General features: G+C 40.1%; 2 protein-coding genes and 1 long non-coding RNA gene across 34 annotated transcripts; 1 reads left to right on the top strand and 2 right to left on the bottom strand.

The window, feature by feature from the left end:
• Positions 1-10,894: 10,894 nt before the first annotated feature.
• LOC105468016 (uncharacterized) lies at positions 10,895-19,528 on the bottom strand. Its single transcript, XR_979234.3, has 2 exons — positions 17,627-19,528; positions 10,895-11,505 (listed from the first exon to the last, which is right to left on the bottom strand). It is a non-coding gene; the product is annotated as an uncharacterized lncRNA (long non-coding RNA).
• Positions 19,529-74,587: 55,059 nt separating this feature from the next.
• LOC105468019 (FAST kinase domains 2) lies at positions 74,588-99,194 on the bottom strand. 2 transcript variants are annotated; one of them, XM_011717920.2, is made up of 12 exons: positions 99,059-99,194; positions 97,236-98,063; positions 94,531-94,634; positions 93,729-93,837; positions 93,022-93,145; positions 92,727-92,866; positions 90,662-90,834; positions 80,166-80,332; positions 78,904-79,125; positions 78,181-78,265; positions 76,407-76,521; positions 74,588-75,417 (listed from the first exon to the last, which is right to left on the bottom strand). In XM_011717920.2, the coding sequence occupies exons 2-12, from the start codon at positions 97,962-97,964 to the stop codon at positions 75,301-75,303; spliced, it is 2,085 nt and encodes a 694-aa protein (XP_011716222.1). In that variant the 5' UTR covers positions 97,965-98,063; positions 99,059-99,194; the 3' UTR covers positions 74,588-75,300. The 2 variants fall into 2 exon arrangements, with proteins under 2 accessions (XP_011716222.1, XP_011716223.1); XM_011717921.3 differs by having other exon boundaries at positions 98,951-99,082.
• LOC105468018 (malate dehydrogenase 1B) lies at positions 99,157-139,084 on the top strand. Of its 31 annotated transcripts, none has more exons than XM_071073294.1 (14): positions 99,157-99,282; positions 103,716-103,828; positions 107,387-107,521; positions 107,723-107,865; positions 109,262-109,758; positions 113,686-113,827; positions 115,525-115,688; positions 118,307-118,446; positions 119,056-119,107; positions 125,546-125,623; positions 135,560-135,610; positions 137,008-137,076; positions 137,271-137,373; positions 138,239-139,069. In XM_071073294.1, the coding sequence occupies exons 1-14, from the start codon at positions 99,219-99,221 to the stop codon at positions 138,243-138,245; spliced, it is 1,758 nt and encodes a 585-aa protein (XP_070929395.1). In that variant the 5' UTR covers positions 99,157-99,218; the 3' UTR covers positions 138,246-139,069. The 31 variants fall into 31 exon arrangements, with proteins under 31 accessions (XP_070929395.1, XP_070929392.1, XP_070929391.1 ...); XM_071073291.1 differs by having other exon boundaries at positions 107,345-107,521; positions 137,011-137,076; XM_071073290.1 differs by having other exon boundaries at positions 107,345-107,521.
• The last annotated feature ends 5,095 nt before the right edge of the window (positions 139,085-144,179 follow it).

Raw genomic sequence — 144,179 nt, 5'->3', positions numbered from 1 at the left:
ATTTTTAATGTCTAAGAAGAGCACACTCATGGTTACCATAGCAACTGTCTAGAGGTGACTCCTTATGTGTGGAGATGAGGATGCCAACGACAATGTTGTTTCTTTTTCTTGATCTAGACTAGCCCTGTGAGTGGGCCCATGGCCTGGGTGATTTTCTTTTTTAAGCTTTTCAGATGATAATGTGCAGCCCTGGGATAGTCCTGCAAATTCTTATTAAGAGAGATTTGACTGACAGTTCAAACAGTTCATGCAATTCCATACCCCCTGTTTCACTTCAGAACTTCTCGCAGCACATACCTGGTAACTTATTTTAAATTGCATCTTTTTTTTTTCTCTTCTCAAACAATCTTGTCCATTCTGGCACATCATGTGATTGCCGGCTTTTCAAGGTGCAAACTCATGAATATTCTTAATGAGAACTGTGGTTTCTCAATCTCTTTCAAATTGGGCTATGTTGGAACTTAATTGCAGCTAGGGACCCGGAACATCTGGCAGGTCTAACAGCCATGATCTGTGCTTCTGAATAAGCCATATGAATTACCAGCAGAGTGGCACGTCACCATGATTGCTGATATGCTGTGGAGATGTGGAGGAAGAAGGAAGCAAAGCAAATGACCTCTCAATTAAGTTTTCCAAAAGGCTCAGATGATTAACAGGCTACAGGCAAAGTTTACTCTTCAATTGAAAGCATAAGCAACAACATAAAACAGGCACACCTGCCATCCAAATAATTTAGAGATGGTGAAAAGAAACATCCCATTTTTTTACATTAGCAGGCTGTCCAATGTTTGGCAGCTCTTTCCCAGATGATTTTATTTTCCTTCCTTCATTAGTGGGAAGCTCAAAATAAGTTCTATTCAATTTCACATTATGGACTTGATTTATGTCAAAACACTGTACTGGTTATGACCTATGCAGTGACAGTCTTCAAGGGAATGTGGCTTGATGTTTAAAATGTAGCCTTTGGAAACCGAGTGGAAAATATTTAGTAGAGAAATCCTGTCTTATTTTTGAGACTTTAATAGAAAAAATTTAAATTTAAATCTTCATAATTGAAAATCATGTGGAGTGTTTTGGTAAACAATAATGGAGGATTTACTCAGTAAATATTTATGGAGCATATACTATTTGCAAACTCTTTAGGTAGGAGCTCTAAGGAATATAAAGATGAATGTTCCTCAGATGTTTGCAATCTGCTAGAAGAGATGAGAGAGGCGTTAATAACTAGAAGGCTAGGCAATATTTGATAAAGTATGATAGGAGTTAAAGTACTTAGAGTTTGAACTTGGCAGGGGCAAGGTAAAAGGATCCGTAGGAGCAAAATTTCATAAGGAACAAATGGAAAAGCAGGGGTTGAAGGTGAGACTCATCGAGTGTCTACAGAGTAAGAAGCAGGTTACAGATTTTTTTACACATTTTCAAATTTAATTCTTGAAAGAATTCTATGAGATTATTCTCAATTTACAGATGAATAGACTGGAAATCAAAGATGTTAAATAATTTCTCCATGATCACTCAGGCAATTACTAGCGGCACTGGAATTTAATATGCGCATTCAGGGGAAAGTGACCAGCACAGTTTGGTTCATTTACAAGGAGGTTTGGAAAAGGAGGCTGGAATATAGTCAATTAAGGGAAGATTACACAGGGCTGGAATGCCAGGCTGATCAATTCAAAGTCAACTCCATAGGTAACAGGACTTACGGTCTAACCTAAAACAGCCAGGGAACCCATTCCCCAAGAGCTCTGAGTGAGGCCAAATGCCACAACCTATGCCTGTTAAAAGCTCTCCCCGCATTTTCCATGCTTTCTTGCATTTCTTTCCTCTCATTTCCCAACATCTCCAGGCTCCTGCTCCTTGCACATCTGTGTAGATACCATGCACAAGTGAATCCCAGGTGTCCACAGAAATCCACCAGCTTCCAATATGTTATGAGTTTGGGAACTTTTCTAAAGATGAATGGAAGTCATGGGGCAAGATTACATCAAGGATTGAGATGTCTTCTGCCATCGCTTGGACCTATTCCTCTATCCCTGAGTTTGGTTTTTCTCCTCTCTTCCCTTCTGACACAGACAAGAAGTTGTTCTTATTTCTCCCTAGCAGGGCAGCTCCATCCATGCACTTAGGTGGATCCTTATGTTGCTTCATTTTCTCTGCCAATACCTTGAGGTGTTTATTTCAAATAAATGTATGATTTTTCCTTGGGAGGACTTCTAGTAGGACAGATATAGGATTGGCAAGAGCCTGCTGGCCATTGCTCTCGTGCAGCATGAGCCAATAAGGACTTTCCCAAAATGTTGGCAGTAAGACTGGAAGAATAAAGGATAGGCATGAGATAGTGGAATGAATAAACTATTTTTTGAATGATGGGAAGGAGAGTTTTTCTATTTTGCGGATTCCTTTGTACCATGAAAACTACTGAACTTTTTAAAAATAAGGTCTATGGTTTGTTTTTTTTTTCTTTTTCCTGGTCAAAAAGCTTTCATTGTATCTAAGTTTGGGGTATAAGGCAGTGTTCTCTCCGGTTATAAAATAGAATGTCAGCAGGTGGCCTCAGAAAAGAATTTTCCTAACATACTCTATACTTTTATCAAGGAAATTTTTCATGTCACTAGATTTTTTTAAAGTCATGATTTAGTTTCCAGATACTTAAACCTTTGTTTCCATTCGGTTTGCTTTGAAAAGCAGCAGATTAGCTAGAGCACAAGATTGTCTATGATCAGCTGAGCGGCAGAGATCACTGACACAGCGAGAGAGCAGGGAAGACGAGTCATTTGTCTTTTCAGCAGGCACACACAAATGATCCTTTCCTGCCATATGTTCCAGAGAATTCTTTTCTTTCCCTTCAGGTATTTGACCCCCTATTGGATAGAGGCATTGATCAAAGTTGAAGCTGTAGAGTGACTTATAGAATAGTTTTAGTTTTCAGTAAATCAAATCCTAAAAACGAATTAAAAGTAAAATTCTTGATATTAAATTCCTACTCTCAAGTCTCTGGCTTATGTGAACATGGAGATGTTGCTTAACTCTCCTGTACTTTTGGCTTCTTTTTAAAAATATATACCCCACAACTCTACAACCCAAAAATTCTACAATGAGATAGAGATTTTTTTTTTTGACTTGTACTGACTTTAGAGATGGAACCTCTTAAGTGAAGGATGGTAATTTGAAATAAAGCTCCTTATGTCTATTTCCAAAGAATTATGACTTGGAAGGTTCATGTGAGGTGAAGGAGAACAAGAAGAAATAGACATCAAGTTGAGATGCCGTGCCAAACATCTGGAAGAGGGAATGAGAGCATTATGGGAAAACAGATGGAGGGAAGCTTGGCCAGATAAAATTAAAGGCAACGCCGCTCAGCATCTGATTAGCTAAGAGAATTCTATTTAAAAGGAAAGTATCTATAAAACCTGTACTTTAAATAGTCTTTTGACAGGAGAACACTTTAAAAAATTAGGGCTCTTATCGGGCCTTGAGGTTTACTTTGAAGGTTTTAATTTACTAATTACTGAGTACATTGTTGCTTTTTTCTTTTTATTAGAAATAAGACTCTAATTGATAACCAAAAGGCTTATAGATAAAGACCTACACTAAAAATTATTTCTATGCTATTTTAATTAGCCTACTGAAATTCCATTTGAAAAATTAGGGTCCAAATCAAGCATTTGTCGGTGTGAATTAATTATCTGTGTTTGTCGAGAGACGCTGATAAGGCCTCTTTGGGAATTGGCTTTACCTCTGCAAGAAAGAGCTTACTCTGGTGTATGAACATTTTATCCATTAGCTATATTGAGCACAGGGCTGAAGACTCATAAGCTTTGCAAAGGTACAATAAAATTTTTAAGATCTGATCTTAAAAAATTTACTGGGTTCAAAAAAAATTAAACTCTAAAGTGGACATTGATAATAATATCAAGACTATATCAGAATATCAAAAGCAAAGTTACAAAGATGTTTTCACATTTTTACACCAAAATACTGTGTTGTATTTAATGTGACAAATGTGATACTAGCCCTCTAAAATCAAGATGCCCAGGTAGTAAAATAGCCTTGCCAGAGTGGGGAAAAGCATCCTTTTGAGACAGCATGCACATTCTTCTGCTATACATTCCTTTTGTAGCCCAAATTTCCCCAAGTCCCCTAGCTTCCTGGGGCCACTCTTTCTTTTACTATTCAAATAAAATGATTGAGTCCCCAATTCATGATCTGGGAGGTACAGAGCATTCGCCTAATGATTCTGTGGTATTCCCTGGAGGTCTATTGATGTTCTAATGACCTCTTGTCAAGACTTTCTGCTTCTTGTGAAGTTTTTATCCTTGCTTACTTTCCCACCTCCTGTAGCTGCTCTCTCTCTCCTCTCCCTGCTGTTTGCAGCCACCCTTCTCTTCCGTGCTTCCATAATTCACCACCAACTAAAAGCCATTGTGTATGATGGACTTTATTTGAATGTTTGGGATTAATGAAGAAGAACTAGCACTGCATGATATAATAAACAACTAAAAAGTGCACACAAGAGAATACTATACTTACATTTCCTCCACCACCACCACCGCCCGCCCCCCCTTCCCCACCACCAGGGGAAACTGCTTACTAGAACTTTCTGGCCTTGGCCTCTAGCCTGCCACCATGTTGCTGCGGCACACTGTACCTATCCAAATTCCCATTTTCCAACTCTCCTTTTCTTCCAGCTCCAAAAGCCCCCTGCCTACCAGAGAATAAATGAGCTTTTCTGTTACAGACTACCTAACTCATCACACTTAGTACTTTCTTTTGCATTCTGAATTATGCCCATTATTGGACTTTCTAGCAAACACATATTTGCCCTTAAATAAATTTTGCCACATCTTTAAAATGTGGAAGCTGCTATATAGCTCTATAATTTTCCTTTTTGTTTTTGAATAGCCATCTTTCCCTTCCTATAACACTTCTAAAGAAGACTCACATGGGTCAAAACGACAACTAGCATATGCTTCAAAATGACTTATTTTCCTTGAATAATTTTTTTTTTTTTTTTTTTTTTTTTTTTTTTTTTTTTTTTTTTTTGCTACGGCTTTGGAAAAAAAGAGTCCTTGGAGATGCAAATCCTTCATTACCTGATCAAAGAGGCAGAGCACTAAAGACCATAGTACCCAGCTTTTGCTTCCATAGATGAACATAGTTCAACTCACAATCTTGATTGAGTCCAGAATAGGGAATTCAGGAGTGGATGATGCAGTGGAGAGGATCATCATCAGATGAATTAAATAGAGACAAACATGGGACTGAGAAGCCAATGACGACCCCCAGGGAAAAGGAAATATGTGAGTTGAGCCTTGAGAGAGAAGGAGATCATTTCCCAGGAATGCTAAGGAACCTTTTTCTTCTACTTCTTTGACTCTGGACATCTTGACTGAAAATGTAGCCAAAAAAGTCCATTTTGTCTCAGTGATGTAGTTTAAAGGACAAAACTGCACTGTTGATTTACTCCACCATTAATGAAGAAAATGCTCAGTTACTTTCACCAAATTTGCTAAGCTATAAATGGGCTCGAAGTAATTTTTTATTCTGACATGGGCTCAGTGCATGATTTTTCCCCATTTAACAAACAATGGTCATTTATAACCTATGATTTTTAGTCCATTTTCTGTTGCTTCCCTATAACTGGGTAGTTTATTTTTAAAAATAATTTATTTCTTCCAGTGATGAAGGCTGAGAAGTCCAAGGCTGAGGGAGCTACCTCTAGTGAGGGCCTTCTTGCTGGTGGGGACACTCTGCAGAGTCCTGAGGCAGAAGAGGGCATCACGTGTTAAGGAGGCTGAGTGTGTTAGTTCAGGTTTCTGTTCCTCTGCTTATAAAGCCACCGCTTCCAAATGTAAATTAGTTCAACCATTGTGGAAGACAGTGTGGTGATTCCTCAAGTATCTAGAACCAGAAATACCATTTGACCCAGCAAACCCATTACTGGGTATATACCCAAAGAAATAGAAATCATTCTATTACAAAGATACATGCATGTGTATGTTTATTGCAGCACTATTCACAATAGCAAAGATATGGAATCAACCAAAATGCCTATCTATAATAGACTGGATAAAGAAAATGTGGTACCGGCCGGGCGCGGTGGCTCAAGCCTGTAATCCCAGCACTTTGGGAGGCCGAGACGGGTGGATCACAAGGTCAGGAGATCGAGACCATCCTGGCTAACATGGTGAAACCCTGTCTCTACTAAAAATACAAAAAACTAGCCGGGCGAGGTGGCGGGCGCCTGTAGTCCCAGCTACTCCGGAGGCTGAGGCAGGAGAATGGCGTGAACCCGGGAGGCGGAGCTTGCAGTGAGCTGAGACCCGGCCACTGCACTCCAGCCTGGGCGACAGAGCGAGACTCCGTCTCAAAAAAAAAAAAAAGAAAATGTGGTACCTATATACCATGGAATACTATGCAGCCATAAAAAGGAATGAGATCATGTTCTTTGCAGGGACACAGATGGAGTTGGAAGTCGTTATCCTCAGCAAACTAACACAGGAACAGAAAACCAAATACTGCATGCTCTCACTCATAAGTGGCAGCTGAACAGTGATAACACAGGGACACAGGGAGGGGAACAACATACACCAAGGCTTATTGGGGGGGTTGGGGAGGGAGGACATCAGGATAAATAGCTAATGCATCCAGGGCTTAATACCTGGGTGATGGGTTGATAGGTGAAACAAACCACCATGGCACACATTTACCTATGTAACAAACCTGCATATCCTGCACATGTATCCCAGAACTTAAAATAAGCCACCAGTCCCTCTCTTGTGATAACCCATTAATCCATCAACCCATGAATTCATTAGTCCATGAATGGATTAATTAATTTATAAGCCAGAACCCTCATGACCCAATCACCTCTTAAAGGCCCCACCTCTCAATACTACCACATTGGGGCTAAATTTCAACATGAGTTTTGGAGGGGACAAATATTCAACCCATAGCACACAGTAAGACATGGCGTCTTTGGCTGAGTGAGGGATGACACTGATGCAGAAGAAGACCTGCAAAGCAATCTAGTAAATGGCATAATGGGGGTGGACAGAGAGAGCCATGGACACAGAGGGTGAACGGCTCTCACAGGGATGTTATAGATGATTCTAAGAGAAAGTGACTTCTGAGCTCCTTCTCAAAGGCTGAGTGGGAAATCAGCAGGTGAGAGGAGGAGGAGGAGAAGAGCAAAGAAGTGAAAGGAGGTAGAACATGCAAGGGCAGGAGGAACAATAAGAGGCCTGGAGTTTTAGCCGCGTAGGGCAAGGCTGAAGGAGAGAGTGGAGAAGCGGGCCATGGGCTTGAGGATGCTCACGTTCAAAACAGGTTCTATCAGATCCTGTGGTTGCCACTGACAGGACGGGGACTGGTCAAGGTCAAGGGGGCAAAAGATGTGGTGAGACAGGCTGAGAGGGCAGGACTGTGCCTGCACCCAACCCCACTTTCACAGAGCAGGGCTACTTGAGAATGTCTTACCTATTGAGATTCCATACTACATTTTATTTAAGATAGAAAAGAAACTGAAAATTTTTTTTAAAGCAGATGACAAAAGCAAGAAATGACAATTGCAGACTCGTGGTTTAGAAAAACAACTCCAGCATCAGTTAGAAAGTAGATTGGAAGGCATGAAAACCAATAAGGTGCCTACTGCAATGGTTCAGGCAAGAGAAGATAAAGCATGACATAGATTAGAAACAAAATGTAGCCATCACAAGATGTTCGAATATACTTTAGGGCATTTTGTAAGGCAGACAAGTTCAGTGATCTCAGATTCTGTTGGGTGAAGGGGGAGAAATGAATAGTACATAAAGCTACTGATTTCACTTAGACCCTGCACCCCTTACCATAGCAGGACGGGTGATACAGTTAGCAACAAAAGTGGCTGTCAGCTGGTTAAGCAGATCCAGGTAGGACTGTCTTCATGTCCTTGTCTTCTTTATTGGTGGAATTCAGCTGACAGTTGGTCATGGTGAGGGTCAGGGATGGGAGGACTTGGGTGGAAACAACAAAAAGGTGTCAAACAAAGATTTGGAATTACAAAAGCGTTTTGTCACTTCTCTGCCTCAGATGCAAGCAAGGGTCTCCATGCAGAACCAGAAGATCACCTGCTCTGGGGCGTGGCCTCCCTGGTCTATTTGAGGCCTCCTGGAGTTCACCCGGGTAGGGGCTAGAGGCTTCCTCCTTCTTGCTCTGGTTGCACTAAGTGGCTCCCCACAGCCTCTCCCACAGTTGTGCTTCTTCTCAAACAGTCCTTTGGCCCTGCTAAGGCTGCTTCCTTCCTCTCCCTTCCCTAAGTTCCACTCCCCACCCCAGACAGTGTGATCCATGCTCTCTCTACACAGTCTGTTAAAGACTCTGAGCCCAAGGTGTATTAGTCTGTTTTCACACTGCTGATAAAGACATACCTGAGACCGAGTAATTTATAAAGAAAAATAATTTTAATGGACTCACAGTTCCTTGTGGCTGGGGAGGCCCCACAATCATGGTGGAAGGCAAAAGGCACGTCTTACATGGTGGCGGGCTACAGAGAATGAGAGCCAAGCAAAAAGGGAAACCCTTTATAAAACCATCAGATCTCATGAGACTTATTCACCACCATGAGAACAGTATGGGGGAAACTGCCCCCATGATTCAATTATCTGGGTCCCTCCCACAACACGTGGAAATTATGGGAGTAATTTGAGAGGAGATTCAGTGGGGATGCAGCCAAAGCATATTACAAGCGTCAATGTGGAAAAGGAAGGAGAGACCCTTACTGTGGCCAATGCTAAGGTTAGAAAATGTAAAGCATAATCTGCAAATCTTTGTGAACTACAGAGATTGAATTAGTGCTAGCCAGTCTCCTGTAGCTTCTAATGCCAAGAGTGTTTGCTTCCCCAACTTCTGTTGTGTTCCTAGATGGAGATGGAAAAACAATACATACATATATACATACAGTTTCCCTATTTCCTTAACTTTGAGAGGATCCTAGTTCTCTCAGAGAGAAGAGCTGGTACATCCTTCCTACCACATTTACAAACATTGTTTCTGACTTAAATAAATGAGTTACATAATTAAGTGCTGAAATATTAGATTTTTAAAAATTCACGTGTGCATTAGCAAGTAAAACCTAAAATAAAACAAAAGAAACCACAATCCAGAGCACCACTCTAGGAGATTTAGGGAAGGGCAGGAAGCATTTTTGCCCATCCCCAGTGATGGGCATTTTAACTGCTGTGTCTTCTTCGTTGGAAAAAAAGGAAACCCAGAGGTAGTCGTTAGGCAAAGGAAGTGGGGAGAGGCACTTTGTTAACTCTAGATCTTTCTACATTGAAGCCTAGAGTCACCATTTCTTTTTCAATAAATTCTACTCCATCCTTCAAACTCTCTCACATTCTCTGTAAATCTACCCCTTTTTACACTAATCCATAATGATTTACTGCTCTCTGAACAACCATTACGGTGAAGTTGTTAAGATCAGAGGGCCTTGGGATCAGTCGGGTTTGAGTGTGAATTCTCGTTCTGATATAAATTTATTGAGTGAACACTGGCAAGTTATTTAACTTCTCTGAGCCTCAGGGTCATAAAATCTAATATTTATAGGTCATTGACTCTATGTCAGGCACTGTTTTAAGCACTATACTTACATTATCTCATTTAATATAAACCCTATAAGGTAAGTTCCACGGTTATTATCCTTATTTTATAGACAAGGAAATGGAAACAGAGAGAGGGGCATCTGCGCTCAAAGAGTCACCTGGCTGGTAGCAGACGCTGGCACAATGACTCAATGTCTAGGAAGGAATATTCTCTCTCTACAGTAGGGAATGCCAAGAGACACCAGGGACCAGGACCTTGCAGTGTGATTCCATAGCCTGGCACCCACCACTGCACTTTACCGCCTCCCAACACCTGTGTACTGAGGCTGTGGGTTGTGGTTAGAATTCAAAAGAGCTAAGGATATAAAGTTCTTAGCATGGTGTCTAGAATTGAGCAAGCACTGCATAAATGGAAATGATTTTTATTAAGAGTAACTATTTAGATTTTATTAGTACCCACTTATCACTTAGATGCTAACTTGTATTATTAACTCTATCTCTGTCCTATCTTCTTCGCATACTGTGGTATCCCTGAGAGAAGGAGCCAGGTCTCCTCTCTAATTCCCCATAACACAATACTGGAAACCATGTGCTGATGTATATGGATTACAGATAATTCTAGACTGAGGCAGTGTCTGTTGCTGTTTTTTTCCCCCAGTTTAATCCAAAGAAATCAGCATTATGGCAGAGTATGTGTTTATACACATTCTTGTCTTGTGTCTTCATAATATGCACTGGCTTGAAAACACATATGAGTCATGGGCCCTGCCATAAACCAGAGATATCCAGAGAGGGAAAGAAATGAAATAAGAAAGGAGGGAGAGAGGGAGGGAAGAAGTGAAGGAAAAAAAAAAAAAGAAAGGAAAAGAAATTCTGCCTCCTTTTCAAGAATTTTGAAGCATCCTTAAGACAAGCAGTAACATTCCTGTTTGATGACATTCCTCTATTTGTCCCAAACCCTAACTTCCAAGGGTGATTGCAAGTTGCATCAACCATGATGTGGGGAAAACTCTTATCCCTTTAAAAAATCAGGCAAAATCAAATATGTGACAGGTCATGAAATTCCCATCCTGCTCCAACAGAGTCAGTGTTGCTACCTTAGGAATCGGGAATGTAAGTCCTCTGCAGAGTTGTCAAGGAGGTTTCTATTTTTAGGCCTCAGTCTGTTGCAGCAGCAATGAGAAAAAGCAGGCCAGAAGAACACAAAAAAATAGTCGAGGGCATCTGTAATATCTGTGAAAGGGACACGGGAGGCACTTGCATATGTCAGTTGGAGGGGAAAATTGGAAACAAAAGGAAAATCTGGAGGCAGATGATTTAACATTCATTTATGCATTCATTCAACAAATATTTGCTGAGTGCCTACTTGATGCAAACCCTAGCACAGGGTGATCTTATGGAGGGTATAAATATTAAAGAGGCCCAGCTCCTGCCCTTACCTTACAGTCAAGTGGGGGAGGCAGAGCATGCACATATTTTTTATTTAGTGGTGTCATGTAAACATTTGAGGTGGGAATCTGTGAGCTAAAAGGCTGTATTAGCCATGTTCCTGACAGTGAAGACACAAACCAACCTGGCCCGCAGCATCATCTGCCAGCACGAGGCACCACCTTCCTGCTTTATTGTAAACCAACAGCACCAGGTCCTGTGCCGCGGGCCCAGACTCAGGCAGCGCAGTTACGGGAGCCTCTCGCCTTCAGGGGTAGCAATGTTCCATGATTTACACTGAAAAACCTGCATTCAGTGTCAGAGGCTTCCATACTCCAAGATAGGTGGCTTCAGAATTTCGGGGAAGTGGTGTTCTGTGGTGGTCAACACAAAGGCTTTGGAAGCACAGTCATGGGTTTGCTTCTCAACCTTGCCTGTTGGTTCCTTGGCAAATGAACCTCTGTGTCCTCCTCTGTAAAATGTCAGTTGAGATTCTCTGAAATAATATTGCAAAGTGTCCATTACAGAGAGCTCAAAAGACAGACATTAAAGTTGTCGCAGTCATCTTGTGGTCAAAGAGCCCAGCACTACTATCCCAGGTCCTAGTCCCACAGCTGACTCCAATCTTCTTTCCGTCTTGTGTGATGCTAGGTTAACTATTTCATTGTTCTATTATTTCCCTTTTTTAATTGTTGTGGTAAAATAGACATAACATAAATTTTACCGTTTTTAAGTTCATTAAGTACATTTACATTGCTATACAACCATCACCACCATCCATCTTCAGAACTTTTACATTTTCCCAAACTGAAACCGTGCCCATTCATCTGTTCCCCATTTTTCCCTCTCCCAGTCTGCGGCAACCACCATTCTACTTTCTGTCTCTATGAGTTTGACTACTCTGGTTTCTCATTTAAGTGGATTCATGCAATATTTGTCTCTTTGTACCGGTCTTATTTCACTTGGATAATGTCTCCAAGGTTCATCCATGTTGTAACACAAATCATAGTTTCATTACTTTTTCAAGCTGCATAATATTTCATTGTATGTATATAGCATATTTTGTTTACCCATTCACCTGATGGGCATTGGGTTATTTCCACCTTTTGGCTGTTGTGAATAATGCTGTCAGAACATGGGTGTAAAAACATCTGTTCAGATCTTTCTCACTTAAAAAAATGTTTTAAAAATATTAATACTGTAACTTCTTATCCCTCTAAGTGACAATGTAAGAACTGATAAAGTAATTCTTTAAAGTATCTGTAGTCATGGTGGGAATATCAGGGAAGCCAATTTATTTGGTCCTATAGTTTTTCCACAAATCTTTGTTACCAAAAAGTAAGCACCCTTATAACCAACATAAGTCTTATCCATACAGGTTGGCTATGTTTAAAAGTAAATTATTAAATGTACAAACATTAGAAAATACACTATTGTTGAACTTTTAAAAAGCATTATATGTTCCCTATAAGGAAATAGGGCATATATAGAAACCTTATACTTTGATGTAACCATAGAGAACAGGGATTGGCTAATAATAGCCCATAGGCCAAAATCCAGCCCACCACTGGTATTTACAACCTGCAAACTACGAAGGTATTTTACACATTTTGAATGGTTAAAAAACATAATGAGAACATTACTTCATGATACATGAAAATTGTACTAAATTCAAATTTCAGCACGTGTAAATAAAGCTTTTTTGGAACCCAGCCACGCCCATTCATTTTTATATTGTCTATGGCTGCTTTCAAGCTACAATGGCAGAGCTGAGTAGTTGTTACAGAGACCATATGGCCCACAAACCCTATGTATTTATGATCTGGCTCTTTATAAGAAAAAAAAAGTGCAACTGCTGATATAAATCATTGATATAATCTAACTTCATAATTTGCAGTGGAGAAAACTAAGGCCCGGTTTTCTGAAGTCTCATGTCATACCAAAGATTACGAATCTAAGAGTGGCCAAAAGCAATTCAGCTGTCCTGAGTCCCCACCTTGAGTCCCTAAACCAGGTTCCAGTGTATTCCTGGGATACAGCATAGCAGCTTATCTTACAGCTATAGATCACAGACCAAAGCCACCATTTGTTCGTGTTAATAATGAAGACAGTCTGGTGCTGTTAATTTCCTCTGCTGGAAATAAACAGACGTATTCTTACCTTGGGAGGGCCTTTGGCGGGGTTGTGTTGGTTCATATCTCTATGTGCTGACCTTTGCCTATAATTTCTTAAGAACGGTGTCATATGATGAAACACTCCACGTTGCTTTCAGGACAAAGTCTAAAACAGCTGTCCCCAACTCTTTTGGCACCAGGGACTAGTCTCGTGGAAGATAGTTTTTCCATGGACTGGGTCAGGGAGTGGTTTCGGGATGATTCAAATGCATTACGTCTATTGTGCACTTTATTCCTATTATCATTACATTGTAATATATAATGAAATAATTATACAACTCACCATAATGTAGACTCGGTGGGAGCCCTGAGCTTGTTTTCCTACAACTAGGCAATTCCATCTGGGGCTGATGGGAGACAGTGACAAATTATCAGGCATTAGATTCTCATAAGGAGCACACAGCTTAGATCCCTCGCATGCGTAGTTCACAGTAGGATTTGTGTTCCTGTGAGAATCTAATGATGCCACTGATCTGACAGGAGGCAAAGCTTAGGCAGTAATGCAAGTGATGGGGAGTGGCTGTAAATACAGATGAAGCTTCTCTCACTTGCCCCCGCCTCCCTGCTCACCTCCTGCTGTGCCGCCCAGTTCCTAACAAGCCACTGACGGGTATCAGAGGGCACCCTGAACTAAATGACTTAATATGTCATAAGGCTCTTCTTGACATGGCCCCAACTCACCTCCTCAGTTTTCTCTCCCCATCCTTCCCTTCCTCCCTTCTCCCTTCGTCCTCTACACTCACAGGAATGTCACAGACTCTCAGGACACCCTGCAGACACATCTCACCTCTCAGTCTTTGTTCATCATGTGCCTCCACTAGGAAAACATTTAATCTTCTCATCTATCTAACAAAGTCCTCTTCATCCTCTTAAATGCCTTTTGCTTTGCGTGGCCTCACCAATTCTACTACAGGCAGAAGTAATAACTCTCTACTCTGCACACTTTGGACAGACTGTTAACCATCTCAGTCATGAACTTGTATTAGTGTTTTCTGTTTACATTTCTGTCTTTCCTCCTGCATGTTGGAGAGAAGGAAGGCTGGAAGGAAAGAAAGAAATTCGACTGAACAACAGGTCTTCAGCCACCACTGGTCTTGTTATATATCATGATGTATAACTTCTGCACAAGTTTCACTGAACTGTAACACTGAGGTCAAAGAGAATAGAAGACAAATGTAAAATTGTAGACAGAGTGAAATTTCAATTCTTTATTTTTTTCTTTCTCTCAATTCAAGACTCAAGAAACATTTACTGAACATCTACAATGGCATCAGAAACAAAGAATAATAAAACTACTTTCTTGATCTCTAAGAGCTAAGGGTCTCGAAAAGGCAAATTTGGGTCTAAATTGAAAAAAGGGATCATCCACTAAAACAGTGTTTTTAAAACTTAGGGTCACAATTCATTAACAAGTGTGAAATTCATTTAGTAGGTAATAGCTACCATTATCTACAAATATAATAGAATACATGAGAAGCTATGGAATGCAAGGTACACAGTGTAAGTATTGTTTCATAAAGCATTTTTAGTGTTATGTATGTGTAGTTTGTGTGTGTGTGTCCTGGATTGTAATGAAAAATGTATTTCTCACTGGGGATTATAGTCAAATCATTTGAAAAACATTGTATTACAATATTTGAATTTAATATAAGAATAGAGAAGTTATTGTTTATAAATTTTAGATCAAAAGGGATGGTCCATAGATATATCCACAGCTCTTAATTCAGAGAAACATGACTCAATGCTATTTGTATGGTTTTGAAAACACGTCCAAAAAATCTTTGACATTGTTTTCACTGAGAATTAGGATCTACATTCCCTTTCCTTAAATCTGGGTGGCCTCTGTGACTGCTTTCACCTATGGCGTACCATGGAAATGACACAGTGGGACTTTCAAGGCTAGGTCATAAAAGATCATAGAGCTTCCACCTTATTTGGTGGATTCTTGGGCCATCATGTAAATTCAACTACTTAGAGGTCTCTAAGCCAGAGTAGGCACATGCAGGCCCTTCTATTGGCAGTCCCACTTGAGCCAAGTTTTTTAGCCATCTCCAACAACATATGAGTGAAGCCATCTGGGGCCCTTAAAACCAGTCATTCTTCAGCCAAATGCTGCCAAGTGAACCCATTAATGCCATATGGAACATAAAAATTACGCAGCCAAACACTGCCCAAATTCCTGACCAATAAAATGTTGAAATGTAATAAAAACTGTTTTTGTTTTCAGCCACAAAGTAGCAGTTGTTCACTGCAAAGCAATATATGCCCAGAACATCCTCTAGGAGAGTTTTTAAGCTTATGCACACAATCCATGAATGGGACATGAAGTCAACTTACCGGGTAATGACCAGAATTTGTTTTAACTAGTGAAATAGAAAAGAATAAAATAAAAAATACCAGGATACATGGTACACAGCAAAGGTATCATCGTAAGACACAGTTCCAGTTATATATACATATGTATGTGAACGTTGGGTTCCAATGTCGTTTTCACAGTGAATTGTAATCAAAATCATTTAAGAAACATTGTATTAAAACGTCTAAATTTATCATGAGAATACACAGGAAATTGTTTATAAAGATTAGCAGACAATACATCAAAGGGGAAGTTCTATAGACATTTCCCAAGCTTTTAATTCACAGAGACATGAATCAATGCCATTTGCTCATCATAATTCATAGAAGCTTGTACTATCTCCATGTGTTCTTATAGCAATTTTTGCCATAATGTTGAGATATGGTAACTAGAATTTCTGAGTCATAGTGCTTTACACTAATATGTATAAAACATTATGTTTTGAAAATAAAATATTTTCTAGTGTTTATTCTGACAGGGCATTCTAAAAACTAGAATAATGAACTCAGAGCCTCATTTTTATTGGCTCCTGCCCAATAACAAATTCTTGACCGGATTGAATTTCGCATTTGAATTATCTTCAGTCTTGTTGGACTGATAAGACCTCAGTGTTGATGCTTATCAATTCAACGAATAAAAAGCTTCCTAAAGATGTGATGGCACACATATGAGACTACAGGGAGTTTATTTTTTGGTGTGAATTAAAGATTTGTGTCTTATTGTTTTATAATAAGTTACTACAACAACTTTAAGGAAAAGCCGAGTAGCATGTTCAATAGTCTGGATCATTTCTACCATCATTTCATTATCATCCTGTTGATTTTCTTTCTCTTCCCTAGAATGCACTGGGCAGAGGGACAATAGAATTTCCACCGGGTGACCTTTTGGAATAGCATTCCATAGTTTAGCACTCCTGAAATTTTCTCTAAAGATAATTGTAGAAGTAAAAAAACTGGTTTTCTCTCAGAAAATCTGGGTCTAAGTCTTATTTCTCTCAGTGACTGGGATTTTCATCAAGTCAATCTCTCTTTGGGCTATTACCTTACTGGTAAAACAGCAATAGCAATTCACACTTTTCAGGTTTTTTGGTTTTTTTTTTTGAGAGAGAGAGAAATTATGTGATATTTTTCAAAGTTGGGCATGCCAGTTAGTAGTATGAAACTTGGAGGGTATTTCAACCCAAACACAACCCAGCAGATGCTCATCAGGTACCTTTGGAGCACCACACTGTGTTGTGTGCTTCACACAACAGATAGAATAGGCACCGTCCCCACCCTTGCAGAGCTCATACTCAACTCTGAGAGAGACAGTAAAGAAATAAATATATCAGTAAAATTGTACTGAGTGCTACAAAGCAGGGGTCCCTAACCCCCAGGCTGCGGCCTGGTACCAGTCTGTGGCCTGTTGGAAACTGGGCCACACAGCAGGAGGTGAGCAGCAGGGGCAAGCATTAGCACCTGAGCTCCACCTCCTACCAGGTCAGTAGCAGCATTAGATTCTCATAGGAGCACGAACCCTACTGTGAACTGCATATGTGAGGGATCTAGGTTGCACGCTCCATATGAGAATCTAATGCCGGATGATCTAAGGTGGAACAGTTTCATGCCAAAACCAACCCCCCTGCTCCCTCATCCCTGGAAAAATTGTCTTCCACGAAATGGTCCCTGGTGCCAAGAAAGTTGGGGACCGCTGCTACAAAGGAATGAACAGGTTGTCCAGAGAGACAAAACACCTCTGAGGAGGTGGCATGTAAGGTTTAGTTCCCACAGGCTGAAACCAATGATTAAAAAATAATCGAAGCCAGGCTCCAATGAGACCCAGAAAACATTCTGCTCCTGGGACAGGTGAGGCGTTTGATCTCCTCATCGAAGCCACATACAGAGGAGGGGTTTGTACAACACACTTGACCTTTCCGGGTGGGACCTGGGGGAAGGGAGATGTACTTAAAACCCTGAAACTTCATGAAGCATGCCACTCATGCACAACATTATTTGGGAATCATGTGTGAAGAAGGATTTTGTACATATTCTGTAATAAAGATATTGAGAGTACTGAATCTGTCTTCCTGAGGCAACCCCAGGCCATACCTCTGAGACCGTGGCATGAGACTTTGTAGCTTCATTCCTTCATTCCATAAACCTTTATTTTGGGCCCCACACTATATATGCCCTGGCACAAAGCTAGTTTCCGGAGAAAGATAAAGGCACAGTCCCTGTCTTCTGGAGGCTGAGATCCTAGCTCTGAATGCACAAGTAAACAGAAGCATCCGGTGGAACGCATCACAATGTAATGAAAGAAGTCAGTTCCAAGTGTGATCAAGGAGGGGAATCACTCAAACTAGTCAGGACTGAAGTTGGACAGAGACTTCCAGACCAGACATGCTATAACAGTACAAGGCATGAGAGAACACACCTGGTTAGTATGTTATAGGTGGTTCCATACAGATGGAGCAGGACCTCTGCATTTTGGAAAACAAAGAAGAAAAATTGGCTGGTGGAGAAGGCTGAAGAGATGGGCCTCCAATTTCCTTCTAAGGATCTGAGATTATTCCCTAAATGTTATGAATTACTAATAAATGAGTTTTTAAAAAAATTTTTTGTATGTTTTTGTAGCGATAGGGTCCTTTTTGTTGCTTAGGCTGGTCTCAAACTCCTAGTTTCATGTGATCCTCCCGCCTTGGTCTCCTGAAGTGTTGGGATTACAGGCATGAGCCACTGTACCCAGCCTAATAAGTGGTTTTAAACAGGCAAGTGATGCATCTCTTTTGCACCTCTGAGAAAATGTTACCATATTTTATATTTAATTTTTAGAATTTTACATACCAAAAAATGTATAAATCATAAGCTCAATGAATTAAAAATTATATTTTAGGGGAGATTTTCCTGTTCTATAGTAATTTACAGTCAGATGGCTGTTTTCTCATATTTTGGTACAACAGGTGTTCATTTCTTTCTGTGAAGGCAAATTTATACTAAAGTTTCAAATAAAAATGAAGACATTATTCTGGCCTAAACAATGATAGAACAGTGTTAAATTATAACAAGTTGTACATCTGAGGGCTGTAAAGGAATTCCAGTAAGCAAGGAGGAATTTCCATTCCTAAATGGGGTGTGGGTATCAGTGTTCATTTTAGCAAGGGGCTCGGGGCACTGTGTGTAATGAGTGTGGGTAGGACGGTATTACAGGAAATGTATAGAAGGCAGAGAAGCCCAGAAAAGGCAGGCCTGAAACAGATTACCTTGAGGACTCTGCACTCCTCTGGAAACCTGGCCCTCTTTGCTTCCATTCATTCTACTTCCCAGCAGCAGAAGTTAATGGACTCTACCAGGTTGGGGACCCCAGTGCTGCTTTGCCTTGGCCTCTGCCTCTTCTGCCATCACCAAGCAACCCATTTTGCTCTGGGTATTTTTCCACTGGCTTTTAGGTTTGCCAGTAAGTTCTGCTCACTTCTGACTCTAATTCATAACCTCACTCTTGTGGCTCCTGCAGCCTCATGATATTTCCCTGCGCATAAGCGAGTCCTGCTACCATCTGCTGCTGCTGCTGCTGCTGCAAAAGACAGTGTCTGATGGGAGTGGTTTGTTCACTATCATTAACCTTGCTAGGCAGAGCCCTGTGCCGGGCCACCTTGCTAACTGCAGGCTGCATTCTGGCCACCCTGGTGTCTCTCCTGGTCCAACAGCTGGGCCAGAGCAACAGGATAGGTGAGGCAGAGTACAGAGTTCCCCTACACAGAAAGAGGCATGGGCTGCTCCTTAGACAGGGACTGTGAGCTTGAAGCTTTTCCTCCAAGTTGGGAATTGAGGCAGACGCTATATTCATTTGTTTGCTACAATGGCAACCACCTACTTTAAAGGAGTTCTATAGAAGCTCTAGAGCCTAAAAAATACAGTAGGCTCTGTGGGAAGTCAGTGTAGACAAGAGGTTTGCTTCAGAGGAAGGAGTAGATTGAATCTCATTACTGAACTTTTGCCCCTTTACAAGGCTCTGTCCACACAGCATCCTGAGTGATCCTTTAAAACAATGTGAACTTGATTATGTTTCTCCCCTGTGCAAAGTTTTCTCCGAACACAAACTACCCTCCCCACAGGGCCAATAAGCACTGTCTGATCAGACCCCTGCCTCCTGTTCAAGGTCAGCCTGGAATTCTTTCCCATTCTCCCTCCAAGCTTTAGCCATACTCACCTTCCTTCTGTTACTCAAACACTCCTATAGCTCTTTCCTCAGCTCAGCTTATTGGCACTTGCTGTTCCTACTGCCTAGAACTCTCATCCTCCAGCTCCCATGCGATTGGACTTCTTCTCATCCTTTAGGTCTCATCCTTGAATGTCACTTTCCCAAGGAGATCTGCCCTGGCCTACCAAATCAGAAACTCTGGAGATAGGCCCAGCACACACTGAACTTGGAGAACCACCAGCCAAGAGAGCATATGGAAAGAATGGCAGTATCAGCCAAGGAGATTCTGAGTTCTAAGGGACTTATGCACCACTGCAGATTTATTCAGATAAATAAATATCCTGTGTGTATATTTACACGTTGTTTAAGGGATAAGAGCTATAAAGAAAATAGAATAAAGCAAGGACTAGTGATGAGAGTGTGCCATGAGCCTGAAGGTTCACAAAATTTCATTCACTTATTCATTCAACAGGGCAGTGGCAACAGCCAGGTGCAACTGGGATGGGGTAGTCAGGGAAGGCAGCCTTCGTTCCTGAATCTGCCTTGAGTTGGCATGTGAATCAGAGGTGCCAGAGGATCTGGGGGAAGGGAGGTCCAGGCAATGTCCTTGAAGCAGAAAGGAGTTTGGTGTGTTTGAAAAACAAAAAGGAGAGTGGCGTGCTTAGAGCACAGGAGCCAGGCACGGGTGAGGAGAAAAGATGAGTGTGCAGAGCTAGGCACAGTCTAGAGGACAGGCCTGGCCATGGTGAACGGTTTGGACTTCAATCCCTTGCCATGGGCAGTCCCCAGAGTATTTTAAGCAGCCAGGTGACATGAAGGGATTCTCTGTTTTGAAAGTTCACTTTGAGTGCTGCGTGGAGAATGGATCATGAGGGAAGGAGTGTAATTGAGAATCATGTAACATACTTCGGAGACTCGCAGCATGCCCCGCACTGCATCAAACCCTTTACAAGCATTAACTCACCAAATTCTATAACACCCCATGATGTAGATACTACCACTCACCTTGCTTTATGAGTGAGACAACTGAGGCACAGAAAGGTCGGTAACATTTCTTAGGTCACACAGCTGGTAAGTAGGAGCCAGGACTTAAATCCAGGCAGCATGAATTCAGAGACTGAGTTCATAACCACCACGCTAAAATAGGCATACTGTTCCTGCCTCCCCATGACAAAGGACAGCTTTGAGCTTAAAATAGTGTGCTCTAGTAAAGTGCTTTGAATATTAAGCAGGGTACTGTGTGAATTTAACAATGCCATTATATAGTATAAATATAACTCATTAAATAACGTATAATGAATTGCCTCCTAATCTTCTGTATATTGTGGTTAAAAGCAACACTAACATTTGCAGCAAGGAAAACAATTAGCACATTCATTCAGTAGAGTCCTGCTTACACTTCACTCATTAACTTTAATCATCTATGAAATGTGTGAACTAAGCTAACCTGTCACCACCAGAGTCATTAGTGCCTGTCAGCAAATGATAATGCTTTAATTTTTTTTTCTTCTGAGATGGAGTCTCGCCTTATCACCCAGGCTGGAGTGCAGTGGCACGATCTTGGCTCACTGCAACCTCCGCCTCCCAGGTTCAAGTGATTCTCCTGCCTCAGCCTCCTGAGTAGCTGGGATTGCAGGCATGCACTACTACACCCAGCTAATTTTTGTATTTTTAGTAGAGACGGGGTTTCACCATATTGGCCAGGCTGGTCTAGAACTCCTGACCTCGTGATCCACCTGCCTCGGCCTCCCAAAGTGCTGGGATTACAGGCTTGAGCCACTGCACCCAGCTGATGCTTTAATTTTTAGGGTATGTTTTAATTTTATAGACTAACAACAACTTAGTCACTGTTTTCCCCTAATGGTACATATGATCAAGATATTGAATATTATTTAACTAAAGATGTATTACTCTTCACAATAGTATCATAAACTAGATCCTAATTAATAGTTGCATTTATTTTCCTTCACTTTCCCAAATTTTATAACTCCCTTTTGCCCTTTAATCAGCAATACACATTCTGAAATGGAACATATGGCTATTTCTCATTTGGTATAGTTCCTCTGTATGTCAACACAGAGAACTCCACGTTTCACACTGGATAACAAGGAACATTTAGAAGAGTGGTTCTTAATCTTTTGGGGTATCACAGACACTTCTGAGAACCAGAGCCCACTGTGATTTTTGGGCTCTAGAGCTCCTATAGAACTCCTTTAAAGTAGGTGGTTACCATTGCAGCAAACAAATGAAATGTTTGTTTGCGCACCAAAAAAATGTATGTATGTATATACAATTTAAAGAGGTTCACAAAACTCCGAAATGCGTCCTCTGGTCACTACAAATCCCAGGTTAAGAAATTGCATTTTAATTTAATTTGGCTATTTAGAAGCAACTAATGTTTACTTCTCTAGTTAGTGATAAAACCTCTGCTTTGGGTATATACCCAGTAATGGGATGGCTGGGTCATATGGTATTTCTAGTTCTAGATCCTTGAGGAATCGTCATACTGTTTTCCATAATGGTTGAACTAGTTTACAATCCCACCAACAGTGTAAAAGTGTTCCTATTTCTCCACATCCTCTCCAGCACCTGTTGTTTCCTGACTTTTTAATGATTGCCATTCTAACTGGTGTGAGATGGTATTTCATTGTGGTTTTGATTTGCATTTCTCTGATGGCCAGTGATGATGAGCATTTTTTCATGTGTCTGTTGGCTGTATGAATGTCTTCTTTTGAGAAGTGTCTGTTCATATCCTTTGCCCACTTTTCGATGGGGTTGTTTGCTTTTTTCTTGTAAATTTGTTTGAGTTCTTTGTAGGTTCTGGATATTAGCCCTTTGTCAGATGAGTAGATTACCAAAAGGATTATAAATCATGCTGCTATAAAGATACATGCACACGTATGCTTATTGCGGCACTATTCACAATAGCAAAGACTTGGAATCAACCCAAATGTCCATCAGTGACAGACTGGATTAAGAAAATGTGGCACATATACACCATGGAATACTATGCAGCCATAAAAAAGGATGAGTTTGTGTCCTTTGTAGGGACATGGATGCAGCTGGAAACCATCATTCTCAGCAAACTATCGCAAGAACAGAAAACCAAACACCGCACGTTCTCACTCATAGGTGGGAACTGAACAATGAGATCACTTGGACTCGGGAAGGGGAACATCACACACCGGGGCCTATCACGGGGAAGGGGGAGGGGGGAGGGATTGCACTGGGAGTTATACCTGATGTAAATGGCGAGTTGATGGGTGCTGATGAGTTGATGGGTGCAGCACACCAACATGGCACAAGTATACATATGTAACAAACCTGCACGTTATCCACATGTACCCTAGAACTTAAAGTATAATAATAATAATAATAATAATAATAATAATAATAATAAAAGAAAGAAAAAAACAAAAACAAAACAAAACAAAAAACCTCTGCTTTAAAGAGCAATGTTGGGTAATACAGAAGGAAGAGTAGAAGTAGAAAACTCACCAATGGGAAAAGTTTAATATGGACTTGATATTGGATGGTTTTTGGAATATCATTAACACTTTCTTAGGTATATAATAGCATTGTGTTATGTAGAAGAATGTCATTTTTAGGAGATGCATGTTAAAGTATTTAAAGATGAAGGGCCATAATATTGCAACTTATGTTGAAAAGGTTCAACAAAATAGATGATTGATAAATAATAGAATAGGAGACAGATGAAGTACATAGGGGAAAATACTAATACCTTAAATGGTTTCTACCGGTGGTAGGTATATGGTTTCTATTTTACTGTTCTTGCAATTTTCTTAATGTTTGAAAATTGTTATAATAAATATTTGGAGGGGAAACATCCTTGTTTTTGATCATTTGAGGTATTGGGCAAGAAAGCATTAATGTAATTTTGAAGTCTAGTGGGGAAAAGTAGGGTTCACATGGATATTCTAAAATAGAAGATGATGTTAGAAAATTTCAATGGAAAATAAGCTTCAGTGTTGCTCTAGAAATAAGATTAGGGAAGAGGTCAATAAAAAGGGAATGCTTCAAGTGAGAATCATGAATTATCCCAACACATCTTAATTCAAATAAACTGAAAATTCTTTACAGATTTAGTTGATTTAATCTTTTCTATGTGTAGCTATAGCTATTAACCATTATCACTAGATTATACATTTCTTGAAGAATCTTGTTAAAAATACAGATCTGGTTAATAGTATTTGAGGATACTACCAGTCAAGGCAGATGGATTGATGTAGAACGAGGCCCTCTCACTGCAAACACAGAATCACTGCATGAAAATAATTTTAATGCATTGCCAGGATATATAAGAAAAATTGAATAAATTTAAATATATAAGAAAAATTGAATAAATTTTGGTGGGGTGGGGTTACTAAATATTGTAAAGATATCAATTCTCTCTAAATCTATAGATTCGATGCAATTCCAGTTAAGATCTTAACCAGATTTTTTATAAATCTTGATAAGCTAATTCTAACATTTGTGCTGAAGACCAAGATTGCCAAAAATAGAAACAAAAACTTCTACATAATGAGAAGAAAAAGATTGGGTGACTCATCCTAGCAGATACTAAGCCCCATTTACAAAAATAGCACAATAGCATGATATTGGTGTGGGATAAATAAATAAACCCATAAAACAAAATAGAGTCCAGAAACTGGCCCACACACATATATGTAAAATTAATATGTGATAGAAGGGAGTTTGCATATTGGAAGAGAAAAATGGACTTTTGAAGAAATAGTGCTTGGACAATTGGGTAGGTATATTGAAAATACAGAACCAGATACCTTAAAATATAACCAAAAATATATTTCCATTCGGGTTAAAGTTTCAAATAGAACTTTCCTTTATACTCTTAGGTTAGAAAGTAATTTTCTTCAATACGACTTTTAACAAACCAAAAAAAGAAAATACTGACATTATTTAACAGGTAACAACAATCCACCAATTGGTAGATGATATTTGCAATTCATATAATAGACAGAGGATTAGTATGCAGAATATTTAGAACCTCCTAAAAGAAAACAAGACCAATACCTTAATGGGCAAAAGGCATAAATACAGCTATGCAGGAAGCTGAGGTGGGAGAATCACCTGAGTCCAGGTGTTCAAGACCAGCCTGAACAACATAACAAGATCCCATTTCTAAAACAAAAAAGTTTAAAAATTATTTGGAGGTGGTGGCATGGGCCTGTAATCCTAGCTACTCAGGAGTCTGAGGGAGGAGAATTGCTTGAGGCAGGGAGTTGGAGGCTGCAGTGAGCTATGATCACACCACTGCACTCCAGCCTGTGTGACAGAGGGAGACCCCATCTCTAAAAAAGTTAAAATAATAAATAAATAAGGCATAAGCAAGCATTTCACCGAAAAATAAACACAAATAACTGATAAAAATATGAAATGTTCCCCCCTTACTATAAATTTAGGAAATGAACATTAAAATCACAAAAAGATACCATTTAGACTCACCAGATTAACAGAAATTATAAAGACACAGAGTCCCATGGATGTGGAGCATCAGGAACAGTTACACACAGCTGACAAAAATGAATATTAGCTCATCTGCATTTTCCAATAAAGTAAAAAATGCATATACTCTGTAGCCCAGCAGTTTAATTCCAAGCATATACCATGAAGAAAAGCTTTTCCATGTGCACCAAAAGGTGCATGCAACAATGTACATAATAATGTTGTTCATAATAGAAAACTGGAAACAACCTAAATAATCAACATGACACTAAGTAAAGTAGTTAAATTCACCCAATGGAATGCTATACAACAGTGAAAAATGAATGAATCAATTGAACTACACCTTCACACTTCAACATACATGGATCCTGTAAACATGGTATGAAGAAGCAAAATGCAGCAGGATTTATTTTATAAAGTATACAGTCATGCAAAACTCAACCATATGTTTTTTAGGGATGCATGCGTATGGAGTCAAATTATAAAGAAATGCAAAGAAATGATAAACTCAAAATTCAGTATAGTGGCGACTTCTATGGTTAAATGAATTTTTAATTTAATTTTTTAAGCCAGATTGTGAGATGTGGTATTTATTTTATTGTTATTCTAAATCACTTCATATCAGAGTTCTCAAACTCAAATAAATATTTGCTGTGGGTGGTAACTGAGGCCAGGAGTCCGAGGCTACAGTGAGCTTAGATCACACCACTGCACTCCAGCCTGTACAACAGAAGGAGGCCCCATCTCTTAAAAAAACCATTAAAATAAAAAATAAATAAATAAGGCAAAAGCAAGCAGTTATGCAGTTGTATGATGGTCAGCGGTACCCTGGCCTCTACTGACTGAATGACAGCAGCACCATCCTCCCAGTTGTGACATCCAAAACTGTCCACAGGCATTGCCAAACGTCCCCTAGGAGACAAAAATCACCCCCAATTGAGAACCACTGCCCTACACACAAATCTTTCATATATATTCGTTTGCTATCTATGAAATTACATTTTTAATTATTTAAAAAAATTTAAAGCTTTCATGATCTAACTCATATAACTAGCTTATTGACTAAATTAGACTTGAGAGGACAGGCAGAAATATTCTATTCTTTCTCCATTGTTTCTTCAACTCACTATGTGAACTTGATCATCTTTTCCTGTCTCTAAATGATACCTCAGACAGGTCCTATGACTTTTTCAATCTACAAAAAAGTGGTACTTTAAGATGGCTAAACCTAATAAATGGAGGAGATTTATCATGCTTTTGGATAAAAGACTCAATATAATGAAGATGTCATTTTTTCTCGACTTAAAGCACAGATTTAATAAAACTCTAATCAGTCTCAGCAGCAATTTTGTTAACCTTGATAATTATTCAAAAATCCATTTGGAAAGATAAAAAGACAAAAAAAGACAAGAAAGAGGAGGATAGAGACTTGCCCTATTAGAAAGCAAGACTTTATACAAAGCCAAAATAATTAAGATAATGCAGTAATGGTATTTGGATAGACAAATGAACCAGTGGAAGCAAATAGAGAGCCCACAGTCAGAACCATGGGGTATTCATCGAGGTAAGCTACAGTAACACATTAGTCCTGACATCTGAGGTTTAGCATTTCAAAGTTAACTTCTTACTCACACAGGACCTGCTGTTAATACAGATGAACACAAGGTGATGTAACAATCCAGGTAGCTCTATCTTGTGTGGGCTCTCTCATCCCAACATACATTCTTCATGCTTTCCAACACATGAGAAGAGGGAAACTGAAAGATAGAACAAGGATGTTTCACAGTCTCATCCCAGAGTTACACACATCATTTCTGCTCACAGGCCATTGGCCATTTCTAGGTACATGGTCCTGGTGAAGAGCTGAGAAGTAGTCTTTGGGATATCCAGGAAGACAGAATAGCCAGATATTGGTGAGCACTAGTCATGTACCCCTTATACGAGAGCTTGATATGGGAAAGAGATGACATTACAGATTATTAAGAAAATACTGGATATTCAAAAACTGGTAATGGTTAATTATTTTTCATATAGAAAAAAAAAAAGCATTAAATTAAATTAGAAACTCCCACTATGGTCGAACATTCCAAAGGAATTAAATATTTAAATAAGAAATACAAAATTGTAGTATTTTTAGTAGAAATTAGAGGTTATAATCCCTACTAAATCTTAGAAGAAAAGATTTCTTTAACAAGACAAAAACACCAATTACAAAGGAAAGGTTTGATTAATTTGACTATAAACAGGAGAGCACAATGTTTAAAAATAAAACACACACTTGAAGAAGATATTTGCATTATATAACAACAATAACAGCAGCTTGTATTTGAAAACTTAAATAGCTCCCTCAAGTGAATAAGAAAATGAAAATTTAAAAATACAAAAAAGTTGATATATGAATAGGTAATTTCTCTTCCAGGTACAAAGATTTTTTTTGAAACTTTGTTATAGTAGAGAAAAATTAGAAACAATTAAAATGTTCCAGAACAGAGAAATCGATAGGTGGATATATTGTGGTATATCTCCAACAATGGAATTCCAAACCAGAGTTAAATAAGCCTTATTTAACCAGACAAAAAGCACATGATCAAGATGCACTTGTACTGATGTGGATAGGAATTGGAAAACATAACATTTAATTAAAAAGCAGGTTGTAGAATATGTATAGGAATGATGCTATTTATGTATATTTTTATTCCATATGCTGTTTATGCATACACATGTTTGAAGTCAAATAGAAAATCATGGAAAGGAAGGATATACATCAACTTTGAGATAAGAGTTGCTCTTGAGGAGAGAGAAAAATGAGCTCAGGAAAGTCCTTCCTGGATTCCCTATTCAATAAATGGTGCTGGGATAACTGGCTAGCTATATGCAGAAGATTGAAACTGGATCCCTTCCTTACACCATATACAAAAACTAGCTCAAGGTGGATTAAGACTTAAATGTAAAATGCAAAGCTATAAAAACCCTGGAAGACAACCTAGGCAATACCATTCAGGACACAGGCATGGGCAAAGATTTCATGATGAAGATGTCAAAAGTTATCTCAACAAAAGCAAAAATTGACAAATGGGATCTTAAACTTAAGAGCTTCTGCACAGCAAAAGGCACTATCAATGGAGTAAACAGACAACCTACAAAATGGGAGAAAATATTCACAAATTATGCATCAGACAATGGTCTAATATCCGGCATCTATAAGGAACTGAAACAAAATTTACAAGAAAAAAAAAGAAAGCCCTATTAAAAAGTGGTCAAAGGACACGAACAGACACTTTTCAAAAGAAGACATACATGTGGACAACAAGCATATGAAGAAAAGGCTCAACATCACTGACCATTAGAGAGATGCAAATCAAAACCAAGATGCGATACCATCTTACACCATTCATAATGGCTATTATTACAAAGTCAAAAAATAACAGAATAACAGTTGCTGGCAAGGTTGCAGAGAAAAGGGAATGTTTATGCACTGTTGGTGGGAGGGTAAATCACTTTCCATAGCCATTGTGAAAAGCAGTGTGGTAATTTCTCAAAGAGCTAAAAATGGAACTACCATTATATACGCAAAGGAATAGAAATCATTCTATTGTAGATACATGCACGCATATGTTCATTGCAGCACTACTCACAATAGCAAACACATGGAATCAACCTAAATGCCCACCAGTAGTACACTGGATAAACAAAATATGGTACATATACACCATGGAACACTATGCAGCCATAAAAATGAATTAGAGCATGTCCTTTGCGGGAACATGGATCGAACAGGAGGGCATCATCCTAAGTGAACTAGCACAGAAATAGAAAATCAAATACCACATCTTCTCACTTATGACTGGGAGCTAAATGATGAGAACACAGGGACGCAAAGAAGGAAACAACAGACACTGAAGATTACTTGAGGGTGGAGGGTAGATGGAGGGAGAGAATTAGAAAAAAATAACTCTTGGGTACTAGGCTTGGTACCTGAGTAATGAAATAATCTGTACAACAAACCCCCATGATATGTGTTTACCTAAATAACACACGTGCATATGTACCCCTGAACCTAAAATAAAAATTCAAAAAAAAAAAAAAAGTCCTTCCTAACTTTACCTAGAGTGTTTTGTTCTTCCCACTGTCCCCAATCCCCACCCCAAGATCTGAAGCAAACATGACAAAATATTAGCATTTATTAAATCTTCGTGATTAGTAGCTATGTTTGTTTTATATCATTCTTTATACTTTTCTAATGTGAAATAAAAGGAAGCAGAAAGTACTAGAAGATGTGATTTATTAAAATATATAAGCTTCTGTTTGATCAAATCAGAGATCCTAAATTAGGACTGATGTGCAGCCACTATATTTATCAGTAACATGATCTATGGGAGACAGATCTCCCAAACCAAACTGGGAGTTAAGAAGCTGACTTTATTCCTCTTAGAGCAGGTCTTAGTTTTCTCATTGGCTTCCTTTTAAGGATACAGCAAACACTGCATTGTTCGTAAGAACAGATTCTGCCTGGGCACTGGAAACCTTCAGAGGTGCATTTATGTTTGCAGGTCACTGGAATACAATTCCGTCCAGAGGAGCAATAATTTAAATAAAGTACCCTGATGACCTATGCAGAGTAAGCAATCCCACAAATAGCCCTATTTTATGGTTACTCATATGCATGGGTCATGTTGCTGGTAATATGATGTTTTAAATTCTGAAAGAAAAAATAATTATAAAGTACTATTTGACATACTTTTTTTCTATTTTTGGAGATCAATGGCATTTTAATAGCTGCCATCATTCTAGCCACACTATAAAGTCATCCATATATCATTTCTGTTTATGAGGCTCCCTGGACATCTGTTTCTTGCATTAGGTAATTAGTTTAGACCAAGTTATGGTGAATGACATATACTCAGTTGACCATCTGCCTCCATCATACAGCTCACTTTCAAGAGCCATGCTCTTGTTCTGTCATGCCATCAGTATTCACTGCATAGATATATGGCCCAAAGTTCCACTTCCACTCACTGATCATTTGTATCTTAACTCTTTCCAATAAGATTTACAGGGCAGACCCACAACTGCCACAAGAGAGATTTCGTTTCAGAGAGATTTAGTAGATGTGATCAAATCCCTTTAAAGACAGACTAGCCAAATGGGTTACAAATGGATGTTTTTATACGTAATGTGGTTTTCCTAAATCAACAAATCTTATTTTCCATTATACATCACCATAACTATGACATCTAAGAGCGCCGCTCTGAAACAATTCTGAAGTGTCATGGCCAATATTTTGGTATCTCTTCTTGGGAAAAACAGTTCTTTTCAGGATAATGCAGTGACACCAGCTTTGAAATCATCCTGAATGTCTTGTTATTCTCAAAACTGCCTCACAAGTGCTAGGATAGTACATGGCTCCTTGTTCTATAAACCTTGTAAAAATGGATTTCATATTATTCGCAAGGGGTTAGTTTATTGAGAAAGATCAAAAAGGAGGGGAGGAAGGAAAGACTGAGGGGGCAAGGCAGTCTTATTACTGTTTTCTAGAAGATTTGAGCTATAGAATGAAGTGTGTGTGTGTGTGTGTGTGTGTGTGTGTGTGTGAATCATAACATTCAAAAGTCACTTCATGGTGGCACTGTTCCAATTTTCAATTGCCAAATTGCTCTTCCTACCTTACTGAGAAGTGTACATGAATAATTCATCCCAATCTTCATTTGTCTATATTTTCTAAATTTCTTACAATGAGCTTGTATTAATTCTATAAGCAGAAGAAAGAAGCATTTTAAATGGAAAAAATGCTTTAAGGTTTGCCAAAATATTGTGATGTCATCATCTAAATGTTCTTTCTTCCTTATCTAGTTCTACTACTCAAAAATATGAAATGTGGTGGTAACTGGGAATTACTTTATCTCTATCACTTTACTGTGAATTTGAGGTAAGTATGTAATACTGGCTACAAAATTATTATTTTTGTCCCTGTTGTTACTAGGAGACTACAACACTCAACTGGCAAATGTTAACAAGTAGCAAAGCAAATGTAAACACCATTTGCTTTACTGATATTTTAATAGGTTTACCTTGCTGTAAGGTCTCTTGACACCATAACATGATATATATGCAAATATCGTTTAAATAGTTGAATAAAAATACAATGTAAGTGGATCAATAATTAGATCCCTACAAATTTAATATACTAGGAGACTCAGCTAAAACAAAGAATGGAACAGAAAAATGTGATTTTATCTGCCAGATTAGACCAGCCTAAATAGATAAATATAGATGTTTCAAAGGTCAACGACCACAGAATTACACACATATGTAAGTGTGTCATACGTTTTTTTCTTCAAGGCCCTATTCCAATTGTACCTCTCCCCTGAGGTTTTTCCTGTTTTTTTTTTTTTTGGAATGGCCTCTCCATGGCTTTTCCCATATTTTCTCCGTTTTTATCATAACATTTACTCCTGTCTCTTACTGTATTGTTCCCTTCCTGAGGCACATAATTACACACATTTTAACATTTCTGAAATTGAGATGCATCCTATAATTTATAAGTGTATTTAATGTGGTGTTGTTCTCCTTCCTTCTTTCCCTTCTGCACCCTTAATCAGTTCTCATTCAATCAGCGGCGGGACTAACAATTGATCAAGCTGGGAATAGCCTTGCAATCCACCTACCTGGAGGACAGGTAAAATGTCTGCTGATGCGTGTATTCTCTAAGAAGATGGACCAGAGTGCTTTCAGAATAGAGACCTGGGGGAACTGCAATTAATAACCACAGGTTCTCTTAGATGGAGAAAAGAGAAGACTTAACGAAATGATCACCATCAGGAGACATTTTTGGATTTGTATAACTAAAATGATATCTAATGATTTCTCCTTCATCTTTCCACATTTATATTAGCATTCTAAGTCTTCATCTCAGACAGCTCTATAATATTTGTCCTTATAAAAGCAAACAGAACAGACTTTGTATGTTTTCTGTAAGTGACTCAAAGTTCAAAGTCCTAACTTGCTTTTCTTTCTGTAGTGGACATTGTGTTGGGCCATCCAAATATCTCCTCCCTTTCAGGACTAAGACACTCATTTTCCCAGGTCCTGGGAGTATTGGTAGCTAACAGCTCATAATAGAGTCCTGCTGCAGAGATTGTTCTCTGCTAAACCTAAGCTCATCAACTACCTGGGAGCAGCCCCCAGTGAATGACTGGTCAGGTATATAAAGGCTGGGGCCCCTGCCCCAATTGGGGATGATGATACAGAGTGGCCACAGCTACACAGCAAACAATGGAATGGGCTGAGGTCTTGGTTGTGAATGCCTCACAGACCAGTTTCTTCCTCTATCCACTTTTGCTTTCTTCTCTTTCCCACAAAGGTTGAGTCAAAGATTACCACCTCCCAGGGAACCTGATCTGCAGCAGGTAGGGTATTAGAAGTGGTCAAAACAACGACTCACAAATAAGATGTTGGAGCTGGATCACCCATGAGCCAGGCAGCAATAATGACGGCTGCCACCGATGGCAGTTAGATGCCAGTGTGAGGGAAGACTTTCACTGATGGTGAGCCAGCACCATATACTAGTGAAATGAAATGTTCAGCAGGTCCAGTGTATGAGGCATTTGAGAAACACGGAGGAAATAGGCATCATATGGGTAATTCATCAATAATTAAAATTGAGTACAAAAGCCAAAGGCGGCTTTGCAGCATTATCAAGTGACTCTCATTTCCCGCCACTGCAAGACAGACAAAACTGAGGATCAAGCCCACGATTTATAAGAATAAGAGTTGTGGCCAGGCGCGGTGGCTCACGCCTGTAATCCCAGCACTTTGGGAGGATGAAGTGGGCAGATCACGAGGTCAGGAGATCGAGACCATCCTGGCTAACACGGTGAAATGCCATCTCTACTAAAATACAAAAAATTAGCTGGGCGTGGTGGCGGGCACCTGTAGTCCCAGCTACTCGGGAGGCTGAGGCAGGAGAATAGCGTGAACCTGGGAGGTGGAGCTTGCAGTGAGCCGAGATTGCGCCACTGCACTCCAGCCTGGGTGACAGAGCGAGACTCCGTAGCAAAAAAAAAAAAAGAATAAGGGTTGCATCACTCCCAATACCTCAAGATTCCTGGCAGGTCTATATACCCAGGTCAAGGTCCTGATTATGAAGGAATGAGACCTTGAGATATGATATAGAAATGCTGGCATTGATGCATTTAATCTGAGTCCCCAGATTTTTCTGAATCTTCTGCAGAAGTGGCCCCCTCTTTCTTTCCAATGTCCTGCTTGATGGACTACAAGGCAGAAGGACTCTTCTCTTGCTAGACAAGACAGATTCCACCCAGGATCTGCCCTAATCACCTACCTTCTGACCACTAAAACAGTAATTAGGTTTAACTCATAACAAAATTTGGCCTAAGAAGTGCTGGACATGCTAAGCAAGGAAGGACTGACAGGCCGCAGGAGCTGTAGAACCTATACAACATACATCAACAGAGGCCAGGAGAACATGTATGGGGCTGAATTCTAAGGATTAAGGTGGAACATAAAAGTGGATAAAGGAGAATTTATAGATATGAGAGTAGAGTAAGACTCAATTAACCCTTGGCAAGAACCCAGTTAGACAGTGATAATATGCTACCAGGAGCATCCTTAATAGCTTAGAAAAAGCAATGGCCCACACTAAGTAGTACAGAAATACTGTGGCATAGGTGAAAGGAAAGATTTAAAGCATCAGAAGAGTGGCAATCATGGGTATAGCAGATAAAGCTGAAAAGGACACCAGATGACTTTGATCCACAAGAGGGCCCAGAAAGCGTTCTATTAACAAATCCATAAGGAATGTCCCAGGGCAAGGGGCAGCAGTATCACTGGGAAGCTCAGTGTTGAGCAACTTCTGTAGTTCATGGTTGACAATAGGAGATGCTATCATAGAATTGAGCTCCCTGGCAGCAATGTAGATCACTGGATCCCAACATAATACAGATGTGGGAGGGGAGAACTTAGACATCAGGGACAAGGTAGATGCAATTACTGACCAAAGAACAGCAAGGACAGAGTGGCTGCCAAGAAGGACCAACCCTTAGAAAGATGTGGAGATGCTTAAAAGAATAAGGCATCCCTATGGATGACAGAGAGTCATAGGGGTTATAGTTCATCCCACTAAACTTCTACTTATAAGTTCACCCCAGGAAAAGAGGGCCACCAGAATCTCAAACAGGCTGCTCCCCAAACATATATGAAGCAAGTCAATATGAATGGGTCAAGGGGTGGACTGTACTGTATGCTGCCTTGTGCTATCCAGATCCTACTTTCCAGCACTGAAGGTCTCATTTCCCCAGCTGCTCAGAGTATCAGCAATGGACAGCTCATGCTGAGTCCCTCTCTAGAGATTGCCCTCCACTGAAGAAGGCCACACCCTCCAAGATTGTGTTCCCCTCCAGTGACTGGTCAAGGAGGAAATACAAAGGCCCATCTCCCTTACCCTAATTCAGAAAAATATGCAGAGCTATTTCAAAGTTCTTCTTGGAATTGACCAAAGTCCTTTTCAATGATTGCTTCACAGTCTGACTTTTTCCTCTGCCATATTTTTTCTCCTTCACTCCCTACAGGTGTTGATCGCAAGAGTGCCCCCAATCAACTTTCTGCATGCAAATCTCTGTTTCATGGAGAACCTGACCAGCAACATGACACCTCTCACCACATCTTACATCAGCAGTTTCTAAATGTGTGCTGCAGACTTGCTATAGCAGATATGTTTTTCAGATTTCTCATGTTCACCCCATACCTACAAAACCATAATCTCCATGAATGGGTCCCAAGGATGTGTATTTTTTCAAAGCTCCCCCTCCGCTGATGAATCTGGTGTGTAGCTTGATGTAGAAACTACTGCTATACCAAAGGCTCAGCCTCAAATCAGCCTACAGCTTCTATCTTTCTCCATCTTCCTGTCTCAGCTAACGATAGAGTGGAGAAGCAATAAAAAGGTCAAAAGTAGGTAAACAAAATGTGAACCAGTATATAAAAGTTCTTCTGAGCAACCGGTATGTTTTTGGCTATTGGCAACTAATCCCACTTCCTCCTTTACCCAAGAAGCTCAAAACAAACTCTGTGGCCAACCTTTGGCTTTCAAATAGAACTTTATCATTTCTTCTGCCAAACATTAACCTCACCCCTGGCTGCCTCTCATTTTTGCAATCCAATTTTCCTTTCACCCCAATTTCTTCATCTATTTCTTGTTTTTTTTAATATTTCCCATATTTCTGTAGGCAGCCTCAAACCCATGTTTTGTTACTGTGGGGGACAAGTGGGGAATCAATTAAATGAAGGAGAAAAAGGAAGGAAAAAGAAAGGGAAAGAGGAAAAAATGATCCTGTCAGTCCTAGGAGAAATGGAAGCAGGAGTGTGAATGTATAGGACTCAAATTATTCCAGGATACAGATTATCATGAGCTGCTTGTATAACACCATTATTTTAAAATGAGAACTCACCACTGAGGATTTTTTAAAAAATCAGATAGTTAAATTTGTAAGATGCATACTAAGGTGAAAGGGAGAGAAGGAGTAGGAGGATGAATTTGGCCATGGTTTGTTTGTGCCATTGCCCTAAGTGAAGTTTCTGGTTTCAGTGTTTGTCTTCAGGCATTACAGTGTTTGTCCTCCTGCCTGGCATTGGTCCTTTAGATTCAGAGTACTCACAACATCTGTACACAAGGTAGTCAATAGGGAACGGAAGGTGTCAGGGCAGGGATAGAGGATATGTTTAGAAATCATTCTCGCCTTGTCTATAGAGTGATCTTTATTATAATTTCAGATCTTTAAATTCCCTTCTGATTCTGTCCTTTCTCTACCCAGTAGCCCCTGTGTGTTTTATATTAAAATTCTGTGTCATGGGAGGGAAAGTGAAAAGCTTTCTCTGGAACCAATCTGGAATGGAAACCTAATAATGTTTTTTTCAGGGTGGATAAATGTCTTAAACGAAAGTGCCAAAAAGGCTGACGTTGCGTCCCTGATTACAAGCTTTTTCTCTCCTTCCGTAGTTGGTAATTATTAGGAAGAATGAAGCTATGGTTTCCAAATGTATCCGAAATTTAGAAATACAGCTTGCACACGTTGGGCTTCATTTTTTCCTTTTTGGAAGGTAAATGATCATGATTAATAGCAATTCCACCTGTGGGAATCCTGGGCCACTTGGCACCCTAAGGAAAAATGAGAAAATAAAATCAAGCTAAAATGCATTTGTCTTCATTTGAAGCGTATGTGTTATTCGTCTCTATTTATTTAATGGTGTGTTCTTCCTATCAGTCTTTCCAACATTCTTATGCCTCCTAGAGGACATGCAATGACCCTGCTACATTCCAGGGTTTGCCCCTGGACTAAGCTTGCCATGCAGCTTAGCTTCCCACCCTTAGGTGCCTTTTGGTACTTTAGGAACATCTGCTTTACAGGGAGAAGCAGGTTTGAGCCAGTTGGCCCATACCAAAATATGGGGTGAATCTCAAGGGTTCTTTCTTAAGCCCACAAAGGTCCTTGACTGCATGTAAGGGCTACCCTAGTCTGGGGCTGGGGGTCCATATGTGCTTATTAGAGCTGAGAAATCTAAAGCCAGAGGGCTCTTAGGACAGAGGATAAGCTCCTTTCTTGAGTGCAAATGACTTTTGAGAAAATTGCTCAGTTTTTACCTGTCTTATCTGGAGCACAGAGATGGCCTCGCATGTGTATGGCACATTATTATTTATCATGAACTTTACAATATTATTCATGCCATCTAATGATAGAACCATAAAGGTGGCAGAACTGGTGTTATCATTTTCTTTACACAACCACCTCCCTTGCCTCAGCCCCAGATATTTATGTCTCTTGGTCTATGACATTTATGAATTTATGTTTAGAATACACAAAATAATTTATTTCATTCATCAGAAAGAATTCATTCCATTAGTAGAGCTGCTAAAATGTCATCATCACATCCCTTTGCATAGGATGATCATTTCTAGGCTCAGCCTCCTTAGCCTTAAAAATAAGGGGTTAGTTGTTTCCATATCTTGGCTATTGTGAATAATGCTGTAATAAACACAGTAGGGCAGGTATCTGTTGAAGATGCTGATGTGGCAAGGTTATAGATATGTTAGCTTGATTGTGGTCGTTATTTCACAATGTATATGTACATCAAAACATAAAGTTGTACACCTTAAATACATACAATTTTAATGTGTCAGTTATACCTCAATAAAGCTAGGGGGGAAAGTAAGGGGTTGGAATTGTAGGATTGCTTAGCATTCACCTAGCCCTAATACTCTATTTGCTTAGAAAAAGGCCTAACCATAGTGCAGATCTCAGACCATCAACAGCAGAAAGCACATGACCATAACAGGAATTAGGTGGGGGAAATTCCCCCGAAAACACAGAAAAGCAGGATTAATTGGACAGGTGATAGCCTGTACAGGAAAATAAGCACCATAGAGAAGAGGGACAGCATGTGGTTAGACTGCTAATGATGCCACACATACCTTCTGGTTTGGGTGACATATCCATGAAACTTGGAACAGTGATGGATTAAATCAGAGACATTCGAATACATAGGGAGGGCAAGAGTGAATCCAACTTCTATTTATTTACTTATTTATTTATTATTAAAGTTCTAGGGTACATGTGCACAACGTGCAGGTTTGTTACATATGTACACATGTGCTACGTTGGTGTGCTGTACCCATTAACTCATCATTTACATTAGTTATATCTCCTAATGCTATCCCTCCCTCCCCTCTCTCCCCACTTCTTTTGAGAAGTGTCTGTTCATATCCTTCACCCACTTTTTGATAGGGCTATTTTTCTCTTGTAAATTTCTTTGACTTCTTTGTAGGTTCTGGATATTAGTCCTTTGTCAAATGAGTAGATTGCAAAAATTTTCTCCCATTCTGTAGGTTGCCTGTTCACTCTGATGGTAGTTTCTTTTGCTGTGCAGAAGTTCTTTAGTTTAATTAGATGCCATTTGTCAATTTTGGCTTTGGTGGCCATTGCTTTTGGTGTTTTAGACATGAAGTCCTTGCCATGCCTATGTCCTGAATGGTATTGCCTAGGTTTTCTTCTAGGGTTTTTATGGTTTTAGGTCTAACATTTAAGTCTGTAATCCATCTTGAATTATTTTTCATATAAAGTATAAGGAAGGGATCCAGTTTCAGCTTTCTAATTATGGCTAGTCAGTTTTCCTAGCACCATTTATTAAATAGGGAATCCTTTCCCCATTTCTTGTTTTTGTCAGGTTTGTCAAAGATCAGATGGCTGTAGATGTGTGGTATTATTTCTGAAGGCTCTGTTCTGTTCCATTGGTCTATATCTCTGTTTTGGTACCAGTACCATGCTGTTTTGGTTACTGTAGCCTTGTAGTATAGTTTGAAGTCAGGTAGCATGATGCCTCTAGCTTTGTTCTTTTGGCTTATGATCGTCTTGGCAATGCGGGCTCTTTTTGGTTCCATATGATCTTTAAAGTAGTTTTTTCCAATTCTGTGAAGAAAGTCATTGGTAGCTTAATGGGGATGGCATTGAATCTATAAATTACCTTGGGCAGTATGGCCATTTTCACGATATTGATTCTTCCTATCCATGAGCATGCAATGTTCTTCCATTTGTTTGTGTCCTTTTTTATTTCATTGAGCAGTGGTTTGTAGTTCTCCTCGAAGAGGTCCTTCACATCCCTTGTAAGTTGGATTCCTAGGTATTTTATTCTATTTGAAGCAATTGTGAATGGGAGTTCACTCATGATTTGGCTCTCTGTTTGTTTGTTATTGGTGTATAAGAATGCTTGTGATTTTTGCACATTGATTTTGTATCCTGAGACTTTGCTGAAGTTGCTTATCAGCTTAAGGAGATTTTGGGCTGAGACGATGGGGTTTTCTAAATATACAATCATGTCATCTGCAAACAGGGACAATTTGACTTCCTCTTTTCCTAATTGAATACCCTTTATTTCTTTCTCCTGCCTGATTGCCCTGGCCAGAATTTCCAACACTATGTTGAATAGGAGTGGTGAGAGAGGGCAACCCTGTCTTGTGCCAGTTTTCAAAGGGAATGCTTCCAGTTTTTGCCCATTCAGTATGATATTGGCTGTGGCTTTGTCATAAATAGCTCTTATTATTTTGAGATATGTCCCATCAATACCGAATTTATTGCGAGTTTTTAGCATGAAGGGCTGTGGAATTTTGTCAAAGGCCTTTTCTGCATCTATTGAAATAATCATGTGGTTTTTGTCTTTGGTTCTGTTTATATGCTGGATTACGTTTATTGATTTGCGTATGTTGAACCAGCCTTGCATCCCAGGGATGAAACCCACTTGATCATGGTAGGTAAGCTTTTTGATGTGCTGCTGGATTTGGTTTGCCAGTATTTTATTGAGGATTTTTGCATCGATGTTCATCAGGGATATTGGTCTAAAATTCTCTTTTTTTGTTGTGTCTCTGCCAGGCTTTGGTATTAGGATGATGTTGGCCTCATAAAATGAGTTAGGGAGGATTCCCTCTTTTTCTATTGATTGGAATAGTTTCAGAAGGAATGGTACTAGCTCCTCTTTGTACCTCTGGTAGAATTTGTCTGTGAATCCGTCTGCTCCTGGACTTTTTTTGGTTGGTAGGCTATTAATTATTGCCTCAATTTCAAAGCCTGTTATTGGTCTATTCAGGGATTCAACTTCTTCCTGGTTTAGTCTTGGGAGAGTGTATGTGTCCAGGAATGTATCCATTTCTTCTAGGTTTTCTAGTTTATTTGCGTAGAGGTGTTTATAGTATTCTCTGATGGTAGTTTGTATTTCTGTGGGGTCGGTTGTGATATCCCCTTTATTATTTTTTATTGCATCTATTTGATTCTTCTCTCTTTTCTTCTTTATTAGTCTTGCTAGCGGCCTATCAATTTTGTCGATCTTTTCAAAAAAACCAGCTCCTGGATTCATTGATTTTTTGAAGGATTTTTTGTGTCTCTATCTCCTTCAGTTCTTCTCTGATCTTAGTTATTTCTTGCCTTCTGCTAGCTTTTGAATGTGTTTGCTCTTGCTTCTCTAGTTCTTTTAATTGTGATGTTAGGGTGTCAATTTTAGATCTTTCCTGCTTTCTCTTGTGGGCATTTAGTGCTATAAATTTCCCTCTATACACTGCTTTAAATGTGATCCAGAGATTCAGGCATGTTATATCTTTGTTCTCATTGGTTTCAAAGAACATCTTTATTTCTGCCTTCATTTCTTTTTGTATCCAGTGGTCATTCAGGAGCAGCTTGTTCAGTTTCCATGTAGTTGAGCAGTTTTGAGGGAGTTTCTTAATCCTGAGTTCTAGTTTGATTGTACTGTGGTCTCAGAGACAGTTTGTTATAATTTCTGTTCTTTTACATTTGCTGAGGAGTGCTTTACTTCCAACTATGTGGTCAATTTTGGAATAAGTGTGATGTGGTGCTGAGAGGAATGTATATTCTGTTGATTTGGGGTGGAGAGTTCTGTAGATGTCTACTAGGTCCACTTGGTGCAGAACTGAGTTCAATTCCTGGATATCCTTGTTAACTTTCTGTCTCGTTGATCTGTCTAATGTTGACAGTGGGGTGATAAGTCTCCCATTATTATTGTGTGGGAGTCTAAGTCTCTTTGTAAGTCTCTAAGGACTTGCTTTATGAATTTGGGTGCTCCTGTATTGGGTGCATATATATATATAGGATAGTTAGCTCTTCTTGTTGAATTGATCCATTTCCCATTATGTAATGGCCTTCTTTGTCTCTTTTGATCTTTGTTGGTTTAAAGGCTGTTTTATCAGAGACTAGGATCGCAACCCCTGCCTCTTTTTTGTTTTCCATTTGCTTGGTAGATATTCCTCCATCCCTTTGTTTTGAGCCTATGTGTGTCTCTGCACATGAGATGGGTCTCCTGAATACAGCACACTGATGGGTCTTGACTCTTTATCCAATTTGCCAGTCTGTGTCTTTTAATTGGGGCATTTAGTCCATTTACATTTAAGGTTAATATTGTTATGTGTGAACTTGAACCTGTCATTATGATGTTAACTGGTTATTTTGCTCGTTAGTTGATGCAGTTTCTTCCTAGCATTGATGGTCTTTACATTTTGGCATTTTTGCAGTGGCTGGTACTGGTTGTTCCTTTCCATGTTTAGTGCTACCTTCAGGAGCTCTTGTAGGGCAGGCCTGGTGGTGACAAAATCTCTCAACATTTGCTTGTCTGTAAAGGATTTTATTTCTCCTTCACTTATAAAGCTTAGTTTGGCTGGATATGAAATGCTGGGCTGAAAATTCTTTTCTTTAATAATGTTGAATATTGGCTCCCACTCTTCTGGCTTGTAGAGTTTCTGCCAAGAGATCCGCTGTTAGTCTGATGGGCTTCCCTTTGTGGGTAACCCGACCTTTCTCTCTAGCTGCCCTTAACATTTTCTCCTCCATTTCAACTTTGGTGAATCTGACAATCATGTGTCTTGGAGTTGCTCTTCTCTAGGAGTATCTTTGTGGCATTCTCTGTATTTCCTGAATTTGAACGTTGGCCTGCCTTGCTAGGTTAGGGAAGTTCTCCTGGATAATATCCTGCAGAGTGTTTTCCAACTTGGTTCCATTCTCCCCATCACTTTCAGGTACACCAATCAGATGTAGATTTGGTCTTTTCACATAATCCCATATTTCTTGGAAGCTTTGTTCATTTCTTTTTACTCTTTTTTCTCTAAACTTCTCTTCTCGCTTCATTTCATTCATTTGCTCTTCAATCTCTGACACCCTTTCTTCCAGTTGATCGAGTCAGTTACTGAAGCTTGTGCATTTGTCACGTCGTTCTCGTGTCATGGTTTTCATCTCCATCAGGTCGTTTATGGACTTCTCTGCACTGGTTATTCTAGTTATCCATTCGTCAAATCTCTTTTCAAGGTTTTTAGTTTCTTTGTGCTTGGTTCGTAGTTCCTCCTTTAGCTCTGAGAAGTTTGATTGACTGAAGCCTTCTTTTCTCAACTCATCAAAGTCATTCTCCATCCAGCTTTGCTCCATTGCTGGCGAGAAGCTGCATTTCTTTGGAGGGGGAGAGGCACTCTGATTTTTTGAATTTTGAGCTTTTCTGCACTGGTTTTTCCCCATCTTTGTGGTTTTATCTACCTTTGGTCTTTGATGATGCTGATGTACAGATGGGGTTTTGGTGTGGATGTCCTTTCTGTTTGTTAGTTTTCTTTATAACAGTCAGGACCCTCAGCTGCAGGTCTGTTGGAGTTTGCTGGAGGTCCACTCCAGACCCTGTTTGCCTGGGTATCAGCAGCAGAGGCTGCAGAAGAGTGAATATTTCTGAACAGCAAATGTTGCTGCTTGATCATTCCTCTGGAAGCTTCGTCCCAGAGGGGTACCTGGCTGTGTGAGGTGTCAGTCTGCCCCTACTGGGGGGTGCCTGCTGGTTAGGCTACCTGGGGGTCAGGGACCCACTTGAGGAGGCAGTCTGTCCGTTGTCAGATCTCAAACTCTGTGCTAGGAGAACCACTACTGTCTTCAAAGCTGTCAGACAGGGACATTTAAATCTGCAGAGGGTTCTGCTGCCTTTTGTTTGGCAATGCCCTGTCCCCAGAGGTGGAGTCCACAGAGGCAGGCAGGCCTCCTTGAGCTGCAGTGGGCTCCACCGAGTTCGAGCTTCTCTGCCACTTTGTTTACCTACTCAAGCCTCAGCGATGGTGGGCACCCCTCCCCCAGCCTCGCTGCTGCCTTGCAGTTAGAGCTCAGACTACTGTGCTAGCAATGAGAGAGGCCCCGTGCGCGTGGGACCCTCTGAGCCAGGCGTGGGATATAATCGACTATTGTGCTGTTTGCTAAGACCCTTGGAAAAGTGCAGTATTAGGGTGGGAGTGACCCGATTTTCCAGGTGCTGTGTGTCACGGTTTCCCTTGGCTAGGAAAGGGAATTCCCTTACTTCTTGCACTTCCCAGGTGAGGTGGTGCCTCGCCCTGCTTCAGTCTCACTCAGTGGGCTGCACCCACTGTCCTGCACCCACTGTCCGACACACCCCAGTGAGATGAACCTGGTACCTCAGTTGGAAATGCAGAAATCACCTGTCTTCTGTGTCACTCACGGTGGGAGCTGTAGCCTGGAGCTGTTCCTATTCAGCCATCTTGGAATCACCCCCAAATCCAACTTCAAGACAACTAAAGCAGATTATGCATTTCAAGATTGAACAGGCACAGGAGAAGATCTGTTACTGATAATAAGATTTGGCGGCTTCTTCTTCTTCTTCTTCTTCTTCTTCTTCTTCTTCTTCTTCTTCTTCTTCTTCTTCTTCCTCTTCCTCTTCCTCTTCCTCTTCTCCTTCTCCTCCTCCTCCTCCTCCTCTTCCTCTTTCTCTTTTTCTTCTTCTTCTTCTTTTAAGAGAAAGCATCTCACTCTGTCATCTAGGCTGGAGGGTAGTAGTGTAATCACGGCTCAGCCTCAAACTCCTGGGCTCCAGCCATCCTCCCACCTCAGCTTCCCAAATAGCGGGGATTATAGGCATGTGCCATGATGCCCAGCTAATTTTAAAAAAAAATTTTTTTTGTAAAGAAGGATCTCACTTTGTTGTCTAGGCTGACAATCTGGCTTCTCTGACAATGCTGGGAAATTTCTTTTTTTTTTTTTTCATTTACCTTGCTGGCCTCCCTTCTCAGCCTCTTTGCAGACTCCTCTTCCTCTATTATAATCTCTAAGTATAGCTGTGTCCCAGGGCTCAGTCCCAGGGCTTTCTCTCTTCTCTACCTTCCATCTGTCCATATGTCATATCATCTAGGCTCATGACTTTAGCATCTCTATGCTGACGATTCCTGTATTTATATCTTTAGACCTCACTGCTGCACTGAGCTTCAGATTCATATCCAGTGGCTGATTGTGCATCTCAAACGTACTATGATCAAAATAGACTCATGCTCTCCTGTCTTTCCCCCAAACCCCACTAACATAAATCTCCCTCCTTACACATTCTTCCAATCTCAGTAAATGGCTCCACCTTCCACCAGTTATTTGAGCCCCAAATCTAGGCATCATTTATGATTCTCTTTCTTTTTCCTTCCACCTTCACAATCACTTTATTCTATAAATCCTGATAGCTTCTGCCCATTAACATATTCATCCACTTTTCTCTGTCACCACTGCGACTATAACCCAAATTACCATCATCTCCTATCTAGACCACTGCAGTGGTAGTTACAGTAGCTCTAGTTTCCAGACCCATTATCCAACCTGTAGGTATAGATATTTGAACCTACTTAAGTCAATCTGATTCTGTCTCCCAGGAGTCTGAAATTTTTGTGTAGGTAAGAACACTTTAAAGATCCACCCGCTTAGTTACTTTTTAAGTATGTAATATAGCATTATTAGCTATAGGCACTACAATGAACCATAGACCTCTAGAACTTAATCATCTTGCATAACTGAAACTTTGTACCCTTAAAGAAATTTGCATCATCATCAAGGAAACACATAGAAATCCCCCTCCAACATATCTTAATTTTAGGAAGCTAGCAGGAACTGAGACATTTCAAGGTTAGCACCAGGTGGAGCCGATCCAAGGGTTCCTGACCTTAAGATCCTAGAGCTTTCTCGGGTATTGTTTCTCCAAGGTTTTGTCATTCAGTTCTCCGTTTAAATTGGTGAGCCACCCAGTGTCTCCCCCTAGGGAAGGGTGTAGTGAAAAGTTTCCCTTGGGGACCTGTGAAGAATCCACAAAATGAGCCCTAGTTGGATGTTTGCATGACAGATGACACAAAAGCCTGATTGGAACATCCATAGTCCTGACATTGGTAGACAGGGAGTTTTCTATTTTATTCACTATTATCTCCTTAGTGCTTAGGATAATACTTCCCTAATTCGACAATACATTAACCAAAAAAGGATTGTTAAATGAATTAACGAATATTAGCCAGGCAAAGAAGGAGGGAAGAAAGGGATTTCCAGACAGAAGTGTCATGTTGAGATGAGAGAGAATGGTATGTTCAAGAAACCGAAAGGAGATCAATGTGGATGTGGCCTAGATTGCTGGGGTGGTGGTGGGGAAAGGGGTTAAAGATACGGCAGGAGAGATAATCAATGGTCAGATTATGAAAAACTCTATGCCAGGTAAAAGTTTAAACTTCCTGGAGAAGGAAAAGGGGACATCTTTTTAAAAATTTAAGCAGGAAAGAAAATGATAAAATTTGCATTTAGAAAGGTCATTCTAGCTGCAATGCAGAGATCTGGGTTGGGAGAGGAGATGAACTGAAAATAGGAAAACCAGTCAGAATCTGTTGAAGTAATGTAGACAAGAGACTTTGGTGGCTAGCCTAGGGCAGCATTAATGTGCTGCAGGATTTTGAGAAGTTTTAAAAGGGAAAATCATGGTGATGGGGAACTTCCAGGTGGGGACGATGTCCTTATTTCTGGCTTGTTTGCCAGATGCCATTCACTAAACTAGGGAACACAGGAGAAAAAGCAGGTGTTAAGTGAATGGTGATGAGTTGAGTTCTGGACAGGAAGAGTTTAGGACATGCAGGTGTGGAGGTCCAGGAAGCATCTAGAAATATGAGTCTGGAGCTAAGGAGAGATAAATGAGGTGGAGATGTGAATTCGATAGTCATCAGTATAATGATATAACTGAAAACATGGAAGAAAGAAGGCCCAGGACAAAACCTTGAGGGATACCAGCACTTAAGATCAGGCGAAAGATAAGAGATAAGAGACACGGGAATGATTTGGAAGCCAAGAAAATAGAATATTTCACGAACGAAGGAGAAGTCAAAAGCTGCTCTGAAATCAAGTGAGTAAAGGACCTCAAGTTTGCTTGGGTTTAGCAAGAGGGATATATCATGAGGACTTGTTGAAAATAATTTCAATGAAGGGAATAGAAGGAGGTCAGTGGGTGGAGTCCAAAGGGACAGGAAAAAGTCAAGAAGTCAGGACAGCAACTCTCCTTAGGAGTTTGTCTTTATAGGGGCAAGGGAGAAGGCAATTTCTGGGGAGGATTTGGGCTTGAGGGAGATTTTTGTACATTTAATCTGCAAGCATGTGAGCATCTTTTAAACAGAGAAAGGAAGAAACCAAAAGGGAAAAGAGGGTAATAAATAGAAGATGGGACAGAAAGTGAAAAAGATTCTAAGTATTGCAAGCCAGCTCCCTATATTTCCCCATCAACTGTCTCTCCTATTTCCCACGGTAACTATTTTGAAGTTTTCTGCTCCCCAAAAGTATTGGACTCCCCACCCCCTCTCACTACCCACTGAAGATAGCTCCTCCTCCCTCTCAGAATACACAGAAGCCATCAGTCAGGGGCGTCCTGGACTTTGTATATCCATGCCCATCTTTTCCTCCTTTGGTTCTCATACACTGAAGGAAGTTTCCTAACTCCTGTCTAGAGATACTGTCCCACTTCTCTTTCCCATCCATTCCCATCCAGCTCACACAGCCTCTACTTTGTGCCAGTGTGTGATAGGCCCTGGAAACACAAAGGGGAAAGGACAGAGTTCTTCCCATCAAGGAGTTCAAGGTTTATTGGAGAGAAAAATAGTTAACCATACTACTAAAAAAAAAAAAAAAAAAGCAACCATACTACAAAATGGATAAGTGAAGTAAAATATTGTTAGTGCTGCCAGGCATGGTGGCTCATGCCTATAATCCCAGCACTTTTGGAGGCTGAGGCTGGAGGATCACTTGAGCCCAGGAGTTGGAGACGGGCCTGAGCAACATAGTGAGACCTGGTCTCTACAAATTAAAACAAACAACAACAAAAAATTATCTGGGCATAGTGATGCATGCCTGTAGTCCCAGATACTCAGGAGGCTGAGGTGGGAGGATCACTTGAGCCCAGAAGGTCAAGGCTGAAGTGAGCCATGATCCAGCCAGCCACTGCACTCCAGCCTAGGTGACAGGGTGAGACCCTGTCTCCAAAATATATTTATATTTATACCATTTATATTTATGCTGTTACTGCTTGCTCAAAGTGTGAAGAGAGTCCTGAATGACCCCACATGTCTCCTTTGGGCTCTCAGATAGTAAATCCTGGATGTCTCCTAAACATCCAAAGACTAGGCCCTTTCAATTCACCAGCCCCAACCCATCCAAAAGCATCATGGTAGTCCTAGGAAATATAATTTTAATATTGCAGAAGAAAACAAAACTCAGAATCCTCTGAGATGCATTTGACTTCATAGAAACAAAACTTTCTATAATATTTTGAAATACAAATGTACTCAATGTATTTTCCTTTAGTGTTAAACATACAAAGCCTCCCATTTCAGTTCAAGTGTTGTCATTATTTATTTCTTGGTAGCAAATCTTAATTGCCAGGTTCCAAGGACAGAGCTGTGGAACAACACAAGAAAATCCCCAGCGCATACATTCAAGCTTCCCTTGAATATGGCTTAGGGTAGGAAGGTAAGTATGATAGACAATGTAATTACCACCATGTTGAGTCTGCCACATTAAGAGTGAAGTGTATTCATGTATGAATAACTTAAATGTATGAAATATTCAAACTATGTCAGTTTAAACATGACATTTGAAATATATAGTTTCCAATGGTTTCTTTCTTAGTAATAAATAGTCACCATCTGGGCATCATCAATAAGATATGGGGACAGCTTCCCAAACACCCGTGAAATGAAATTTGAGAAAGAGAGCAGTCACTAAAGCAAACTGAAAGGACTGTGCAGCAGAGACTGCTATATGCCTCCCACTATCATTTTCCTTAACTTCCTTTTAGTACTAGAAAACTTTTCAGTTTTAGCTGGAGACATGGCCATCCAGCTAGAGACTTTATCGTCCAGGATCCCTTGCAGGTAGGCCATGGGACGAGCAGCTTCTGGGTTATATCATTAAAAGAAAGCTGGTTGCCCTTAATTTTCTGTTTCCTTCTTCCCTTGGGTTTGAAAGCGAATGTGATGCTTATGACTTGACTTTGACCCTGCAGCTCAGGACAATAGTCTGGGAAGGGAAAGCAACAAGTTCAAAGAAACTCAAAACCCAAGATGGCCAGTAGAGCACAATTCTTTTCCCACCCTGGACCTCTGCTCATCCCCATCTCTGGACTGTTACGTGAAAGAAAAGTAAATTTCTAGCTTACATGTGCCATGGTATGTTTGGGTCTCTTTGTTAAAACAGCGTAGTCTGATCTTGACTAATAGAAACTGGTTCTAGATAACTGTCTCCAAAAGAGGAAGCCCTGCTGGTTTCTAGCACAACCAGCTGAAGATAACCACGTACCTAGTGGAACCCAGTGATCTTCATAACCTAGAGAAGATCACCAACCCTCTGGAAATGGTCACATCTTCCTTGCTTTCCCATTTACCCTCCCCACCCAACCAGAGTCTATGGAAAGCAACTGCGACAAGGACAGCAGTAGCATGACATACACAGAGCACAATGGATTTGTGTGTTTCTAATTACATCCAATGTCATTGAAGGAGTTCGGTATTTTTCATCAAGGTATTTAAGGGAGAAAAAGAAGCGGGAATTGAAGGTAAAGGTACATTTCACCTCTTGCAGCTACATTCCATCAGTCCATCAAAACAGACAACAATCTAGCAGTGAGGGATTTTATAGGCAAAGCTTATACAGAACAAAGACTTTTAAAAGCCCACCCCTTGTGTACACTAACTTGACAGCAATACGCTACTATGTGTTCTAAGAACTATTAGCATTGTGCTCCCACACATGGGAGTTGTTCACTGTTTTTCCTAGTGACGTCCTCCACATTTTTTCTATTATCCACTGAATGTTATACTAAATTCATATTAAAATACAGTTTTTTTCTGAAAAAGAAGCTCTTATATTGCTAAACTGGTACACCAAAACATTTTCATTTTTCATAAGAGTTAGGATTTGTTGTTGATTATAAAACCAATAAACAAGCATCCCTTTATTGCCTCATTGACGGTTGCATAATATCTCTACCCTTTTACCGATTGAGTTTTATGGAAACATTTCAACAGAGTAGACATTTATCATCACAGAAGAAACTCCCATTTAGACATTAACTACCTTAGCTGTACTAGAAACTCATTCTCCACAGATGTCCAGCTATGATTTGCTCCTTTTTAATCAGGAAATAAATAAGATCCGGTAGTAGCTTCCTGTGGCAGGGGGTCCATCTTTATTATACCCCAGGAAATAGATACCAACCAGTCAGAGAACAGCCAGAGGGCTTGCCCTTCTTACCAATAAAATTGGATTTTCACTAAACCGATTGCTATCAAGCTAATTTTTAAGCAGGAAACAGACACTTAGGATACTCATAAGAAGCACCAAATACACAATCTATGAGATTTTCAAATGTGCATTGATGAATGTTCAAGTATTAATGCCACTCCTTCTCTTGTCTTCTGGCCTAAGCCAAGAATCTTGGCATCTTCCTCACCACTAAGCCAATCAATTATCAAGTCATATCGGTTCCAACTTGTATTACCTTCTGAATTTGTCTACCTTTTATATTTCCAATACCACATGCTACAGTAGTCACCGTTATCTTGTACCTGGTTCACTGAAACAACCAACTCCCATCCACCCTGTTTTTTCTCTGCCTTGCCATCCCAATGGTCTTTTGAAAATGGAAGCTGATACCTTTTAGGAAAGACTGGAATGTGTAAGTGTGGTTTTAAAAGTCTGCATGATCTACTCTCCTGCCTAGTTTTCTGGCCTCCCGTAGTACCTCCATCTACTCCCTATCCTGACCTCTGATACGATGTTCTGTTTATTTATAAAGCACTTACAGTTTCCTCAAATAGAACAAGTTCACTTTGCCTCCGTGCCTTTGCAAGCACTGTTTATTTTGCCTATACACCCTTCCCCCCATCCTCTCCACTCCCTTCCACCTTTCCTTTAGCTGCTTTGCTTCGGTTTTCAGCATTCATATCACCTTCCTAATGAAGACATCTGTGGTTTTTCAAGACTAGACTAGGTCCCTTTCCTACATTGTTCCCAGGCATCTAAGTGAATGCTCAATAAACTTTATCGATAACAGCATTCCTAATATTATCTAGTTAATCTTGTGGGATCTTGTTCAAAAGATTCCCAGGGGGTTGTGCTCAGCCATGGTTATTACTCTGATTTTCAATTCTGATACACATAATGCCAGCCCATTGAACTTGATGATCTCACTAATATTGCTAGGGGCATCAGTTAGAAACTGCAATAAGCTGCTAGTATCAGAGAACAGAACTAATAGAGGCTTAGACAAAAGAGAAGCTTATTGCTCTCTCACAGAAAGGAAAGTCCAAAGATGGGCAGTTCAGGGCTAGTGCTGCAGCACACACAGTCATTGGGGGCTGCAGCTCCATCATCTTTAGTGTGTGACTTCCATTCTCAAAGCTGCAAATGTCTCGCCTTCATTCTAGATGGGAAAAAGGGATACAGTAAGGGGATTCTTCTTGATGCCTTACTTACTGCCTTGGGTTTACATCACATTGGCCACCCATACATGCAAGAAATATTGTGGAATGTAGTCTTTTAGTTGAGCACTCTGGCGGCTCAAATAACATCTTTCTAAGAAAGAAGGGGAAAGTGAATACTGCATAGAAAACTACCAGTTTATTCCACGGTCAGTCTAGTTTCATAATTCATTCTTTAAGCAAATAATTACCCTGTTTTATAAATTCAAACTTTACATAATCTAATAAACAATAAATTGTTAAGAAAGAAGAGTCACAGCAAAGACTTTTAAAATAACACATTTCAAATATGAAAGAGGCATTAGACAATTCAAATCACCCGTGATCTTTCAGGAACACATCGCTTGTGTATAGAGAGGGCCATTCTCATACAAATACCTCGCTTATTCACTCATGTGTCATCCACAGTGAACTATTATTAATGCGTAACGCTGCATGTCCCACCTTATTCGCTTCTCACCTTATGTAGCAGGATTATCATCCCAACTTTGTAGATGAGAACACTGAGGTGAGAAGAGGTTAAGTAACTTAGGCCGAAGAACATTGCTGGTGACAGCATCAGCATTCAAAGCCAGGTCTGTGTGACATTCTCTTTACTCTGCCATAGAACCTCCCTACATAGCCCACTCTCCAGACTCCTAACAAGAACTAATGATTCTGTTACTCCAAGAATAACATTTCCAGAGTGACACCCATGAACTGAGCCCACGCTGGCCTGTCCTTAGTGGAAATTATTGGCCACTTTATTGTGCTTAAGCATATGATGGGCAATTGAATGAGGTGACTCAGGGTATTAAAGCTGCAAGGGTCTGTATAGATCATGTAGCATCACTCTACTAAGTTTTGAGGTAAAAACATTAAAACTGGCCAGAGTCACACCAATGAGTCATACCGCTAAGGATTGAACCTGAGGCTCAAGTCTCTCATTATTTCTAGGTGCTCTTCCTCTGCAGCACGTTACCTCTCAGTTTTCTCTTTCCAAATCTTTTCAAAACCCAGCTTAAATTTCATTGTGTTCTTACAGCATTGCATGATTTTCCAAATAAGAATTGGTCATTCTTTGCTCTCAGCTTACATTATACTTTACACCTTTGTTTTAGCACTTCATTACTTCTGCTTTACATTAATTTTTAAATTAAGGGTCTCCCCTTCTAGACTATAAACCTGTTAAGAACTTATTTTTGTATAACCTTCAAGTGTCTAGTTCATTGTTTTGTCCATACTAGGTGTTCAATATGTACTTATTGAATAAATAATGATTTAATAATAGTTTAGCATTTCTTTAGTTTAAGTGTTTCCATCAAAAGTTCTCTCTCTCTAGGCTGGAAAATAAGCACAACTGTGCTGATTTCTCTGTATTTGTTCTTTTCATATTGTGCTTTTTTGGTTTGTTTCCCCATTTGAAGCATCCTTCAGTAGAATGCAAGATCTGCACAAACAAACTTATTTACGTTTGCCCCTACCATCCCTAAGGCTCAGTGTTGTTTCTGATACAGAGCCAGCACCCAAACACCCAATAAATGATAAACAAGTGAATGAATCGTCTCTTCCATTTCACAGACACTCAAGGTTTTTGCAGTTTTGATCCAAGTCTTTCAGAAGCATGAACTCGCCAGAGATAAATACCTCAAAACAGCCATTGCATTCTTCCAAAGAAATCACTGTGGGATGTGTGAGAACATCAAGTTGGCAGATACACAACATGTCTTAGGAAAAATGGGAGTGTGACTGTCAAGGAGAAAAGATGAGAACAAAAGTCTGAAGCTGTATCATTAACTGTTCCCACAATAATGCTGACTATCAACCAACCACAACACTTCAAAGGCATACAACAATAAGCAGTCCTTACTCATGCCTCTGGGATGGTTGATTAGGTAGCTCTGCTGATCTTGGCTGGGTTGAGTGGATGGTTCTTCTGGTCTCGGTTGGACAATATCACATGTTTAGGAAGATGTACTGATGTATACAGGTCAGCTGGTTATCAGCCAATATAGGATACTCTTAGCTGGAATGACTGTACTAATTCATCTCTTTTCCAAGTGTCTCTAATCACCCAACAGACTAGCATAGATATTCTTATGGTGATGAAAAGGTAAGAGTGATAACAAGCCTGATTTTTGCAAGTACTTTCAAGCCTTTGCTTGACCAGTGACTTGCTTTTCAACAAATCATTGGCCAAAGCAAGTCTTATGGCTAAGACCAGAGTCAGAAATGGAAGAGCACTCTAAAGTTATGAAGCAAAGATGGAGAGGCAAATAATTGGAGACATTTTTGCAAATCTACCACAAAGGCAAAGAATGAATATTACTTGCTTAAAATCTTTTGCTCCTAGTCCATACTAGTAGGCCTAATAAATATTTGTTGAACAGATACACAGATTAATGGATGTGTAGATGGCTGGATGAATTAATGAAGCTAGTTTACAGAGCTCTTCACGGAGACAAGTCATCAATAACTCCACTAGTATCTTGATGATGCTAGCAGGAAAACATTCTTCCAAAGCTATCCACAAGATCTTACAAAAACAGAAACAAGCAGGAAATTACTGGGCCCATCAAGCAGCTCTGGGGATGGGTTTTCAAGGATGCTTCTGAGAGGAATATGAGGTTTTTCCAAGGTGTCCACCTTCTTTACCTCTCACAAACCTTCCTGCACAACTAAGCTGAGTTTTTCATCACACTGGTATTGAGGACATTCTAATATCTCCAATTCTTGTTTTCTTTACTAAACAAAAACAGGGCATCAGAGAAGTATTTTTGTTCTCAAAGATAAGCTCTTATTGCAAGAGCAGCAACACTAAAAGCCTCCAGAATCATAAGTAACCTCTGAAAAGGCCATGCAACATTTTCTGAAGCTTTCAGGCAGATCTCTGCACTAAAACTGGAGAATAAAATTCTCTATTGGTGATTAGACTGCAATAGAAAATTACAAACTTAAATTCAGAACTGTGATAGCCTCCTCTATACTCCCTTTCTCTAAACCCAGGGGCAGTAAGTAGCATTCTGGTATAACAGATTTAATAAAAAGTTAATTCATTCAGGTGAAAGGTCTGGGATGGCAAGACTTGACTATTATACTTAAGGGAAACAGGGAAAAATGACATACATCTTTCAAGAAATAAAACGAAGAGCTTTGGTGAGTTATATATGATAAGCAAATGGTAGTTATCAATTATCAATACTATTTCACATTTTAGATTGCTCTGAAGGACATGAAAAGTTAGATATATATTCACAATAATAACTAACATTTACTGACTTAGTATACGCCAGGTTGTATACTAAGGACTCTATTTATTATCGCATTTAATCCACAAACCACCGTATAAGATGGTATTTTTCAAATGTTTACATTTTTTCCTACACATTTTACAGAGGAAACAGCTTATTCTACTAAGAGTTGGGTGACCATGCATTCTGGTTTGGCCAAGACAGTCCTGATTTATACATGTTATCCTGGCATAATTATTGATGACATCACTATTCACTCTCAAAAGTATCCTAGTTTGGGTGATTATTATGCTCATCCTGGTTAAGAGGTTTGTCCACATAACTTGTAAATGGCAGAGCCAGGGAGAGAAGCTGGGTCAGCCTGACACCAGAGCTAGCAACGTCACCACACTGAAAACCTCACTGTCTTAGCAGTTCAGCCATAATGATGACTGACTAAAGTCTATTCCTCTGGTATCTGCCAGCTTACATCTGGAAACTGACTTAAGATTTGGAGGCCGGGCGCGGTGGCTCAAGCCTGTAATCCCAGCACTTTGGGAGGCCGAGACGGGTGGATCACGAGGTCAGGAGATCGAGACCATCCTGGCTAACACGGTGAAACCCCATCTCTACTAAAAAATACAAAAAACTAGCCGGGCGAGGTGGCGGGCGCCTGTAGTCCCAGCTACTCAGGAGGCTGAGGCAGGAGAATGGCGTAAACCCGGGAGGTGGAGCTTGCAGTGAGCTGAGATCCGGCCACTGCACCCCAGCCTGGGCGACAGAGCAAGACTCCGTCTCAAAAAAAAAAAAAAAAAAAAAAAAAAAAAAAAGATTTGGAGATACTCAAGTGCATTAAGGCTAGTAAATAAAACTTCAGTAAATTCAGGTTGTATTTCAAAAAGGCTGGAAAAAAAAACCTGAATTGCGCAAAAACCTGGAGAAAAAAAGGAGAGAGAGAGAGATGCTATTCAAAGCAAAGTCTCTGAAATTATTGGATAGAATTTAAAACAATCATTTTACATACTTAAATATCAACTTATTTATTTAACTGCTATTGTATTTATTGAATTGGCACACTCAAGAGTCCAAGATTCTCTCCCTGTTCTCAAGTAAAAGGAACAGCTTTACAGTTGGAATATCCTTGCTCTTTTCCATTTATTTTACTAACAGTAAATAGCAACATTTATCTCCTTTTATGCAACAGAAAGGATAGCTTGTATTTCCAAAGAGGGTCAATTTGGGTAAAATGGAAGTCAACAAAAACATAAATTCCTTCTTTCACATTCCTCCCCTCTCCCAGCAGTAGGAAATATATACATTAGCAGCATAGAAATGTAAAGGACCTAAGGATGAAAACTGTAGGGATAATGCAAATAGGATTTCTTATATTTATTCATTATGAGTAGATTTCTTGAGAAAAGAGACAATCACCTGGGTTCTTTAGCTTATAATAGCTGTTCTTGCCTATTGCTTAAGACTAGGAATTCAAGCATATTCTCCTTAAGCAAATCAAATTGCAAAAAAGATAAATGAACTTAGAGAGGTGGTTGTTTGCTCTTATAAAAGAATCACCATTAAATTATTTTGATAAAATATATTGACTAAATCAAAGGAGGGAGAAATAACTAGCCAAGAAAAACGGTAATAGTTGAAGTCATAGCCAATTATGAGAACAGAGATTTTAAAATATTCATGGGGGGAAAAGCAATTTGAATAAACACTAGATGTGAAAGAAGAGGACAAGTAGAAATAAAGCCTTCTTATGGACTAATTAGAGAGTGTGGTGGTGACATTAAGACACTGCTCTCCCAAACTAGAATATACTGAGTGAAGTCAGAGAACCTGTAACTCATAGGCGATAAATCCATTTTAGACAGTGAAAAACAGATGTTTTCCGTTGCTCGATTGCCCTGGAGAGAACTGTGGAAACAATAATGTACACCCCACCTAGGAGACAGTTCTACTGAGTCCAAGGAGAATTTAAAGATAGAGATAGGAAATTCACTGACTCATAAGGGAAGGAAGGAATTGGGTGGCCTCTCAGCCATCTGCCTAACATGACCCAGAACCACACCTAAACCATCCCAAGCAGATGAGAACTCCAGAGATGTAGCTCCATGATCTCCCCTGCTCACCGTGTTCCTGGGTGGAACATTGGCCAGAACGTTTTCTTTCTTACTAATAGACAGTCATGTGCAGATTACTCTCTCTCATTCTGTGTGCTGTGGAAAGAAGAGCAGGCACGTCTCTGGTCGTTTTATTTTCTTATGGGGTCTGACAGGCACTGGCATTACTCTCCAGTGTCGAGATACCATTCCTGGATGCACATTATCAAGAGCTCCTATTGCCATCTCTAGGTTTATTCATTCGAGCCCTTTAAGGCTTTCCCCCTGAAGGGGAATTCCTAGGCTTTAGGAATTAGTGCATTTTGAGAAAATAATTTTTTTTTTTTGGAGTCTCTCTGTCGCCCAGGCTGGAGTGCAGTGGCGCGATCTCGGCTCACTTCAAGCTCCGCCTTCTGGGTTTACGCCATTCTCCTGCCTCAGCCTCCCGGGTAGCTGGGACTACAGGCGCCCGCCACCTCGCCCGGCTGATTATGTTTTTGTATTTTTAGTAGAGACGGGGTTTCACCGTGTTAGCCAGGATGGTCTCGATCTTCTGACCTCGTGATCTGCCCGTCTCCGCCTCTCAAAGTGCTGGGATTACAGGCGTGAACCACCGTGCCCGGCCAAGAAAATAATTTTTAAAAGTTAACAAGAATGAAATAAAGCCTCTCATAATTAAAAACACATTAAGACAAGACACTTGGGAAATGAAACTTCATCCCAGTGGTGGCTCTCCAGGTATGGGGTCCGGCTATGGAGCCACCCAAATCTGTTAGACAACCGAGAAGCAAAGAACTACAGGCAGGCCAACCTTTGATTAAGGTGGCTGTGGATTTTGACAGCTTTTTCTCTTGGCTCAAATCCTGTTTTCAGCACCCTTTTCGGTAGAGCAAGGACTAGTTTTACTAATCCTATACATACTAATAATGATGATAATGATAGAAAATTCCATAGTTACCATTTATTTGTGCTTACTATGTATGGCAGGCAGAATAACGACATCCTCCTTCACGCGAAAGATATCCTAATTCTCAGGAACTATAAATATGTTACATTACATGGCAAGAGGAACTGAGGTTGCAGATGGAATTTGGTTGCTAATCAACTAGAAGCTTTCCTCCTAAGATAAGGAACAAGAAGCTTTCCTGCTAAGATAAGCAACAAGGCAAAGATGCGCCCTCTCACCACTGCTTTTCAACTTTGTACATTTGTCCTACATAATGCACTGAGACAAGAAAAGAAAATATGCCAATTGGGAAGGAAGAAATAAAACCATTTTCATTGGCAGACGACATGATTGTCTATGTAGAAAATCTGGAAGAATCAACATAAAAAATCCTAGTACTAATAAACTATTATAGTAAGGTTGCAGGACAAGGTTAATAAAAGCCAATCACTCTCTTATATACCAGCAACGAACAAATGGAATTTGACATGAAAAGCACGTTATCATTTACATTAGAATCTCCAAAATCAAATACTTAGGCATAAATCCAAAAAATTTTGTATAACATCTATATAAGGAAAACTATAAACCTTTGATAAATATATCAAAGAAGAATTAAATAAATGGACAGATATTCTATATTCATGGATAGGAAGACTCAATATTAACAAGATGTCAATCCTTTCCAAATTGATCTATAGATTCAGCATAATCCCAATAAAAATCCAATCAAGTCATTTTGTAGCTAGTAACAAACTAATTTTAAAGTTTATATGGAGAGGCAAAAGACCCATAAGATTACAGGTGGAATTAAGGCTGCTAAACTGACTTTAAAATAGGGAGATTATCCTCAATGATCAGAGTAGGCACAATGTAACCACAAGAATCCTTAAAAGTGGAAGAGGGAGGCAGAAAAGTCAGTAGCAGAGTGAAGGGATATGAAATACACTCCACTGGACGCTGCCAGCCTTGAAGACAGTGGAAGGGGCCATAAGCTGAGGACTGCAGGCAGCCTCTAGCAGCTAAAAAAGGTTAAAAACCTGATTCTCTTAGAGATACCAGAAAGGAAGACAGCCCTGCCCACACCTTGATTTTAGCCCAGTTAGACCCATTTTTTATTTCTGACCTCCAGCACTATGAGTCAATTACTATGTGTTGTTGTAAGCCACTAAATTTGTTACAACAATAGGAAACTTATACACTGTGCCAAAATTGGAGCTACACGGTTCATGTCCAATTAGCTCTAATTCTTACAAACACTGCGAGAAAGGCATAAGCATCTGGTTTATCCAAATGAAGACACTGAGGCCCCAGATGGTAAATGACTTGCCCAAGACCTCAGTTAGTAAAATGCAAAGCTAGAGTATAAGTCCAGGCTTGTTGGACTCCAAAGCCCATTTCTCTTCTTCTCCACTCAAAATTAACCCATGAGACGTCAAACCCTGAACAACCCTTGCTCCATGTCCAGATATGTACTGCTCCACCTCAGCTGTTAGACTCACTCCCTAGAAGCTGAAGGAAAAAAAGAAAAATCCAATTACCATTTAAAAATAGCTCCCTATCGAAATGGCCAAATGAAAGTTTTATTTTAGTCTAATTGGTCCAACTGGCTCTGCTTGATACTTCACTTATTCAATATATAGGATTCTTCTGAGGAAAAACATAGAGGGGCCAAGGGGTGACTCGTGAATGCAGGCTAAAAGCTTGGCTGAAAGCACTTTGAATCAATAAGCAAGCCAATGCTTTGGTCTGGGAAATTTACTAGAGTCAGGTTTGAAATGCATTTTTGTTTTTGCTCTTATCATTAATTACTGTTGCTAATGCTTTTTGTTATTATTTTTAAAATTAATTGCCAGGCATTGATAGTAGCCAGCAATTTTTCACACATTGCTTAAACATACTGAGATAAAAAATCAGAATCATAACTGGAGTGCATGTTTATGGATTACTAAAATGCTCACATAAGAATTACACACTAATTCAACTACAATAAAAAAAAATTACACTTGAAGAGCTTATTATATACTATTCCTTCCCCTTCTGAGAAACATTTGAGCAGAAGCCTAGCATGGTTACCATAGCAACTATAATGCAAAATTGGCAGTAACTTTATGAATTGCAAATTCCTCTAAGGGTGTTGGGGAATTTTTTTCTACTTCCATTTTTAACCATCTCATATGCATTATTCCAGCAATATGTTAAACAAGGTTTTTGGGAACTCATGCATCACTTCAAAACAAGCTATGTTTTAAACCTTCAAATTTCATTATTCTAACAAGAGCAGACTTACCAGGAAACACCCAATTTACTGTCTTTTAAATTTTCCATTGTTTTTATTAATAACTGAGTTCTTAACACATTGGATCACTGTTTCTGAAGAGAATCCAGGTAGTCAAATAAATGAAATTACTATATTATTTACCATCATCTGCCCTTGAATCTCTCTGAGAATGGAGAAAGGGGATAGTCCTAGTTTAAAAAAAAAAAAAAAAAAAAACCCTTGTAATTTCACAATCTGTTTCTCCTTCTAAGTAATATCAGTTGACATTTTGCATCAAAACTTCAATCAAACAAATGGTCAATCTTTGTTGTTTTCCTTTCTCAGTCCCATTTTCTCTCCTAGATGCTCATGAGCATGAAAATGACCCAGAGAAACAGCTTGAGTAACTAGGCAGTTAGTCCCAGGATGAATTGTTTGCTTGGGTAGTTCAGAGACTGGCTAAGGTAGCCAAAACTATTGTGCTATACTACATATGCATGTCTAAATATGTGTAATTGAGAGATGAGGTTATTCATATAATCATAAATGGTTCATGTCTGATCATTGCCAATTTCCTAGCTCTCCGACTTTGAGCAAGTCATTTGTGAGTTTTAGCTTCCTCATCTATAAAACAGGAACTTAAATTTTTCCCCAGTCCATTTCATAAGCCTGTTATAAGAATCACGTGAGATGGTATGTTTGAATAAAACATGTCCTTTTAAAATACTGCTATCAATTCTTCTCAATTTTTATTTTAGATATTCAATACTAATAATCTCCAAAAAACAAAGATTCTTTATTTTCAGAATCTAGTATCAAGAGGAAAGGTGCTAATTCACGGATTGGGTATCTCAGGGTTGGAAATAAAGGTAAGTACAAAAATGTCAGAATTAAATCCTATTATATAAAGATCTAAATTATTGCCTCTGGTCAGTTTCTCATTTGGGAGACCTATTTGTTTGCAAAACAGTAACACAGAAAATGACTGCACCCAAAGCACATCTCTCAGACAAGGGTCTATCCAGATTCTTAACGAGTTCAGGGAGCATTTTGTGGAGACAAGCAAGTCTATTGGCTTGTTCTTTTTTTTTTTTTTTTCTTCAACTCTTATTTTTGGTTAGGGGGTACATTTTCTGTCCTGTTTCACAGCAACTTCCTGAGGTCAAAGGAACATTAGTTGTTTTCCTGCCCTTGAACAATAGCCTTCAAAAAGGATGTAAGTATGGCCCAAACCTTTGATGGACATAAATTATGATATGCAACATAATCGGATAAACATGGTGAAGAAGGATTAAAAGATGAAAACTCTGCTTGGCTTCTGAGGACTCTGTTTATTCATACACTCCGTCATTCGTTCACTCAGCATTTACTGAGAGCCAACTATACACTGCTTCAGTAAAGAAAGGGAAGAATCAGACACATATTTACTCCTGAAGAGTTCCCCAGTTTACTGGGGGAAGATACAGCCCTTCTTTCTATCCCTCACTGCATCTAAGGGTCATGGGAACACAGAAATGGCAAAGACTAACCACAAATGGGGCAGGAACAGGTGAGGAGAGAGAACTTAGGAAAGTGCTGTTCAATCTACACTCATATAGGAGAATCTTTCCAGGTGGAGAAGAGGTGGCAGGGATTCCTCAGAGTACCAAGCATGTGAAAAGGCTCCGAAAGATGAAATCTGAATGCTGGGGAAGACCTCCGAGTAGCTAGAGCACAAAGATGGAGAATAATGACCAAGGAATCTAAAAAGTGGGTCAGGCCCAACTGGACAGTATGTGCATAAAAAATGAGGAGTCTCCTGCCTGTAATCCCAACACTTTGGGAGGCTGAGGCGGGTGGATCACCTGAGGTCAGGAGTTCAAGACCACCCTGACCAACATGGAGAAACCCCGTCTCCACTAAAAATACAAAATTAGCCAGGCATGGTGGTGCATGCCTGTAATCCCAGCTACTCGGGAGGCTGAGGCAGGAGAATCTCTTGAACCTGGGAGACGGAGGTTGCAGTGAGCTGAGATCATGCCCATTGCACTCCAGCCTGAGAAACAAGAGTGAAACTCTGTCTTAAAAAAAAAAAAAAAAAAAAAAAAAAAAAAAGGAGTCCTGAATTGTATAAATAAGGGAGAAGAATAACATTGTCAGATCTGGGTTTTAGGCAGAACCTTTTACGGGTAGCAGTGACGACCAAAACAAGTACAAATAGTCAATCAAGTCACCGATATGTCCAACAGGAGAGCCTGCTCTTCCCAGGACAGAGCTAAAGCCCAGTGGCCTCACAGGCACAAGTGTCTGGGAGCACTGCAGGAAGGAAGTCAGAATCCACTGGACTCCACAACTTCCTGATGAGTAAGAAAAATTTTGGAAAACTGTCAGCATTATCTCAGAAGGTGAGCACACAGATTGCAGAGTATTTTTACCTTTCCAAGCTTGGCAATAATACAAAAATGTGGTTGATTCTCTTCACTCTGAGTAACTCACACCAGATGCTGATGCCCTTAGACTCTTTCACAGCTACAGTTCCCCAAATCATTTCTATCCAGAGGTCAGGCATATGGAGCTCATTAAATTCCACATAGCAACATTGTAACTGTGTGAAACTTTTTGTTTGCAGCGCAATTTAATGTTGAATTTGATTTATGAAGCACTGCACATTCTTAGTCCTAGGATGACAGCATACACTTCTACGAGCTTTAAGTCATGGTTCGGGGCAAGGGGGAAGGCCTTTGACCAGATGTTGGAATTGGAAATCTGGGCTTATGCTAAGTATTTGTGAAGAAGGGAGAGCGCCACATCTTAGAGAAGGTCTATCCCAACTTCATTGCTATATCACTGAGGAAACCAAGACCCGGAGAATTTATTTTTCTTTTTATTTATTTATTATTATTATTATTGAGACAGCGTCTCTCTCTCCTGCCCAGGCTGGAGTGCAGTGGTGTGATCATGGCTCACTACAGCTTCAACCTCCCAAGCTCGAGCAATCTTCCCACCTCAGCCACCTGAGTAGCTGGGATTACAGGTGTATGCCACCATGCCCAGCTAATTTTTGTATTTTTTGGAGAGACAGGGTTTCACGATGTTGTCCAGGCTGATCTCAAACTCCTGGGCTCAAGCAATGTGCCCACCTCTCAAAGTGCTGGAATAACAGGCATCCTAGAGAATTTAAATGACAGAGGCAGCAGCTGGCACCCAGGTCTCCTGATCCTCAGCCCAGTGGCCCTTCTTCTCTCTCCCTTGCCTCTCTACTATTCAAAATACAAAGATGAAGGGCAATTGGGCCTTTCTCATTCATTATGAAATTCATTCCAATGTGATAGAAAGGTACCCATGTAAAATGTATTGTTACCTTCACATCCTAGTATATAAATAAGAGAAAATCGATAAAGCTTTTGTTTGAAAGTGGCTTGCTTTCTGTTTGGTTGGTACAAGTTATGTCATATATGATATATGGCTCTGGGATCAAATCTAAAAATTTAAATTACTTGCTCAAAGCCATGTGGCTGGTAAGTCTATGTCTGAATTTGTTCATCTATAAAGTGGGGATTAATAATACTTACCCCAAAGTTGAAGTGTTTCATTTAATCAACCTTTGAGGAAAAATGGTGACTACCGTATTTTACGTTGTGTCTGTAGGTTTAGGTTTCAAATAGTCTTCCTGGGAGACCTGCCTTACACTTATTCCCGTGATGCCGTCATTGTTAGAAATATTTGGGTGCACTTTTCTACTGGAACTGCCTTCAGAGTTCGTTTTTATCTGAAGAGAAAATTAACTCTTCATGCCTACATTTAATCAAAAAGAGTGTATCATTCACGAAAGCTAGATGGGAGGCACTTTCAACCATTTGTTTAAACCAAAGCCAGATATAAAAGTTGAAGATTTGCCATGATTGAGAATTTGCCCACAAAATTTTGCTTCCTTAAGCGAAGGGGAGACATATTTTACTGGCTGGACTGAGCTCAGAAACCTTGGGAAAGTCATAAGCCACAGAACCAAACCCTGTTCCAGAGCTGAGAAGGTGGAAAACGGGTGTGTTGATGACTCAAGGTCAGCCCTTCGGAAGCTGGAATTCTCCGGAACTTCTGAGAAAGAAAGACAGCCTTTCAGAAACAATTACATGTCCATTTTCACAAGCGAGTAAGATCCCTGTAGCTCTAATCAGGATTTGTTCTCATTCAGGTGGGAGGAATGGAAGGAAAAATAAGTCTTTGAGAGCCCTAAGCTCTTGAACTTGAATGCAAAGCAGGCTTTGAAAGTCAGAAGAGCACTGGGCCACTCCTATCTGGTCCTTGTTCAGGATAAATGTATCCCCTATACCATGCCTTTCCCCCAACACACACCACACACACACACACACACACACCCCACACACACACCACTAAAGAATAGACATCCCGCCTCTGTGTTCTACCAGAAACTTTCAGCATCTAGGGTTAGCATCTTGCCTTCCATTTGCACCTCTCAAACATTTCATTCTTCATGTTATCATTATCACCCTATCATTACACTGCTGGTTAATCATGGTTAAAACAATAAACAAAGAAATAATTTTTCCCTGGTGAGCATAAATAATTGCAGATGAATACATCTTGTTCGGGTCCGTGTAACATTATATGCCATTACAGACAGTATGAGAGGATGTTTTATTGTAAAAGATAATCTTTTCTCATTGTAATGTTTACTCCCTTCAGATTCTTCCTTCTGAAGGTCCAACAAAGTCACCTAGAGGCAGTTTGCAGCTCTTGCCTGCAGTTTAGGGAAAAGTCGCTTTTTCTACTTGGAAATAACTCTAAAAGTGAAAATGTGAAATCAAGTGAAAGAGGCCAGGGGGTGTTTTTTGCACTAGATGTTAAAAGAAAAAGAACACATAGGATCTAAACTCTAGATTAAGCCCCGCTGCTGGCGGTGACAGAGCAAGAAGAAATCCAGGGGTTCATTCGATTAACTTGGAAGGCTCTTACTAGGGGACAGTAGCTAATTGAATGGGCTGGGTCAGTAGCTCCAGCAGGCTGGAAAGAGCTCCATCTTCTTCCCTCCCCTGCCCACCATGCTGGCTCTGCCAGCTCTCCCTTCCCACCTCAGAGAGGCCATCTCCGGCATATGCCAGAGTATTTTTGGTTGCACATGGCTATTAGAAGAGCCTCATTTTAAGGTATTAAAAAGCTCATCACCTGATCTATTCTCAAAATATTCAACTCTTACCCAATTTAAGATTCCACCCAATTTAAGATTCCTTCCTTTCTTCCAACTCCGTAATGAGCAGCAGAGGGAGGAGGCCGTGGAATCGTTTTTTGCTGTTTGCCCACCTTGTTCTGTTTTCTGCTCCTCCTGCCCAGCTCACTGTGCTGCCTCTGGCATCTCCAGGACCAGACAGGGAGGAGAGACTGGAGGTAAATGGGTCCGTTCACCGGTGACCTTTGCAGAGTCTGCGAGGATGCCCTTTGTGTGCTCAATGTCCAAGTGCTGGCTCCTCCTCACATGAGTGACTTTAGTGGGTTCTTAAGAGACACCTCTACTCCCACCTCTCTTTCCATGGCGTGTCTTTCTTACACCACAGTGTTCCCTGACCTGACCCCCACAATGCACATCAGGCTGACTGTGAAGACCCCATACAGCCTCTTTTTGCTGCGATTTCTGAGCTTGGGCAGGACGTTCCCTAGGATAGGTGCCTTTCAGGATGACTCAAGCCTGCTAGTTTCTTTGGCACTCGTTTAATCCACAGGAAATATTATGCATCCATGCCATTCCTTCTCCCCTGCAAAACTTGGAAGCCAAAAGCCCTCTTACAGCCACCTGTTTTTGCTCTGCCATCAGAAGCAGCTCCAGGCAGCCTTCTGCCTTTGAGTTTTTCCAGGCAAGAGTCAGGCTTCTATCTCCAGTGACCCTCCCACACCTCCTACTCTCACCCCGCACTCCCACCCCCGACCAGTGTTTGAAGGGTCTACATCAAGCTTTCAAAGGAACTTGGAGTCTAGGCTTCTGGGTGTCACTTTGTGAGTTGTGTCTCTACCCCATTAAGTGAACAAATCTAAGCCACCGAACATGCCCTCTGGGATTGGGGTCATGCCCCCATCCTTCCTCTCCATGCTCTGGGCCCTATGCATGGCAGGTGGCTCTGTTAAAGATTACAGATCATTTTTCTCTTGAGACTATTGTAGCTTTTACATTGCTAAAAATTTTCAGCATAACACCCTTCTCTATCATCATCTTAGGCAATTTACAGAGATAAATTTATGATCTTGCATCTATAACACACGAACTATGGATTTTTAAAGATTCATTAGAATATATAATTCTCACATAAAAACATTTATACTCATAAACAGTATTTCCATAAAGATGATCCCATTAGATATAAAGTTTATCTCTGATGAATTAAAGTTAATCCTGAAAATCTTGTCAACCACACATAATATATGGCACCTAATGTACCTAATACATTCTGAAAGGGATAAGTGGATGAAATATTTTTAAAGCACCACATCTAGTAAGGCAGCAGAGAATTAGAAACGGATTTTATTTCTTATTCTTCAATATAGTAATTGGTGACCTTGAGAAATGCCATTTAACCTTTTCATGTCTCAGTTTTCTCATCTATAAATAGATATAATCATCACAAAGACCTGCTGTGAGCAATAGATGAGATAATCTTGAGAGCTCTAAAGCTCTACATATAACAGAAAGGCATCAGTGGGATTAGGGCAGAGGATCTGCAGCTCTGCTGTTGCCTTGAACAATTTCCAGGACTCTGTGACTCACTTTTACTACCTGCAGAATAGACACTGGAAGGCATCTCTCCAGTTTTCCTCAGAAGGCAGGTCTGCATAGGAGAAAAAACTGATTTCAGGGTCCAGCAGATTTAATTAGCTGTACAACCATGGGCCAACTCTCGAGTGTTAAAGAGGATAATGATGACTACCTCATAGGGTTGTTGTGGGAATCAAATATCTTAAAGAGAACAGAGCTTAGTAAATAGCTAACAGTGCTCAGCCTGTACAATTGTTAGAATCAATATTGGGTTTCCACTGAAAATTACCATGGGGTTACCTCGCCGTTTACTGCCTAGGTCCAGTTATTTCTGAATAAGATTAGTTGCTATGGTTACCTTCCCAAAACACCACAGTTGAAAATGTGTTGGGAGATGGGAATTGATGGCAGGAGGCTTTCGTGGAGGACACAAAGCAACTTCAGCCACTGAGGCATTTTAATACATGCAAACTCCTTCCCTTGGAAACCAAAGTCACATTTTGCCAAAATGGAAATGAACTCAGGAAGTGGAGTTTCAGAAGTTCTGCATTTGGCCAGCCTCCTTTCCCCATCACCAGGTCCTCAAGGACAGGTGCATTCTGGCCCTGAACCAGCTCCAGAGCATCTCCGTTTCTTCCCCCAGGATCTGGCAGTTGGAAAGATGTTGGTTGCCAGGCAGAATTCATCAGACTCACTTCCCAGATGCTATCGCTTCTGATGCCGAAAGAAAAATAGGCTGCCCAGCAATTGAGGTTGGAAAGGACAGGTGTAGCTGAGAAATGCAGTGTTGCACAGAAAACAATAATGGGTTATTTTCGTTAAAATTCATTAACATGTATATTTGTATATTTCAGGGGTCCTCACATCCCGCAAACATACTTAGTCTCTGGAGGGGCTAGCACTAACCTCCCTGGCTAAAGTGTCCCCCACAGGAGTGTTATAAATGGTATTTGATCTGTCAGAATCAGTCACGGCTCCAACAGCTCTCAGCAAATGAATACAAGTTGGCCTGACCCTTCTTCCTGTTTCCAACTAAAGCAAACCGAAGACCCAACGGGGTCTCATGGGTAAGAGTATTGTGCACCCGCTCCTAGTGAAAAGACTCTTTTCTGTCTGGTCTTTTTTCCCAGACATCCCAGGGAGCTGTCCTGCTCTTATTTGAAATTCAAACCAGAGGGAAGTCACCTCCGCAAATACCAAGTGTCCGGCTTGCACTCAAATGATGATTCAGCACCACCTAGGGGCCATTGTCATTCATTTCTTGCCACACTCATTTCTTGCCATATTCTTTTATTGCCACAATAGAATTCCTTTTTAAGTATTGCAGCCGCACCTGCCACCGCCCCCTCACCACCGCCATCCACATAAGAAAAGTATAGAAGCTTCTCTACACACATTTTTCAAGACTCGGTTCCACATCTACTTTAGCTGGAAATCCTGGTCCACTAGCTTAGCACACAAGGATGACTGCTGAGGAGTGGTTCACATTTACCGTACACCACAGGGACTTTGCTTCATTATTAGAAGAACTGCTATGAGCATCTACTACATGACAAGGCATACATAGTTATTTCTAATATATACAATAGTCCTCCAAATTGGGTATTAATCCATTTTACAGATGAAGAAACTAAGGCTCTGAGAAGAGATTTATCCGGATCCCAAACCAGGGCTGACTTACTCTTTTCACTGTAAAATGCTGTCTCTCTTAATCTTACTGTGCGTAGAGCCCACATGGCAGTGAGGCTGCTCATCTTAATGATTCTAAAGCAGAACATTCAAGTAAATCTTGTCCTTCAAAGGAGTCACTTTGAAGCCTATTCTATCATGCCCATAGCTAATGCTCATAACAATTGAGACTCTGCTATAGGAACTGCCTTCAGAGCTATTTGTGATCTGCACAACCTAATCTTATTACCTTAGAAGCTTGTTACATGTTTCACAAAAATATGGTAGATACCACTGGAGGAGTGAAGGATGTGCCATCCAAAAATTTGTATGTTGATTATTTCTAATGGAAAACAATGGAGAAATTCTAGTTTCAGAAAGGCAGAGCTGATCTGTCTCTTCCTGTATGGAGCAAGGGATAAAGAATCCTCTGGGATGGATACTCTTCTAAGGCCCTGAGATTTATCCATACCAGGGTGAGAAAAGAGGCCTTATCACCAGAGACTTGGAGACTTGGAGGCTGCAATGAACCTGAATAAACAAACACATGAACAAAATAACCTCTATCTTCCACTTGCTTTACACCCCCTCATATATCTCCTGTGACTCCCCTAGAAAATTTTACTGTCCTAGCCAAATTTTCTTTCTCCTGTTGTTTCTTCTCAAATGTATCACTCTTTGTCTAAAAAGCATATCTTACTTTGGTCACTTCTTCAGACTTCACTCTCTTCTGAAGATCCCCCAGGTACATGTAAAACTAGTAAAATTTATACATTTTTTCTCTTGTTAATCCGCCTGCTGTCAGTTTGGCTTCTAGATCCAGCTGACCAGCCCACTAAGAGCTAACAGAAGGGCTGGAGTTGATCTCTGGTTCCCCAGTACCAAGCTGTTCAAGCAGTGTAATCTCTCAGGTCCCTCCTCTGTAAATTTTGATTCAGTATTGCTGGGACAGGCCCAGCAGTTTGTGGTTTTGTCAAGTACATGTGACTGTAATCACCAGGAAAGCTTGAGTAACACTGGTGCGATGATACAAGCATGAGCTCTGGGGTCACAAGGACTTGGGTGCAGATCTGGCTCTGGCTTTTTTCTAGTTGTACACCCCTAGGAAAGGCAGTTAAGGCCCTGAGTATCAGTTTATTCATCTATAAAATGAATATTAGTAATCATTACTAACCACCAGACAGGGGTGTGGTAAAGACTGAATGCTATAATGGGTGTGAAATGCTAGCACAGTGCCTGGCACATAGTAGGCACCTAATACATGCTCATTTCTATTGTTAACTTAATCACCCACTCAGCTTAATGAATTTGCCCTATGAGACTTTTTGTTATTTCTAAAAATTAAATCCACAGTGAAAGGATATGAGGGTACATAAAATATACTATGATAACATATATTGTACTTCATTAAAACAAGTAAAGATCCTTAGGAAAAATGATAGATGACAGATCACTAGATAGATAAACTTTAGGATAGGAAAATGTTCTAGAAATGAAAAACCAAACACTTAAAACAGTTTAACACTCAGGAGAATAACAAGTTTCTAGAAATACACACACACACACACACACAGAGATACAAAAGGTAGAAACAATCCAAGGGCCCATCTGCAAATAAACAAAATGTGGTATATACATACAATAGAATATAATTCCATCTTTAAAAGGAAGGAAATTTTTTTTTTCTTTGAGACAGGGTATCACTCTTTCCCCAGGCTGGAGTGCAGTGGCATGATCATGGCTTACTGCAGGCTCAATCTCCTGGGCTCAAGCCTTTTTAATTTTCTTGTAGAGATGGGGGTGTTGCGATGTTATCCAGGCTGGTCTTCAACTCCCTGCCTCCAGTGATCCTTCCATCTTGGCCTCCCAAAGTGCCCGGGCGAAGGAAATACTGCCACACGCCATGACACGGGTGAGCCAGAAAACATTATGCTAACTAAAAGAAGCCAGTCAGTAAAGGATAATACTGAGCAATTCCACCTATAAGGTGTCTAGAGTAGTAAAATTCACAGAGACAGAAAGTAAATGGTGGTTGCCAGGCACCGGGGGAAAGGGGAAATGAACGTTACTGTTTAATGTGTCAGTGTTTCCGTTTTGCAAGTTGAAAAGATTCTGGAGCTGGATGGTATAGTGGTTGTTACACAACAATGTGAATGTACTCACTGCCACCAAACTGTCCATTTAAAAATGGTTAAGATGGTAAATATTATGTTGCATATTTTATCACAACTTTAAAAAATTTTAAGAAAATCAAGATGATATCAAACCACAGTTAAAGATGAGCTTCAGAAATATCTTGTTTGGGTTGTGTTGCTACGAAGAGCCCCATGTGAGTGGCATACTTCTAAGTGTACAGAGTACGTCCTTTGGAAAAATGAGCAAGTACATTCACAAGTAATTTTGCCTCTGTATTCTCAAAAAATGTGACCGCACTGCTTAGTTGCTATTTTTCTTTCAAGCTACTCATTTACAAGATCACTCAAGAAATGTTACTGAGCTAAACCTGTTCTGCCTTAACCCCGGCCTGGGGGATGCTTTGAAAAATGGCTGTAGCGCATGGAGCACTCTAAGGAAAACACTGAGGGGTGTTACTATCCTCTCTTAAGGCACTGTGGTCTGTGCAGAGCTCTGCCCTGGGGCAGCTGGGTAAAAAGCAGGTACATCCAAGGCTTGGCTTGTGGCCTGCACAACGTGGAACTCCCGTTACAACGGCCTGCAACAGCACAGGAGCAGGGGCCGTGGGGGGAACTTCATCTGAACCCAAGCTGGTGAACGGGGCTTTGCCCCTCTGTTTTATTTATCTTTAATTGATTTTCTTTAACACTAGGTTTTCTTCAGGACTCACATTTAATAAGATAGAAGGAATATTCTTCTGATGAGTATAAGCAACATCTGAGCACTTCAAAGGTCCTCGAATAGAATAGCATTGGCTCTTTGTCTAATTTAACTTAAAAGTTATGACAAGGTGAAAGCTCTATTTATACATTTAATACATTACATGTGTTTCTTCTATTCGGCATTTTTTAAGCAAAAAAGAAAGAGAGAGAGAGAGAGAGAGAGAGAAATGGATTGCCTGGAATAATTGGGTGAAATTTTGACACTATCTTCCCTTCCCTCTTCAGGATTAGGTGGCCCCTGGTGTAAAGAGATTGCCTGAGAGGAGCCTGGCAGAGTTGTAGTGAAAGCGTGGGGAAGTGTGGTGAAAACTGGGTGCAAGGAGAACAAGTGGAAAATAAAGGCAGGTGTGTTGGCTTCTCCCTTCCTCTGCCTCGGAAGCTTTATTACTGCCTAGAGAAACCTGCTCAGGGTGGTGTGACACGTAAAAGCAGCCAGCAGTATACATAGGTGTTCCTAGTGGGTCTGCATAACATCAAGTGTCTATAACCCTGAGTGAAATTCTAATTTTTTTTTTTCTTTTTTGAGACACGGTCTCACTCTGTTGTCCAGATTGGAGTGCGGTGGCATGATCTTGGCCCATTGCAGCTTCGACCCCCTAGGCTCCGGTGATCCTCCCACCCCAGCTTTCTGAGTAGTTGGGATCACAGGTGCATGCCACCACACCCAGTTAATTTTTGTATTTTTTGTACAGGTGGGGTTTTGCCATGTTGCCAGGCTAGTCTCAAACTCCTGGGCTCAAACAATCCTCCTGCCTTGGCTTCCCACAATGCTGGGATTACAGGTGTGAGTCACTGTGCTCGGCCCTGAGGGACATTCTTTAAAAGCAAAATACACAAACTTTTAAAGCAAAGTATCCAATTTTTTTTGATTCTATAACATATATATGTGCACATATTGTAGTATCTTTATCAATCAGGATTTACTTCCTGGTAACAGAAACCACTGTAACCTAGTTTAGACACAATGTGCTTCTGTTAGTTTCTGGCCACGCACAGAAGCCTCCTGCTTACAAGATGAATGGAAGAGCTGAAGGAGCAGCCTTTAGTCTGACTTCCAGGAATGACTCCCAGAACACAATCACAGAACTGGCTGTCCAGAAGAGATGCTATCTCTGCTTACAGCCTGGAAGCTGGGAAGTCATGAACATGCCACCCATTGCTGGCTCCAGAGCCACATTACTTTAGCCACAATCTCCACCAGCAAAATGGACGCTCCTTGTCCTGCCACACCACACCCTGGGGTCTCTGTTATTGCTATTCTAGAAAAATTAAATGCTCTGTGGCTGTTTGTTGGCAGAAACATCATCTCCATCTCATTTGGCCTTCCCAGTTTCAAGTAGGTACATCTGCATGGAGGAAGCTAAGTCACATTTGGAATTCAAGCTGAAAGGGACTCTGAGAAATGTAGGCTTCAGCTTTTTTTTGGATCCACCAGTGAGTCACAGCACACCTGTGTGCAAAAGTGGGTTACAAGTGCATAAAGAGATAGCCATCTCTTGTCTTCTGGGTAGTTACTGCCCTCCTGGCCAGCAAGCTCCACACCTAGGTCGCCCTAGAAGGTAGCCCAAACAGGCTGGAGTCTTGATGGTCTACCTCTCAGGCCCTATGAATAAAGAGTATGAGAGAGATCTGTCCTTTGCTGCCCTGTTGTGATGTGCTGTGTGAAGACAAGGCTGTGTCCGGTCACCTCGCCAGCTACCTAAGTGGCTCGCAGCTGAGTGAGCCACTGGCCATCATAACTGCTGGGTAATTTCATGGAAAAGTGCAGTCGGTTGGGATTTGAGGAATGCCAGCTCCTCGTAGGTACAGTTCCAAGTAGATGCCCCAAATCTCTATCCTACAGAAACTTCTATTTGCTTAGAGATGTCCAAGCTAGTTGCAGGGTGACAACTGTCACAATGCGTAACATTCTATAAATTGGAATGTCATTGTTATTTGGAAATACTCGATATGAAAACTTCAATTGTATTTGAGGTCCACTTGTATTATCACAAAAAAATACCATCACATTTTGTCAATGACAAGAAGAGTTGTTAGGTTATGTATATATAACATTTTCAATTTTTGAATGTTTTTTAAAAGTTCTAAACTGTTTCATCACCTTTGTGTAAAGAAAGTTTCTATTCAATGGTAACTACTAAGAATTCAGAGAACTGAATAAAACACCTCAATCAAGAATTGAGCTGGGCACAGTGGCTTGCACCTATAGTCAGTCCTATCTACTTGGGAAGCTGAGGCAGGAGGATCCCTTGAGCCCAGGAGTTTGAAGTCAGCCTGGGTAACACAGCAGGACCCCATCTTTAAAAAACAAAAAATTAAAATTAAAAAAATAAAAGAATTGCATGTAGCCACTTCAAGAATACAATTTTATATCTTATAGTTATATTTAGAGCAAGATCAAGCTTCTCATTAAGGATTCTGAAAAAAATTATTTGGATATCTCACACAAAATTAGTATTTAATATCTTTCCTAATACTTTTTCTATGTGTGCCATAGATCAGTGGTTTTTAGAGGACAGAGGAAAAAGCAAAGACAGAGGAATCTTTTAGAGGTGATAGATATATTCATTATCTTGATCGTGGTTTCACAGGGGTGTGTGTGTGTGTGTGTATGTCAAAACTGATCTAATTGTACACTTTAAATATATGCAGTTTACTATATGTCAATTATACTTTAATAAAGCCATTTTTTAAATTATGGGAGAAGAAAACTCCACAAAGTACATTCCAGAAAGGTATTAATTTACAGTCTACCAACAGCTTATGCAAGTGCTTGCCTCATTACACCTTCGTCAGCATTGTAATTCTTAAAAGAAAAAAAAAACCACTGCTAATTTGAAAGGCAAAACCATCTCATCCGTTTGAATGTGGATGTCTTTACAAGTAGAACTTTTTTCATGTTCATCAGCTCTTTGCCCCTTTCTCTTTCATTGCCACAAAGCAATGAAGAATGCTAACACTAGAATGCTCGTAAAAGAGGGATGCCTTTTTATCTGCCAGGTTAACTATAACAAACTGAAAATTACTACCCTAAAAAGTGGTCATAAATATTCGCAAATTTGTCAAATCCTTTGAAGAGGAGTCATAATTAGCCACCCAAAACTAATGCACACTCAACATTTAAAGAAAAAAACCTTAGTTTCTTTAATAACAGAATATTTGCATCTTGTTCTGAAGCTTATGAGGTTAAATCACTTGGCCAAGTGTACAAAACCAGAGGTTGTCCAATCTGGAACCAGAAGCCTGATCTCCCGGGACACAAGCTGAAGAGCAGGCAAGGATGAAATGATGTGGAAACCAATGGCATAGTTGAGACTTCAGGAAAGGAAAATTCTTTGAGCCTTATCTTCTTCATCCATAAAATGAGGGAAGTAACAATTAAATAATCACTACATTTCCTTTCAACCTTTTCTAAATGCAAGCTGGATAAACTGATACAACCTGGCAGCTGTTGTCATATTCTTATAGTTTTTGCATTTTCTTTTTTTTTTTTTGAGACGAAGTCTCGCTCTGTCATCAGGCTGGAGTGCAGTGGTGCCATCTTGGCTCACTGCAATCTCTGCCTCCCGGGTTCAAGCGATTCCCCTGCCTCAGCCTCCCAAGTAGCTGGGACTACAGGCATGTACCACCACGCCTGGCTTATTTTTTGTATTTTAGTAGAGATGCAGTTTCACCATGTTGGCCAGGATGGTCTTGATCTCCTGACCTCATGATCTGCCCACCTTGGCCTCCCAAAGTGCTGGGATTACAGGCGTGAGCCACCGCGCCTGCCCCAGTTTTTGTATTTTCTTACGAGCCCATGTCAGCTCACATTCAAACTCTAGCCCTCCCCTACTCTGTGTAGCCTTGGGCAAATGACCTATCCTGATTTTAGAGAAGAGGAAATGAAGACACAGAGGGAATCATAATAGTAGCTACACCTCAAAGGGTTCAGATCATGAAAAGACAGCACACAAATGAATACTTAGCAGTGCTTGTCAAATACTAAGATGTCTAGTAATTGCATGTCTGTGTACTTGGGGGTAGAATAACACCAACTTGCAAAACCACGCTGTAAGTTCCACAAAAGACCACACCTACTCATCACTATATCCCCAGCGAGACACATACCAGGTAGACAGGCATACTGAACAAAGTAGTTGAATTTGGACAAATATTTGAACAAAGAATGAACACACATAATTGAAAAAAGAGTCCTCAGGTCTGATTCACAACACAATTCCGCTATGTATTTAATTTAAAAGACTTCATGAAATTGTGGGACGGGTGAGGGGGAAAAAAGAAAGAGAAAGGAAGGACCCAACAACAGCAAGACTCCTTGCCATCTACACATTATCTCATCCGTGTTTCTCTTATTGTAACCCATGAAATATCTCTACCTGCGGTGCTTATTACAAATACAAATACCATCCTCATTCATTTTCAACAGGCTACCTCACTAATTCTTACACACTCGACAACTTCAGAACCTAGTCCAATTATTATTTGGCCAATGCTTGAAAATGATTTAAAGGCATAACCCCAAGTCTTAGGAATAGCTGAGAGCAGGAGTATCAATATTCAGATTCCAAACACAAGGACTACTCAAATCAACCTGCCTGTGACCCCTCACAACTAAGAAACCAGTTTTTAATAGATCAAAGATGAAAAGGTGAAATGTACAGCTCACAAATTTCTCAAATATCTGGGCACTAGAGGGAATAAGTGTGGTTGGAAAAATAACCCTTCTGGAATTTTCTCAGCATATTTTAAAATGGCAGTAACAACATTTCTTCCATTCTTAAAATTAATTTTAATAGTGAACTGAGGTTAAGTTTTTTTGTCTTAGCAGAGAGGTTAATACCACTGACAACTGAATTGTCGTCTTTATTATTTTTACAAATGCATGTCTCCTAATATGAAAGGTTGATTTTCACTTGATTATGTGCTTTGCAAATTTACAGCAGCAACAGGAAGAGCTTCTACTGAATAGATTTTAGTCTTCAAAAATGTGATTGCATCTTCCATCTCTAGTTTGTCCATCTCCCAGTTATTGACCTTACCAAAGAAAGAGGAAAACAATCAGTTTGTGAGACGATGCTCATATTAGAGCTAGTTTAGAGATCCAAACATAGTAAATAACATGAGGAAAATAGCTTTTTGAAAGTAAATGTGACCTTACAACTACTCATATTTTAAAGGCATAAGACTACATGTTAAGGTTTAAGAAAGCTTTAACTGTGAAAATTATACAAATTTTAAAGGTCCTCTAAATGGTGCAAAAATTGCTTTCTTGAGAAAATCTTCCTTAGAATATACATAATCAGCAATATAAAAAACAAAGTCTTAAATAGTAGCCCACTAAGAGAAAGGAGTCATCTTAATCTCAATAGTCCACACGTAATCCATTTCTAGATACTGAAGTATAATAATAGATTTGGAATGTTTACATCTTACATTATGCGCAGGACCAAATGAGTGGCATTTAGATAGATTCCAACAGCAACATATATATAAATGTATTTGTAAGGTTCCTGCTACCTAGAAACATCTGAAGAGGCTGTTCAAGAGAAGTTGTGGTGTACAAAATAAAATTGAAGCGTAAGAGGGAAGAGAAAGACCCATCCTCTTAGAACCATCCAGCCTTTTCTGGCAACAAACATCCTGTAACAGCTTCACACAGGCCATGAAAACAAAGGTTTAACATCTTTCCTTCCCTTATTCAAGATAACCTGGAAATTAAATATGGTTTTGTGTGTCTTAAATATGAAAATGTATTATTTGCATTCTTCCTCTTAGCAGAAAAGGATTAAAGCTGACCAAAACAACATTTGTAAAAGCTCTAATAATGCCAGTAATCAGCTGAGCAGAACCCAAATTGTGTACTAGCAATGTTCTTTTTCAAAGAAACAGTAACTAAAGCACTTATTCCAATAATGCTGACAATTCCTCTAATCCTAGTAACCAGTCTCAACCACAGGATTCCTGGCAGCTGTTAGAATGTACATCAGTAATTAAAGAATATTTCATTTGCATTTTTTTCTTACCAAGATCACATGAAAACCCATTGCATTCAAATGCCGCATTTTCATAGCAAGGAATCCTCTGGGATGGCTTGAACCCAAACAATAAGCAGATCTAGAAACACATAGCACAGCTACTCTGAAAACAAAAATAAACAAAACAAGAACAGTTATCGATATTACCATTTAGTCTTGCTGCATTCCTGTTCTTTGGAGATTTCCAAGTTGAGCTCTCCACTGACCGCAATCCTCGATATTCCTGTCTTAGTCCTTCACTTCTCTTACTTGGCCTCTGCAGATATTCCACTATACAAGGCTACTTTATAAACCAAAAATACACCACATTGTACACAGTTACCTCTCAGTTCCCCTTAAGGATGGCTACATTTTTGAAGCGGAAAATTTTCAGATATGAAAGCACCAATTTTAAGGGTTTTCTATGCAGTGCTGATTTCTGATCTCAGTATAATTATTTATTCTACCAGTAGTAGTAATGGTGTAAATAATACCAAATAGTAAATGCTCTTCTTGCATATATTATCTCTCAGAGAAAGCAGCATGTAAAAAACAGAATTAGGAGTTTAAATACAAGAAAGAAAACACCAAGAGAAAGGCAAGACTGTTAAAAAAATAAAATCTGTAAATGTAACAAAAATGTGGAAGGTGTAATTTGTTTTTTCATTGTTTCTGGCACTTTGGAAATACTAAGTTCACTGGGAGAAAAAAAGAAAAAAAAAAGACATTTATATCCTTACTGCCTTCACCTATACTCTGGCTGTTATATGACAAATTTTATGTCTTTAAAGGAATGCTCACATTCTTCACTTCTCATGACTTTATGCTGAGAACAACTGTTATTTGATTATGTCAGAATAGTGGAGTACCTGAAAAAGAAAAGTGATCTTGGAATGAGGTCAGAGAGAAAGCCTCTTCTGAGGGGAGATGGGGAGCATTGATAGGAAAGACAGCAGTTGAAAAGATGGCCAAGAAATAAGCTAGATGCATTCAGAAAGAGGTGAGTCACAGAACTGTGTGTGAATGAAGAGGGATGGGCAGATAAGAGTTTGGATCCCTACAGATTTTTTTCTGTATGTTTCTATCGTACTTATGTGTGTGTGTGTCCAGTGGAGTAACAGGAGATCTAAGTCCCTTGGGGCCAGGATCCATGTAGCAGAGCCTTTACATAAAGGGTAACTGGCCCACGGGTGTGTGCAATGATGGCATGATCTTACGCATCTACTGAAGAGGCAGGATGTTCTCTCATGGCATAGCATCCGATTTCTCCCCAGAGACACTCTATTTGTAATGTGTGAGCCAAGGAAACAACTTAGGATTAGCTTCAATGTGCTCTGACCCATAGAAATACAGTTTAATTGAAAAACTACAGTTTCTCTACCTCTGGAAAAGTCTTGGTGGTAGAGCAAAATATTGATTGGGTATTTCTGTAGAAGCCTCAAGTCTTTATTCTTTATGATCACTATTATATTATCTTGTCCAAAGTTTACAGTGCATTGATAGTTTCAATTATATTAGTATTGTTTTATTGAACTGTAGCTTCAAAACTTAATTTTAAAAAGTCTGTCTCATTAAATGGTCCCACTGAAGTCCACTGTATTCAACCATAATGTCCACATTGATACTTTCTAAGGAATACACTGATGGATGAGAAGTCTCTTGGTGTGCTGCAGGCTCCATACAAACATCAAGTCTTAGCTTTACTACCGCTATTTCATGTCAAGTCTTTTATAATTAGGATTTAAATTCGGAAAACCCAGCAAATGAAATATATGTAAGCAACCTTTGAATATCTGTAGCAGAAGCTGTATCCACATCAGAAAATGGAAGCACTTGATTCCTGTTAGTGTCCATTCTGATTTCAAAATCTGAAAGGAAAGAATTGATATTAATTTTTCAAACATTGCTCCAAGTGACTTTCTTTTTTTTTTTTTGAGATGTGGTCTCACTCTGCCATCCAGGCTGGAGTGCAGTAGTATGATCTCAGCTCACTGCAGCAACTTCCCAGGTTCAAGCAATTCTTCCACCCCAGCCTCTTGAGTAGCTGGGACTACAGGGACATGCTATCATGCCCATCTAATTTTTGTATTTTTTTGGTAGAGACAGGATTTTACCATGTTGGTCAGGCTGGTCTCGAACTCCTGAGCTCCAGTGATCCGCCTGCCTCAGCCTCTCCACATGCTACCGCGTGTGCCACCGCGACCAGCCCCAAGGGATTTTCTGTTTCAAAATGTTTAATAGTACGACCAATAATGATAATAGCAGTAGCTAAAATATATTGAGAGCTAACCATGTGTCAGATACTAGTCTCGGGATTTTAGACACATAAAAATGTGTAGAATTTCATTTACTGGTCACAAGAATTTTATGAGGCAACAATCAGGCCAGTTCCACAGGCAATGCTGCACTACACTAAACTGCTGCCACAAATACTTATTTTTTTTATCTGAAAAAAAAGGGAAAATAAATACAATAAAATGAAAGGAAATCATATAATGTCCCATACCAATATGATAACTGTGTGGCAAGTGCACATCTTTTGAGAAGTATCCTTCACCTCCCAGAAGGCTGCTCAGCACCTCTGCCACCTTGGCATTTGGATGCGACGGTGGCAGCTCCCGTGGAAGCTGTGGGAGTGACAAGGCTATGTCCTTGAGACAAACAGTATCATCAAGTTTTAGACAAGTATCCAAAATATGCAGCTTGTGAACATTCTTCTTCATGTCATCTAAAAGATAAAAAAGAGAGTATATCATTAAGAAGAAATAAATGCAACATTTTAAAACTATATTAATATATATTTAGTAATAGATATAAAATAATAAATAAATATATATATATATATATAAAAATGCACTTGTATTTCTAATGATCTCTTTCTTATCACAAGGACCCTTTCTGTGTCTCCCCGGTTTCCACAGGGTCTAAGTCAAAGCCCTGCACTTCATAATGTTTTAAGGCCTCAAATATCTTTAGGGGTCATTTAGTCTAAACTCCTCAATTTATAGATAAGGAAATGCCCAGGAATGTTAAAAAGCCTCGTGATTAGTTAAGGCAAAGTTGGAACTAGAATCCAGGTTTTTGGGGTTCAAGGCTGTTTCTCCATTATTACACTGCCTGAAAAATCAGCACGTGGTATTGACTGACTCTTCATAACTCAACTTTGGAATTTTATAACATTTTTTTTTTTAAATTCTGAACTACTCTATGCTCAGACACATCCTCAAATTTTGTACATCTACCTGGATATTGTTTTGCCTTATTTAAGATTAAAGACTAAAAGTCAACAGTGAATTTGGTTCCAAGAGTAAATGAACTAATCAATTTGGTGGCTGTTTGGTTTCTTGATCTAACAGGTGTTACCTCATCACAGGCCAGGAGTGACTAAGTGTTTGCAGCTGCAAAAGTTGACTTAGGTTGGCTTCAAATGTGGTAAGAAAGGATTAGGAATTACAAACAGCTCTGATCAAAGCATAAAGAACAACCTGAACAGTTAGCCTTTGTATAGATTGATAGAGTATAAATACAAGGAACAATGATGCATTTCTTATTATTTTTTTCTACATGTAGGACTTGTCATTAAAGAAGGGTCTGTAGGTTTGTTGCTTTGAAGCACTATCCTTTGACTTCACCATTGTCAGCCCTTTCCCAGTAACACCTGCTCTGCAAATTTCAACTAACGCTGCTCCAACTAAGACCCCACTCAGAGTCATATGGTAGCTAGTGGTAGTGTCTTATTTTGGTCACAATTCTGCAGTAACATCCTACCTGATGTCAGCAGCTCACTGATGACGTCTTTTTGCAGAAGCTGATTAAAAGGAGCCAGGGGAAAGTAATTCATCAAGCAAAATGAATACACTGCATCCAATAAGTTTTCAGAAGAAACAGAGTGAAGATAACCAGTCAGAGCACTAGCCATAACTTGCAGGAACTGTCTGAGGAACAAAGAAAAGTCAGTTTCCCAACATTTACAGAAGGCCAATATCTTTAAGGATTCCAGAGAAAAGAGATAAGAAGATCAGGCTTGCAAGTAAGTATCCATACATCGTTCTGGACAGTTGGTTATCTCATAATAAGTATATGCATTCAATAAATATTGGCTATTGCTATACGTCTTGCACGAGAAACATTTTATAGACTTTAACTCACTTAACTCACACTAAAAAACTCTATGGGTATTACTATCATTCTCCTCATTTAAAAAAATGGGTACACAGGCTTAGAGGTTGAGTAACTTGTCTAAGAATACACAGACAAGGAAGTAGCAAAGGCAGTATTAGAACACAAGGTGTCAGGCTCCAGAACCTTTTCATAATTATGCTAGGTTTTCTATAATGCCTGAACCACCACTACAGTTTTATAACCAACTAAAACTATCTAGCTGTCAATACTATGGGTTAAAAGAACTACAAGCTTAATCCTACCACCCAGAGCTAATTAATGTTACAAAGTATAACAATGTGATTAAGCACAAATGAAGACAGAAAAGATCAAAATCAGGTGCAATCGCTGGGCCAGAGTGACACCACTAATAAATGGTAGCTACCCTTTGAACATATGCCAATCTGACTTTCAGGGCATATGATACATATAGTTATGTAAGAAAAGAAATACACTAAAGTGTATACACTAAATACACTAAAGTGTAAAGTACTGTGATCTCGCAAAGAAAATAAACAGAAGCTTTTGGGAGAAGTTGAATAGGTGGAAAAGATGGAATAAGGGAAGAAGACCTCAGCAGAGCCCTGAAAGCGCACGCTACTTGCCTGATAGTGAGCAACTGGTGAGATGGAGGTACAGAGGAGTGATTCTTAACAGCCGGGCAAATATGCCTGGACGCAAGCTCTTGTTAACATTGAGACTGAAATCAACTGAGGTCCATGGGTAGGGGTAGAAGGGTTGGGGAGGATGAAGGGCTGTGATAAGGCCAGGAAAACTGCAGGAATTACGATGAAATGGGAGGAATATAACAGATCATACACACAACAGCAAGGCAGCACTTCTGAAATTGGTAACTGATTGCTTTTGGAACACGCAGTGGGAGGTGGGGGCAGGGGATGGTGTGGACAAGGAAGTTGGGAGCCTGGGTAGTGATCCCCTCTCTGGTCTTCTCTTGCCCCACTCCTCACCCTGTACCTCATGCTGCGTGCTGTTCCCTGCATGTGCTCTGCTGTTTCCTTCCTCCAGGCCTCGCGTATAGAGGGCCTTTCACTTGGAATATTCATTCCTGCTTATCTTTCCATGGTAAACCCCCATCTCTCCATCTTTTAAGATCAATTCAGATACCATCTCCTCCAGGTAACACTGCCTGATATGCCCTGACCCTCCTCTTCACCAGGCTGGCATCCTGACATATCCCTCCTCTATTTCCAAATATCCTAGATGATATGGTTTGGCTGTGTCCCTACCCAAATCTCATCTTGAATTGCAGCTCCCATAATTCCCTTGCATTGTGAGGGACCCAGTGGGAGACAGCTGAATCATGGGGGTGGTTCCCCCATACTCTTCTTGTGGTAGTAAGTCTCACGAGATCTGATAGTTTTATAAGGGGAAACCCCTTTTGCTTGGCTCTCTCTTGTCTGCTGCCCTGTGAGAAGTGCCTTTTACCTTCTGCCATGATTGTGGGACCTCCCCAGCCATGTGGAACTGTGAGTCCATTAAACCTCTCTCTTTTGTACATTGCCCAGTCTTGGGTATGTCTTTATCAGCTGCATGAAAACAGACTAATATGCTACATCACTCGAATTTTCATGCTATATTTAATTGCCAATTTACATATCTACCTTACCCATTACACAGAATCCTCTGGCAAGAAGGACTGTCTTATTCATCTTTCTTCTAAGTGTCCAGGTGCTTGGCAAATGCTGACTAAACAAACAAATAAACTTAGATGAGGAAGACAGGAGGAGGAACTTGTCATTGGAAAAGGATGAGTCCAGAAAAATGAGCTGACTTCCAGAATTACTGAACTTGAGACACTTTTGGGATGTGCAGTGACCATATGCAACCCACAGAGACTCAGGTCTGGAGTTCAGGAGCACACTAATGACCACAGATGCAAATGTGGGATTATCCATGAGGTGGTAAATACAGATTAAGAAAAGAAGAAACCAAAGGACCAAAACAACAGAGCTTAAATGTTAAATAGTTCTTCCTTGGGTTCCAAGCCCAGCAAGATACTCTGGATTTAACACACCCTCTCCCCCATGGGCCATCAAAAATGAAATAAGGATTAATGTATAGCATGTGGACATACAATAAGCTAAGCCAGATTTCCTACCACTCTCCTATCTAATCCATCTCTTCTAGTCAATTCTCTTCCCAAATACTTTGAGTTATTCTGCTTCCAAAACCTTTGCCACTCCAGCCTAAGTTGCCATCTTCCTTTCTCCTTCCTCCATAAAGCACTTACTTGGTGCCCACCGTGTACTGCCTTCCTCTGGATATACAAGAGAGTTGTTTTGATCAGTGGTCTAGGAAGAACAGGGAATACAAACTTCTTTTTTTATAGCCCTCAAAATACCAAATCCAGGCAACTGTACATTCATGAGCATTCAGGAAATGGTGACTAATTAATCTTGCTGTATCTGCCATATTGCCCCTACTTTTCCTTTGGAGAAATGTTGAGGTGTGAGGCTTAGAATTAGGTAAGGGTTTCTCAATCTCAGCACTACTGACATCTGGGGCTGGATAATTCCTTATTGTGAGGGGTTATCTTGCACATAGTAGGATGTTAGTGACACCCTTGGCCTCTATCCACCAGAGGCCAGTAGCACATACCTCCCTCCTGTTGTGACAACTAAAAACCGTCTCCATACATTGCCAAATATCCCCTGGGAGGCAAAATCATCCGTGTTTGAGAACCACTAGGTTAAATGAAAGCAGAATAGACAGACAAAAAGACAAATTCATGATTCTCCTCCTGTACTAATTTTACTACTGCCATTTTATTAAATGTCTCAGCCTTTGTTACTTTTGTTATCCCCCCACCTATTTCCAACATAACAATTTTGTTGGAACAAGTTATCTCTTGGATTGCCTAGAGTCACGTGAAAAACTCTTACCTGCCCAGTACTTACTCTCTTAATCCCTCTGGGCCTGTTTCTGGAGTTTTAATTACCACTTAGCTTGATATTATTGTCTAGAAAGAGCAAGGCATCAACGGGAGCCAGCCTCAGAAGAAAATCAAGCCAGGGGAGTATAGGGAGGTTGAATTTGGGGGATATTTTTCAACCTTTATTAAATGTCTACTCTTTGGCAGGTCCTGTACTAAGTTCAGAAAAACAGGCAGCTGGGTCTGACTCTGGAGAGCTTACCTAAACTGAGGAGCAGAGAGATTTACTGCCACAACAAATGATGTGACACTTGTCATGTCTTACCCAATCTCTGGTGGAGCCTTGACAACAAAGTTGTAGTCAAGTCTCCACCAGAGATTGGGTAAGACATGACAAGCACAGGGACCCTGATGGGAATAATTAGGGAAGACACAGAAAATGCAGTATGAGCTGAGTCTGTCCATTCAATGGACAGTACAGTGGGAAGCTGCTTTTTAGTTGGCCTGACACCACTTCATTGATTAACTGCCCTTAAGGGATGGGCATTTGACCCAAACTCAGTCAATCAGATGTTCTCTTTTAGAAATCTAAATCTGGAGGGAAAACTAAAAGGAAAGCAAGCAGCTGGAGTCAAGTCATTTGATGACAAACAGATGGCCTGTGCATCTTGCCACTGAGACCTTCAAAACTGCCCTAGTTTGTTCCCCCAATGCCTCTGTGACCTACACTCTAATTTTTTTCAAATCTAAAAATTACTATGTGCTGGGCATTGTCATAAGAACTTGACACAGATGAACTCATTTAATCCTAGTAACAACCCAGTGAGATTAGACACAGCTCATCTCCATTTTAATAAGTGAACAAACTGAGGCACAGATAAGTAATTTGCCAAAAGCCAAGCAGCTAACAAATGGCAATGACGAAACTCAAACCTAGGCAAGACTCAAACCTAGCTCTAGAGTCCATGCTTTTAATCACTCTTTTAACAAATGACATTTTATATGCTTTTCTGATTTTTAATGAACCGTGAGTGATCCAAAGGGTAAGAAAAGATGTTCTGGGTAGAAAGCAGAGGTATGAAAGAAGCTGGCACGTTTGAGGAATTACTGTATTTAATAATAGAAATGCATGGCTATGGTTAAAATGAAAAGAATAGAAAGCAGCAGCTTGAGACCAAATGGATAGTTAAGGTCAAAACTGAACTACAAGAAGGTCCAGCTCTCACAGCTTCTCAGAATCATTGATTTAACAGGGACACATAGACAAAAATACCTTATGAAAAGTCCAGAAACCAATTAAGAGATTGTCATACTCCAGACAAGAACAAAACCAAGAAGAGTTGCACTGCAACAGGTTAGAAGGACATTTTACCCAGGTTAGCCCCTCTCCAAAGCCAGCACAGCTCAGCACCAGAGAAATCACCTTGGCCTAGGACTTCTCCCTTGGAGGAAGAGAACAGAGTGTGCAACCAACATTTGGCTTTTTCGGTGTGCTGCCCTAGGGGCTGATTTCTATCTCAACTCACATGGAATACTAACAAAACCAGCAGGGTTCAGATGACTGAGGGCAGTTAAGAACAAAGGAAAAGGGGTGGACAGCTTCCTGCACCCAAATCTCATCTCAAATTTTAATCCCCACATATTGAGGGAGAGACCTGGTGGGAGGTGACTGGATCATGGGGGCAGTTTCCCCATGCTGTTCTCGTAATAGTGAGGGAGTTCTCACAAGAGCTGATGGCTTAAAGTGTGGCACTTCCTTGCCCTTTCTCTTGCTCTCCTGTCACCTTGTGAAGGTGACTGCTTCCCCTTTGCCTTCCGCCATAATTATAAGTATCCTGAGGCCTCCCCAGTTATGTGGAACTGTTGGTCAATTAAACCCCTTTTCTTTATAAATTACACAGTCTTAGGTAGTACAGCAATGTGAGAATAGACTAATACATTCCCCAGTTAAAAGACACAAAATGGCTGAATGGATTAAAAAAAAAGACCAAACTGTAACTTGTCTACAAGATACTCACTTTAGATTCAAGGACATACACATAATTTGATAGTGAAGAAATGGATAAAGATATTCCATGCAAATGGTAACCAAAAGACAGCAAAGGTAGCCATACTTATATCAGACAAAATACACTTTAAGTTAAAAATTGTCACAAGGACAAACAAGGTCATTATATAATGATAAAAGGGCCAATTCATCAGAAAAACAGATCTGAAGGGAAAAATAGATGATACAATAATAGTAGGAAACTTCAATAACCCCACTTTCAATAATTTATAGACCATCCAGACCGAAATCAAAGAAAACAAAGGAAGAACACTATAGATCAGTGGTCCCAACCTTTTTGGCACTGGTTTTATGGAAGACAATTTTTCCACAGACTGGGGATGCTGGGGCTGTTTCATAAGGCATTAGATTCTCATAAGGAGCACGCAACCTAGAGCCTTCACATATGCAGTTCACAATAGGGTTCATGCTCCTATGAGAATCTAATGCCATGGCTGATCTGACAGAACTCAGGCAGTAATGCTCACCCACCACTCACCTCCTGCTGTGTAGCCAAGTTCCTAACAGGCCACAGACTGGTACCAGTCCATGGCCTGGGGGCTGGGGACCCCTGCTACAGATGAAATGGCTGTAACAGACACATACAGAACATTCCAGCCAACAGCACCAGAACACACATTTTCCTCAAGTGCACACAGATCATTATCAAGGACAGACACTATATGTTAGGTCACAAAACAAGTCATAACAAATTTAGGAAAACTGAAATCACACCAAGTATCCTTTCAGATCACAAAGAAATACAATTAGAAATCAACAGAGGGAAAACTAGAAAATTCACAAATATGTGGAAATTAAACAATACACTCTTGAACAACCAACGTTAAAGAAGAAATCAAATGGGAAATTAGAAAATATTTCAAGACAAATAAAATTGAAAACATAACATACCCAAAATGATGGGATGCAGAAAAAGCAGTACTAACAAGAAAACTTATAGCAATAAACACCTATCTTAGAAAAAAGAAAGGTATCAAAAAAAACCCCTAAATTTACACCTCAAAGAACTGAAATAAGACAAATTAACTAGGCCCATAGTTAGCAGAAGGAAGGAAATAATGAAGATTAGAACAGAAATAAATAAAATAGACAATAAAAAGTAGAAAAAATCAATAAAATGAAGACTTGGTTTTATGAAAGATGAACAAAATTGACAAACCTTTAGCTAGACTGACAAAAAAAGAAAGAAGACTCAAATAAATAAGAGACGAACAAAACATTTTAACTAGAAGTAAAAACCAATGCCACAGAAATAAAAAAGGCTCATAAGAGACTATTATGAACAACTTTATGCCAACAAATTGGATAATCAAGAAGAAATGAATAAATTCCTAGAAAAATACAACCTACCAAGACTGAATTATAAAGAAATAGAAAATCTAAACAAACCAATAATGAATAAGGAAATTTAATCAGTAATCAAAAACTTCCCAACAATGAAAAAGGCCAGAACGGTTTCATTGCTGAATTCTACCAAATATTGTGAGAAGAATTAACAATACTTCTAATGTGCTTAAATTTTTCCAAACACCTGAAGACAGAGAACTCATTTTATGAGGCCAGCATTACCCTGACACCAAAGCCAGACACATGCATTATGACACAAGAAAGCTACAGGTCAATATCCCTGATGAACACAGATGTAAAAATCCTCAACAAAATATTAGGACTAGAAGGATCATTCACCACGAATAAAAGGGATTTATCCCTGGGAGGCAAAGACGGTTTAGTATACGCAAGTCAATTAATGAGATACACCACATTAACAGAATAAAGGAGAAAAATCATATGACCATCTAATTAGATGCAGAAAAGCCATTTGATGAAATTCAACAACATTTCATGTTAAGGGCTCTCAACAAATTAGTTATAGAAGAAATGTGCCTCACCATAAGTAAGATCATATATGAATAACCATAGCTAACATCATATTGGATGATGAAAAACAAATATTTTCTTCTAAGACCATGAACAAGACAAGGATGCCTACTCTCATCACTTCTATTCAACAAGGTACTGAAAATCTTAGCCAGAGTAATTGTGCAAACAAAAGAAAAAGAAAAAACAACCAAATCAGAAAGGAAGCAGTAAAAATATCTGCTGCGTTCCTATACACTTAAACTATTCAAAAAGGAAATTGGGAAAACAATCTTGTTTATACTAGTATCAAAAAGCATAAAATCTTAGGAATAAACTTTTTTTTTTTTTTTTTTTTTTTTCTTGAGACAGAGTCTCGCTCTGTCCCCCAGGCTGGAGTGCAGTGGCCGGATCTCCGCTCACTGCAAGCTCTGCCTCCCGGGTTCACGTCATTCTCCTGCCTCAGCCTCCCGAGTAGCTGGGACTACAGGCGCCCGCCACATCGCCCGGCTAGTTTTTTGTATTTTTTAGTAGAGACGGGGTTTCACCGTGTTAGCCAGGATGGTCTCGATCTCCTGACCTCGTGATCCACCCGTCTCGGCCTCCCAAAGTGCTGGGATTACAGGCTTGAGCCACCGCGCCCGGCAGGAATAAACTTAATCAAGGAGGTGAAAGACTTGTATACTGAAAACTACAAAAAAATGGATGAAAAAAATTAAAGACACAAATAAATGGAAGGACAGTCTGCGCTCATGGATTGAAAGACTTAATACTGTTAAAATGTCCATATTAACCCAGGCAGTCTACAGATTCAGTGCAATCTCTATCAAAATTCCAATGGCATTTTTTTACAGAAATAGAAAAAAAAATCTTAAAATTCATATAGGACCACAAAGGGATCTGAACTGCCAAAGCAATTTTGAAAAAGAACAGAGCTAGAAGTATCACATGTTCTGATTTCAAAATATATTACAAAGCTACAGTAATTAAAACAGTATGGCACCAGCATAAAAAAGACAAAGCTGCCAAGACTACACATAGTAAAAGAATATGCTCTTCAACAAAAGGTGTTGGGAAAACTGGATATCCACATGGAAAAGAATGAAAATTGGAACCTTATTTTGTAACATACACAAAAATCAACTCAAAATGGATTAAAGATTTAAACATAAGACCTAAAACTATAAAATTCCTAGAAGAAAATGTGTAGGAGAAGCCTCATGGCATTGGTTTAGTTAGGCAATGATTTTTTTGGATATGATACCAAAAGCGCAAGCAACAAAAGCAGAAACAGACAAGGAGAACTATATCAAACTAAAAAGCTGCACAGCAAAGGAAACAGTTAACAAAGTGAAAAAGCAACCTACAGAATGGGAGAAAATATTTGCAAACCATACATATGATAAGGAGTTATTATCCAAAATATATAAGGAACTCCTGTAACTCATATATTTATGCTTATTGCTATATGTTTATATAAAACTTAATGCTATAAGTTTTCTTATTAGTACCGCTTTTTCTGCATCCCATAATATATATATTTCATATATATTTATAGTATGTTTATATATTATAACATACTATAACTCAATAGCAAAAATAATAATATGATTTAAAAATAGGTAAAGGACTTAAATATTTCTCCAAAAAGGACATACAAATGGCCAATAGGTATGTGAAAACATGGTCAACATCACCAATCATCAGGGAAATGCAAATCAAAACCACAATGAGATATCACTTTACACCTGTTAGGATGGCCATTATCAAAAAAACAAAACAAAACAAAACAAAACATAACAAGTGTTGGAGAAAATGTGTAAAAATTGGAACCCCTGCACAATGTTGATAGGAATACAAAATGGTGCATGGAAAACAATATGAAGGTTCCTTGAAAAATGTAAAAGTAGAACTACCACCTAGTAAAGAAAAGCCCAGGACCCAACTGCGTCACTGCTGAATTCTACCAAACATTTAAGGAAGAACTAACACCAATCCTACTCAAACTATTCCAAAAAGCAGGGAAGGAGGGAATACTTCCAAACTCATTCTACAAGTCCAGTATTACCCTGATACCAAAATCAGACAAAAACACATAAACAAACAAACAAACAAAAAACTACAGCGCAATATCTTTGATGAAGATTGATGCAAAAATCCTCAAAAAAATACTAGCAAACCAAATTCAATAATACATTAGAAAGAATATTCATTATGACCAAGTGGGATTTATCCCTGGGATGCAAGGATGGTTCAACATATGCAAATCAATCAATATGATACATCATATCAACAGAATAAAGGATAAAAACCATATGATCATTTCAACTGATGCTAAAAAAAAAAAAAAGCATTTGGTAAAAGTAGAACCCTTGGTAAAAGCAGAATCCCTGTATGATCCAGGGATTTCACTTGTGGATATATTTCAATTCATAAGAATTGAAATAAGACTCTCAAAGAGACATCTGCACTCCCATGTTAACTGCAGCATTGTTTGCAATAGCCAAGATAGGGAAACAACCTAAACGTCCATCAACAGATGAATGGATAAAGAAAATGTGATATATACATATAATGGAATATTATTCAGCCTTAGAAGGAAATCCTGCCATATGCTACAACATGGATCAACTTGATGGGCATTATGCTAACTGAAATAGGCTAGTCATAGAAGGACAAATACCACATGACTCTGCTTATATAAAGTATCTTAAAAGGTCAGTCATAGAAACAGAGATTATAATGTTGGTTGTCAAGGGTGAGGAAAGGGGGAAATAGGGGAGTTGCTATTTAACAGGCATAAAGTTTCAGCTATGCAAGATGATTACGTTCTAGAGATCCACTGTACAATATCATTATCTATATTGTTAATAATAAAGTCAGCAATATCGTACTGTACACTTTAAAATTTACTAAATGTTCTTACCATAATAAAAAAATCAAAAATTTTAAAAGACAGATTTTTCAATGTTTTAATAAAATTAAACTGAACTATGAACTCAGGAGCTGAGAGGATAAGCTGGGAGGGTTTGAAATGAAAACTCCCATGATGAATTAACTCATATATTATAAAGAACAAAGAAACAAACAAGACAAAGGGCAGCAAATATAAAATAAAATTTTGTTTAACTTCATAAATGAGTAAGGAACACTATGTTTTATTTATTGGCATGGATGATGACTAGGGGTGTGTTCACTTGTAATAATTCATTAAGCTTATGATTTATAACCTTTTCTATAAGTTATAAGGCAATAAAAAAGGTAAAAAAAAAACCAAGTACATACTCTTTGTTCTGGCATTTGTAGACATGATTGAGAGAAGAATAAGTATGAAGAATAGATAGAATGTTTTTCATGTTTAGGGATTCAGGATCTTCTACTATTCTCTTCATAAACAGGTCCATTAAACCAACATGTCGAAAGCCAAGGTTTTCAAATAAAATGAGGATAAAAAGAACCTTAAAAAGAGAAAATTGAGGGAAAACTCTTTAATAATTACAGTACGCTAATAGTAATTTTTTAGATCTCAAAAAATCTAAGCAGCAATTCAACTGTCCTGATCAACAGAATATATCCTGAAACAGAATATTTCCCTGAAAAGGAACAATTATCTTTCCCTCACAAAATCTGTTCTATTAATTATTGAATTGGGTACCAAGTTAATAAGCAATCTTTTTATAAGCTGAGAAGCTGGGCATACAATGATTTCTATATTTCCATCTGATTTAAAAATAAATCTTTTCCTACATGCTTTTCATACAACAGATCTGAAAATTACTTTTAAATATGCCTTTTCTGAAGGTTTTCAAAATGACCAACTCAATCTTGAACTCCTCGCATTTCCAAACTTAAATACTTCCTAGATTCTAACATGTATGACATAACCCCAAAATTTCTATATTTAACATTAAAATCTATAAGTGAAAATGGAACTGAAACATTATGATTAAAATAAACTTTGAAGTTCACCTCCAATTTCCTTCTCAATCTTTCTTACTTAGGATTACTTCTCTTTCCATAACCAATTTCCACAGTAAACTCAGTATTTAACTTACTCTCCAAAATAAACTGAACCTAGAGATCTAACAGTTATCACCTATTTCATTGAAAAAGAAGTTTTTACTAGCTGCTTCATTAAATGTTTATATTCTTAACAGAGCTCCTGATTTTAAAGGCTTTTACTCTGGATAAAACAATGGATGTGATCATTAAGTAGTGACATTTTATTCTTCAAAAACCATAAGCCTGTCACATCACCCATCTTTATTATTCAAAATCTAACAAGAACAAAGTATAAACATGGAAATGATGCTAAATATCTAACAAAAGTACCATACAACCCTTTTTTCTTTTTTTTCTGAGATGGAGTTTTGATCTTTGTTGCCCAGGCTGGAGTGCAGTGGCACGATCTCAGCTCACTGCAACCTCCTCAGGTTCAAGTGGTCCTCCTGCCTCAGCCCCCCTAGTAACTGGGATGACAGGGACACGCCACCATGCCCAGCTAATTTTTGTATTTTTAGTAGAGATGGGGTTTCGCCATGTTGGCCAGGCTGGTCTCGAACTCCTGATCTCAAGTGATCCACCCGCCTCGGCCTCCCAAAATGCTGGGATTACAGGCGTGAGCCACCGCGCCTGGCCCATATAACCCTTTAAAACCAAATAGAAGAGCAAATTTTTGTTTCAAATAGAAAGATGACCAAAAGATAGAATAGTATACAGATGGTCCTTGACTTATGGTGGGGTATATCCCAATAAACTCACCATAAACTGAAAATATTTTAAGTCAAAATGCATTTAATACATCCAATTTACTGAACATCATAGCTTAGCCTAGCCTACCTTAAACATGCTTAGAACACTTACATTCACCTATAGTTGGGCAAAATGAGTTAACAAAAAGCCTATATTATAATAAAAGTGTTGAGTATCTCATGTAATTTATTGAATACAACATGCCTTGTTTATCCTCACGATTGTGCAGCTGATTGGGAGCTGCGACTTGCTGCCACTGCCCAGCATGAAAAGAGAGTATAACACAACATATCACTAACCCAGGAAAACATCAAAATTCAAAATTCAAAGTATGGTTTCTACTGAATGCGTATTGCTTTTGCAATATCAAAAAGTCAAAAAATATTAAGTCAAGCCATCCTAAGTTGGGGACTATTCATATTAGCAAGTAGCCCCCAGACAAGAATAAGGAGCAAAGTTTTCAAAAGTCAATAGAGCATTGGAATATTTTGGTATCTTAACTACTATAAAGGTGAAAGAGAAATACTTAAAATGCTAAATGAATTAGTATGTGTTTTAAAAGTTTGTGAGGCTGATTCTAAATTGTTAATGTACTCACTTTTTTCAACTTCCAGACGTCGAAAGTTGCAGCCACATAATCTGCGAGTCCATTGAAGAGATCTAAATTATAGTATTGGAGGTCTTTGCAGGACTGCAATATGTTGATTATTATTTTTGAAGGACACCCATGGATATTATCTTGAAGAATGAGTTAAATAAACAAAAATTACCAGATTGTTTTGAATACAACATGCTTTATTCTTTTTTCCATATAAAAGCAAAGTTTTTAAAACAAAAATAGTCTAAAACAGCAGCTCAGGTGTTACAAATGATGAAAGAAAAATTCCCCTTACCTAGGACCACCTTACTGCATTCATTCAGGAGTATAAGAGATCGGTGATTCATGGCAGCTAGTACCTCAAACATGCGCTGGCTATTCAAAAGAGAAAATCTGTCTAATTCCCTCAAGGCTTTCATCTAAAGAAAAACAAACTTTAATTTAATTTACTATGTGTGGCAAAATAAATTAAACTTTTACTTTTATTGAGACAGGGTCTTGTGCTGTCACCCAGGTTGGAGCCTCAACCTCCCAGGCTCAAGTGATCCTCCTGCCTCAGCCTCCCATGTAGCTGGGACTACAGGCATGCACCGCCATGCCTGGCTAATTCTTTGATTTTTTTTTTTTTTTTTTTTTGCAGAGACAGGGTCTTGCTCAGTTACCCAGGCTGGTCTCAAACTCCTGGGATCAACAGATCTCCCTGCCCTTGATATCCCAAAGTGCTGGGATTACAGGTGCGAGCCACCATGTCTGGCCTAAACTTTTATTTTTAAATAAAAAGGATGAAGTTTGGGTAATATGACCCAGACAAATAGATAAATAAATATACATGTATATATACAGATAAATAAATATAAGGGTACTTCTATTCATTCACTTTAGCGAAGCTAAACCTAAAAGCCCAGCAATGCCCCCCTAGAAAATTGACTTCAGGCGGTGATAAAAGGTTATAAGAAATAATTTTTTCAAATCTCATCCACTAGAGAAAATCCACGTGTTTACCTCCAGTTTCCTCTTAAGAGCAATCGGTGCATCTTTACCAATGCACTTCATCACAACTTGTAATGTGAAGACATCTTCTATTTTCCAAACTTGCTGATCAACTAGTATTCTGTTATCAAACACAGTAAATATTAAAATCACAGAATCTTCAAAGCAGAAGAAAAATCTTAAAATTTTATTTGGTCCAGCCCCTTCTTACAGGCAAGGATTATGAAGCCCAGAGAAATGATCTACCTGCCCGAGAGAGTGTAAGTAGTTAAAGATCGAGAACCAATCTATTAATAGTGCTATTTTCTCTCACATTGTTGTGCTCTCTTTACTAATGAACAAATTATGTCAGGAGATTATAGTAATATATCCTAAGCATAGTCAATGTAAAAGGGAATTAAGTGTTACTCTCACTAATCTATGACATTAGATCATTTGAATCAATTTTATAAATTCCTTTTCAAGCTGGGCCAGTGTCAACCCTCACATAGTCCCTGAATAACTACTATCTGAATTAAATATACATATCAATTCTCTCCTACCCCACATCAGTAGTATGTTTTAAAATAAATTAATTTAGATTTCAATGTTACTCACATCTTTGTTATTATGGACCCTAAAAGAAGTATTTCCAGCCTTATGTCATCCAGAGTCAGGATTTTAAGCTTAATAAGGCATGAAAGACTGTAACTACCAACAAAGCCTTCCCAACTTCTCCCATCAAGAAAGCAGTTTAGTTTTCATCTCAATTTTTTATTCCAGATATAAGAGGAACAAAGAAAACCACATGCCGAAAGCATAAGAGAGTTCTCACCTGAATCCCATTTGTAGAACATGAACATTCTTGCATGGCTCCATTACCTCCAAAACACTTGATAAAACTGAAAGGCATATCTCATCATACTCATTGATACGTTCCTATTGAAATATAATTTCAAAAACACTACAGGTGATGAGCCCATAGTAAACTATCTCACCCAAGCAAAAACCCTGAACTGATGTACTGAATGAAAGGATTGAGTATCAAACCAACAATTCTTACAGTCAGTCCACAATAAACAGCATCTTTGGGAAATAAAAAGTCATACTTACTGAATTTTCCAGCTAACTGATACACATCCTTTTATGCATCAACACTTTTTTACCTTCACCATTATCACTGAAAACACATTTGATATTTATTATATTCCACTACTTCTGAAACAACTTTTATTAAACATTATTGTTACCTCTTCTTGTAACTCAAGGTCATCACAAAGGCAAAAACAGTTAAAGTGCAGGAATATAAGAACTACTGAGGTACAGCAGGTAACTAGCTCGTCTCTAAAGATCCTTAAATGGTTGTGCTCTTACAATTTCCCTAGATCCTTTCCTGGGTATCAAGCTGAAACTTTAGTTGTGAATCTTCTAATTCATATCTCCTGCCACATTCTACCACCGCTATCCGAGTCTCAAGGGAAGCTTATACCCCACGGATTCTTCTTTCAGGTCTCTTTACTTAGGGTACTAAGTTTGATTCCAGAAATAATAGTGGGCATAATTTGGAAAGTGAATAGTAACAACACAGCTTAACTAGTAGTACTGTACAGTTTAATCACAACTAGTCTATACACCTCACAAAAGATCACATCTGAGGAAACTTAGCCTGAAGAGAGAGATGTTCTTTTGCTAACATTACATAACCAACAAATCACAAAGTCTTAAGTCAGAACCAGGTAATAAGAAATGGTTATCATTAGAAGAAAAAAAAAGGTTTCTTTCCTATGAAAGGGTTTCCTTAACAATTTTACAGCATTCCATCAATATCTACTATGAAAGAAAGGACCACTTGTCTATGTGTTTGAAGGGCAAATTCACTGATGGCACACTGTCCTTTCACCTCTAAAATGTCTTTACATTATTCCAACGGGTCAGTGAGACCCCATCATCCATACAGATGTTTTGACTACAAAAACCTGCTACTCATACCTCACCAACAAAGATGTCATCCCGATGCGAATATCTGTCCAAAATCTAGTAAGAGTATCACTGACCAGGTAAGGTGATTTATTATAGTCACTTTTAAATAACTACATAGGAACTAATATACAGCCTACAAATAAACAGGGATATTCTGTGGTCTAAACAAATACACACACATACATACTAAATAAAAATTAGTTAGTCCTTGAGGACATATGGAAATCACAGTAATGTAAAAAGTTAAAAACTTTCCCATAGCTATGAACCCAATTCTTGAATTCTATAGCAAGATAGGATATATGCCAGATTATCCCCAAGAAATTCCTGTCTTTTAAAAAATTATTATTATTATTTTCAGACAGGGTCTGGTTCTGTCACCCAATCATGGCTCATGGCAACTTCAACCTCCCAGGCTCAAGCGATACTCCCACCTCAGCCTCCAAAGTAGCTGGGACCACAGGCGAGTACATCACACCCAGCTAATTTTTGTATTTTTTGTAGAGATGGAGTCTCCCTATGTTGCCCAGGTTGGTCTCAGACTCCTGGGCTCAAGAGATCCTCCTGCCTTGGCCTCCCAAAGTGCTGGGATTACAGGCATGAGCCACCACACCTGGCTAAAAAATTACTTCATTAACATTGACTTTATAAGTCAGCAGTGTACTCTTAAAACATAAATGATTAACAAGCTAATCCTTCCTTCCTTACATTTGGCACCATTTCAGTGACATTAAACAGGACACTGGCATTCCTGCTTTAGACTAAAAATGGCTCCCTCCATCCAATTTCAACCTTCTTCCAATCCATTTTCCACTCACTCAGTGATCTAAAATACAAATTTGAGCACGTCAACCCATTGCTTAAAATTCTTCAACAGACTCCCATTGCCTACAGGATGAATGCATACTCCTTAGCTAGCCGTAAGAGGCTCTTTATGATTTGGTTCCTATTTTTCTAGCCTCTTGTTCTGCCCCAAGCCTCTTGCCCCTCACTCCTCGCCTTTGATCACCATGTACAAAACTTGTTCCCACCCCCACAAACATACAACTCCATCATTCTGTGCTTCAGCTACACCAAACTACTTTCAGCTCTTCAAATTCGCCAAACTTTTCCTCTGGGAATCGTAGGGCATGCAATCCTCTCTACTTGAAACACCATCCTCTTCACTATCATTCTGCTCATCAGTCTGGGCATCATCTACTGGGCCTGAATCCCAATTCTACCATGGACTAAATTCTCTTCTTTCCCCTTCCCTTCTCTCCTTCTTCAACTACCCAGGCTTTCTTTGTATATCTTGCATCTCTCCTCATTTTAGTTTCTTCACCACTACTCAACCCTGGGGATGGTAAATGGGGAAGGCTTTCATAAATTTCCATAGCAAAAGGAAGAAAATAACTAGCTAACTTAAGGCCTCTAAATCATATAATATATGTGCAGAAATAAATATAAAGGAAACTACCATTCGATAGTCTCTTTTAAGAAGGCTACATATCTATTTCCCTTCATTCTTTCAAAATATTCTAAACCAAGTAAATGCATGAAATCTCCTTTTTATTTTACCTGGGTCACCCTCAGCAAAGTCTGTACCAAAAGAGTGTTCTGAGGGATTCCAAGCTTCACTATGGAGTAAAGACTGAACAGTAGGTACTTATACTGCATGATCTTGGCTTCTCTCATCATATGTTCACAGAGCTGATTAAATGCAGGGTGGCTAAACATCAGTCGTTTTTCAAAGCGCTTCTGGTCATCAGTCAGTCTTTTGGCAATTGTCCACATTGCTGTGAAATAGTTGCTACTAGGAAATGTAGGCGCTTTTGTAAATGCATCTAACACATCACTCAGCGAATTACATTCCTCAGACAGTTTTCTACTGCTGATACGGTTTGGTTTTGTTTCCTTGGTAAGAACATCTTCACTGGAGACTTCATGATGAAGGTTTACTTTCTTCAATTCACCATTAAATTTATCAACAGAGACAAGAGAATGCTTTGAGTCAAAAAACAGTCTTTTAGCATAAAGCAGTCTGTCAATTCTAAGGGCGGTTACAGTGCTTATGCCCCTTGTTTGAAAGCCAACATCTGATTTTAAAATGAATGCATCCTGAAAGAGATATCTAAAGATATCAGTTGATCGCATTCTGTTATGAAAGTTATTTAAAATGTTCCAGTTTGAATGAACTATTTTTGTTTTGCAAAGTCCCAAAGGATATAGCCTCATAGTTCTGCTTGTTGGAACTAATGTACTGAATTGTCTAAGGTTCCATAAAAAGGAGCCTGCTTTGTTATTCATTTTGCTCTCCACTGAAACACTTCCAAACGGCTTTAATGTTGTCAATATGAAACCAATGTCGCTTCTACTAGTGAAAAAGAACACGTGCTGTGGTTTTTCCTGTAGGGGAAGAAGTAATTAAAAGAATAAAAATTAAAACAAAACTTTTACTTAAAGATATGAAATGCATTTAACAGAAGAGAAAATGGGGAACCTATGGGGCCATTAAAGATTTACATAAAACGGTAAAAGTATTTTTATCAAAATGGGCTCCCTCCAATCTACCACAATGTGTCCAGTTTCAAAGAAGCCAGCTCACTTTGGAAGTAGTCATTGTATTAATGAGATTTTTCTGGTGTAAAAGCGTTCCATAAAGCTTTCTCTATAGGAGAGATTTTTGTGGCATTGTTATGGAAATGTCCTCAGTGAAAATTACGGTATCAACATTGATAGATCATTTTCTTTTTTCTTTTTCTTTCTTTTCTTTTTTTTTTGAGACAGAGTCTTGCTCTGTTGCCCAGGCTGGAGTGCAGTGGCGCGATCTTGGCTCACTGCAACCTGCACCTCCCAGGTTCAAGCAATTCTCCTGTCTCAGCCTCCCAAGTAAGCTGGGATTACAGGCGTGTGCCACCACGTCCGGCTAATTTTTGTATTTTTTGTAGAGACGGAGTTTCACCATGTTGGTCAGGCTGGTCCTGAACTCCTGACCTCAGGTGATCCACCCGCCTCGGCCTCCCAAAGTGCTGGGATTACAGGCGTGAGTCACCGCGACCGGCCGATAGATCATTTTCAACATGACGATTTAGCAACGGCCGAACCCAGATTATCAAGGATAGGGACTTGGGCAGGTAGAACGGCTCAGTAGAAGAAGCAGAAAACGAAAGCGATGTCTGCATGTGGCCTGCGCTCAGGACCAAGATCTTGTACAACCAGCCAGCCTCACCAGACCCCAGAACCAACTTCAAGAGCCTTTCCTTCCGCAGCTGGGCCGCCCAGCATTAACCCACCTCCTTTAAACTTAATTTCGGGACAACTCCTGAGATCTTTCTCCGCGAAGTAAAAAGTCTAGGATGTGATACAAGCAGCCGCTCAGCCCATGCTCGTCCTCCACTCACCTTAGAGTACAACCCCGTGGCTACGTACAGGAGCGGCCATGACAGCGTCCCCGAGAAGGTGCGCGTCTCACGAGATCTTACGGATTCCCTCAAAGGTCAAAAAGCATACGTTCGCGGCTGTAGCTGAAGGACATACTTAGAAGAAAGCTTACAGAAGAGAATGACTAGGGGGATCGGCGATACCACAGAGCTTATAAGGGCGATGTTTGATCGTGTATCGCAAGGTAACTCATTCAAGTCCTAACTTTATAAACACCTAACTTCTGCTGGGCTCCAGACTTCGTAGTGCGCCTGCGCCTTGCCCTTGGCTGCGTGGTTGCCAGGAAACCGCGAAGCCGCGGTCCCTGCCTCCGAGTCTCTCTCGACCATGGCCAAATTCGTCATTGCGGGTGAGTAATCCCCGCGTCCGCCTGCAGATTGCTCAAAACGCCGACAACAGCTCACCTCCCATGGCCACTTGGCGTGGCAGCCTCTATACGTACAGCTCCATGCGTTGCTGTGGATTTATTCAAAGTTATTTACTGGCCCGTCACGGTGCGCCAAGCACTGTGGGACACTGGGGATGCAATGCAGGGAAACATATCCCTGCCTTCGAGGGGCTTTCAATCTCATGGGGCACAGAACATGTACTTTTGATACGGTGTGATTAATGCAATGAAGGAGACCTGCACAGGCCTCTGGGAGAGTAGACTCCTAATCTGGGTTTGGGGGATGAGGGAGAGGTGGACACAAGGAACTGGCTGGGGAACGTAGGAGCTGAGTTGTGAAGGTGTGAGCTGAGGAGGCTATTCCAGATAAAAGCAGAGAGGCTGGAAGCCTCCTGGCCTAACAGAAGATCTGGATATGTGGGGCGTGACAGGACCAGGGGCTACAACAGGAGCGGGAGCCAGGTCCTTGCATTTCGTGTACGTCAAGCAAAGGTGTTTGAACTATATCCTGAAAGCAATGAGGAATTATAGAAAAATTTTAAGCAGGAGAGTAGTCTTAATGAGTTTGCATTTTAGGAAGCCTGTCTTGGCAGCAATGGAGAGAATGATTGAAAGTGCTGGTTGACAGCAAGGACTCAACTGAGAAGGCTTTTATTACAGCAATCCGTGGTACCTGCCTCCTCTCCCCCTAAAGTTTCTTAAAAGAGTAGAGTGCTCTTCCATCTCCAGTTATGCCTTCCAGTCAATCTTGGAAGAAGGCTTCTACTTCTGCTTCCTGGCAGAAACTCTGTCACCAAAGTCACCACTGAGTTTTATAGAAGCTGTTTGGTCTTTGACTTATTTGATCTCTTTGATACATTGAACACAATTGACATCTACCATCCGCAGAAGTTTTTTTTTTTGTTTTGTTTTGTTTGTTTTTTTTTTTTGATACAGGGTCTCACTTTGTCACCCAGGCTGGACTGCAATGGCACAATCATGGCTCACTGCAGCTTTGACCTCCTGGGCTCAAGTGATCCTCCCACCTCAGCCTCCCAAGTAGCCGGGACTACAGGCATGCACCAGCATGCCCAGCTAATTTTTGTATTTTTGTAGACATTTTGTCATGTTGCCCACGCTGGTCTTGAACTCCTACACTCAAGCGATTTGCCCGCCTTGACCTCCCAAAGTGCCAAGATTACAGGCACACGCCACCGCACCTGGCCCAGAAGAATATTTTTGAACACTGACTAACTGTATGGTGGGAAGTCAGTGGAAAACACACTTACAGAGAATGTTGCATGTATGACATTGGCAGGGCAGGGTTCTATAGGAACGATAGCAGGGGACCTTACTTAATCAGGTAAGGGCTTCCCAGAGGGAGAGATTTTAAGCAGATACCTGAAAGATGATAATGAATTACCTAACAGAGAAGAGGTAGAAAGGAGGGGAGCAATTTAGGCATGGGTAACTGGGAGTGGGGTTACAGCAAGGAGAACTGGTTTGGTGATAATTGAGAATATAAAATAAGCATAAAATTGAAATAAGTTTATTAGGACTGAAGCAAATAGTACAAGGAAGAGAATGTCATAAAGTGAGGCTAGAGTTAGATAATGTAGATTCTTTTGAGTCACATTCAGTAGTTTAGACTTTATTCAGAGTACATGAAATGTTTTTGGAAGGGGAGGAGGTCCTAATCAAATTTGAATTTTATCTGAATGTTATGACTGTAGTGTGGGGGAAAAAGACTGGATGCCAAGAGACCAGTTAGGAGAATAGTGCTATAGTCCAGGAGGGAGTTGATGGTGACCTCACCTAGAGTGGCAAACAATGGAGATGGAGAGAAGTGAATGGATTGGAGAGATATTAGGGAGGCAGAATCTATAGAACTGGATGTCTGATTGAGTGGAGGAGAGCAGATAAGGGAGAAAAATGAGTTAAACATTGTTCCCAAGCAGATGTTTGAATAACTGCAGAGATTAGGAGTCACTGAAAAAAACAAAAAAGTGGAAGAGTAGGCTTAATACTCTAGATACTCTTACTACTCTTAGATAATTAGGGAAATGAACATAAAAAATATAAGCGACTAAGTAAATTTAGTACAGGAATGGTGAAAAAATACATCATAGACCATCTGAGTGTGTATGAGACATTTTGAAGGAGATGGGAAAATACAGGAGGGTGTAGGCATCTAGATAAGGAGATAGATCTGAGCTGGAAATATAGATTGCTACTTGAAGCCAAGGGAATGAAGCAGATTGGCCAAAAAGAATATATAAGACATAAAGATAAGATGCTTCTCAGAATGATACCTTTTAGTGGGTTGATAAAGGAATGGAAAACTACAAAGGATGGAAAGGAGTAACCAGAGAAGTAGGAGAACCTGAAGAATGCCCCCACCATAGCAGGTGTTTCAAAAGGTTGGAAGGGGGCAGTAGTGGCAGATGCTGCCAAGGGTTAACAAGAAAAGGATCAGAAAGTATCTGTTGGATTTAGTGGCATGGAAGTCCTTGGTGACCTTCAAGAGAATTGTGGGGTGTGCTACATTGCAGTGGATGAGAAATAAATGGAAGTGAAGAACTGAGGATGGCAAGTATAGAGAACTCTTTCAAGATAGTTTGATCAAAAAGGACATATGAAAGGCAATAGCTAGAGGGGGAGATGAGTTTTTTGTCTCTTAGGACAGGAGGAACATAATGAGTATATTTAAATATGACAGAAAGGGACTATTGGAAACAGATACAAGACTCTAGAAAGAGAGGATAATTAAGCAAGGCTCCTGAGAAGGCAGATGAGGGTGAGATTCAGAGCATAAGTGGTGGGATTAGATTAGACAGGAGATGGAACTCCTCTTCCATTGAAATGAAGAAAGGAGGAAAGGATGAGTCCAAAAGCAGACAGGCATGTAGATGTGATGGAGGAGGTTGGAGGTTTTCCAAACTAATGCCGTTTTGTTTTGTTTGGATTGGGTTTTGTAAAGTAGAAAGCAAAGTTGTTTGTTGTGTTCTGATAATACAGAAGAATGTTGGGGAGAAGGAAAAGATTTGCAGGAAGAGGAAAAAGTTTGGAATAGTAATTGTAGAGAACAGAAGAGAATGCTGATAAGGGAAACAAAGGGATCTCCACACAGGGTTGATGGCCAATTAAAGCTGGTGACGATGAATTTTAAAGGTGCCCTGTGCTTGGTTCTACCATGTTTCTGTAGTGGTGCCTAGCAGGTAGGACCCAGCTACAGAAAAGGCAAGTAATTGAGTTCATCCAAGATGAGGGGCTTTTATCAGGCTCATTTCCCAAAAGGATAGTGGGGAGAGATAATTTAAGACATCGACCAGAAAGTGGTTTGAAGAAATGAACCATAGATTTGAACTGGACAGGGCGGCTGATAGACAGGGGTCGCTTCAGACAGGTTGATAACTTAGGAGTTTCCATGAGGCCAAGGAACTGGTGACTAGGAGTTACTGAGGAAGAATGCTACAGAGAGGGCTCTGCATTTTGCCCCATCCCTCCTGCTCTATCAGATGCCCAATTCCATCTGGTGTAGTGGCTTTAACTTCCTGGGTGTTGATGGCTACAAACTGTGTGTCTGAAACCCTTACATGGCACCTGCACCTACATATATATATATATATATATATATATATATATATATATATAGCGCTACTTGCTGATCATATCCACTTAGACATACTACAAATACCTCCAACTGCACTTGACTAAAGTTAAATTTCTCATTCATGATTTCTCTCTAGTTAAGGTCAGTATCATCTGCCCAAGCCAGAAAATAGAAGTTATCCCAGATTCATCTTTCCCATCCCCACAACTTCCTGACACGCATCAAATCCAAAAGTGATTTTACCACCACTCCTTACTTCAAACTTTACCTTTTGGTGGCCATTAGTGAGTAGTTCATTATCAGCACTAATTCACGCTGAATTAGTAGTAGTTAGCAGCCTCCTAGAGGAAGTGAGGTCCAGCATATTACTAGAAGAGAATAAATATTCAGTAGGGTTTTTTTTTCTTTCCACATTTTATTACTTAAGATTCTGACCTCCTATGAAGTTTATTTTATTTGTATTAATCTAATAAACATCAGAAGTTTATGTCATAGCAGTTTCAGTTTATACTACAACTTTATGTTACTAAATTATATCATAACTATGACTAATTCTGTAATTACATAGCAAATACTTAGAACTACATAATAATTTATGCATGATGAAAGAAAACATTGCTAATTTGAACTCTTTTAGGTAGAGCAGATTGTCCATATTATGCTAAAACAGAACTTCTGGCAGACTATTTACAAAAGAATCTTCCTGATTTTCGGATACATAAAATCACACAACGTCCTGAGGTTTGGGAGGTAAGAAGCCTTTATAGTTTGTTGAACTCACTCGTGCAAACACATTGAAAATGTGTTTCAATTTGATTAAATATTAGCTAGTGTATTAGATTGGCTTCTAGTAATGACTGTTCATGTACAAGTGATATTTGAATACTAGTAAAACAAGTCCCTACTTACCGGTCTCAAAATAATGTTTATGTTTTTCCCTAATACCTAGTAGTACAAATGAGACTCTAATCAATAAGTGGATGAGTTTGGCCGCACCCCCTGAAGAATCCAGGTAGCTTACACTGCACTTGCTAACTTTTCATTCTCCCTGGTATTGATTTCCAATTACTTCTTTGGGATACCCTTCTTTGGGATACCCTTCTTTGGGATTCTGTTTCCCCAGAAACAGACTTTGAGATGTAGATTTTGGTGAAGGGTCTTTACTGGGAAGTGGTCTTGGGAACAGCATCCTGAAACGGAATGAGGGCGGCAGGATTGGGTAAAGGAACAAGTTGAACTTCGACATAGCTGCAACAGAGGACTCAGCGGATCCCACAGTGAACTCTTTATGGCCTTTCAGAGGTATTCCAAACTGAGGCAAGGTAGTTGAGCTTTTGTGCTCCCTCCTCAACCAGCCATTGGATATCAGCTGCCCCTGAGAAGGAACCTAACCTTAGGCAAGGCAATTTTCTTTGGCTGAAGTCAATTCCTAGAGAGAGAATGGAGTCAGACTTTAAGTTACCAGCCTCTAATACGCCGGGTGCCTGAGAGAGTGAGTGCCTCATTTGTGAAGGGGGAACCTGGAGTGTACATGACAGCACTGGCTACAGTCTACCTGTTGTGCCTTTTGGAGCCACATGCTCCCTATAATCAGTTCACACCGTCTTGGAACAGCTCCTTGGATTCTGGTTGCCATCTTTCCCTGGGGAAACTTTACAAGAGAAAGGTTAGTCAAATGAACTATAGTCTCCACTGCTCATAATTTCAGGGACAAACCGACAGTCATCACCTCTTTTCTCTCCCTCTCTTCTCTACCATCCATTGTAGATTTCCCTCACTCTCTGCTGGTCTGGTCTTCAGCTAAGTTATCTCGTCTGCTGGGTTGTTTAGTGCTTCTGTCACAATAAATGTTCTCTGGTTGGCACTGCCCACTGGCCTCTATTATTTCAGGATTTTATCATCTCAATTGCCAGAGAGTTCAGGTGTGTAGCAGCATGTCCTTTAACAGCTTTGGCCACAATCATATGAAAAAATGCTCAACATTACAGGTTATTAGAGGAATGCAAATCAAAACCACAATGAGATTCCATCTCATACCAGTCAGAATGACTGTTATTTAAAAGTCAAAAAATAACAGATGCTGGTGAAGTTGTGGAGAAAAAGGAACACTTATACACTATTGGTGGAAGCATAGAAAGATAGAAATAACAATCAACCCAGAAATCCCATTACTGTGTATATACCCCCCAGAATATAAATCATTCTTTTATAAAGACACATGCAGACATATGTTCATTGCAACACTATTCACAATAGCAAAGACATGCAATCAACCTCAATGCCTATCAATGATAGACTGGAGAAAGAAAATGTGGTACATATACATCAGGAAATACTACACAGCCATAAAAAGGAATGAGATCATGTCCTTTGCGGGGACATGGATGGTCATTATCATTATCCTTAGCACAGTAATACAGGAACAGAAAACCAAATACCACATATTCTCACTTATAAGTGGGGGTTAAATGAGGAGAACATCTGGACACAGGGAGAGAAAAAACACACACTAAGGCCAATCGGAAGGTAGAGAGTGGGAGGAGGGAGAGGATCAGGAAAAATAACTAATCGGCACTAGGCTGAATACCTGGGTGATGAAATAATTTGTACAACAAACCCCATGACACAAATTTACCTATGTAACAAACCTGCACTTGTACCCCTGAACTTAAAATAGAAGTTTAAAAAAAAAAAACAGCCTTGGCTTAGAACGGACAGCCACACTGGGCTTCTCAGTGACACTGGGACCCCTCTTACCAGTGCATTCCTTATCACTTAGGTGCATGTTGTATCCTGCAGTCCCTTCCAGAGAACATGGTTGAATGGTGGGCTTTCTAGCCTTCCATAATACCACGTTCACTAGTCTTTTTTTTTTTTTTTAATTAATTTATTTTTTTTGAGACGGAGTTTCGCTCTTGTCACCCAGGCTAGAGTGCAGTGGTGCAATCTCAGCTCTCTGCAACCTCCGCCTCCCAGGTTCAAGCAATTCTCCTGCCTCAGCCTCCTGAGTAGCTGGGATTACAGGCACCCACCACCACGCCCAGCTAATTTTTATATTTTTAGTAGAGATGGAGTTTCACCATGTTGACCAGGCTTGTCTCGAACTCCTGACCTCAGATGTTCCCTCTGCCTCAGCCTCCCAAAGTGCTGGGATTACAGGCGTGAGCCACTGCACCCGGCATCACTAGTCTTTTGATCCATTCTTCTACTGTCTTCCATGAAGTCTGGCATTTCTATTTTATTTAATTACCTTCCCCAAGTTTCTAAGAGCCAGTCTGGCAACATGTTGTTCCTGTCTTCTGAGGTCCTTGCCAGGGTATACACTCTTGAACTGCAGAAAAGTGATTCATACTAATGAATTCTCCCTTGTATAACTTCATGTTCCACTCTTGATTCAGCACTGTAAGGGTCCAGTCCTTTACACACACTCGCAGCTCCTGCTGGGACATTAACATGCTCTGCAGGGTGCGGAAGGTTTTTTGGGGTAATGTTTCTTTCCTTCATAGGCCCAGTACTTCATTGGTCTGGCTATGCTGTGGCTAGAGGGGCCATGCTGGAATCCTCATAGCAGCACTGTTTGCTTTAAGTGAGATAAAGGCAGGCATATCTTCAATATCAGCAAGGAAATTAGTTTCCAGGATTTTATTGGTAAGGTGGCCTCATTACCCATGCCTCCAATGACATGGTTTTTAAGACTGCTGCCATGTACTTAGCTGATAAAAATGTTGCTGTTTGACTCTACTCAGATCTTGTCATTGGAAGGCCTAGCCTATACAAACCAGATAATGATAATTTAAACTTTTTCTGATAAATATTATCGGAAATATCCAAATAACTTTTAGCTTGTTAATTTAGTCTGAACTACATAAACCACACTCACAGATTTGAAAAACAGTATCAAATGTTATATGCCCCTAAGACTGGAAATATTGCATGTGTAGAAGAATAAGGGCAAAACTAGTTGAATTTTTTAAAAAATCAGTTGAGTTGGAACATGTAACCTCTCTTTAAGCTAAACACTTGCATTCCAGATCTCCTCAGCAAAAAGAGCAACTTTCAGTACCTTTATTTAGTCAATTAATTTGAAGAATATGCTTTCTTATCTAATTAATCTGCTACTAACATCATCACTATTTTCTATATTTACATTTTAGTCTTTAAAGATATCTAAATTATATTTTATATATATATATATATATGTAGTGACATTAAAAACAACCTGGTATTTTAATGTTTGAATTCTAAAGTATTAAATTGAATTCCCAGGCAGAGTTAATATATGACTTCACTTGGAATATCATTCAACAGGATTGGCTAAAAGATGTGTGTGAAAAGAATAAGTGGAGTCACAAGAATTCCCCTATCATATGGAGAGAGCTGTTGGATCGTGGAGGAAAGGGTTTGCTTTTGGGAGGATATAATGAGTTCCTGGAGCATGCCCAGGTATATAAGTTAACTTGACTTATCTGTTCTAACAATGATAATTCTCTTACATTATTTTATTTTTCAATTATCTTGCTTTCTGAGACATTCTCTCATGTCTCTTTTTATTGTATTTTGACTTTAAACAAAAACTTTCCATTATAGCCAGTTTCAACTAGTTATCTATTCTCTCATGTTGACTTTTTCTCTCCCAATATTTAGCTTTACTATGATGTCACCTCTAGCATGACGACTGAGTTGATGATGGTAATTGCTCAAGAGAACCTGGGGGCACATATACAAAAAGAGCAGGAGGAAGAAGGCCTGAAAACTTGCATCAACCCCTTGCAGGTCTGGATCACTAGGTAGGACAGTCAAATCCCAGGATTCACGAGATTGACTTTTTATATTTAGAAAGGACAATGAGGTGGGATTAATTTCATGATGGAAGAATAGCTGAATGTGTGTGTATACTTATATGTATACACATATACATATGCCTCTGTGTGTGTGTGTGTATGTGTGTGTGTGTTTGTATTCTCCATATAACTCATAAATGAGTTTTAGGTTTTACAGACACACACACACGCATATACTTGGTCTAAAAACAACTCTATAGCATGACTGCTTTGCAGAAGCTCACCCTTTCTGACTGTTGCTCTCTCCCTCTTTCCCACTTGCTAGAGCTTTGTTTGGCTTTTCTTTATGCACCCACTCCCTCTTTGTAACCCCACTCCCCTCACCTTGCTCCCTTTTGCTTTTCTCCTTCTCATGTGTGCTCCTCTTTGCTCCCAGTCTGGGTACATGCAGTCCTTGTTGTCACACTCTCTTTCTTTCTCTGCACTGTCACTCTGTCTCTCTGGCTCTCTCTCTCCCACCCCCTCTCCTTTCCTCACCCCTCAGTTTGTCTTTTGCACTTTCCTGCTCATACGTACGTATGTATCCTAATATATACACTCATCTTTAAAATTGTTATTATGAAATATTTTAAATACAGAAAGGAATTGAGAATGATGTAATAAACATCCATGATCCTATCACCCAGATTTAATAACTATCACATCTTCTTTAGATGTTTCAAAGGATTAAATCGGTACAGATACTGTTGAAACCCCTGTTGTACACCTCCCGAAACCCACTGTGAATACCAGAAATGCCCAGATACGTTTCTGAACTTCCCGTGGTGGGCATTACAGTTCACAGTTGATAGTCACAGCTGTAGACAACTGCAGAATTGTGGCTACAGATACACCTTACATAGCCTGTGTTGATCCCAGCCATCTTTGTAAGGATTTTTCTGTGTAAGAATTTGGAAAAGGTAGCCCTTTCCAAAAAAAAAAAAAAAAAAAGTCATTATTGTGTAGATGAGGTTGTATTTTTTTAAAAAGAGCTATGGCTAACTGAAACTTTTATCGTTATCTTTTTAGGAGGAAATATAAACATGTAATTACAGCAATATAATACAGTTTTTTTCTTTTGATTTCTGTATAGGGGGAATTCTGTTTTCTTTGAAAAAACTAATGAACAGATGTATTTATTATTTGGGGACTGATTTCAGATGGTCAGAGCAAGGGATTGGTAGTGAGAAGTTTTTGTTCTACTTTTGGCTTCTAGCCTTAAAATGTCAATGCAGCTGTGTGTATGCTTATTTAAATATTAAACCACCCTATTGATGCACATGCAGAAATATCTATTAAGAATAAAGGCTTAAAAGGGACAAAGGATGTAACTATTCACAGTCCAGCTTTGCATTTTTATCAGTGCCTCTGCTCCTGCCTGCTACAACCTAATTCCCATATTGACGAGTGGCGAAGTGTTTGGGATGCATACAGAAATTAGCATAACTCTATTTGACAACAAGCAGGCAGAAGAATATCTCAAAAGCCTTGTGATGGAGACCCAGGACCTGGCATCACCCGTCCTGCGCAGTGTCTCCATCTGCACGAAGGTGGAGGAGGCCTTCTGCCAGGCCCACGTCATTGTGGTGCTGGACGATAGCACCGACAAGGAGGTGTTCACTCTGGAGGACTGCCTCCGAAGCAGGGTGCCTCTGTGCAGGCTCTACGGGTACCTGATAGAGAAAAATGCTCATGAGTCCGTCAGAGTCATCGTGGGAGGGAAAACCTTTGTGAACCTGAAGACAGTTTTACTCATGAGATATGCCCCACGCATCGCACACAACATTATTGCCGTGGCACTGGGGGTGGAAGGTGAAGCGAAAGCCATACTGGCCAGAAAACTGAAGACAACTCCTTCATGTGAGTGAACGTCTCTTTATGTTTTGTTTTTATTTTGAAGCAACATTTCAAAGCAGCTAGGAAGAACACTGTCCCCTCTAGGAACATTCTGAGTATCTGGAATAGGAAGTATAAAACAGGCATAAAGAAGTTATTGCATGATTTGACTACTGTGCAAATGTTGTTTTTTTGTTTTTTTGTTTTTTTACTGGCTTTTTCCATCATTATAAAAATCAATAAATGTTTAATACAATACAATTTATATTATGCAGGTGATAATTTGACACATCGTATTCCATTTTTTCCCATAATAATAGTCAATTAAGGTAACCAGTGTTTAAAAGAAAATCAAAGCTATGTGTAAGTGGCTCTGCCCCACTTCCCACCCGTATGACCTTGAGCCGTCATTTAGTCTTTTCGGTGTGTCGGTTTCCTCATCAGTAAAATGAGGACATTAACAGTGCCTATCTCCTAGAATTGATGTGAGGATTCGGTGAGATGTATTCCTAAAGTGCTTAGAAGAGTGTATGGCACATAATAAACATTTCCAAGGATGTTAAGCTTATTAATAGGATTACGATATCTGAGCAGTTTCTGCTCCTATTAATCTTTGAACTGGTAAATATCAGAATCATATGAAGATGAGAAGATGAGACTAAATCAGAAAATTGATCGTTGCATTTGAAAAGGGAGATAATTTTGGACATATTTTAGCTACTTTTGCCCTTAGATGGAGCAGGTACAACAGTGTCCATTGAGAAGGGAAGGAGATGCTAGGCATTCTCTCAAGCAAAATTGGAAAGACAATGAAATGTGAGCCTAGAATGTTCCCAGTCAGGACAAAAAAGGCTTCAGTGAACCCCTAACATTATAGCCAGAGCTGTATTTTCTTTTTTGTATCAATGAAACTCTGTAAATAATAATTTCTGGTATTCTTGCATACATATCTTTAGTGTTTTATCCCCACAATCACTAAAACACTCAACCAAATTGATGCTAAAATTATTCAAAAGGAAACGAAAACTTTTTTCTATATTATCTCTGTCATCAACCTTATAATTACATGTGTAGACAGTGACTTATCACAGAAAGTCTATGATACACTACTGAAAAGTATCAAGAAGAATCTAAAACAAGGTGTATGTGTGGGTTAGGGGGTTCCGGGGGTTAGGGGCTTTCAGCCAGAAAGCTGCTGTCTTGTGGGTCTGCTGGTGCCATGACTCTAAGCTCCACTCTACTCAAATCCAATAAGCATGTGAGAAGCAGAAAAAAGAAAAATGGAGGAAAGTTGGTAAAAGGAAAAAGGCATTAGAGGGACAGTAGTCCAAGTAGAATTGTCAGTGAGGCAGCAAGGAGACAGCCAGCAATGACCAAAGTTCAGCAAAACATCATGAAAGAGAAAAGCCACCAAGGAAATTATTCAGGGATTATTTGAGATTCCAAGAGGGTGGCAAACCTTTTCAGAAAAGCAAGATTCATGATAACCCCTAAGTTCAGTTCATAAATCGCACTATTTATCAGACCGTATGTATTGGCTCGTCAGGACTCCTTCTGTTGCCAAAAAAGTCAACTCGAAGTGACTGAAGTCATCAGGTACCATGGCTTACACCTGTAATTCCAGCTACTTGGGAGGCTGAAGTGGGAGGATCACTTGAGCCCAGGAGTTTGAGGCTACAAGTAAGCCATGAGGCTGCAATGAGCCTGGGCAACAGAGCAAGCCCTTGACTCAAAAAAATACAAAAAGTGATTGAAGTGAAATAGAGAACTTTTTTCCCCACATAACTGAAAAGCACAGGAGGTAGTTCTTATTTCAGACATAGCTGGATGTTGGAGCTCAAACAGTGGTGCCAGGACATACCTGTGCTCTCTCTGCTGGCCTATCACTCTGCTGTGCTCTCCGTGTTGGTCTCCTTCGCAGTTCGGCCCTAAAAGGTGGCAGAGTGGTCATTGGCATCCCAGACTCACATGCTTGTAGTTTACATACCCCAGGAGAATGAGGGTTTTCTTTCCTAGTTGTTTGTGCAAAAAGGAGTACAAACTTATCGTCCAGACTTGGACCGCTTGCCCATCTCTAAATCAACCATCACGGCCAGGGGTGGATGGGGGGTGGGTGGAATCTGCATCTAATGCCTATAGGTGGACCTAAGGCGTGAGGACAGTCCCACCCGACACATAGATAGGGACTGACATTGGAGAAGGAGTAGTTATTTAAAGAAAAATCAGGATGCTCTTAATGAAAAAAAAAAAAAAGAAGAAGAAGAAGAAGGAGGGGGAATTCATGCTGAGAGGGAAGAAAACAGATGTCCACTATCATTTTCTGTAGCGTAATTTAGGGTGTTTAGAGCTATCAAGGTCCTCAAAACTGGTAAGAAAAATGAAACCCAGCAAGATTAAAAGGCTTCTTTAGGCTGTAGGAAGGAAGCCTACCATATGCTTACCTGGCCGAAGAATTATTTTCCCCATGTGGGGAATCCTATGTGGGATCCTATGAGCTCCTACATAGGGACCCGGGAGCCATCACTAACTTCTCTGAGAGTTGGGTGGTGGAGGGAGAACTAGCTATTCCTACTGCATGAGTCATTCTGATGGGGGCGGGACTCTCCCAGGATGAAGGTAGACAGTGGCGGTGGGCTACCCAAACTCTGTTTCCCACCCTCTTCTCCTGCTAGCCTCTCTCTACTATAGAGGCTCAAACAGTCACCCCTTAGCTTCATTGCAACTAGGAATGGTTGAGTGATATAGTCTATTTGGGGTCCCCTGGGAAGAATATTTCACTTTTTGAAAAGAGAAAAGGCCAAAGAGGAAGCTTCTACCCTATCCTTTTCCCTATTGCCTGCCCTTGAACGCAACTGTGTGAGGGTGATACCTGAACACAACTGTGTGAGAGAGGGTGATAGTTGGAGCTGCTGCAGCCATTTTATGACCATGAGGGGAAGGCCAAGAGAATCACATCTCTGAGCTGCTGAACCAGCACATGTCACTGCCTACCATGACTTACCTGAGAAAAGTAGTCCTTCTAGTTAAGACAAGTCAGTAGGATGTTCTGTTAGTTGAAGACAAAAGCAATCTTATACAGGAGAACAGGGAAGAAGTTAATCTCCACAGTAAGAAGTGGTGTGGACTTAAAAGTGATTAAGTTTTTAGGCAAATAAATAAGTTAAATAAGTAAATAAATAAAATTATTTATTTGCAGTTTTCATACAACCTTCCTAGACAGTTCACAATGATAAAATCATATTGAATGCTAATGCCTATTTCTCTCTAACCACTGTGGTCTTATTTTACTTCTTAGCATGTATCACTTTGTATAACAGTTGTTTTCTCATCCAATTTCCACCACCTCTAGAATGTTGCAAGGATTTGAGCCGATTTGTTTTCTTCTAAACCTAGTACCTTAGAGGTGCCTCACACATAGAATAGAATTCATAACTATTTGTTGACTAAGATGTTGCCCAGGGTCCTCTTACAATATCCTCATTTTGCCAGAGATGAAACCCATCAGAGTTAAGTGATTTGTCCTAATTTCTATTCTAGTCTAGAAGCAAGAACTCCTTGTCAAAAATCAAAGCATATTAAAAAGTCCTTTCTCCCTCACCTCTCTTGACCTCTCACTCACTCTCTCTCCACCTCTCTCTCTCTCAGTGGCAAGCAAAGTCAGGACAAACACCAGTGAAATCATTTTCAGTAGCAGTTTCTTTCAGGGAACATTTCATTATTTCTTTAATTTAATTATACACCATACCATTCACAGAACATTATTAGGTACTGCCAAACTATGATAATTAGGGAAGTGATCCACACATTTTGCACAATTTTAGGAATCATAAACTTAGATTCATTTTATAACAAAAGAACAAATCCTAAAACAAACATGCACACAAACAAAAAATAGGGTTCAAGTAATTTTTATATTAATATACATTTTTTTTAACTTTCCGTTCTTCACAGACATTAAAGATGTGATCATTTGGGGTAATATCAGTGGAAATAATTACGTTGATCTGAGAAAAACAAGGGTGTACAGATATGAGAGTGCCATTTGGGGACCTCTTCATTATTCACGCCCTCTTTTAAACTTGATTTTTGACAGGTATGGTGTATTTTTAAGTGAAGCATACTGACAGTGTTAAAATAAATGTTTAATGTTTGTAATCTTTTAAATCATCTTATAAATCTTTGTACAAAAATAACTTGCATTGTTCACACTCGTATTTGTTCATGCTGTCTACCACAGAAACAGAAAATTCCACAGAATATCAACTAGGTAATTGATTTGATTTTGAAATTACGAATTATTATATTTCAGATCCTTCAGTAGCTCATATATTCAAGTAAGGTTATCTCTAAAGCAAGCGTGTATAAGGGAATCTTACTAAGTGTAAAGACAGAGCTATCTATCCAGGTTGAAATTAATTGAAATGTTTTCAAGCAAGGAATTAAGATGATGAGCAGGCACAGGCCAGGCTGGGCATTGTGTGGCAGGAGGCCGAAGCAAGAGGTTGTGAGGAACACGGTCCCAGGACCAAGCCACCCAGGCTGCGATTCTTACTTAGCCACTTAGTAGCCGTGTGACTTTAGAGAAGCTGCTTAGCCTCTCTATGACTCAGTTTTCATCCGCAAAGTGGAAATGGTAACATAATAAGGGCCCTCCCTATAGGGTCTTGGGGAAGATGAAATGGATTACTCCCAATAAAGGACTTAGAGCTGTGTCTGCATGATAAACCCTAGCAATTATGATGAGGCAGAGGAGAAGCAGGAAGGAGCACCTCTGAAGCATTTTTTCTAAACTTTGCAGCACTTTCCCAGTGGTAGCATTTTCTTTCCACTGCCCGTTGCTTTCCTTTTCTTCCTCAGACCATAGGAACTTCACCCCTGCCTAGGGAGGATGTGTCTGAAGTTCGCTATTTTGAAGCATGATTCCTCTACATTTGCTGCCTGGGCAGGACCAGTGTTGCATAGAGCTGTATCGTGCAGGGTTAGCAGAGACTGACCAGCTGGACTATTCTCTGAGTTTAGACTTCAGATCATAAAAATATAATTGTTTTCCTAATTCTCAATGTGAATCCAGCTTGAGCACCCCAATCCAAAAATCAGAAATCTGATCTGAAATGCACCAAAAACTAAAACTTTTCGAGCACCAACATGATGCCACTAGTGGAAAATTCTACACTCGGCACCTTTGCTTTCTGGTGGTTTAATTTACACAATCTTTGCTTTGTGCACAAAATTATTAAATACGTTGTATAAAGTTACCTTCAGGCTATGTGTATAAGGTATATGTGAAACATAAATGAACTTTGTGTTTAGACCTGAGTTCCATTCCCATGATATTTCATTGTGTGTTTGCAAATATTCCAAAATCTGAAACACTGTGGTCCCAAGCATTTAGGCTAAGGGATACTCACCCTGTAATTCAATGTTTTATGAAATTATTTTGTTTAATGTGTAGGGTACTACTGGTTCCAAGGTAGTGTCTACACAGGATCAATTCTTTGTAATGAAAATAATGGTTCTTGCCATTTTTAGCCACATTTCTGTGTTCCATGTTTATAGTATCATATTTTTAGTTTGACATCTTGGGACTCCTTTCTACTACCTTTCACTATTTTTCAATTGACTTTTTTATGGGGATTGAAGACACCTGAGGAAAGACACTAGAAATAAAGTCATATTTCTATTTTGACTGTGTATTAGGTTTCTGATACTTAGTTCCATTGAGCCAGGGAATACTCTTTTTCACTTTAATTCCTCTCTCCATTGTAAAATTGTTTCTTTCTCTCCTTACAGTGAGTGGATAAAAAGAGAATTTGTGGCAACTCTTAAAAACTTGACCGCCACAGGAAGACAATTTGGAGGCATTTTGGCTGCACACAGTATAGCCACTACATTGAAATACTGGTATCATGGCTCACCGCCTGGGGAGATTGTATCTTTAGGAATATTGAGTGAAGGTAAATCTGGGTTTTTCGTGTCTTGTAAAATCTTAAAACCTATGTCTATGCCTTGTGCTCCTAATTCTGTGTCCCCACCCATCTAGCTCTTAACGTGGTCCATAAGCTGCCTGGACTTTTACAATTTCATAATAATTCATTCATTCAATTATTCATTCAGAAAGTCAACAATATTTTGCATGAATGCATTGGAAATACACATAGGAGTTAAGATGTGGCCTCTGCCTTCAGGAAACCTACGGTGGAATAAACAAGAGCCAGATACATAAACAAAATCTGTTGTTAGGTTTTCCTAGCATGAGATAAGGGGAAAGCAAGTTCTATTCTAGGCAGGAAGCAGGGGGAACCAGTACAGGCTTCATAAAGAAGGCAACACTCCAGTAAGCCTAAAGTATGAGGAGTGTTGACCTGGAAGACAAGTGTGGAAAGAACACTGGGCACAGGGAGCCATAGGAGCACAGACACAAAGGCAGGATAGAGAGGGACACTTAAGGACCCAGATCTCAGGGTACCAGGCAACACTGGGGATGTGGAAAGGTTGCTCTCCATCCACAAATACTGCATATAAACTTTTACAGCCCTAATGTTTTAATCTGCTAAAAACTATGCAGAAGACTTCTACATTTTTGTTTGTTTGCTTGACATGGAGTCTTGCTGTGACACTCAGGCTGGAGTGCAATGGCGCCATCTCAGCTCACTGCAACCCCCGCCTTCCGGGTTCAAGTGATTCTCCTGCCCCAGCCTCCTGGGTAGCTGGGACCACAGGCGCAAGCCACTATACCCAGCTAATTTTTGTATTTTTAGTAGAGACGGGGTTTCACCATGTTGGCCAGAATGGTCTCAATCTCCTGACCTTGTGATCTGCCTGCTTCGGTTTCCCAAAGTGCTGGGATCACAGGCGTGAGCCACCACACCTGGCTGACTTCTACCATTTTTACACAACAGGAAAGAGAATAGCTGCTGTTCTGTCATCTGTAAGGTCTATCTTAAGCATCTCTTCCCTTTGGGTTCTACTTTCTCCCTTAGCAAGCTTGTCCACTCCCAGAGCTGCAGACTCGGGCCTCTCTGCCTCTAGCTTCTGAAACATTGTCACCTGGATGTCATGTTGTCACTTCCATCCAACATATACCAAACTGTATGTACTGTCTTCCTTCCCAACTGGTTCCATCTCTTGTATTCTTTACGTTATAAGTAGAACCACGATCTTCCCTATTGTTTCAGTGACACCAGTGCAGGTTAAGGAAATCTCCCCAAATCCCTCATGTCAGAATGAATCTCTGTCTCTCCTCTGTATCCCCACATAGCATTTTGTTCCCCCGTCACAGGGAATATTATAGTCTGCCTATTTTTGATAGTGTGATTAGTTGCATATGTCCCCTTCATTGTGGCACTCTGAGGGCAAAGGCTTTTTCTGGGCCACCTCTTTGCCTCTTCACAGGAGAAGTATTTTATATCCAGACACTCAGTGAATCTTGTTCAACTGAAGTTAAGGTGCATGAACATTGCCATAGTGTGAATTCAGATCAGCAAATTATCTCCTTAGGGAAACAGGCATTTAAAACCTTACCTTTATTTGTAGAAAGAAAGTTTAATTAATCTCTGTAGGAATTATATTCAGAAATAAACAATGCAGTACTTGGGGGAGAGGGGTAGATGATTGTCTGTCTCTGTGAAACCATACCAAACAGGTAAACCCTCAGACCTTGTATGCCCATAAGGCTAGCTCTTCACACATTAAACAAAATACAGCATTACTTGAGGACCTGGGAAGCCCTCTAAGGAAAAGTCTTTTAGATCTCGGTTTCTTGAATGTCCTCAATGTTTTTTGTTGTTGTTGTTGCTTTTTTGTTTTTGTTTGTTTGTTTGTTTTTTGCCCTGGTGACATTTTTGTTGTTTAGAATGGCAGAAATAATTTTCTTATGTGATTGAGGCACCAGAAACGGGGACAGTTTTGTCTGAATGGTGCTCAGTTAGTAATACATACGGTCAATCTTTTTATTTAGAGCACATCCAAATATAAGTATTTCTGTATATCTTAAAGAAATTAAATGTGTTATTAAATGAAGGATGGCTTCTGCTTAAGATGTAGAAACATGTAAAGGAAATCATCCCACATGACGCAAACACACACCAAAACATATGGCAAACTGGAGGCTGCAAAGGAATAACCAAATTTCCTGCCTCCCCTCCTTTCCCTTCCCAGTTCCTCATACTCTGGCTGTGTGAGTGCCATAGCAGGCGAGAAGAGTGGAAGGCCAGATGGACAAATGACTTAGGCTCATGGGCTGCATAGGGGTCCACAGAAAAGCCATGCAGACAGACAAAAAGAATACAGACAGGGTTCAAAAGAGAAAGACTGCACTAGCCTCTGGATGAGAGAGAAATACAGATGGCAGAATTGTTAGAACTTAGATAGTTGCTTAGTCAATCCTTCTAGAGGGAGTGTTTCTGTCCTCCTTGGAGAAGAACTCCCAGAAATTTAATTCCATCATTATCATTAAAAATCCTGTATTATGTTTGTCCTTTTCTACAGTGCTTAACAGAAAAGGTGCATGTTTCTAAGTTCTGCCGTGTTGCTTTGCTTTGTGTTTGCTCTGCTTTGTGTTTGCTCACTGCAGGCCAGTTTGGTATTCCTAAAGGGATCGTCTTTTCTATGCCTGTGAAATTTGAGAATGGAACTTGGGTGGTTCTTACGGATCTCAAAGATACTGAAATAAGTGAACAAATAATGACCAGAATGACAAGTGATCTAATTCAGGTAATGTCAGAATAGATGCAAGGGGACTGACCTTGATAATGATCTTAAACTGATTCCCCTAGGCCAAGGCATATATTGGTTTTTCTATGGATTCAAATTTTTTTTAATTCCTAAAAGTAATGAGATAATAAAAGTTTGAAAAACATCAGTGAAAGAACATTACTCATTTGGTTATACAATTTCTGGTATGTTAGAAATATTTGTTCGTTATTTAAAAATGAAGAATCAAAGTGTTTTTCTATTACAGAATAGTTAAGTTGCCAGATGCAGTGGCTCATACCTGTAATACTTTGGGAGGCCAAGGTGGGTGGATCACCTGAGGTCGGGAGTTTGAGACCAGCCTGACCAACATGGAGAAACCTTGTCTCTATTAAAAATACAAAAATTAGGCGGGCATGGTGGTGCAGGCCTGTAATCCCAGCTACTTGGGAGGCTGAGGCAGGAGAATCACTTGAACCCAGAAGGCAGAGGTTGCAGTGAGCCAAGATTACACCACTGCACTCTAGCCTGGGCAACAAGAGCAAAACTTCATCTAAAAAAAAAAAAAAAAGAATAATGAAGTTAGGAATTGTGGTCATTTAATTCTGTGATTATAAAATTTTTCAACAGGAGAAACTTGTTGCACTTGGAGACAAGATACATTTTCAGCCATACCAATCAGGTAGGCTCTTAGATGTGACGTTTTATTGGACTGCTATTAAAAGAGTATTAACATAATTATTATAACTGAATCACTGTTAATATGAATAACTCCCATTTGTATTTTATCATTTCTAAACTAAATTCATGACAAAATAAACTGTTAAGTTCAATGTGTCCTTTGAAATAAAACATCTCATAAGAATGTTAAAGAAAACACAACTTAAGAACACTATGATCTTATAAATGTTGTAGGTATCATATTTATTAATTTCCTAGGACTACCATAACAAATTACCACAAATTGGATGGCTTAAAAACAACAGAAATTTACTTGTTCACAGCTCGGGAGACTAGAAGACCTGATGTGAGGTATCGGCAGGGCCACACTCTCTCCGAAGGCTCCAGAAAGAATTCTTTCTTGCTTTTTCTAGCTTTGGGTTGCAGTGCTTGCATTCTTGGCTTGTTGCTGCATCACTCCAACCTCTGCTTCTCTCTTCACATGTCTGTCTTTCCTCTGTATATGGCTATGTTTCCAAATCTCTCTCTCTCTCTTTATAAGGATACCAGTCATTGCATTCAGGACCCACCCTAAACCAGTATGATCCCATCTTAAATTGATTATGTCCGCCAAAACTCTATTTCCCATAAGATCACATTCACAGGTACCAGGCATTAGGATGTCAACATATCTTTTTTTTTTTTTTTTTTTGAGACAGAGTCTCACTCTGTTGCCCAGGCTGCAGTGGTGCCATCTCAGCTCACCACAACTCATGCCTCCCGGGTTCAAGCGATGCTCCTGTCTTAGCCTCCTGAGTAGCTGGAACTACAGGTGCACACCACCATGCCTGGCTAATTTTTGTATTTTTAGTAGAGACGGGGTTTCTCTATATTGGCCAGGCTGGTCTTGAACTCCTGACCTCATGATCCACCCACCTCGGCCCCCCAAAGTACTGGGATTACAGGCATGAGCCACCACGCCTGGCCAACTTCAACATATCTTTTTGGAAACACAATTCAACCTACAACACCAGATTTATTTTTAGATAACTTTATTAAAAGCCAACAAATTTCAATAAGCTTATATTTCTTATTGGTATTTTCTCCACTCATAAGAAATAAGGGAGGGCTGACATCTTTTCTTTGCCTTAAAGATGATCTCATCTTAGGTATGGTTATATACATCTAGAAATAAAGCAATTTATTTATGCAAAGGGCTTTAGTCAAGTGTCTTGGAGCCCAACATTCCTTCCTTCTGCTAATGTGTGTGCAGTACCAACTATAAGCTAGTGCTAGGAGCTAGAAATACAGAGGTGAATGAGATAGACCTGATCTTGCCCTCTCGGAACCTGCAGTCCATCAAGGGGCTAGCCACACATTATATAGATGACTGCAGTTGTAGTGCATTGGAGGAGTAACTGCTGGCTGCCATGCTGTCAGAGCTCATGCCTGTGGATAGAAGGGAAGGACCTGAAGCAGGAAAGTATATATCAACTTGTTTGGAAAAACTGTGGAAAAGCTTATGTGGCCAAAGCCAGAAGAGATGGAGCTGAGAGATACAGCCATGAGGAGATGTGAGAGCTACAGAAGATTTCTAGATGGAGAGAACCTGGTCATATGTGGGATTAGTTTGAAAAACATCCTGGAATAAAGCAAGACTGGTATTGGGGGATAGTGCATACAGCCAAGACCAGAGGCAGTAGAAATTTCAGAGATATTTAGGAGGTAGAATTATCAAGACTTGCTGATGAATCTGATTGGCTCTGGTGAATCCCAACTGGCAACTGGGCAGATTTACTGTTGATAAGGGGAAAATGGTAAAAGAACGAGAGAGAGAGAAAATATGAGAATGTGGGAGGTGTGTGTGTGCATGCATGCCTGTGGATGGAAGAGGAAGAAGCATGGTGCCAGAGTAGAAAAAGCATGAGTTTCATTTCTTACATTTTGATTCTGAAATACCTGTGTGATATCTAAAATGGAAATGTCACATGGAAAACTGCATACTTCTTGGAGCTCAGAAAGATCTGGACTACAGTTGCCAAATGGGGAGTTGTTGACTCATAAATAGAAATGAAGCTATCTGTATGATGGAGATTGTCTAGAGAGAAGGTAAGAGAAGAAAGCCTGGAGGAACTTAGCCTGTCATGGTTAACTGACAGAAGACCATGAGAAAGGGGTGGTCAGAGAGTCAGGATAAGCCCCTGAAATCTGATGATGTAAAAGACCTGAAGTCAGAGGGTGTTTCAAGAACGAGGACTGGTCTACACTGTCAGATGCTACTGGTGTGTTAGATAAAATGAGACCTGAAAAATACCCAATGGTTGTATGACCAAGGTCATTCGTGACTTTGATGAGACTGATTTTGTGGAATGGAGAGGGCAGAAATGAGACTAGAGTAGAAAGGAAGGACCTTAGCCTTAGGGGCCAGAGTGTCACTCTGGAGCTGGCATGCTCAGTGCTGTGGGCCAGAGGAATGTGCTATGCACCATGACAGCAGTGGGAAGGGCCCCATCAGGGCTCTGACCTGATAGAAGGGCTTTTGGGAGGAGGTAACATCGAAACCGAGTTATGAGAGGAAGGAAGGCCAACAGTTGGGGGCATGGTAGGGGTAAATGGGAGAGTTGTTCAATTCAGAGAAAGCAACGCATTCAAAGATAAAGAAGAAAGAAAGAACTTTTGAAGAACTGCCAATTTGCTTTATCTGGAAAATAGAGTTTGAGGAATGTCAGGAGGCCAGTAGGTAAGTAGAGGCCTTGTTAAAACCAGTGAAGGACTTTAGGCAGAAGAGAGACAGGAGCAGCTTCTAACTTAAAATGATCACTGTCTGCAATGGGAAGAATGAATTGGAGGGGGAGAGACAAGAAGCAGGAAGACTTGCTTAAGAAATGATGAGGACCTTAAGCAAGCAGTGACTGTGGGGATGTAGGGAAAGAGCTATATTTGCAAGAGATACAATTGACAGAACTTGACCAATCTGAGATTGAGGATAAGAGAGCGCTCAAGAGAGTCAAGAATGCCCCTGATGTTTTCAACATCTCAACACATGGTGATGGTGTTATCTGAGGCAGAACTTCCCAAACAGTGGGCCACAAATGAATTGAATGTGTAGAATTCTTGATCTCCTCAGTCCTGGGGGCAGAATCTGGGGCAGCTGGAGTCCCCAAGCTGGTTGCCTCTCCTGTCCTTGTCACTTACTATGTGCTCTGAGTCAGGAAAATGACTGGGAAGATGCAATTAATGTAATGAATACAGGAGAAGGAGCAGACTTTCAAGAGGCATCTAAGTGAAAGTTCTGGTGGATAACAGACACGTATCTCTGGAGCCCAGGAGAGAGCTCTGGGCTGGACATGGGGACACAGAGTTGTCAGCAACTGATAGTAATGAGAAGAAACTGATAACTATCATGACCTCCTGGAGGAGGACCTGAGTGGTGGGGGAGGGAAGACTTCTGCAGTTCAGGGTCTCTTGTGCCTCTTGGATTTTGTTCCATGTGCATGATATACATATCCAAAAATACAAAGAGATGGATGGATATCTGGATCGTTGGATGTTAAAGTTTAACTACTATTAGAGAGGAGAGGGTGAAGATAGAGGGGGAGTGAGCAGAAGGGTTCTCTGCTCAAGTAGAACTCAAGTGCCAGAGCACAGGGTCAGCTGCAAACTGAAAGTGTCTCTGCTGCTAAGGCCAGAGGAAGGGGAGGTGATGGATGCAGATGCAAGTCAGTGTGTGGAATGGAGGAATGCGGAACCATACAGGCAGCGGGACCAGGTTCTGAAGGCCAAAGACTCAGGGAAAGGCTGGGCTTCTAAGGAAGGACATGAAGGTCTGAAATACAGGCATGTGTGCATAACGACATTTTGGTCAATGGCAGATGGCATGATACCATAGTGGTCCTGTTGCGGGCCAAAAGAGTGAGGGTCGTGATCAACTCAGTGAAGGCTATATGAGTAAACAGCAAACTGTTCTCATAAATGCAGAATGTTAGCAAACTGACGAACTGCGTCTGCCGCCCAGAAGGAATGCTGAGGGCTATCGCACCCCAAGTGCAGTGTTTCTTGTGATTAGGCACATCTGAAGCTTGTTAGCTATAATAATGGGAACCTGTGATCAGTCAAGCAGCTGACCAACCATTAGCTCCTCCCTCCTCTTTCTACCCAATAAATACGAAGGGCTGTAGACGCTCAGGGCTGCCTTTGCTCACTAGAAGCAAGAAGCCCCCTTCTTCCCCTGACCCCTTCTTTTTCTTTAAAACAAATCCTTTTTCTTTGTCTTCATTTCTATGTTCGTCCTCCTTTGTTCAGTCTGGTAGTAACTGGGGCAAACCGTGGCATGGTCTCATAATGTAATGGAGTTGAGCAATTCCTTCTGCCTAGTGACCTCCTAATGATCCTGACGCTGTGTAGGCCTAGGCTAATAATGTATGTGTTTGTGTCTTTGTTTTTAACAAAAAAATTTGAAAAGAAAAAAGTAATTTTTAAAAATAGAAAAAAGCTTATAAAAGGACATAAAGGATCTAAAGAAAAAGGATATAAAGAAAAAATATTTTTGTATAGTTGTACAAGGTGTTTGTGTTTTAAGCAGAGTGCTAATACAAAAGAGTTGGTTTTTAAAAACATAAAAGCTTAAAAATACAGTAAGCTAAGGTTAAGTTATTATCAAAGAAAGAAAAAAAAATTTCAGTGTAGCCTAAGTGCATGGTATTTATCAGTCTGCAGTAGTCTACAATAATGTCCTAGGCCTTCACATTCACTCACCATCACTCACTGACTCACCCAGAGCGACTTCCAGTCCCACAAGCTTCATTCATGGTAAGTGCCCTATACAGTTGTACCATTTTTTAATCTTGTATGCTGTTTTCTTTTCCTATACCTTTTCTGTATTAGATATGTTTAAATACACAAATACTATTACAATTGCCTACAGTATTCAGTACAGTAACATGCAGTACAGGTTTGTAGCCTAGTTGTATAGTAGCCTATACTATCTAGGTTTGTGTAAGTACATTCTCTCATGTTCATGCAATAACAAAATTGCCTACTGATGCATTTCTCAGAATGTATCTACCATTATTAACTGACACATGACTGCAACTGTTAAGAGGAAGGGAGAGACACAAAGCAGAAAAAAATGTAATTTTTTTCAGAGTTAAGGGCTCAGTGGAAGTTAGGGACCATTAATTTGTAGTGCCTGCAATGTATGATTGTGTGATTCCTTGCAAAGATGCTCAGCTGCCTGGATGCAGGAGCAGAAACCTAGATGCATGATTGTAGTAAACCCCAAAATATTAGAGTATACTGCTACCCCCTGCTTAGAATAAATGCAGTTAGAGTAAAAGTAACCCCACAACGTATTCCAACAAAATTTTGAGTTCTTCCATGTTGACTTTATTTGGAGTAGCAAATTATTTCCAAAAAGTTTTTATTTTTCTCACATTTGTGCACGTGCTTTACTGGTGCCTAAAATAGGTGCTACGGTGACTTTGGTTATCCACATTGAACATGAGAGTGGAAAATGAGTCCAGTTCACTTAGCATTTGGGAACGAAGAAGGTGAGGCAAAGAAATCGAAGGCCATTGCAAGAAAGCAGATGAAGTGATAGACTATGGGGGTCTAGATTGGATAAGGAAGGAAGTAATAAACAGAAATAAAAGAATCCAAATGAAGGGGATATTGAAACTATTTAACAACCAGTATGGGTACAGATCCCAACCAATTGAAACAGTTGCTGCCTTTCGGAAAGGACTAACTCATCAAAATCAACTGCAGGGGACAGAGTGGGTGCCATTGGTCCAGACCATAGAGGGTTGAGTAAGGTGAAAGTACAGGAAGTTGGGGAGGAAGGACAGAGAGAGGGTGGGGTTTGGGAATTCAGAGGAGGTTCTGGCTGATGGCCAAGTCACCAGGAGTGGGCCAAACCAAAGCCCAGAGGAGGCAGGAAGGTGGAGGTGCAGGCACAGAGGGATATGTAGAAGTCCAATTGGCCACTGATTTTAACTCAAATTCTTTTATTCTCAGAATGTAGAGGCCCTCTGTGTGGCTTCCTATACTAGGCAGAATAGAGCTTCAAATTCCTTTTATGGGAGTGGGCCACAAAACAGTCATTCTAAAATTGACTCCATTGACTTGTAGTTAGTCCTAACGGTCCCATATATACTTGCATTATAGAGTTTTGTGACAGACAAAAAAAAGACTTGATTTTATGCTATGTTTTTATTAACAAAGGTCAAGGGGTGTGTGTGTGTGTGTGTGTGTGTGTGTGTGTGTGTGTGTGTATGTGTTTGATCTTAACTCTGTCACCTTTGGCTCTTGCCCCTGCAGAGAAACACTCTTCCAGATATTCCAAAATCAGAGACTCTCACAGTGTGGAGATCTCTGCTTACTAACATATCAATGAGATTATTCTTGTGTGAGGCTTGTTTAATCTCTTCAATTAATGCAATAATAAGTTTCCTGATTTTAGAAACTGAACTACGTAAAAAAGATAAAAGGATCTCCTTACCCATCACAGATGACAGCCAGAAAGAACAGGTCTCAGATGGTAGGTACACTTACACTCAATTTTTTAAACTGCCCTTTTTATTCAAGGGTTAATAGTACATTGCAAAGAAAGAAATTTGATCACCCACCAACCATAAAGTGGGACTTAAGTCATCTTATATTCAAAAAATAGGATTATATTTAAAATCTGTTTAAGTCTTTGGAGAAAATTACCAGATAGTCACTGTGCACCTTCTATCTGCTGGTCACGGTGAGAGACACTGGGGGCACAATAAGGAAGTGATGGCCCCACTCACTGGGGAAAGAAGCCATGAGAATATGAAAAGGTAAATGCCAAGACACACAGTGAATTAAATGGTTTAATAAAACAAGGGAAGACAGGTCAAAAGGAAGGAAAGTACATAATAAGTAGTCTGAAAACTCACATGAAAAGGAGAAAGCCTGTAGAGAGGAGAAAATGTAATTGTATCTTGAAATCTAGTTGGGACCTAAGATGGCTAAAGATCTAAAAATGGGCGTTTCTTCAGAAACTGAGCTAGTTCAGTCACAGAATATGAAAAATGTCTGGAGATCTTCTGTACAACAATGTGCATGTCTTCCGAATACAATGTCTTCCAGATGCATATAGGATGGATGAGACTGGAAAGGTAGGTAGGGGCCATCTGTTGTTTGGCTGAGTGGTTAGTTAGCAATATGACTGATGAATGCTGGATGATGGCACTGTTGATGAAAAGAGTCAAACTCTGTAAGATATTTTAAAAGATTTATTCCGAGCCGAATATGAGTGACCATGGCCCATGATAGTCCTCAGGAGATCCTGAGGACATATGTCCAAGGTAGTCAGGGTACAGCTCAGTTTTATATATTTTAGGAAGGCATGAGACATCAATCAAATACATTTAAGAAATACATTGGTTTCATTCAGAAAGGCGGGACAAGTCAAAGATGTAGGTGGGGCGCCTCCAGGCTATAGGTAAATTTAAATATTTTCTGGCAGACAATTGGTTGAGTTTGTCTAAAGACCTGGGATTGGTAGAAAGGAATGTTTAGGTTAAGATAAAGGATTGTGGAGATCGAGTTTTATTGTGCAGAGGAAGCTCTCAGATAGCAGACTTAGAGAGGGCAGGTTATAAATTGTTTCTTATGAGACTTTAAAGGGTGCCTGGCTCTTAGTTGATTATCTCCTGAATCTGGGGAGAAAGGAAGGAAAACAAAGGGGAGAGGAGATTCTCTATAGAATGCGGATTTTCCCGCAAGAGATTTTGCAGGGCAATTTCAAGGTCTGGCAAGGAAATATATTTTGGGGTAAAACATTTTGATTGTCTTCCTTGTCATGGCAGAGTCAGATTGGAAAGTAAGTCATGATATACAGGGTTAAATATCTGATGATAATTTATGGTTTATAGGGCATGACTCTCAGACCCCTTAGAAAGGAATTTAGGTGGCCAGGCACAGTGGCTCACGCCCATAATTCCAGCACTTCTGGGAGGCCAAGGCAGACAGATCACCTGAGGTCAGAAGTTTGAGACCAACCTGATCAACATGGAGAAATCCCGTCTCTATTAAAAATACAAAAAAATTAGCTGGGTGTGGTGGCACGTGCCTGTAATCCCAGCTACCCGGGAGGCTGAGGCAGGAGAATCACTTGAACCTGGGAAGCGGAGGTTGCAGTGAGCCGAGATCACACCATTGCACTCCAGCCTGGGCAACAAGAGCAAAACTCTGTGGCAAAAAAAAAAAAAAGAGAAAAGAAAAGAAAGGAATTTGGGCAAGATAAAAAATATCAGAGCTTAGTCCTCAGGACAAAGCACAAAATAGATGGGGTCAGGCTTAGAGAATTAATCCAGCTGTAACATGAGCCCTGTAGGGGATTATCAACAGCCCAAATCACTGTCCTGACAAGCGTGGTGAACTCAGTCCCACCTAGACAGTGTCTCTCTAGATATCTGAGTGGCAGCACTATTATTGCATTGGCCCAATTGGTGTTAAGCACCACTTAAGATCTCAGGGCACCAAGGCCCTTGTCAGAACTGAGGAAAACTGTAAGATCTGTCACGAAGGAGATGGCAGCTTTCCAGGGTGGAGGAAGAGAAGCCAAATTGTAGAGTGTGTATTCCTGAGACTACTCGCATCAGAACAGTTTAAGTTGCTAATTACAGTTTTAGGTTCTTAGACCTCTACCTGAACAAATCATAAGCTTATGCAGATTAAAGAACTTTAGTTATGATAAAAGAGAGAAAATGGGGTTGATTTAAGGTTGTTTTGCAGACCATTTGTTGAATAAGCATAGAATCAAATATAACCAATTACAGTGTTTTCCACATTTTGAGAAACATTTCCATATGCTTAGGTGGATTGTAAAAAACATACAGTGATTAATGAAATCAATTTAATCACTAGCATTTTTCTCACTGAAATAGAATGAAATTGATAAGAAAACAGTAAGGAGACCAGATTTTTTCCCCCAATGAACTAGAATAGAATAGAAAGAAAAAGGCAAGTAGAAAAAACAAGAAAAGGGTAAGTAGGACTAGATTAGTGTATTAGTCAGGGTTCCCTAGAGAGGTAGAACTAATAGGATATATAAATATATATAATATATAATTATATATTATATTTTTTATATTTTATAATATATAATTATACATTGTATATTTATAAATATATAATTTATAATTTATTATATATTATATATTTATATATTATATATATATAAAGGGGAGTTTATTAAGTAATAACTTACATGATCAAAAGGTCCCACATTAGGCTGTCTGCAAGCTTGAGGAGCAAGGAGAGCCAGACCGAGTCTCAAAACTGAAGAACTTGGAGTCCAATGTTTGAGGGCAGGAAGCATCCAGCATGGGAGAGAGATGTAGGCTACGAGGCTGGGCAGTTCTCACCTTTTCACATTTTTCTTCCTGCTTTATATTTGCTGGCAGCTGATTAGATTGTGCCCACCAGATTAAGGGTGGGTCTGTCTTCCCTAGCCCACTGACTCAAATGTTAATCTCCTTTGGCAACACCCTCACAGACCCAGGATCAATACTTCGCATCCTTCAATCCCGTCAAGTTGACACTCAGTATCAACCATCACAAATTCACCCCTTGTCAACTTAAAGCCATACACATCTCCTGAGATCATACATAATCTTCAAATAAAGACAATAATAAGGTCATAATTATGCCTAACATAATACAACTATCCTTCATACAACTGGAAACGCACTAATTTCCAACCCAAATACTGTTACATAAAGTTAACAATACTTAAAATGGTAATATGAAGTCAATAAATCTTATTTCACATGATAAAACAAAAGGAAATAAAATGAAGATATTTTCTAAGTGTATACATGCACAAACATGTTTTTAACAAAAGGAGGAAACACTCATGACATTTACAGTCCTCATTTCTGCAGCTGGTCACATGGTTGTAGCTGGTATTAATGACTATCTTCTACTACACATTCTATATTCTCTTTGCCTTCAGCAAGCACCTCAGCAGGTCGTAGTTTTTTCCCTGGTGGAGCGACCCAAGCCTTCATTCCTGAGGGGTCTGGACCATTTGTAGTCCTGCCTGGATTGGGCTATTGTAGTTTCCCACTGGCCTTAATCACAGGGCATAGTAATACTAAGATAGGCCCTAATGAATCTCCTGTATTCCATGCATACTCTTCCTTACCTCCATTATGGAATAGTAAACTGATTTCATCTTGATAGTCTGGGTCAGTCACCCCAGCTAACACTGTAACTCCTTTCTTAGCCTGTTGACTGAAAGGTAGGAGGAGTCCAAAGTGTCCAGGTGGCAATCTTAACTTCCAGTTTAATGGAATGGTTGTATCTCCTGGTGACAGTGTTCTTCCCTCTGGAACTAAGACCTCTAGGCCAGCAGAACATAATGTCGCAGGAACAGGAAGCAAAAATGTTGCTAATGGATCACTAGAGGTGACGGTGAGTGGTGCCATTTCCACTTCCACCCCTTGATTCCTAGACCTGTGATTCCTGGCTATGGGAGAAACAGTATCATATATTGGATGCTGATTCAGATCATACACGGCCTTCTGGAGAACTTTGCCCCAGCCCTGCAAAGTATTGTCACCTAGTTGGCATTGTAACTGTGACTTCAAAAGGCCATTCCACCGTTCTATCAATCCAGCTGCTTCAGGATGATGGAGAACATGGTAAGGCCAGCGAATTGCATGAGCCTGAACACACTGCCCCACTTCTTTAGCTGTAAAGTGAGTGCCTTGGTCAGAGGCAATGCTGTGTGGAATACCATGCCAGTGGATAAGGCTTTCCATTAGTCCATGGATGGTAGTCACGGCAGAAGCATTGTGTGTAGGATAGGCAAACCTATATTTGGTGTAAGCATCTATTCCAGTGAGGACAAACCTCTGCCCTTTCCATGAAGGAAGAGGTCCAGTATAATCAACCTGCCACCAGGTAGCTGGCTGATCACCCCGAGGAATGGTGCCATATCGAGGGCTCAGTGTTGGTCTCTGCTGCTGGCCAATGGGGCACTCAGCAGTGGCTGTAGCCACATCAGCCTTGGTGAGTGGAAGTCCATATTGCTGAGCCCATGCGTAACCTCCATCCCTGCCACCATGGCCGCTTTGTTCATGGGCCCATCGGGCAATGACAGAAGTGGCTGGGGAAGAAGGCTCAGTGGTGTCTACAGAACAGGTCATCCTATCCACTTGATTATCAAAATACTCCTCTGCTGAGGTCACCCGTTGGTGAGCACTCACATAGGATGCAAATATCTTCAGTTTTTGACCATTCAGAGAGGTCCATCCACATACCTCTTCCCAAATTTCTTTGTCACCAATTTTCCAGTCATGCTTTTTCCAAGTCCCTGACCATCCAGCTAAACCACTGGCTACAGCCCATCAATCAGTATATAATTGCACATCTAGCTATTTTTCCTTCCATGCAAAGGCACGTTACACTGCTCGAAGTTCTGCCCACTGGGAAGATTTCCCTTCACCGCTGTCCTTCAGGGATGTCCTGGAAAGGGGCTGTAGTGCTGCAGCTGTCCACTTTCGGGTGGTGCCTGCATCTCGTGCAGAACCATCTGTGAACCAGGCCCTAGTCTTCTCTTCCTCTGTCACCTGATCATAGGGAACTCCCCATGAGGCCATCAGTGCAGGCTGGGGAAGAGAAGGCAGGGTGGCAGGAGTGGAGACCATGGGCATTTGAGCCACTTCCTCGTGGAACATACTTATGCCTCCAGGACATACTTGAGCCCAATCACATATATACCACTTCCATTTGATGATGGAATGCTGCTGAGCATGACCCACTTTATTGCTAGATGGGTCAGAAAGCACCCAGTTCACAACAGGCAGTTCAGGTCACATGGTGACTTGATGACCCATAGTCAAATGTTCAGTTTCCACCAAAGCCCAGCAACAGGCCAAGAGCTGTCTCTCAAAGGGACAATAGTTATCTGCAGAAGATGGCAGAGCCTTGCTCCAAAATCCTAGAGGCCTCTACTGTGATTCACCTATGGGGGCCTGCCAAAGGCTCCAGACAGCATCCCTATCTATCACTGACATCTCAAGCACCATTGGATCTGCTGGGTCATATGGCCCAAGTGGCAGAGCAGCTTGCATAGCAGCCTGGATCTGTTGCAGAGCCGTCTCCTGTTCTGGACCCCACTCAAAACTGGCAGCCAGCCTTTCAGGTCACTCAATAAATGAGTGGAAGTAACACACCCAAATGAGGAATGTGTTGCCTCCAAAATCCAAATAGGACCACTAGGCATTATGCCTCTTTCTTGTTTGTAGGAGGGGCCAAATGCAGCAACTTATCCTTCACCTTAGAAGGAGTATCTCCATAGACCCCACACCACTGGACCCCTAGAAATTTTACTGAAGTAGAAGGTCCCTGAATTTTAGTCAAATTTATTTCTTATCTTCCGGCATGTAAATGTCTCACCAATAAGTCCAGTGTGTTTGCTACTTCTTGCTCAATGGATCTAGTCAGCATAATGTCATCAGTGTAATGAACCAGTGCGATATCTTGTGGAAGTGAAAAGTGATCAAGGTCGCTCCGAATAAGATTATGACACAAAGCCTGGGAGTTGATATACCCCTGAGGTAGGACAGTAAAGGTATATTGCTGGCCTTGTCAACTGAAGGCAAATTGCTTCTGGTGGGCCTTATGGACAGGAATGGAGAAAAAGGCATTTTTTGAGTCAATGGCTGCATACCAGATACCAGGAGATGTGTTAATTTGCTCAAGCAATGAGCATCTGGTACAGGCAGCTGCAACTGGAGTTACCACTTAGTTAAGCTTACGATAATCTACCGTCATTCTCCAAGATCCATCTGTCTTCTGCACAGGCCAAATGGTAGAGTTGAACGCGGATGTGGTGGGAATGACCACCCCTGCATCTTTCAAGTCCTTGATAGTGGCACTAATCTCTGCGATCCCTCTAGAGATATGTTATTGTTTTTGATATACTATTTTTCTAGGTAGAGGCAGCCCTGATGGCTTCCATTTGGCCTTTTCCATCATAATAGCCCTCACCCTACCAGTCAGGGAGCCAATGTGGGGTTTCTGCCAGCTGCTAAGTATGTCTATGCCAATTATGCATTCCGGCACTGGGGAAATGACCACAGGATGAGTCCAGGGACCCACTGGACCCTCTGTAAGTCAGACCTGAGCTGAAATTCCATGAATTACCTGACCTCCATAAGCCCCTACTTTAACTGGAAGACCACAATTATGTTTTGGATCCCCTGGAATCAATGTCAGCTCAGAGCCAGTGTCCAGTAGTCCTTGAAATGTCTGATTATGTCCCTTTCCCTATTGCACAGTTACTCTGGTAAATGGTCAGAGGTCTCTTTGGGGAAAGATGGGAGAAAGATTCACTGCATAAATTGTCAGTAATATAGTGGGGTCCTCCCTCAAGGGGGCTCGGTCTCCCCTTCATTCAAAGGGTTCAGGGTCTGTAAACTGGCTCAAATCTGGAAATTGATTGAGGGGCCATGATTCTCTGTTTTATAATTCAAATGAGTCTTTTATCTATTCAGCCTAGAAGTTTTCTCCATATATAAATTAAGTAGGAATGCAGTAGGCTTCCTGTCAATTTCACTTCTAGGAACACCATGATTAATTAGCCAATGCCAGAGCTCTACACAAGTCAGACTATTCTGATTGCTGCTTTGTCTCTGCTGTCCATTATGGCAGTTATACCCACCTTAGCTTTTTTTTTTTTTTTCTTTTGAGATGGAGTCTGGCTCTGTTGCCCAGGCTGGAATGCAGTGGCATGATTTCAGCTCACTGCAAGCTCCGCCTCCCAGGTTCACGCCATTCTCCTGCCTCAGCCTACCAAGTAGCTGGGACTACAGGTGCCTGCCACCATGCCCAGCTAATGTTTTGTGTTTTTAGTAGAGACAGGGTTTCACCATGTTAGCCAGGCTGGTCACAATCTCCTGACCTTGTGATCCACCCACCTCGGACTCCCAAAGTGCTGGGATTACAGGTGTGAGCCACCGCGCCCGGCCCCACCTTGCCTTTGACGGTTAGTTAAGTGCCACAACTTGGCCCCTGCCACCTTGGGATCCAGTTATTCCCAATGTATTTAAGTTTTGTAGTTGAGTGACTATGGTTCCCACTGTTAGATCTGACATACAGAGTAGAGCAATTACGGGGCTCTTCAAAGATGCAGGTGCTACCCTCACAAATCTATTTCACAAGGCATTGGTCAAGGGTATATCTTCTCTACCCTCCCAGCTGGGATGAGTAGGTCTAAAGTGACTAATCCACTCCACCATGCCAATCTCCCTAAGCCTTTGGATCCCTTCCATTAAACCAAGGGAGATCAGGCATTTCCATCTCACTCACAGTGGGCCATCTTTTAATCCATATTTCAGCTAACCAAGCAAATAAACTACTAGAACCTTTTTTAACTTCCTGAGCTGCAACATTAAATGCGGAGTCCCTACTTAGTGGTCCCAAGTCAATAAATTCAGCCTGATCCAACTCTATGTTCCTTCCACTATTATCCCATACCCTTAATATCCATTCCCATGCCTGTTCTCCAGATTTCTGTTTATATAAATTAGAGACATCAACTGGGTGCAGTGGCTCACGCCTGTAATCCCAGCACTTTGGGAGGCCGAGGCAGGCGGATCACAAGGTCAGGAGATCGAGACCATCCTGGCTAACATGGTGAAACCCTGTCCCTACTAAAAATACAAAAAAAAAAAAAAATTAACTGGGCTTGGTGGCAGGCACCTGTAGTCCCAGCTACTCAGGAGGCTGAGACAGGAGAATGGCGTGAACCCAGAAGGCAGAGCTTGCTGTACTCCAGCCTGGGTGACCGAGCAAGACTCTGTCTCAGAAAAAAAAAAAAAAAATTAGAGACATCAAGCAGCTCTTTTTGAGTGTAGCACACTTCTTCATGGGTCATACTCTCAATCTCACCTCTAGAGGCCCACTGAGACTTTAGTTATAGGTCTAGAAACAAACAAGGGTGTTAGGGGTGGCTCCTGAAGAGAATCAACATTATCTTGCCTGGCAACTGCCTCAGGGGAGGCCATCACTCTTGCCTCAGAAAGCACACAGGGTTTATCTCCTCAGACAAAGGTGGAAAGACTGATGACAGCATGGGTCGGGGAGGGGATGTTGCCGCTACTGGTATGGGGAAGCTGTTCCTTCTGGCAAAAAAGTTCATCAGAGTTTACAAACTCAGTATCCCCAGCTTCATCAGGGTTCTCCCACATGTCTCCTTCCCAAGTTGCAGGGTCCCATTCTTTTCCAATTAATGCCCTCACTTTAACAGGAGACAATTGGCAAGGCTGTGCATGCACCTTTCACTGCACCTTTCAGCCACTCACATGATAAGAGCTTGTGTCTGTTTTTCCACAATTTCAGCTATTTCTCTACAGGAGATAAGACTCACTTAGGGCAATCTTTGCAGATTTGAGGCTCAGTATCTGCTTCTGTAGCCAGGAGACAGAATCTCTGAGTTCATCATTTTCTTTCATCACTTTGTCTACTGAACTTAGGAGCAACTAACCAGCTTCATTATGTTCCCTTGTTCACCACATATGGTCAAAGGTATTATGTATAGAGTCATTAAACTCCCTGCCTCTCATGAGCAGTGAATCAGGAGTGTCAAATGCATTTATTTTGTGTAACTCATTAAACAGTTCATGCCAAGGACTATCAGTGTTCTCCATACTATTAGAAGTAGAGTCCTTAGCATTTGGGGGTCTAATCATACTAACCAGCCAACTCCAGAAACCCAAAAACCAACAAAAGAACTCCATCCTTAATATTCTGTTTCTCTAGAACCACTCCTGGTACCAAAATCTATATAGTCAAGGTTCCCTAGAGGGACAGAACTAATAGGATACATATGTATAAATAAAGGGGACTTTGTTAAGTATTAACTTACATGATCACAAGGTCCCACAATAGGCTGTCTGCAAGCTTGAGGAGCAAGGAGAGCCAGTCCACATCTCAAAACTGAAAAACTTGGAGTCCAATGTTTGAGGGCAGGAAGCATCCAGCATGGGAGAAAAATGAAGGCTGGGAGGCTGGGCAGTTTTCACCTTTTCACATTTTTCTTCCTGCTTTATATTTGCTGACAGGTGATTAGATTGTGCCCACCAGATTAAGGGTGGGTCTGTCTTCCCCAGCCCACTGACTCAAATGTTAATCTCCTTTGGCAACACCCTCACAGACACACCTGGGATCAATACTTTGCATCCTTCAATCCAATCAAGTTGGCACTCAGTATTAACCATCACAATTAGAAAAGGATAAGTATTATTTCATGTAATTTTGTTTCATTAATATGTACACAAATGTGCACACTGGACTATAATGTAAAATATGTCTTTTATTGTGGGTCATAGTCACTGAAGTTTGAAAAACATTGACTTAGAACATCTCATGACCTAGTCAGGTTGTTGGTTATATTCTAAATCCAGCATGTTTAATTTAATTTTGATTTCAGAACATAAAGATCTAGTCCCTCATGAAGAAAAAAATCCAGTTATGTCAGACGGTAAGTCAGTGGGGTTATAAACAGTGTCTATATTGCTAATAATCATGACTCATATTGTCCAGTTGTTAGGGAATAATGTTATGGCCTAGCAACCAAAGCAAGTCTTAAATAACTTCATATGCTTCACAGACACTTTGAAACGGGCACAAAAATGTCAACTTTTTTTTTTAATCACTCAAACTGCTTCCTTGTCATATTCACCTCAAACTCTCCCAAAATACTCTAACTTCAGCTCCAGTCCCTTGTGTCTGTTGCTTCTCAGCTTTCCCTTTTCTTCTCAATTCTTTATTATGAAGCCCAAAATAACCAATATGGCAAGACAGCATCTTTCTCAGAAGACAGGTGAGAGGAAGAGACTGAGAAGGCCAAGTTAGAATTCTCCTTAACAGGGAAAATCTGGGAATTTTTATCTCATTATGTGTATATATATATCTCATCATATATATATAATTTATAATGTATTACATAAATACACACACATATATATGCTGTTGACCCATGAACAGCATGAGTTTGAACTGTGCAGGTCCACTTATTACGCAGATTTTCTTCCACCTCTGCCATCCCTAAGACAGCAAGACCAACGCCTCCTCTTTCCTCCTACTCCTCCCCAGCCTTGTCAACATAAAGAAAATGAGGATAAAGAACCTTATCATGATCTATTTCCACTTAATGAATAGTAAATATATTTTCTCTTCCTTATGATTTTCTTAATAACATTTTCTTTTCTCTAGCTTTTATTGTTAGAATGCAGTATATGATACATACAACATACAAAATATATGTTAATCAACTGTTTTGTTATCGGCAAGACTTCTGGTCAACAGTGGGCTATTAGTTAAGTTTTGGGGGGAGTCAAAAGTTGTATGTAGATAATTGATGACACAGAGGAATGGTGTCCTTAATCTCCAGATTGTTCAAGGGTCAAGTGTATACATATAATGTGAGTGCTTGCACATATTTATGTAGAGGACTGTATTTTTTCTAAAGCTGCCTATACAAACCATATATCCAAAAAATAATAATTTAGTCTGTTTCCATTTTTACAACTTCACCTGAAACTGTCTATTTAGAAGGAAGCTAGCAATCATTGAGAAGTTGCCTAGTGGTTTATGGGGGCCAGGGAAGGAGGCTTCATAGGGATATTGGCAGAAAGATGCTGTCCTGAGCAGTTGACTGAACATCTGCTTGTTCATATTGTCCACTCAGAACATGGATAAGTCATCATCATGGTTGAGACTTTATATAACAGTGGTCTGGCATCTTGTAACTCCTAGAAGAGCAATGCATTCAGAGAAACTTCAGAGTGGAAGGAACAAGATAGAAGAAAATGAAAATAACTGCAAAAATTATTGCGCTTTACATAGTAAAAACTATTCTTTTAACTCTATTTGCAGCAGCATATTTTCTAAATCAGATTCCTCAAACCACCTTTGAAAAGCCACAGAGTCTTGAGTTCCTAAATGGTAGGTGGTAGACAAAACATTAACTAATATTTTCTTGTTCTACAAGTGGAACTGGGTAGTAGAGGATCAAGTTTCCTTGCAATACTATTCTTGTCAAACCCTCCCCACTTCCCACATTCCCCAGGGACCCAGCCTTGGTTGCTTACTCTCCTGGATCCTAGCTTCCCACTTTTTTTTTTTTTTTTTTTTTAAAGACAGGGTCTGCTCTGTTGCCCAGGCTGAAGTGCAGTGGTACAGTCACAGCTCACTGCAACCTCAGCCTCCTAGACTTGTGATCCTCTCAACTCAGCCCCTCAGGTAATTGGGACCACAGGCATGCACCACCACACCCAACTAATTTTTAAATTTTTTTTTTTTTGTAGATCTAGGGTATCACAGTGTTGCCCAGGCTGGTCTCAAACTCCTGGACCCAAGTGACCATCCACTTTGGCCTTCTAAAGTGCTAGAATTACAGGCATGAGCCACCTGCCTGGCCTGCTTCCCACTTTTGCAACCAAACCTTTGAGAACCTAATCCTTCCCTCAAGATGAATCAGTAAGGAAATTGACACAAGGAATCTGCATGTCCAGAGTTCCCAAGTATATATACTTGGAGTATATATACTTGGTTATATATATACTTGGTTATATATATACAAGTATATATACTTGGTTAACTGAGTTGAAAACAAAGCTGATGTAGGTTTCTTTGTGGTTGACCAGTCAGGATATTCACCCAAGCCCCCACCCTTTTATTTAAATGTCCAATAAAATGAACAAAATCTCATGCACCTTTCATTCTGAAATGTATGGTATGATGGACTTAAGAATGGGGCTAATCGGGAGAATTAGAATTGGTGCATAAAGGAGCAGCAAAGCCAAGAGAAGAAATGGAGCTGACAACATAGCTGCATACACGATTTGGAATGAAAAGCAAGGTGCCAGGAGAGAGCACATAAAATAGCTTGTGGCCAGGGAAGAGGCCACAGTTAGTTTTGCTATATGAAAATGCCTAGCTATGATCTCGTGGCTTTACTTCCCCATAGAATCACTCTCACACATGCACTTTCTCAGCTACTGAATCATGAATACAGGAATCCAGCAAACAAAAAAGCTAATAAAAACATATGCTACTAACATGTTTTGGAAATAGTTATATATTTTCATTTCTTTTCCTTTTATAGGCTTTGAAGGCAAAACTGTGGAATCCTAACAGATCAAATTGGATGAAATACATAATTACTTGGTAGCATAATAAATATAGAAAGAATTTACATAAATGTCTATATTGAAGGAAGAATAATTTGAAAGATTTATGTCAGTCTTAGATAATACCATGCAAGGCAATTAAATCACTGTGACAACATAAAAGTCAGAGTTCAGTTATTTTGCGTTACTTGTATCCACTCATGTTTGTTTAATAATAATTGCATTTTCTCAGAAATATTTTGGTGTCAAATGCTATCTTTTATACTACATTAAAATAGAGTTGTCAGTCATTGCATCTGCCCATACATCTTCTGAGAGAACCTGCTTCCTTCCACCAGCCATACCTAAGACCTGCACCTAAGTGACCATGTTTGCTCAAATGTCCTCACCACCTTGGTCTCAACTAATTAAGCCAAACAGATGTACCTCACTCAAGGATAACCAATCATATTTTCTCTCTCTCTCAAAAAAAAAAAATTGAACTGAGACCAATGAGTAAGTTGGTGACTGGGTCAGGTTGATGGCAGTGAACTATGTGCCTGTGAGCTCTTCAGAGCTAGTTGGGTTCACCACCTTCATAAGACCTGCCTCTGTACCATTTTTCCCTGGATGTGCTTTGTTTAAGTGTCTGTATAATAAATCACACTTTTTTAAAGCTCAGATTGAATAGGTTTCTGCTCCTTGACAACAGATATGGCCTGAATAAAATGAATTTTGAAAGAAAAGCATAATATTTTTACTATATAATTGCATGGTTTAAGTAAAAATTACAGTCTTTTATTAAAGCAGTAATAGCCAAACCAGTATGTTCAGATATTTTCCAGCTAATAAGACCCTTTACAAATGCCAATTAGGAACTTTTGAAAGCCCAGGAGTCATGTGAAAAGCTGCTGATATCTGTGCTTTCTCTGTATGCTTAATAACTCTTAAGATATGAATCATATTATGAAAATTCAGGGAAATTGCAGATGCATCTTCTGCATTGCTTCTGCACCATTATAATGCAATGGGTAGTTTCAAACCCATTACTGACTTTTGCTTGTTTCCAAAGTCAGCACTTCATGTGATGTTATTGTGAAGAAAGCTTAATATCTGTGTTAAGGACATTGATTTTGTGCCCTAATCCTACCAATACCATTGCCTGACTTTGTGGGGTCCTCAACCCAAGGAATGTGACCACAGAGAACAATACCTGGATGGAAAATCAAATGGCGCTTCTCACAGAGCTGAGCACATGGCGATTTTGCCCCTCAACATGCAGGGCTTCTTATGAGAAAACTAAGCAAGATTGGAAACCGTGATTCAGACCAAGAAGCGTAAGCTAAACTTCCTGCTCCATATCCCTTGAATCAGTCATGTGACTCACTTGTTACCCATAACCAGATAGAAAGGCTGGAACAAAGAACACAACCACGAATACATCATCTTTCAATATAGTGGCCTGCCTCTTAGTGATTTTCTTCCCATGAGTGCCAAGTTGTGAACAATGAGATAATGAGCTGCTTCTCCAATTGGTGGACATCTAGGAGAGGGCTAGAGGAGATCTAGACAGAGTTCTGTCCCTTTTTGGGACATACTCATCCCCATCCCCAGAAGTCTGTACTTCCAGCATGAATATGAACTGCCATATGTTTGGACCACCATAGGATGACAAGAATGCTCTAGAATAGACTCCTATAGGAGAGTAGAATGGATTGATTTTAATCACCATATCTACTACCACACATTTGTCCCAAATTAATATATGGAATTATACTGGGAGGAAAGTGTTAAGTGTTTGCTATTTATTTAGAAATAATAATGATGCCACTTCAAAAATATTTTTCAGGGTGATCTGGTTTGACTCTGTGTCTCCACCCAAATTTCATCTTGTAGCTCCCATAATTCCCATGTGTTGTGGGAGGGATCCGGTGGGAGATAATGGAATCATGGGGGCGGGTCTTTCATGCTGTTCTCATGATAGTGAATAAGTCTCACAAGATCTGATGGCTTTAAAAATGAGAGTTTGCCTGCACAACCTCTTTCTTTGCCTGCCGCCATCCACATAAGATGTGACTTGTTCCTCCTTGCTGTCCACTATGATTGAGAGGCCTCCCCACCCTGTGGAACTGTGAGTTCAATTAAACCTCTTTCTTTTGTAAATTGCCCAGCCTCGGGTATGTCTTTATCAGGAACATGAAAATGGACTAATACATGGGGCACAGGGAGTTGTTTTTGTTTTTTTTGTGTGTGTTTTTTTTTTGACTGATGCACTAGTTCTCATGGTAGCCTGTTATATATAATAGACCAACTTGGGAAATCTCAAGTCTGATTTTCCCGTTAAAAGTAACTTTAATGTGAGGTTATTGTAAGTAGTTTCTCTATGTTGTTAAAGCTATCATGGTAAAGCCATGAGGGAGGAATATTCTGTAGAAAAATTAGAGTATTGTTTGGAGAAAGGCATTATGTGTATAAAGTAATTAATTGGTCACTGAAATATGAGTTAAGCATCTGTAAATCTTTGTAGCTATAGCAAGCACTATTAGTTGCCCTCCTTACAGCCCGGCTTCATTCTTGTGACCAACAGAAGTCTGATTTTGTTGGGATGGCTGATGGGCCCAATAAATGGTGAGATCTAATTTAGTCCCATTTGCCAGTGATTGGTCTAGGGGTAGGCATATGGCCCAGTTTTGGACACTGATAGATAAGTGTTCTGGAGGCCTGCATGAGAGAGAGAGAATAAATGGTATGCAAGGAGAAAGCACTTTGGCTCCCACCTACTTCCTTCCTGCTTAAATGCTGTCCTACTGAGATATAATGCTCACAGCTTCAGCAACCATTTTGTAGCCATGAGAAGAGACATCACCAGCATAGGAGGGTAGCAGTAAAGAAAGACAGAAAAAGCCTGGCGCCTAATCCTGAGGCCTTGATGACTTCAAAGAGCCTCTGAACCAACCCTGGATCAACTCCAGAACTTCTGTCTAACAAACAATAAATAACACTAGGTTTTAAGTCCATGTTAATGATGGGTTCTATTACTTATAGACAATGGCTGCATACTTACATATGTGGCTATATATGCTTATAGCTAACAGCTATTTAACTTAATAGAGAAATACCTTTCAACTATTCGTTTTAAGTGAAATAATAAGGAATATATTTAGATCATTTGTTTTTTAGAGACAAATTCTCGCTCTGCACCCAGCCTGGAGTGAAGCGTCACAACTGTGGCTCAGTGCAACCTAGAATTCCTGGGCTCAAGCCACCTTCCCACCTCAGCCTCTCAAGTATCTGGGACTACAGGAACATGCCACCACACCTAGCTAATTTATTTTTGTAGATGGGGTCTGGCTATGTTACCCAGGCTGGTCTTGAACTCCTGGACTCAAGTGATCCTCCCGCTTCAGCCTCCTGAGTAGCTGGGACTGCAAGCATGAACAACCACACTCAGCCCCTAGACAAACTGACTTTTCTGACTCAGCCAGGCTTAAAATCTATACTGACTGTTATATTTGTTCTATCTTCCCCAATTCCAGTCAGTAAATGCCATCAACTTACTTCAATTCTAGACCATGATTTTTGACATTAGCATGAATCAGAATCACTTGTTAAAACAGATTGCTGGGGGCCGGGCATGGTGGCTCACACCTGTAATCCCAGCTACTTGGGAGGCCAAGGTGGGCAGATCACTTGAAGTCAGGAGTTCGACACCAGCCTGGCCAACATGGTGAAATCTCATCTCCACTAAAAATACAAAAATTAGCCAGGCATGGTGGCACCTGCCTGTGGTCCCAGCTACTCCAGAGGCTGAGGCCAGATAATCACTTGAACCCAGGAAGGGGAAGCAGAGGCTGCAGTGAGCCAAGATCGTGCCACTGCACTCTAGCTGGGGTGACAGAGCAAGACGCTCTCAAAAAAAAAAACAAAAAAACCAAAAAAAAACCAACAAACAAAAAAGATTGCTGGGGACCATCTCCAGACTTTGTGACTCAGTAAGTCTTAGTTCTAACAAGTTCTCAGGTGAGGCTGATGCTACTGATCTAGGGACCATACTTTGACAACTACTGCCCTACACTATGTCTTCAAACTTCATCTCACTGAAGCCTCGATAGATCTTACACAGTGAGGTGGCCTTTCCTCTCTTGGCCAAACCATTACTTATTTCTTTTTATTTCAGGGAGATGAACATTATGAGACTCCAAGAGACAGAAATAGGATAAAGAGCTATTCCTCCATCTACACCCTACCAGATGCAACTGGGAAATAATGTGTAACTTCCATTTGCTCCTTTGCTGGCCTTAAAACTAACATCTTTAACTCTAAAACAGTCCTGGCCCAGAGCTGAAAGCTTACTCAGTCTGCAGAGGACACAGAAAGGTTACCCAAGCTTGCAGCTGAGTTTCTGGAAGCAAACTGGTGACTCTCCCAACAGTGAGCAGCTGTTCTGCCCCTCATATTAATTTCTTCTGGGCAGAAAAAGGGAGCCCACAGAGACATCTAATCACAAGTCTCTCAGTTTATTGGTACAAAGAAGCATGATTTCTATACAGAGAGGCCATAGCAAAGGTTTTGCAGAGTCCTGGCGGCCTCCTCCTTTGTAGGTGGGCTACCCATCTCTGGGAAAGCAGCCACAAACCCTAGTGTGTCTTGCTCAAGAGCAACACACATAAGTCATACTTAAGCAATGCCACCAAAATTACGTTTTCATCTACAGTCCCCAAAATTACCACCATGTTTGCAAAATCCCATGATGAGCCCTCAGTCCTCATGCTGACTTGACCTATCAGTAGCATTTGACATACGTCTTAGGCCCTTCGTGCTACTATAACAAAGTACCGTTGAGCAGTAGCTTAGAAACAACAGAGATTTATTTATCACTATTCTAGAAACTGGGAAGTCCAAGATCAAGGTGGCAGCAGATTCAGTGTTAGGTAAGAACACATTTCTTGGTTCGTAGATGGTGCCTTTTCACTGTATCTCCACATGGTGGAAGGGGCTAGGCAGCTCTCAGATGCTTTTTTTAGAAGGACACTAATCCTATTCATGAGGTTACTACCCTAATGACCTAATCACCTCCCAAAGGCCCCACCTCCTAAAGCCTGCTGTGGTTTGGACGTTCATCCCAACTTAACCTTATGTTAAAATTTCGTCCTAATGTTGGATGTGGAGCCTAGTAAGTATCTGGGTCATGAGGGTGGATCTCTCATGAGTAGATTAATGCCCTCCCTTGGGGTGAGTGAGTTCTCTTGCTCTTAGTTCCTGCGAGAGCTGATTGTTGAAAACTGCCTGGCACCTCCCCACTTCTCTTGCTTCCTCTCTCACCATGTGATCTCTGTATATGCCAGCCCCCTTTTGCCTTCCACCATGAGTAGAAGCTGCCTGGGGCCCTCGCCAGATGTCCAATCTTGAACCTTCCAGCCAGCAGAATTATGAGCCAAATAAACCTCTTTTCTTTATAAACTATCTCAGGTATTCCTTTATAGCAACACAAAGCTAACTAAGACAGCATCACATTGGGGATTAGTTTTCAAAATATTAATTTGGGTAGGGGGAGCAAACATTCAGTCCATAACAACATAGCCAATCATTTCCTTTTCTCTGATATACTTACTTCACCTGCCTTTTAGGGCATGAGACTTTCATGGTTTTCTTCCTACTTCATCCCCATGAAGTGCTTTACTATTTTTTAGTCTCTGTGCTGATTTATCCTCTTACACCCTTATAATATTGGAGTACACGAGGGATCTGTCCTTGATTGCCGTCTATAGCTACTCATGACTCCACCCAGTCCATCTATATGCAAGTAATCCCCTAATTTATATCTCCAGGCCAGTCATCTCTTCCAAACTGAAGATTCCCCTATCCTACTTGCAATTTGCACTTAAACGGCTGAGACGCGTGAATTAGCATGTTTCAAACTTATCTCTTAATTCCCAT

Source organism: Macaca nemestrina, chromosome 11 (assembly GCF_043159975.1).
Source record: "Macaca nemestrina isolate mMacNem1 chromosome 11, mMacNem.hap1, whole genome shotgun sequence".
Lineage (NCBI taxonomy): Eukaryota > Metazoa > Chordata > Mammalia > Primates > Cercopithecidae > Macaca > Macaca nemestrina.
Note: the sequence above shows the minus strand (reverse complement) of the source record. Positions and strands in the feature narration are given on the sequence as shown.

Excerpts from the sequence above, each read along its gene's own strand:
- LOC105468019 (XM_011717920.2), bottom strand. The coding sequence starts at position 97,964 with ATGAATAACAAAGCAGGCTCCTTTTTATGGAACCTTAGACAATTCAGT. Across the intron at positions 94,635-97,235 it reads CTTTGCTGAGGGTGACCCAG|GAACGTATCAATGAGTATGA; the intron begins GTAAAATAAAAA and ends ATATTTCAATAG. Across the intron at positions 92,867-93,021 it reads ATGCAGTAAGGTGGTCCTAG|ATAATATCCATGGGTGTCCT; the intron begins GTAAGGGGAATT and ends TCATTCTTCAAG.
- LOC105468018 (XM_071073290.1), top strand. The coding sequence starts at position 99,219 with ATGACTAGGGGGATCGGCGATACCACAGAGCTTATAAGGGCGATGTTT. Across the intron at positions 115,689-118,306 it reads TTTAGGAATATTGAGTGAAG|GCCAGTTTGGTATTCCTAAA; the intron begins GTAAATCTGGGT and ends TGCTCACTGCAG. Across the intron at positions 125,624-135,559 it reads GAAAGAACAGGTCTCAGATG|AACATAAAGATCTAGTCCCT; the intron begins GTAGGTACACTT and ends TTTTGATTTCAG.